General features: G+C 44.7%; 2 protein-coding genes, 1 long non-coding RNA gene and 1 pseudogene across 4 annotated transcripts; 3 read left to right on the top strand and 1 right to left on the bottom strand.

The window, feature by feature from the left end:
- The first annotated feature begins 39,854 nt into the window (after positions 1-39,854).
- On the top strand, positions 39,855-126,096 carry KIAA1549L (KIAA1549 like). Its single transcript, XM_090267268.1, has 17 exons — positions 39,855-39,984; positions 40,787-40,920; positions 46,967-47,129; positions 48,650-48,709; positions 54,134-54,285; positions 59,897-60,068; positions 67,796-67,959; positions 72,488-72,678; positions 78,916-79,040; positions 84,249-84,430; positions 88,598-88,815; positions 95,471-95,600; positions 109,924-110,274; positions 114,079-114,176; positions 116,322-116,470; positions 117,978-118,129; positions 119,745-126,096. Exons 1-17 carry the CDS (start codon positions 39,855-39,857, stop codon positions 120,024-120,026), a joined length of 2,853 nt encoding a protein of 950 aa, XP_090123394.1. The 3' UTR covers positions 120,027-126,096.
- Positions 104,980-105,315, top strand: LOC150017993 (bolA-like protein 3 pseudogene; annotated as a pseudogene).
- Positions 126,097-133,944: 7,848 nt separating the features above from the next.
- LOC150017991 (uncharacterized) lies at positions 133,945-135,691 on the top strand. The gene is made up of 3 exons (XR_016509187.1): positions 133,945-134,200; positions 134,467-134,538; positions 135,345-135,691. It is a non-coding gene; the product is annotated as an uncharacterized LOC150017991 (long non-coding RNA).
- Positions 135,692-136,383: 692 nt separating this feature from the next.
- Positions 136,384-141,036, bottom strand: CUNH11orf91 (chromosome unknown C11orf91 homolog). 2 transcript variants are annotated; one of them, XM_090267586.1, is made up of 2 exons: positions 139,819-140,340; positions 136,384-136,535 (listed from the first exon to the last, which is right to left on the bottom strand). In XM_090267586.1, the coding sequence occupies exons 1-2, from the start codon at positions 140,300-140,302 to the stop codon at positions 136,450-136,452; spliced, it is 570 nt and encodes a 189-aa protein (XP_090123712.1). In that variant the 5' UTR covers positions 140,303-140,340; the 3' UTR covers positions 136,384-136,449. The 2 variants fall into 2 exon arrangements, 1 of the variants encoding a protein (XP_090123712.1); XR_016509186.1 differs by lacking the exon at positions 139,819-140,340 and adding an exon at positions 140,666-141,036 and having other exon boundaries at positions 136,479-136,535.
- Positions 141,037-144,179: the final 3,143 nt, after the last annotated feature.

Below are 144,179 nucleotides of genomic sequence, written 5' to 3'. Positions count from 1 at the left end.
GTGTAAAAACAAATTAGTATTATATAGGGACCCTCCAGGGAGCTTTCCTACACCCTCTGTCTCCACCGCCACTGCACAAGGCCTACTCCAGGCTCACTCTGTGCTCCTTCATCTTTTCGGTCTTTTCCGTTAGTCAGAACCTGAAGGCTCCATTGAGAAAAGAATTTTCAGCAGTGCCTTGTGCCCTAATTGGAGCACAATGCGTGGTTTGACTCACTCATGAACCAGCTGGCTGGACCTTTTATACCTTCTTCATGTATCCCATTCCACAGGTCCCAATGGAAATGACTAGTGCATGTTTCATCATGTCTGCGATGGTTTAGACAGCTGAGGGCCAGCTTGGATAGCTCAACTGTGGCCCCATATGTGGGTTTCTCAGTTCTCTGCTACATGCTCTCTCCACATTGCTAGCATGGCTTCCACATAGCATGGAGGTCTCAGAGTAGTTGGACATCTTACATGGCAGCTGGCTTCCTCCCAGAGAGAAAACAGATGCTGCCGGGACTTTTAAAGTTTGGGCTCCATCACATTCTCTTAGTCAAAGCAATTATAAAGTCAACCCTGATTCAAGGGATGGGGAAAGAGACTCCACATCCTGATGGAGCATGTGCGTACAGGGAAGGGAGGGGTTGTTCGCAGCTGTCTTGAAGATAATCTGCCACAGTAAGAAAGTGCCTGTTCCCTTTCTGCAAAGGGGTGATGGGAGGGATAGACTCTTCACATATAGTGCACACCCTGCAAGACCACTGTTTGGAGCTCCTAAACATCTTCGTACATTAACCTGTGGGGTCTGATTCTTTGGCCTAACGACTCACACAGAATCCTTTGGGGAAATGTATGTGGCTGACTCAAGATGGTAGATCTTATAACTTAAATATGAACGCTTAGAGCCTTTTTGCTTTTTCCCCTGAACCACTGCATTGAACAATGAAAGGACAGACTCCCACTTGACAATATGTTGCGTAGAAAAGATTCTCCTCTCCTTTTTTTTCATGTTAGCCTTTTGGTTGTTTTCTCTATCCAGTCTATTTCATCAAGTAGGTTTCTGTACCGAAACTCAGAATAAATCCATATCATCTGAACTTTGGCTGCTTAAGAGAACTTCTCTTTTGATGAAGCTTGGAGAGCAGCTAATTCGCTGGGTGGCATATCTCACCATCCAGACTTGTATCCAAACTCTCATAGGCCTAAGTAATGAGGGATGCTTATAGTTTATTTATTTGGGTGTTCTGGGGAGAATGTAAGCTTTACTGAAGGTGGGGTCTGTATCTGTCTTAACCCTATGCTTTATTTAGCACAATGCCTGGCACATAATAAATGCTCAATGAATAACTGTTGATTGAATGAGTGAAGAGAATATTATGGGCAGGGGGCTTCCTGTTCCCTGAAACCAGAGCAGACACTTCCATCTCTCTATTTGGGTTTCATGCGGTTAGGTATTGGAACAAATTGGAGGACCTTAAAGTTACCTCACTTCCACTTCCTCTTGTTAGATCTAGCCCATAATTGCAGCAGATTGTAATCTTTTTGGATGCCACCAAAGCCATTGGCTACTCTCTTAAGCTTCATCAACACCATTCTTTTATAAATTTGCACTTATTAAGCACTTACTGCATGGCTGCTCTATGGAAGATATTGTAAGAAAGGGGGTGAGAAAGAAATGGAAAACATGGTTCTGGCCATTAGAGAAGTTCTTCAAGTTTTTTGATATATCTGAATCTTTTGGTTTGGATTTCAAGGCCCACTGACATTTGGCTCTTCCCCTCCCCCACTCAGATATTCATCCCCCTGCATCCCATCCCTTCATCTTCACAGGTTCAGGATAGTTCTTATCTTTGTGCTATGCTAACTCCTGCTTCCCATGCATCCTACAGATGCAGTTACTGATATTATCCTAATATTACCAGACGTCTTATAAAGAGGAGTTTTTTTTGGGGGGGGGGAGAATAATTGGGACAATATATAATAGCATAAACAATAAAAAAGAGGAGTTTTAGATCAGATTTTTAAGGCTGATAGAAGATACTATCTCCATTTTATAGATTAGAAAAGAGGCTTAGAGGGGTTAAGTAACTTTTCAAGGTGGATTCAGGATTTAAATTTAGAGCTTTCTGGTTCTATTGTTGATATGAGAATAAATAAAATAAAAAATATATAAAAATCTTTCAACACAGTGACAGACATATACATTCAAAACTTCAGTTTCCCTATAGAGAAGTCAATTTCATTCCCTATTAATAATGCAAACAAACAAAAAATGCATGAATTACCCTCCATTGAAACTCAGCATGGCTCATAGCAAAATAAAGGAATTTATATGGAGTGTTCCTTAACTTCGAACACCTGCAATCCTCACGTTCTGAACCACAAAACAGGGTGTTCTCAATGCCTCCAACCTGCATGTTGCTGTCCGTGGTGCTGACCCATCTCGGTCCAATCTCTCCCAGGAATTTTGCTCCAAATGTCAGAATAATGAGTGGTAACAAAGACAAGAGGGAGCAGGGACAAAAAGACAAAGGGGCAGAAGCTATTGGGAAGGTCTGTTTGCTTACAGAAATTTCCAGGGGGGAAAAAAAGAGAGACTTTTGCTTGTTATTCTTTTCAATTACAGACATCCTTTTTCATTCAAACTCAGGATTCAAATAGCTACAAATACATCTTCATTTTTTGCTTTATTCTTTTGATTTATTTATTGTTTTTATATTACAGTTGTCCCACTCCCCCCCCAATGCTCCCCCCTATCCCGCCCACCCCTTCTCCCTCAGCCAATCCCCACCCTACAAATATATTTTTAGATAATCCTTTCCTTTCCCAAGTCTTGCTACTGTGGCTACCAGAAAATCAGGATCAAACAGATTTGTACAACACTGTGTCTCTCACTTTGCACACTTGCTTTTCAGTCTCAGAAATTGAAATAATTTAGATAATGAAGGACAGCGGTAATTGCAGTTCATTTATTCTGGTAATGTTTACTGAATCTTCTATGTTCCAGGGCAGCTAGGCATGGAGTAGTGAACAAGAAGGATGGTATCACTGTTGTCATGGAGATAACATTTTTGTGGGAGCAGATTGAAGATAAATAAATAAAATTATTTCAGATACTAATAAACACTATGAAGAAAATAATCAGCAGTTTTCAAGACAGAAAGTTATCTTATTTGGGGGGATTCTATGTGTGTAAAATATAATATATTGATATAATTGATAGTACAACTACTAACATTTATCTACTGCTGTTTGCCAGGCACAATCTCAATATCTTAGCTATATTAATTCATTTAATAATTACAACTCAAGGTGGCTACAGTTATTATTCCTATTTTAAAGATGAGATAGCTGAGGTGCAGAAACGTTAAGTCCTTGCCCAAGGTCATGTGGTAAGTCAGTGGTGCAGCTGAGATTTGAGCCCATATAGCCTGGTTTCAGAGCCCACCCCAGAATCTGAGATACCCAGGAGCCAGCGGAGAGGGAAAGAGTAAGATGCTATGAGAAGAAAGGATGAGGGAAGCAACCTGCTCATGCACACAGGCAGAGGGGTGCAGACCCTTGAGTCAGGGGGGCGGGGGGCTTCCAGAGAAGTTCATGTAGAACTTTCATCTTGCTTTTTTAGAGCTTAACCTTCTGGTCTTCATGAATCAATCTTAATTTTTCCTCTTATTACCAGTGATCCTAATGCTGAGACCTGATTCCTAACGAGTTTTATCTGCCAGTTTCTGGAATAGAGCTATATCATATCATTCATGGGAAGACAGTTTTAATCAGGGATTTTTATACTATTACCTTTGGTCTCTGAAAGGAACTTCAGAGACAGGGAAAGAGATGGAATGTCCGCTTAGTTTATGGAAAGTTTTGCATTGAAAGCTTTCTTTTAAAAAATTGATTGCTTTTCAGAGAGAGTGAGAGAATTATATCTATCTATCTAGATATCATTCCACTTATTTATGCATTCATTGGTTCATTCTTGCATGTGCCCTGACCAGGGATTGAACCTACAACCTTAGCATATCAGGATGATGCCCTAACCAACTGAGTTACTTGGCAAGGGCCTACATTGAGAGCTTTTTTTAACACCTCTCCAGTTCATCTATTTTCCTTTGTGTGAAGGAGGAGACCTGGTAGTATCTAAACCTGAGTCTTTCTAATCTGGGAGAAGTGGTTCTACTTCTTCCCTTCCCTTTTACAAAGGAGTGTACCTCAAGATTCTTTTAAATAAGTGAGTGCCAATTTCTAAATTTTTCAATTACAGGTCACATTTAATATTATTTTATAATAGTTTCAGGTGTACAACATTAGACATTTCCATAATTTATGAAGTGATCCCTCTAGTAAGTCCAGAACCCACCTGACATCATACACAGTTATTTCAATATTACTGAATATATACTCTATGCTTACTTTACTTCCCTGTGACTATTTTGTAACTACCAATTTGTACTTCTTAATCCCTTTACCTTTACACCCAGCCCCCCAACCCCCTTCCCATCTGGCAACCATCAGTCTGTTTTCTGTACTTATGAGTCTGTTTCTGTTTTGCTTGTGTATTTATTTTGCTTTTTAGATTCCACAAATAAGTAATATTGTATTCTATTTGTCTTTCTTTTATCTGACTTATTTTATTGATAACCTACACCTTTAGTAATATCCCCGTTATATAAAGTGTGTTTGTAACTTTATTCCTGAGAGTTCCTTCATGGGAATTCATTTGTTAGCTACCAAAAAGTCACTTGACAGTTTCAAATATGACAGTGCTGAAACTGGTTGATTTTCAATCGTGCTTTCAGTGTTTATTCCAAGCTTTTCTCACCTCTCAATTCTGTGAACATAACCCTTCAATTATTTACTTGTTCTCACTGAGTCTTGGCTGGCTGTTCTAATATGCAGCAGGGACTGTCATCAGAGGACACCCACTTTTGTTATTCATTGCCAACAACACTCCCCAAAGTTCTGCCCTCAAAACTGCTTTAAAGGTTGTTAGTTTGAAACTTCCCTAACCATGTCAGTTTTCCCCTTTGATTTAAGAAGTTCTATGCTGTCTTCCATCTTCATCATTGCCATTATGTATTACCTACCTACTGTGGACACTTACACTTATTTCATTTAATTTTCATAAAAACCCATCCAATAGGAATCATGACAGAAGACTGAGTGAGGGTGCAATTTCTATTTATGTGGGTCCATTAGTTGGTTGTCAGGAGACTCTCCAGCGAACCCCTATTATGTGTGCTTTTAGCCAGTGAAGGTTGAGAGACTCTGCAGCTTTGAACTCTTTGTCTCTTATCTCTCCTTGCCACTCAGCTCAATATTCTGCTGCCAACACAACCTCTCTCTCCCATTCCCGTTACATAATACCCCGTGCTTGATTTACACTGGCTTCCAAATCAATTGTAAGGCTTTAGAAAATTGTAAATCCAGGCTACTTCTCACTCCCATTTCCCTCTGATTACCTTCTATTCCCACTGTTATCAAATTGAGATCTCACCTTTTATATCTGCTCATCTTCGTGTAATTTCAGGTCTGAGCAGAGCAATGGGGACAGTTTCTTTCACCATCTGTGCTCTCTAGGAGGTTAATGTACCAATATTTGTAACAATTAGTGAAAAGGAGTCTGCTCTTTGATCCTTTCCACCTGTAGATACCGTTCTGGGTTTGTTTGTTTTTGTGCCAAGATTTTTGGCATCTGGGGATATGATTTCAAGACTACAAAATATTTCAGCAGCGAAGTGAAAAGATTCAATATCCAATCTCCATAATAATGTTAGCTTATATTTATTGAGCACTTCTCATTTATTGAGCTAAGCACTATTCAGGGCAAATTATGTATGGCATGTGACATTTACCAACACAACAACCTGTGTGTTCTGTTATTATCTGCACTTCACAGATGAGGAAATTGAGGTAAAGAGAGTTAAGAAATTTACCCATGGCTATCAGCTTAAAAGTGGCAGTGTCAGGATTTGAACCCAGGCAGTCTGACTCTAGTAACAGTTTCCTGATTCTGCTCTCCTGCCCAGTGTGTTTTGCAAAGAACTCTGTATCTGAAGTTAGAAAATGGGGATGGGTCCCAGCCCTACCATTCATTAGTTGGCTGTTCACAGGGGAGGGGACACTTTGTTTTTCTGTTTGTAAAATGAGGACAAGCTGTGTTGGTGACATTTAATGAGTGTACTGCATGTAAAAGTGCTTTGTGAGCTATGAAGTAAAGACCAGATGCAGCAGCAGTATGAGTGTTGTCTCCCCTCGGTCTCCTTCAGGTGCAGCCTCAATTCATCCAGATTTGATTCAAAACACATGATGGGGCTACAAGGCGCTGGCAGTAAAAAATCATCTGATGTTTTGTTGAGCCTATGCGTTACTTCATCGCTATGTCTGCTACATTCAAGCTATGAAGACACCTAGATTTTGGCCCATTAGAGGAACATAAAATATTGGGAGGGCTTCTGCAATTAGACATCACTGGATATGGGAGTTCTACTTTCATAAATCTGCTGTGTCAAAGTCCAGCTTATTGCAGGGGCCCCGCCTCCCCCAACATCAGGGCCCTGGTGTAGAACAGATGGAGCCCGGAAGGTATGCTGCTTGGGAAAAGCCTTCCAAGGTGCTTGGTTTTCTGTGCCAGGCTCCTGAGCAGCTTGATTTCTAGGGAAGATACCTACTCGCTGGTATAACAGTACCATAAGGGAGAAACAACAAGGTATAGTGGAAAGAACACAAGGAGATCGAGTCATGTTGAATACCAGCTCCCTAAAATACCACCCAATTACCTGCAGCCAAGGCAGAGCTGATTTATTGCTTGCTTCAGTCCAGTGAGCACTGCCTTGATGGAATCTAGCGCCTCAGAGGGAGGAGAGTAAAGTCAGGATATTTATGAGGTTTTTAGGACGTCTTAATGAGGATTGAGATGTAATGGTTGAGATTAGGGGACACCACAAGTGGAGACTATCCAAGGGTCTTGGAGTGCCAATAGTCATTTGATGCTATACATTGAAAAATTGGGCGGTTTTAAGTAGTTTTTTTTTTGGGGGGGGGGAAGTCCCTGAAATGAATAATAGTTATTTGCTACTTTTATCTTCCTGGCTAAGAGTTTCCTGGAAGAGCAAAGTTGTGTTGGTGAAGATAGCAGAATAAAACCCTGTCAGTGACATCTGCTGAATTGTCACATTAATGTAGAAAGTGAGCTGTGTGGGTGTGACAGTGTTCTGTTCTCAGCCTGACCCCCTGGCAGTAACTTACCAACTGTGTGACCTAAGTCCTTACTTGCGAAATGGAACTAGTCACATCTACTTTCCAAGACATTTTTGTGGGTTGAATTATATGCTATGTATAACATGATACTAGTTCCAATTTTCCATCTGTTAGCACACATCAGGCCTCCTTACAAGCTAAATCTTATTGTATTGATTGATATAGGACTCTTTTAGGGTTCCGTTGCAGGTCATTGAATCTACTCTAGCTACTTCATGAACAAATGAGATCTATTGTGTGTTAGTACTAAGTTATCTTGCTGAAGCATTGGGAGGGCTATAGAATAGACTCTAGGCTGAACTTTCAGGCATAACTTCTAAAACCACCATGAAGAACTGAACCTCTGTACAATCATGAAGCTGCTTCACAGCTGAGGGTTGGAGAATTTCTCGCCAAAACTTAATGCACACACAAAACCCAGCTGTGCAGGAGCACGTGGGAAGTATAGTTTTGGGTTTTCCAACCCCTACATGCTAGAAAGAGGGTGGACCAGATATTGAGCAAAGCGGTTCACGTTAGCCACCACTGCAAGCTACTGCAGCCTGACTGTCGAGGTGTGGCCGCTTCCTGGGTGAGGAGCTCCAGGCACTGGCCTCTGCTCTTTCCCCATCCTTATCATTTCACCACCTATTGGACGCCTAACCTCCAATGGGAGCAGAGGCAAGGAGAGGGGGAGAAATAAATTACTCTACTTTGCTTCCTGCAGATACAAGAGGAAAGGTTGAAAATTAATCACGCCACATCCCACAACTACATGAAGAACAGACATCTATTATGCATGCAGACGTCTGTCACCACCAACTTGCAAATCCTTTTGAGATCTATTCTCTTAACAAGAAAGGGAACGAGTAGTGTTCAAAGAAAAGTGGGAGCCGGGGATTTTGCCTTAGTCCAGCCCATTTCCTTGCTACGTGTATTAGCTTGGTCAGGCTGCTATAACAAAATACCATAGATGGGGTGGTTTCAACAACAGAAATTAATTTTCTCACAGTGCTGGAGGCTGGACGTCCAAACTCAAGATGTTGGCGGGTTTTTCTGAGAGCTCTCTCTCTTTCTGAGTTGCAGATGGCAGTTTCTTGCTGTGTCCTCACATGACCTTTTCTCTATGTTTGCTCATTCCTGACTTGTCTCTCTTCTTACAGGAACACCAATTCTGTTGGATTAGGGCCCCACCTTTATAATCCTTTAGCTTTAATTATCTCTGTAAAGGCGCAATGTCCAAACACAGTCACATTGTTAGGGTGTCAATATATGAACTGGGGAAAGGGCACAATTAAGTCTATAACACTGTGATCTTGGACAAGTCATTTAACCTCTGGCTTTAGTTTCTTCATGAATAGAATGAGAGGATTGGGATGTATGGTTTCCTTTCAGCTCTTTGATTCTATTCTATCTTTGAGAGAGTTTAACTCTTAAATGACAATAAATGGGGGGGGGGGTAACTTGTTTTCTGAAGTGAGACCAGTGAATTAGGCCACCTTCTCTATGACCTTGATACCCCATGCAGATTCCCTACCCTCTCCATGTCCATTGCTCTTCTAGCATTTCCCATAATCACTGCATTGTATTTCAAATGATTTGTTGGCACCTCTGTCTTTCCTGCAGTCTTTACAGACAAAGACACTTTCTTTATCTTCTTAACTTTAGCTGTGTGATGTGCAAACAGAAAATACCAAAGCAACCTTCTAGGCCCCATGTTAGTTTCTGTTTGTGCATTTTATCTCCAGGGAGCCTTATACCTGTTCCCCCCTTAATCTCATTCCTCGCTTCCTTACCAAAAAAAGACCACTTACCTTATTTTCAGGGGTAATGGGACCACATCAGATAACATCCGTGATGTTCAATATGTACAAGGTCAAGCCAGCTCACACGTTATTACAAAGATGAACTATTGCCTTTGTTAAGCAGCAGAAAGCGGCCTCTCCAGAAGTGAAGGTTAATGTTCATTTTCACAGTGAAGAATGAAAAGGTCATAAGGAGTGATAAAATTTTCATAGTGTTTATTCTGCCTCCTCTTGCTTGGACTCTGCTCGGGATCCCAGCTATGTCAGGAGGCGTATGATTTAGAGCCTTAGCTGATCTACATAATCCATTAAAATGACACTTTTTAAACTGCAAAAGCTGTTCCACTGAAGCACACCCTGCTGCCCCTGGGATTTATAGCCAGGACATGGTGTGATTTGTGTTTGGAATGAATGTGGCCACCTCTGCCATCCTGGGCTGCTCTCGATCATGTCCCTCTGATCATCCTCACAAACTCTAGGCGAGTAGAAGTGACTCCCCCACTAGGAAGTTCTGTATTCTCTTCTCTTAGCACCCAGGGGGACTTGTTTCTCAGCTTTGGAAATTGCTGTGCTGGTACCAGGTTTATTCAGGGGGGGATTTTATACGAGCATCCAGTAAGAGTGGCTTTGAGGGAGGCTTCGCAAATTGACTGTTTATAGCAAATTGGTGATCACACTTGGGCCAAAAAACTGCAGAAGGAGCTTTGATTATTGTATGTCGTAGGGACTGGCTGGGATGGTACAGAGTAGTAGCTTCTTTTTAGAATCCCGGGGCTGTTTGTCTCTAAAGTAACCAGAGTTTAGGGACATTGGTATTGGACTCGGGCCTCTGATATGCTCACCAGAAAATGAGCTTCACGAACTGGGGCAGGCAGCTGGGAGAGCAAAGGTGTGGTGTTGCTGCAGAGGGTGCGGGCGTAGCTGGAGAGGCGGGGGGGTGGGGGGGTGGGAGCCGAGACACTTATGAAAATCACCTAAAGTGTGGGGTGTGAAGACCCGGAGCTCCTGGCAGGTTGGAAGCAGGATGGAACAAGTGCAAGGATTCCTGAATCGGCTGTCCTTCAGAGTCAACTGTGGCCCTTCTCCAAGTCTCATTCAGTCGGTGGGGTGGTTGTGAAGCTAGATGGGAAGCCGAGTTTGAGAACCACTGAGACAGGGACATAAACAGGAGGGAAGGTAAGCGGAGGCAGCGTGGCTCTGTGGAAAAAGCAGCATCTTAGGGGTCACTCAGTCCAAGTTCAAGTCTCACTTAGGGAAGTTACCACTGGAAACTCCTCATCCCTACCTTCTTCCCAAGTGTACCTTCCGAGGCCGCAGAAACTAGAAAGTTAGAAAATGCCTTTCCATGGCTCCAGTACAGGCAGGGTTCTGGATGCAAGCGGGAGTGAGCCAGTCAGAGGCACCTCCATGATCCTCAGAAGCAGAGGCCACATTTCTGCAGTTGCTGTTCCTCCAGACAAATGCAGGCATAGCTGTGCTGCCTTCTTTCCTGCCGTATCCCAATTCCTTGGTGACTTTGGACGTGTTCTTGGAAGCTCTGTCACGAGAGGCTATTTCTTTAGAACTCCCAAAGTAAGCCATTTATTATCCCTAGTAAACCCTCTCCCGCTTATACTGGTTTATCCTGTGCAGTGGAAGTCTGATACATGGGGATGGTAATATCTTACTCCAAGTGTTGTCGGGGGGATTAATGATATAACATGTAAAACACGTTAAGTAGCTGGCCCTCAGTACAATTAACTTCTTTTCACGAAGGGACAACATTTCAGCTGGAAGACATCAGAGCAGACTATTGCAGAATTTCCTGTTAATCAGAAAATCAGTCATGCAGTGTGACTGAACACCTGTGCATGCTTCCACCACAACATTGCAATTCATGGTTGCCCAGGTGAATCGAGCTCTCTGGTTATTTATGCCACCAAATGCAAAGCCTTGGCACCCAGGAAGGACAACTGTAAAATCTGAGTCCCAAACGCACGCTGGTGCTGGATTGTTCTGTAGAGTCCATGGGGGAAACTCCCTGCATAGACAGCGTATGTCAAGGCCATAGGTTCAGGGGTTGGATTGCGCTAGTTCAAATGCTTTGTTATCTTCTCTAGCTTAGATTAGTAATCTCAGCTCTCTGAGCTTTAGCTTTCCCTGCTGTAAAATGGGGATATTAAGAGTATCTTAGCATTCCTATGTGGATTGACTGAATGAATACATCTAAAAGGCTCAGCACAGCCTGGAACATTGTAGGTGTACAATAGATGTTAGCTATTATTAGGTTGAGAATGATCATTTACCTAGAGAAATTCTTCTAAGGCAGAAATTTTTCCTAGGTTTTTTTCATAAGCTGTAGGTATATGACTAAAATATTCTAATTTTAACATGATAGATGATCAGTTAAAATTCCAGTGGCTAGGTTGTTTAGTTGATTATATTATTGAGAGAAGTGCTCAATAAAAAATAATTAGATTTAGTTTTAAAAATAGACAAGATAACCAGTGTAGATACCCACACATCTTTCTCAGAGTGACATACAGATGGCTGTTTGACAATCTAATGGACATAGATAATATGGGCTTATTATTTTTTGTAAACACAATTAGACTTTTGAATTTGGCCAGCATTTAAGAAAATATTTCACTTTTGATGCTGCAATAGTGGTAACAATTAATTAATATAATAGCCATTTTTTCCAGATAATCTTGTTTACTTCTGTCTCATAACTATTCCAATGTTAGGAGATGCAAGGCAGGAGGTGGTCTGCTTCAAGAAGCCATCCAGTGACACAGGTGTTTTCCCTTGGTGCTTAGCCATGTCCTAAGATTTGTTCCTTGTGTGTACAGTACCAGCTGGCTTACCAGTTACATACCTTATGTTCTAACCCAAAAGGAGAGTGTAAGAGAGTGGAGGGACAGAATTTTCTTTATAACAAAGACATTACTTTTGTTCACATTCCATTGGTGAGATTTTGCATACCTGTCTGCAAAGGACAGCCAATTATTTTTAATGGTTACCACAAGCTAGGCACTATTCTAAACCCTTATGCTGCATTGTCTCCTTTAGTCCCTCTATCAGCTGTGTGAGGAGGGGGTTCACTGGTGAAAACACAGACACCAAGCAAGGTGAAGTGACTTGCCCAAGGTCACACAGTGAGGAAGTGCTCGGTTTTTCATCTGTGTCTGTCAGATTCCAAGGCTCTGTCCATACTGAGACAAGAGAGAAAATAAATCTAAGGGAAGATTGCCTAGGGTGTTTGTGTCACACATTGGCTGCCCCCCACCCACCCATACTCTTTTGATGTGGTACAGTTGACATCATGCACAAGGGACAGAGGGTTTCGGCAGGGCTCTCTCCCAGGTGCCCCCCACACAGCGGTTAGAAGTGTCAGCTGGGAAGCTTTCCTTTTGGTCTCTAGATTTATAATGAACTCTTGTCAAGAATCACCAAGAAAAAGCAAATGTCAGATATTATGAGGTATTTGCAACGGTATTGAACTATTCACAGGTAGACTATAAAAATGTGATAAAATGAAAATAAAACAAATATTTCCAACTTCACAGAAAATCTTCTGATAGAGAAGTGATATCCAACACTGGAGGGATAGGCATTTTTTCCTCACAGTGGTGGGGTGGTGGTGGTTTGCATCCGTATGTAAAGTTTGGGCAGTCAGCGTCTTTGGTTGCTCGTATTACTCACACTAGCTGGATCAGAGATGGGGGGTACATCAGGGAACCCCAGAAGGGTACAACTGGGCATAGTAAGAGAAGAACCATCAGCTCCAGGGCCAGCCATGTCTGTTTCTACTGTCTGTCTCTGCTTCTCTCTCCTTTCTTCCCCCCAAATTCTCTCATTTCTGCTTCTCTCTGGTGCTCTCCTTTATTTTTATCTGGAAACTTTATCAGAATTCATGGTACAAATAGCCAACCTGAAATGGTGGCACAGAGCCCAGGGGCAGCTCACCGAAGTGCTCCGGGGCCCAGCGATGCTCTGATTACGGGGAGGCCAAGAGTGATTGGCTTTACCCAGGGCAAGTGTTCACTTTTGGGACAGTCAGAATTGGGATTGCTAGCAAACCAACCTCATGTTTTCAGGGAGTTGGCGGCGGGGGGAGGGGAGGGTCATTTCTAGAGAAGGGACCATGTGATAGACAGATGCCCAAAAAGATGTCTTCTACATCTGGACAAAATGAATCCAACCTTCTACTGCTAAAAATGAAAAATCAAAACTGCTCCAATTGTTTAGTCCATATTATTTTATTTATGCCCCAGTCTGAAGTATTTGGACTGACAGGTGTCCAAGGAGGTAAATGACAAAGGAAGATGAAGCTACAGCTCTCTGCACCAGTTACAAGAGTACCTCCCTGAGGTTGAGTCACGTTGCAGTGTGAGCTACCCGCCTGCTCCTCACTGTTCCAAACATCTCTTTTGAAGTACCTACAGATTGACAGTGTGGAAAAGCATTGGAGGCTTATCTCTTTAAAGATTAATCATTAAACTAAAAGAAGAATAAACAGCAAAACTAGAGTGATATTTGCCCTGGCTGCATGGCTCACTTGGTTGGATCTTTGTCCCGTACACCAAATGATTACGGGTTTGATCCCTGGTTGGGGCACGTACAGGAGGCAACTGATCAATATTTCTCTCTCTCTCTCTCTGTCCAGTCAATAAATATATTTTTAAAATAAAAAATAATAGAATGGTATTTTATGCAAAAAATCACCAAAAATCTTGAAATAGTGAAAAGTTTAGTTTGGAGATTTGGTTTTCCCAGAATGTGTAATGGAAGCCGTGAACTGACAAATCCTTCACAAACCTTATGACCTACTGGTGTGCACTGACCAGGGCCGGCCCTGGGACAGCTCAACAGGGTTTTCCCTCAGCGTTCTCACTTTCTGTGCCACATGTGGAGGATTTCAGTGAAAATCCAACCCCTACGAAAGTGAATTGTCTTTTGGAAGAGTTGAGTTCTCCTGACTTTATAGCATTTCGCCTTCATGCAAGGAGACTTTAGAGTTGTCTTTCAACAGGCTTTGCCTAAGCACTTGCTGGTGCTTTATTTAATCACAGTTTTATGAGCTCTTCCTTCATATGCCACCAGCCAATTTTATAGCCCCAGAATCTTGATCAGACACGGATTCTGTTTCTGCAGTTGATTTTAAAGGCTTTACCATCTGGGATTTTTAGTAACTTGTGAATAGCAAATGGATGCCATGTTCTCAGGATTTTGCAGCCCAAACTCTAGGGTTGTTGTGCATGAAATTTGTGGTAATAAATTAATAACATAAACTTGTTTCACTTTTGTTTATGAAGCTAATCATCAAAATAGGTTTTTAGTAGCTGATATCTTGTTTAATTTGATTTATTGTCTAAATGCCTCAGTTGGTAGACAAAAGGCAGTACTGTGTTATTGCCAAGGTTACAGTATTAATTTGGATTTTCCAACAATATCTGACTTTTAATAAGATGCGGTTTCTCATCTCTGCCTCTCCCACAGCACACAGCAATGTTACTGTGTTCATAGATGATAACCAGCCAGGGCTCAATGGACCTAACCAGCGGTCGTATTTGCTTGCAAGGAGCAGAACCCACCCGAACTAGTTAAAGCAAAATGCTTATATTTTGGAAAGCATGCAAAGTACCTCACGAAGCCCAGTGCTTGGGGGCACAGTTGAGACCCCCCAAAATGTGGAGCAGGAGCAGCTAACCTCTCTGACTTTCCCTTCTCAAGGTCACATGGTCTCTTGCCTCTGCGGCTCCTTGTATCTGTTTCATTCTTCTCTCTCTTCAAATCAGCAGCCTCTGTTTGGGTGTGTATGTGTGCCGAACACAGCTTCCTGGTTTGTATCACATCCCTAGCCAAGCACCCAATATAGAATGCCAAGTGTCTCCAGGTCCCAGTTTCAAATTCCTGGGGAAAAGTTCAATTAGACCAGCTCAGTCCAGTTATCCATTCTGGGCGCAAGCACCTGGTCCACATCTACATGACCAGTGGTCTGCTCAGCTGAGGCTATGACAGCAGTCACTCAGGGATGGAGCTGGGAGGGCGTGTGTGTGTGTGTGTGTGTGTGTGTGTGTGTGTCTGCACATGCGTGCCTGTGTTTCAAGTGGGTTTTCTCCGAGGGGGGTGGTGAGGAGGAAATCGTCAGTGTCTTTGATTTCCCAGGTATGGAAAGAGCTTATCTGCGTACCAGCTGCAACCTGGAAATTACATCTGTTTGCTGGACCGACCCTGCTGATCTTTTCCTCTTTTCCGTTTGGTGCCTCAGTCCTGGTTTAACTTTCTCTCTTTGCTCGCCTCACTTCATTTTCTCTTCTTGGTCTCCCAGTTGATGCTTCAGAAAAGTAACAGGATTCATCTGGTTTTATCTTCTGAAAATGAATGGAGCGAGGCTAGATGCTGGAAGAAACTGCATGGATCCCCTTGTCCAGGATGCTAGATATCGGTCCACTCACACTTCCATTCTCCAGTACAGCCTCTATGGCAGACATGATTAATCGATGCCAGCATACGTACCTGCTGAGTTGGGACTGTGCTTGGAATCCTCACAGTAGTCCAGACAGCCCCTATCCATCAGTGGGAAGTGACCCACCCTTGAAATGTAACCAGTTAGCTATCTCTAAGCAAGAAATGGAGACCCAATTCCAGAGCTTCAGGACCAGACACAAGCATTTCTAAATGGGGATCCCCTAGCAGAGGAGCCTCCAGGACTACTGGACTCACTTTCCAGTTAAAAGAATTCAAGCTCTGCTCAGCCTGCTGCAAAGATGACCAGGGCCTCAGCTTTAGGAGGAGGAAGGCATCCTTCTTTCCCCCAATACAGGCCTCCAGGATTGCAGGTCCAGAGTGACAGAACAGAGGAGGATCCAGGAACACTCATCAGGTTCTGGAGCAAGACCAAGGCAGGAAGAAGCAGCCATTCCATGGAAACCCAAAAAGGGCTTTTTCATCTCTGTCCTGTGGGCGGCACTTTATTGCCTCATTGTTTGTTGCCAGACTCCACAGGGCCCCTGGAGCCACCGTGAGTGCCAAGAGGCAGATGCCCAATGCAGAGTCTGAATGAAAACAAAACATTGTCATGGCCGACATGCCCTCCTCCCTGCCATTACCACTACCTGCGCTGTCTGGGCAATCCCAGAACGGAAACCAAAACAGGGCAGGGAGATTAGCTCCAGAAGAACTTCTCCAAGTGGATTTATGTTCTGGTGTTCAGGAGACAAACCCGAAGTCAGGTTGGTGTGTGTAAAAGGGAGGGATGCTATAGATCTTGAACATGTGAGTCCAGCACCATAAGTGCTTTTTCTAGCTGCCAGCGTTGGAACGGGCAATCAAGTATAACTTTAAACTCTGCCTGTGAATGATTGATTTAAAGGTGAGGTCCATAAGCCATGGAATCTGTGTATGTGATTTTTCCTTGGAGCATTTAAAACAAAGAACCTGGCAGATAAAGGTACAATAGAAATTCTAAGCAAAGTCAGGAAGTTTCGCTCTTTCTACCATTCTAGCATTTTTTAATGTATGGACATGCATATCTCTGCCCAACATTTTTAATAGTTCTTTTAAGAAGAAATTATAACTTATCTCTGAACCTCTTGGTGGTCTTCCTTCATCTGTGTCTCCTCCCTTCCTTTCAGTTATATCTTTGAAAATAGCCTCTTAGATTTTTCAGCAGAATGCGACTTTCCATTAGTATAATAAAAATATATTTGAAAACTAAAAAAAAAAAGAAAGAAAGAAAGAAAAATTGAGGTCCAGATGTCTACCAACTTTTCTTCCTCCTACCTTTCTTAGTGGGATGGGATATGTCAAGTCATTCCGAATTCCCTGAAATCGTGAAGGAAATATAAATGCCCTCCTCCGCCCTTTTCTTCCTAGTTATTCATCCTTTCACAAAAACTCTTTTTACATCATGGCCTCCATCCAATGCAGCCCTTCATTTCTCCTGTGGCTGAAGAACTGACAGTTTTTTTCAGCAAAGATGTGAAATCAGTCACGTTTGTCTGATAGCCCCAGAATTAGACTGCCTCACTTTGCAACTGTGTGGTGGCAGGCAAGAGTGAGTTATTTTACTTCTTGAAAATATGTTTTCTTACAGTTATATTTGGACTGGAAAAAGATCCTTGGATCCTTAGCTCCAATTATATTCAATGTTCTAATTGCCATTACCCTCAAATATGATACTGAGTGAGGTCACACTGTCAGTTCACACTTCTCGTTTCTGTTTACAAAGGATACAGCTTGGGAACATCTGCTCTGCCTGTGGAGCATCATTTGTGCAGACGATGCACAGCTGTAATGGTTGGTGGCGGAATCGTTTCCTCGATGACGACACTAGGAAACATCTCTGCCTTTCTGCCTCTCCTGTGTGATGCTGTTTTTTAAAGTTGCCTTTTGGAGTGCACTTCCCCAGGAGAGATGGGTTCAAACTTCTAAGGCAGCATATTTCTATTATTTCTGCTGAAAGGCTGCTTCCTGGAATAGTTACTGACGGCAGCCTCCACGTGGCAGGGCCGCCTTATGTAACAGCTCTGTAGGTAGGGGAGCTGTAAGTCTAGAAAGAAATCAGAGGAATACAAATAGAAGGATGAAGGGAAACTTGCAAAGACCAGGCAGGGGATAAAACTCCTGTCTCTAATGCAGGGGAGCCCAGAACTGGCTTTCCAGTAATAAGAATCCCTGGTGTTGGTAGAGCATTGGCCATTCCATTTTATTCTTCCTTGGAAAAGGGCAGTGCTCTGGGCAAATGAGGAAAAGTAGGAGGGTACAGTTCATACAGACTGCTTTTGTTGTTGTTCTTTACTTCTGGGTTTAAAATACAATATTATAAATTAATAGAAGTGAGGACTTACATACTTCCATTTCTGGAGCTAGCTGTCTATTTGCAGGAAATGCAGAGGACAGGGGCACCTGTTGAACTTCAGCATGAGTATGGCCTGTCTGGTCCAGACAGTGGGAACGCCACAGGTTAAGAGGCCCAGGTTCTTTATCAGATGCCTTTTAAGGGAATGGAGGAGGGTATCTGGAGATGAAAGGAGACTTAAAAGACATAGAAAAAATTTTTTTGTTGGGCAAGAGTAATCTATGTCTAGGGTGATGAAACTTCTTAAAAACCCTTTCTTATTTTAAAGCATGGTGTAATGAATGGGCTCTTATAGATGACTTGATTTTACCCTCTCATGTTACTAAGGGGGTGGGAACCTGGGGCCCAGTCAGGCAGAGTGATTTGCTCCACATTTAAAAGGAAGCATGTGAGACAACCCTGATTGAAACCCAGATCCTCAGGTCCATGTGTGAGGTTTCTACTACTTTCCCAGAGTAGGATCTTTATCATACATCAATTTTATCTTTGAGGTCATTGACATAGGTGAAATCACAGGAGAGGCCACTCATATTGGAGACTACTCGGTGTTAATCTGTTCTGTTAATTGCTTTTCAGGCAGAATTGGCTCTGACTTTGTCCTATGTGTAGTAACTGTAAGCCCAGAAACTGTGACATCCTCTGATTTCTGGATTCGTAGAATAAAGTTATTCTTTTGCTTCCTACTTGATTTGATAATATAAAGTTCGTCCCATTGTTCAGCACTATTAAAATGTTCTAAAGTTGCAATTAAAGCTATAGAATAATCTTTACCTTTGTTATTAAATTTCATTATTTCCCAGTTATTCTCTGGCACTGATTAAAATCACTTATTTTCACGTGTGTAGCACTTTTTCCTGGGGCATTCACTCTTAAGTAGACTGGATGTTTTGAAAATGGGAGCTCTCTGAGGTAGGTTGGCATGAAAAATAATCAGTTAACATTTCAGAATTCTGAATAAAAATATGTATAGCACTACCATCAAGCAATTCAACCAATACAATCACTCTACTGAAACAGATTTAGGGTTCAATTATTCAACACTTCAATCCAGTTTGAGAGAAAAATAGATTTTAATGATGTCTCTATAATAAAAACATTGGTTTCTACATGTTGCTGTGTCATATGTGTGCCATTATTTTTATTTTTGAAAAGAGCCAGGATTTCAGGCTCAATTACAAGTAGTTCACAATCAAACCACAAGAAACACAGACTTTCTCTTGGTATTTGCAAGAAGGCAACAAAACATACCACTATTTTACTAGTAATGTCCCAACAATTATTCAGTGTGAAAATAGTAGTGTTAGCAATTCAAGGGAAAAGATAGAATTGTATGTTATTTATCTTGAGGATAATACTGTATGTTTTTAACTTCAAGCAGTTGAATAGTGATATTGGAGCAAGAGGTGTAGAAAATCACAAGCCAGATTAACTCTTGAGCTGAGAAGAGCTGCTCTTTCTTTAGGGGTCATCAGAGGAGGAGAGGGAATCTTCCGTCCCTTAAAAAGTCTTCACGTTTGCAACTTTCTCCTCAGTCATCCAGACTAGCCCCTCTCAACCCTTAGTGTCAGGATGCTCTGTGGAGGCTGCTGATCCCACGTTAGGCCCTGCTCCCATTTCCTCCCGCCTCCCCGACCCCGGTGGTAACAGGTGTAAAATGCCTTTGTCCTTGGTACTTACCTATGAAAGGAAACTGCAGGTCTCCTTCAAAAAAGATTTTCTACTTTCAGACTGTGAGAGCTCATGGACTAGAAAAATAAAGAATTTTGGAACTCCAGTTTGTGTGTGTTAATTTTTAATTTTATTAAGTAAGGGCATGAACAATCCATTATTTAGAAAATAATGGCAGTTTTGACACTAAAATCAGAGGATTGTCTTTTAGATTCAGAAAGGCAGTTGGTGGAAACACACACACATGCACGCACACACACAATTACAGTTCTTTTTCTTTGTCTTGGTTGGGTGAAAGCTTTGCCTTGGATTAGAGTTTGGAGGAGCATTTGGAAACCTTGTGCTAAGTGATTTGATTTTAAAAAGTGACATCTTTAAAAGGTGGACCTTTTTCAAGTTTCTCAAAGGAAGTTAAACACCTTGGGGAAGGGACCTCATCTTACATGCTGCTGTGTACTGAGGCAGGATGTAGTTGTGGTTAAGGACGTTCGGTTAAGAAATTAAGAGGCTTAACTGTTTTACATACGTATATACTCCTCTACCCAAAAGATTTATTATGAGGATTTAGTTCCTATGGTTATGTAGGCTGAGAAGTCCCATACTCTGCGGCTGGCAAGCTAGAGACCCAGGGAAGCCCTTGATGTAATTCTAGTCTGAATCCAAAGACCTGAGAACCAGGGGTGCCAATTCCAACCCCAAAGGCAGCAGGAGAAGGCCGATGCCCCAGCCCAAACAGGCAGGATGGGAACAAATCCTTCCATGCTCTGTTTTTTTGTTCTTTCTGGGCCTCCAGGATGATGACCACACACGTTGGGGAGGGCGGTCTACTGAATCCACCAATTCAAGTGCTCCTCTCTACTAGAAACACCCTCACAGACACTTTTAGAAATAACGTTTAATCTGGGCAACCCAGGGCCCAGTCACATTGACACGTAAAATTAACCATGGCATTGTAAGGATTAGATGTGTTCCTATTTGTAAACACTTACAAAAATGCTGACCTATAGGAAATAATTTAGTAAGTGCTAGTGCCTGACATATAGTAGGTGCTCAGCTGATATACTTGAATGAATGAAGAAAAGATAACTTTCTTGTCTGTGATAGGATGCTTTGACTACGGACTCTTGTCTTTGAAGTAGGTGGCAGTTAGGCAGATGCACATGGCATCTCCTTCCTGACTCCCACCAAATGGGTGCCTGTGTCCCAGGCTTCTCCTGGAGAAGAGTGGAATCTGTGTTGGCTAGGCCGCATGGGGACAGTGTCTGCATTCTGGCTCCCTCTTATGGGCACCCCGAGTTTTGGCCAGGCATCTTGAAACTGTTGCTAGTCACAGACTGGTCTGGAGAAGACTGGAAGGATAAAGAAAAATCCATTGCCAATACGAAAAATCATGTGTAATGGTTTGCTTATTACTAAGGAAGCACTGGGAGATAGAAATGGAACTTTTGTTGATGGAATAAATGGAAGCTTAATATATATAGGTCTTATTATTTTATAACAAATGTCTCCAGTTAGGGAGGAAAACAATCAAGTTATTGATATTCTCATTTTACCTAAATTAATTTAATGTCCAAGATGGCATTAGAGCCAAGCAATATAATAATGATGGTCTTTTACATTTACAGCCACATTTTACAGTTTTCCTAGTGTTCACCCCAGTGCTGTCTCAAGTGATGAACATTGATGCAAGAGTTCATGTATAAGTCTGGTAAAAATATACTGTGAAACAAGCAAACAGGAGCAGAATTTACCAACTCCAGATGACAAAGAACATGTTTTCTGATTCCATAATGGATTCAATCCCCCCATCAGTTCTTCTCTGGATTTCCTCTGTGTCTGAAATTGCCCAAGGGCAACGACTTTACCCACTGAAATGATCTTAAATTATATTTGCCTCAAGGTGTTCTTCCAAACAGTGCTTCCTTGGGATATTAACTGGTATCATGCAGAAAAGAAAAAGAAGAAAGAGTTCCACAGTAAACTAGTTTGGGGATTTTCTAGATTTAACAGAACTTTTCAGAGCCTTTAGTATTCTGTCTGCATGGTCAGTGGCCTGTAAGCGATTTCCTGAATGGTTTTGAGTTTAGAACTTTTTTCCATCAGATCATTGCATGGGACCAGTGTTTATTGGAACAGATGTCCTGACATGGTTGTCGTTGCTTATTCTCAGTTTTAGAGTATGTCACGTTGTCTGGACGCCCTTAATACAGGTTTATTTTTTTTCAATCTGACGAAATATCCCTATGGGATACAAACTGAATGGGAAAGTCTCTGCCTATCATGAGCATCACTGTAGATCATGCAGGGTTGGGGTTGCCAATGATAACCCTCAGGAAAACATCAAGAGTCCAGAGTTTGACCTGGATCATATTATTTGGTCCATAAATGCAGGTAATACTCTTACGCTCCCCTTTTGTGCGCAGGTATGTTTTGTGCATGTGTATGTATATGTGTTTGTGTTGACTGTCACAGACTTTATAAAATTTTTATTTTTTGATAGTTTATGCATTAAATAATTTATTATTACATATATATATATATACATAATTTTTATATAATTGCATAAATGTGATCCTGGAGTATACGTAGGCTTCTATTTTTTTTTTTATTGCAATCTTCTCACACACACACACCTATTTTTTTGTTTGGTTTCCCTGTATTCATTTACATATTTTGATCATTGTTTATGTGTTTAATATATCTTTATTAGGTTTTGATATTAAAGCATTTCCATATATTTCAAAGGCCTGAACTGATTTCATAACATTAGAATTATCTGTTTTTTAAAAGTTACAAATCAGCTGAATATAACTAGTCTGGTGCCTTTTTCAGTAGTGGCTCCATTTTCATATATTAATTTGTTTAGTTTTTTTTTGTTTCTGAATTAAATATCATAACTATTCTCATATACATATATATATATATTCTCATACATATATATGAAGCTCTTGTTCTGTCTCTGCTTTCTCCTCTCAGCATCTCAGCTTGAGTTGTTGTTAGATTTGTAAGGAATTTTAATGGGGAAATGTTCACTTTGCAGCTATGTTAAATAAGTCATCCCCAAAATTACACGCTTGCTTGTGGAACTAAGCAGACTTCAAGGAAGAAATCTAAAGCAGAAGCTCAGTGAGTCTTATTTGAGCTAAGAAGGCCAAGTGGATTACCCAGGTACATTGGAGAATTATGGTCGGAGAAAAGGGATTTATCGTAAGAAATGTAAACTTTTCCCACTATCACTTAGAAGTGATGCATTTAAACCTTTCAACATGGTGTGAAGCCTAGTAATATGCTGTCTTTTTGTCCAACTCTCTAAACCCGTTACTGCTTTTCTTTAGGTACAGACTTTCTTGTATCTCCAGTCTGTCTTGCCTAATGGACTTAAATGGCCTCGACTTCCCTCAGGGCCATTAGAATTAAATAGTGAAAATTAATATGAAACTTTAGAAAGGTTTTGCTAGTAAGGTTATCCTAATTATGAAGGTCAGTAATTGGTGGTTAATTGTGTTTTTGTTTTTGTTTTTTTATGGTTGCATTTATGCCGTCTTGTGAGGTGAAGGTTTTAAATTTACAAATGACCCCATCAGAAAGATCAGAAGGGAATAGGGGGAGGAGGGGAACCCCAACTTCCATTGATTTACTTCTCCTGGTGCAGATGATCTGCTATGTGTGTGGTGTCCTAGTTCATAAGAAGAGGCCTCTGTGTCTGTCCCATCTGCCGCATGTGATGACAAAATTGAAAGGAGATGAGGCCATTATGTATAATACTGAAAATTTATAAACAACCTGTCCCTTGACAGTGGGGCGATGTTTAAACAAATAAAAACACATACCACAACTTAGTGGGAATAATATGCAGCCTTATCCAATATGGAAATATGGGTTAATGGTAAAAGAGAAAAAGCAGGTGCAGAGTGGATATGCAGTGTGGCGAAAGGTGTGAAAAACAAGCAAACCAAAACTTTTCCGAGAAGGAAGCCCGGACATACAGGTCCCCACAGCATCAGTCCTGGTTTTCTCGATGTGGGGGGACTTGCATGTGGAGAGGGCTGAGGAAGGTGTGGGATTCGTTTTCTTTTCCTTCTACTTTTCCATCTTTTCTAAATTTTCTGTAATGATCACATAAACTGAGGTTTTAAGAAATGAACGTGAAATTTTATATAATGGGGGAAAGTCACCTTTATTTTTAAACCCGCTTCACAAAGGATTTGAAAGCAATGAACTTTTTGCAGAAAGAAAACAACTCTGAAAGAGCTTTGAAAGTGCAAATGCTTCTGTGGAAGCATTAAACAGAATCTCCTGCTTTGCTGGCATCACTCCAAGGAAGGGCAATTTGATTCTATTAACTGGTGCATTTTGTTTTAAAAAGACCCAAGAGAAACCATCTTAGGCAAGGGTGTCCCAGGTGCCAAACTTCAAAACTGCGGGGTGTGGGGTGAATGCTTAAGTGTAGCAATGGCGCTTCATCCATCTCTTCTGACCTTCTGGGAAGCGGAGCCTGGCAGGTCTGCGATTTAGAGCTGTGCTCAGTAATGTCTGCCCAAATGTCGCCAGAGCAGGACACAGCATCCCGCTCAGGGAAAAGAGGGAGCTCCTGCGGGGGTCCCTCCGGGAGGATGGAGCCACCCCAGAACTGGGGATGCAGGAAGACCCACTCCTTCCCATGTGGAGCAGAGATCCTTGGAGTTGAAGTCAAAACAGTTGAGACAGACTTGATTATAGGACAGCTCTCTGTGTGACCTTGGCCAAGTTACCGCTTGACTTCCCTGAGCCCTGGTTTCCTCACTGTAACACAGGGATAATTACCTTTCCTTTGCCTCAAGGTGGGATCAGGGTATGAAAATATTCTACAAACCGTATGGAGTTGTGACAATGCATGACCTGCAGGCATTTCTGAGTTCTGACGGGCATCCGGGTTCTCTGAGGGAACCCGTGAGTGCATCCATCCATACCCATCTTGGGCTGAACAAATAAGGACCACAGTAACAATACCAATACCAATACCAATAATAGGTAGCATTTTGGGGGCGCTAAACACTGTTCTAAGGACTTTACATCTATCACCTCTTTTTAATCCTTAAAAGAATTTCATGAGGTAAGGACTGTGATTGTCCCCATTTTACCAGTGAGGAAATGAGGCACAGAGAGGTTAAGTAACTTGTCCAAGGTCACACAGCCAGCAAATGGAGGAGTGGGATTTGATTCAAGGCCATCTGACTCTGGGGCCTGACAGAAAACTGCAGATATTTTTTTCTGGCATACAAGGAAGAGGGGTTGGGGACATTTATTAATGTTTATTTATTGGTTGCCTTAGTTTCCTACACCTAAGAACTATTGGTGATCAGGTTTGCTTTTCTTTAAGAGATGCAAATAGTAAAGCCTTCAGGTGGGCAATGAGTGGGACAGAGTGGATGGTCTCATGACCATGGTTGGAAACCTAAGCTGTCTTCTCCGCAGTATCCCCAGCAGTCAAAAGAACCACACTGAGTGGGAAAGGACGGTCATTGTTTGGGTCACAAGCGTAGTTTTGAGGAACACAGGAAGCAAATTGAGGCAGCATTGAGGAGCCCTTTGAACCTAAATGGAGAACACGCCTAAGTAGGAGACTCTGATGACTTTGGGAAAGGAGGGTCTCTGCTTGGGGTCTGGGATAAAAACAGCTGTGAACAGGGGGCTGACACAGCTCTAGGGCCTGCAGACAGAGGCTCAGAGGGGGAAGCAGCAGCAGGAGGAGCTTGGCGTCCCTGTGGGCTTCGGTGAGGTTCCAGTCTGTCTGTCACGCTGCAGGGGTAATTTGAGCACACACAGCAGCATCACAGCTCGGGTCTGTGTCTCCTGCAAGTACCGAGAGTGAGGAACTAGCAGGCTGAAGGGCCTTGGGAAGGCAGAGGCCTGGCCGGCCCATCCTTATGCGTCTTCGTGTTTACATGGGCGCTGAGGTCTGGGAGCCCCGGGAAGCAACTCTGACCATTGTGGACATTAGTCAGCGACAGACTATGCATCCAACCTGACCAAGCACCTTTTTTTAACTCTATGATTTACTGAGGTAATGAGCTGCTTCCTGACTCTTGGTTCAAGGCTAAGTTTAGCTTTCATGGGACTCTATGCAAACCTGGTAAGCAACAGGGCATTTGATACTTAACCTCTGTATGTGTATTATATGGCTTATTATTAAGTGTGATAGCCTTACAGGACTGACTTATCACTTTCCTGAAGCTCAGAAAAGCATGGTTTTATTGAAGCCTGGCTCAAATAAGCTGAGTTTAAGATCCGTGTGTCAGTTGTCTGTCAAGTAGGCTTTGTGTGACTCCCCATCCTTGTGTCCTTGGGAAGGGACGAAGGTCTTCAGCTTCCTTTCATTCATTTCCAACGTAAATCCATTTCTGCTCCCTATCTTTCTTCATCTAGCACCTCCATAGATATTTTGTCATTTAAGCGACTTCCCTTTAAAGTTCTCCAGATCACTAGCCCCTCTGTGGGAAACACTGTCTGTGTTAACAGAAGGTACTTGTTCAGTTGTCCCTGGAATGGGCGGTACTTGTCAATAATGTTCAGAAAGGGCAGCCAGCCCTTCATCTGCCTCTCTGGTGTGTGGGACTTACCTTTGCTTTCTGTGCCTTCTTTGAAGACAATTACCATATTTTCAGCAAAGAAGAATCCATATCATTCTGAGGAGAAGAAAGTTAGAAGGGGGCTTGGTGGGGGAGATTAGAGAATCAGTAAGCGTTCATTGAGAAAAACAAGAATTCGGGAATTTGACTGGAATGATGTGGCTTTTCCCCCCAAGCAACGGGATTTATCAGAAGAGGACAGCCTGTTTCGCAGCACCATTGCGGCGTGTCTGCTGCTCTTTGCGGCGCGTGGCTGTGTTTCCGCCCTTGCCAAGCCTTGTGCTCTCTTCAGGTAACTTTCTCCGTGTCTGGGTACTAGGTTAGAATTTTTATTCCACAGCTTGTTCTCTGTGACATTCCAATGAAACCTATTCACTTGGGGGTCTTTTTCAGTCTTGGTTGTAACTTTTCACCGTCCCTCATGCGACTGTTCAGTCACGATACCTCGAGCTCACCTCTTCCTTCTACGCCCCGCTTCACCACGTACCTGCCGCAGCTCCTTCCTGTGCACCTGCGTCTGTTTTCTGTTGCTGTATAACACATTACCGCCGACTCTGTGGCTTAAAACAACACAGGTCCAGAGGGTGGGCACAGCTTCCCTGGGTCTTCTGCACAAAGTCTCACAAGGCATCCATCATGGTGTCAACTGGGCTGTGCTGTCACCTGGAGGTGTGGCTGGGGAAGAGTCCATTTCCAAGTTCACTCAAGTTGTTGGCAGAATGTATTTCCTTGTGGCTGCCAGAGTGAAGGCTCTGGCTTCTTGCTGGCTTTCAGCTGGAGACCACCTTCTGCTCAGAGAGGCCGTTCGTAGTTCCCAGAGACTGCTGCAGTATCTAGAGGCCAGCAATTTTTTTTTTTTTTTTTTTTTTTGTCACATGGGCTTTCTCAGTATGGCCTCTTAATTCATCAGGCCATCAAGGAGAGTGAGTCTGCTAGCTTGCTAGAGTCTTCTTTAAGATAATGCAATCACAACGGTGACATGCCATCCCCTTTGCCTTATTCTGTTGGCTAGAAACAAGTCACAGGTTCTGCTCATTCTGTAGGAGGGGGTCACACAGAGGCATGACCACCAAGAGGTGGGGATCGTGGGGCTGCCGTAGAGTGAGTCCAACACACGATCAAGTCAAACTTCTACTTCACTGCCTTCCTTTGAGTGTTTTAAAGTTTCTGCAATTTTGTTATGCTCTCCTCCTCCTAACTTACTCTCCCCTTCTGAACAAATACCGTCTACCTCTATTTCCCCCTCAGAATGTCTTCCCTTCTCATCCCTTTAATAAATACAGATATATTTTGTTAGCTTAGTCATATTTCTAAAACCTCATGTATAAAACAGAAGTAATTTTTATTGAAATGAAAGTTCTTAACTGATTTTGCCTTCTGCATCCTTTTGAGGATCTAATGAAATCTATACAGACCCATGTCCCAGATGTGAGGGACACAGCCCAGTACTGTGTCAGGTATTACTGCTGTGTGACAAACCGCCCCTAGCTCAGGGTCGTAAAATGACAACCATCGTCTTATGCTCATGGTTTCAGGAATTCAGACTGAGCATAATGGGGTGGGCTTGTCTCTGCTCATGATGCCTCCAGGCTCAGTAGGGAAGACTCCAACAGCCAGGGTGATTCAAATGGTCGGGGGCTGGAATGATCTGGAGGTGTCTTCATTCACGTGTGTGTGCCTGGGCTGGGATGACTGGGACGCTTGGCTCAGTGGGGACTGTTGACTGGAGGACATACATATGGCCTGTCCATGTGGCTTGGACTGCTCACCGAATGGTGGCTGGATTCCAGAAGGGAGGACAGGGGAGCATATGGAGAGCAAGCGTTCCAAGAGACCAAGCGACAGCTGCTGGGCCTTTGCTGATGGTAGCCTCACGAGTCACATGCCATGTGACTTCTGCCATGCCCTTAATTGGCTGAACAGTCTCCAGCTCACCCAGATTCAAGGGGAAGGGACACAGACCCCACCTCTTAATGGGAGGCATGTAAGGGGATTTGCAGCTATTAAAAAACAAAGCTATCACATATATGAACACAGACATATTTAAAGGACTGCATTATCCCGAACTCTGAGATTTGAAAGGGGCCATAAAGGATTATCTATTTCGGTCTCCCACCCATGGCTCAACTCCTGTGTACAACTCTCCTGGTATCACATGGCTGGACCACTGCAGGCGTTTCCTTACTGGTTTCCTGTCATCCACTCTTGCCGCTTTCCAGTCTGTTCTTCACTCCATCGCCAGAATGATTGCTCTAAAACACAAATTTGCTCTTGTACATCACCCACCGTCAACTCCGTCCCCCATGTCTTCAAACTAAAACCTATGACTCTGCAGTGGTTAGGCCATCACCACACCTACCTCATGCCATGCTTATGAATGTTCTCCCTGATCTAGCTAGGGTCACCTTCTTTCAGTTCCCTGCACTATTTATGCTTCTTCCTGCCGCAGGGCCTTTGCATGTGTGTGTCCCGTTACATGGGATGTTTTTCCTACCTCCTTTGCTTGGTTAACTTCTACTTATTCTTTGGATTTCTGCCTGATAGTTCCTCCGTGATGTACTCTCTGACCTCCTTGATCCGGTCACACCCTCCTATTGCATCTTCTTGACGTCAGAGTATCTTTCAGCTGTAACACTGATCACTTTTTACACTTGTGAGAATTCTTAAGTCCACATTGCCCATAGACTGAGTTCCATGTGGCCTAAGAATCTGTTATTTCTTTGCTAGCCTACATTCCAATTCTAGTTCTTGATGAGCTTCAGTTAACTCTGCCTATAGGCAACAGAAGCTATTTTTAAAGGGAAGCACCTATTCAGTTGCTGTCTAGGTAATATTTGGACAAAGGGCAAGGCTTTATATCTTTTGACAATAATTTCAGCCAGTTGATAAGTCTTTGAAGTGAATTCCTTTGAAATTCTTCATATCAATTATTCTCAAATTTGGTGTCATTTGCTAATTCAGTGAGCATGCTTTCCTCCCTCCTTTATGTGTAGACAGAACAAGGCAAGCCTGCATGAAAAGAATGAAGCCGAGTCTTTCTCGGAGATAAGCAACATGAATAGGAAGGATCGGGGGATGAAAGCAGTATCCGCCTTCCATGTAAAATTGCAAAACTGAGGTTTTAATAGCTATAAAAGTGCCAAACTTCCATATAAAACGGACTGCATGTGGTAACATAGAAACACAGTTTTTATCGCAAAGAAAGGCAGTTCCCAAGGAGCACAGCTGTTTTAATGAAACGCTGGGTTAGACTTTGGTGTCCGGTAGCCGTATATGCCTCTCCCCGCTTATTTCTGTGTAAGGGGATTTGGGATAACAGGGGCCCAAGGGAGCATTGGACCCTGCAGGTAAGGGCTTTAGTGTCTCCTAACCTTGTGATTATGAGACCAAGAGCTGAGAGGGGCTTTGAGGGCCACTTGTCCAGGGCAAGGGGCTAGTTCTTGGCTACAGACCTTATAGACCAAAAGAACAAGTCCAGTGACTTGCTTTTAAATTAGTATTGGTTTACATCCCTCTGTGTTCTAAAAATGACTGAAGGCCAGTTTCTTGGGTATCTGTAAATCCCAAGAATGGGAGATTTTTAAAAAACCAAAAGAAACAAAAACTCAGAAAGGAAATTTCTTGTGATAACTAATTCCAAGTCTTAAAAAAGGAAAACAATATTTCAGAAAACCGTCACTGTTTAGCTTTTGCGACTGCAGAGTGCATTGCATATTTTAAACACTCAAGTATTTTAAGATTTCATGTTTAGTTTGATTGTTGTTGTTGTTGGCAGAAGACAGTAGGGGTGGAGCGGAGAGCAGGCCCTGGTGCGAGAGAAGCAGCGGAAACAGAAAACAGTGCCCTTGGAGTGAGGGAACTTTGCATCTGAACCTGCTCCTGTCCCTCATCAGTTATGTGGCTTCTGGCAAATGGTGTCCCCATTCTGGGCCACAGTGTCCTCTTCTGTTAAATTAAAAAAAAAAAAAAAAAAAAAAAAGAAAGAAAAACAGAGCTTAGAACCTGTAATGACAGCTCATTATGTACTGCCTTTTTTTGGCATTTGGTTAGTGCTTTTCTGTTTGAAGAGCCCCTCCTTCCACCTCCCGGATATCATTTGCTCCTCACACCAGTCTAGCAGGGCAGTTAACATGCTTCTTGCCCCCACTTCACACAGCAGTGACCCAGAGAGGCAGCTCTGGGTGGCCGCCGGGTGGTCGGGTGGCCGGGTGGCCGGGTGGCAGGGTGGTCGGGTGGCCGGGTGGCCGGAGGGGATGTGCGCACCCAGATTTTCTGGCTTCAGTGCTTGGCTTGTTCGTTTGTTCCTATCAGGCAATTCTCAAGTTTTTAGCTATGAACATACAAAGCTCTAGACATACCTTTTCTTTCTTTTCCATGTTTAATTGAAAATATTATTTAATAGCACTTAGCCACCTCTGGGGTCATCAACACCACAGAACCATGGAAAAAGGGTCAGAGGAGCATCATGGAGAATGTTGTTTCTCTTCCCCAGTGTGACATTTTCCACTTTCTGATCAGTTATTTCCTTGCCTCCTTTCTCATGGAGGCCCCCGTTCTGTGACATGTGTCCCTGCTTCTCTGCCTCCCTTCCTCCAGGCCCACACACGGGTGCTGATAGTGCCTGTAGGGACAGAAGGATTTATGAGCGGTGTCTCTGGTCCTAGGTTGGATATGAACAGTTTTTCTTTCGGAAATAGCCTCACCTGAAACAAATCCCAGTGCTTCTTGACATGGTGTGAATAATAGCATCAGGAGTCCTTTCAAATCCAACAAGACAGATGTCTCCCTGCTGCCACCTTCCCAGACGTAGGCAACCTCAGTTATTCCGCTTGAGATGCTTTAGGGCCCTACAAAGAGATCTGTGTTTGCATACACAGTCCTTTCGTTTCGCAGTTTGGGTTTCTGCACGAGGTGTATTTTGGCATCATTGACCAGAGCAGGGCGCCCCCTTCGTCTTTGACTTTGTAGAGTGTGCATTTCACAGTTCAACTCTTCTAGGTGGTATGGAAAAAGGACTTCAGATACACAAGTATGTGCCACACCTTTGCTTCAACGTCACTTCACAGAGACGAGTCGTCACCAATCCTGTGCTGTACATCAGCTGCAGCATTTGCATATTTCTAATTACTTAACTTGTTGTTGTTTGAGTCGGTTTAATGCGTCTTCTGTGACAGGGTGCAAGAGGTCTGAGCACTCCCTGTCTTGCCCACCCCTTCTCGCCAGGACCTACCCCTGCAGGCACCGAATGACCGTCTGATGTCTGACTGCTTGATGTTTTGTTTCGTTTCGCAGGAACAGACAATCTACAGATAACGGTCACCCCAAACCCGGAGTCATTTCCTCCCGAGAAGTGGTTACCGATTTCACCAACATGGCCTTTCTCAGAAGCCCAGTCTTCCTCGGCAGTGGACAGAATCAAGAATGTGCTGGGACCGTCCCCTGACAACACCAGCGCGCTGCAGTTCACTCGAACACCTGCTCCCAAGACACACCGCAGAGCTAGGGCTCACGGGGACTTCTCTTCTGCCCCTTTCCAAGGAAGCGGCTCTAGTGCCTCCTTCGAGCCTTACAAGGATTCCACTGAGTCGCTGGTCCAACCGAGACCTCAAGGGGGGAAAGAAACAGCCAGCGTGTCAGGTTTGCCTCACACTAGCATGCTCCCCGCATTGTCCGCTGTCCCATCAGGGACGTCCTTGAGGCCTGTCGTCCCATCTCAGCTAGTCTGGGTAGGGACTCCTTCCATCTCCAAACAACATTCTCTGAGGTCAGACATCCTTCCACTGCTCCCTCCATCTCCATCCTCATCATTGGCTCCTGACTCACCTCATTCCATCACCTTTCCTAAGCCAACCGAGGGACCCACCAAAGTGCCTTTATTCCCCCAAACAGCTCCAACTGACTCCTCTTCAAGTCAGGGTGTAGCTAATCCCCTCAACCCATTTGCTGAGGAAATGAACCACACTCCATCCAAAAACGCCCAGGATTTAATAGGCATCCCTCGTGTAGGTTTTTCTGGATCTTCAACAAAGCAGTATTCAGAACTGTCCCCCACGGAGGGTTCTCACTCATCAGGCTCCCCCACAGCAGAGTTTTTAAGCTCCAGGGCAGGAGCGGCCCATCTGTCTCCCCCTCCCCTAACACCTGGAAGTCTTCAGCTGCCAGGTGGAACTCCCTCATGGTCAAGCCTTGCATCCACCCAGCCAGCCGAAGCTGAGGTGGACAGAAGAGTGCACAATGGGGTGTCTTTGCCGGCTGTGAAGAATGCCGCGACAGCAGCGACCCGTGAGGCTGTGCCTTCACTTTTCCAGACTGCTGAGTCAGTGGCGGTGGAAATGACCATCAAGAAGCTAGCCCCTGCCACTGCAAAGGACTCTGCTAACCCACTGCATTTGTCAGCAGCTCCAGAGAATTCCGAAGGGCCCTCCCTTTCAGCAGAACACACATCCTTCTCTTTGGTGCCCTCTCTGCCTCCCAGTACAGCTGGCCAAGGACAAGCCAACCTTTCTGGGGGGGTCCCTGCATCACCATCGAGGGGCGCAGCGGCAGGCATTCCCTCCACACCTACGTTCCTGCAGCCAGCACAGAATCACACTTTTCCATCCCTCGAGCCCCAAATGCGAACTCCTTGGGACGCGGGCAATAGTGGACCGCCTCCTACTGCAGCTACAGACGTCCTCCTCTCAAGCAAATTACCTGATCTCCTTGCCACCACTTGGACATTTCCCCTGCAGAAGGAGAATAGCATGACAGCTGTTTTAAAGCAAAACGGAAAGGCAGATTTGACAGTTGCTCTCCAGACCCTTCCAAGTAGAGAGATTCGGAGTCTTCACACTGTAAATGGATTCAGCTCTGATTTTAGCACTGATCGTACTTCACCCACTGTCATTACAACACCAGGAACAAACCTCCCTTCAGAATTACCTCCACGTTCCCTCCCCTCCGTCCAAGCCGCCCAGACTGTTTCCTCATCTCCCAGCTCTGCCAACAGCAATCCAGAGACTCACGCAGCTGCGATGGACCGTTCTGAGTTGCCAGTTTCAACTTCCAAACAGGTGACAGCATTTCCCTCCACCACGGAGGTCTCTGATGTCTCCACAATGGGAAATGTAAAAAAGCCAGCAGTCACAGATGTTTTCTGGAGTTCTCTTTCAGCAGAAACTGGATCCCTTTCCACGGAACCAACGATATCTGGCTTGCAGCAGCAAACAAATTATGATATCAATGGGCACACAATTAACTCCACAAGTTGGAAAACTCATTCAGCTTCCTCTACTGCTCCCGGTGACTTAGCTTCAGATGTTCGGACAATACAATCTCAGGATTTCAAAGGCACTGTGGGGCATTTAGCAACTGCAGAAGGCTTTAGTATTCAGGATCCAATCCTGAACACAAGCACCAACCAGCCTGTTCAACAGTCAGATGTTACCGTGGTTGAAAACCATACGGAAGTCTTGTCCATAAGTAGTAACAACCACTCTAGCGTCTTCCAAGCAGCTAAAGTTGAAGATTCCCCATCCACAAGTCTACCTGTCAAGTCTCATCCCCATCTGCAGTTGCCTGCCCATCCAACAGGTTCTCTTTTGCTAGCCTCTCCAAGTCTGCCTTCCACAGCTAGTTTGCGGGAAATATTTTCAGATGGAACGGATACAAGTTTCCAGATTTCCAGCAGCATCTATCCATCTCCTGTGATAAATGCTTCCACAACATTTCAGAGTATCCTGAGATATCACTCTACTGCTGAATCTCCTCTGTCAACCCATGGCTTATTCAGGACCCCATCCAAAGTGCTTCTGCCTTCTCAGCACCCCAAGAAATGGACAGGTGCAGCCACTGATGCAGGTAGTTTGTTTCTTGGTACCCAGAAAACAGGTATGACTGCTTCTGTGGCCAAAGCATCTTCAAGACCAACACAGATACCCAGCTTTGCTCAGGAGCAGACACACCTTGTCTCACTGAAAATGAATTAGCAGCCCCAAATAGTCATGTCCTTGATCCTCTGCTGACTTGATTTTTTTAAAAGTATTCACAGTTTAAGTGTCCTTATTACCAACCATAGCTTTGTGATAGTAACTGTCATCTTCATTATGGTTCATTGACTTAATGAGCCTGAGCTGCTTTGCCTGAATTTCCGAGCACAGAGACTTTTCACCACAGCAAACCCATAAGTTATGTCCACTCATCACCATGAGTGACGTGTGCACTCTGGGCCAATGACAGACTTTGCTTTCTCTCTCTTTACAGTGGACTCTGCAGCGTCGTCCAAGGCAGAACCCACCGCAGCAGCAGCTTCCACACTGTTTCTGAGGAAATCAAGTCCCCCGGCTCTGTCTGCAGCCCTGCTTGCTAAGGGCACTGGCAGCAGCCCTTCGGCCGGGGCTTCAGGATTAGTCAAGAGCAGTCTGACCACTGCTCTGGCTAAAAATGTCACAAACAACACGGCATCTGGCCCAAAGGCGACACCAGGGGCCGTCCATCCAGCCTTCTCATTCACGCCAACCTACATGTTTGCAAGATCCGCACACACCATGAACACTCATACAGCCACGCAAGGGAACCCGGGCATCGCCTCTGGCCCATTGTCCACAACACACCTCCCCAGGAAACCACAAGCCATGCACACGAACTTCCCGAACCCCACCAACCCAGACCTGCCCAGGGCGTCCACCACACGCTCACTGACAATCACGGCAGCCTTGACGTCCATTACCGCACCGGTTAGGGCGACCCGGCTGCCGCCTCTGCTGGCAGAAAACCCAAATGCTGCTCTTCCCGCTGTGTCGACAGCTACGGTTACAACTGGCAAAGTAACGCCCAACCTGGAGTGTCAGATGTCCAGTAAACTCTTGGTAAAGATAGGTAAGATGCCTCTACCTTGATTTTACTTGAAAGCAGCAAGCACGTGATAGCTTCAGAGGGGCAACCGAACTGCTAAGATTTCTTTGAGATCAGTGGTTCTCAACCAGGGGTAGTTTTGCTTCCCGGCCCCCAGGGGACATTTGGCCACATCTGGAGATGTTTTGGGGTCTGTACAACTTGAAGGGTGGGGACGGTGCTGCTGGCATCTAGCAAGATAGAGGTTAGGGTGCTGCTAAGCATCCTGCATTATGCGGGACTGTTGACAACAAAGAGTAGCCCAGCCCAAAATGTCAGTAGCGCCAGGGTTGAGAACCCTTGATCTACATCAAGTGACAGAGGAGAGGACAAGCATTATGTGATACGATTCTAGTCGTGGGATCACTTCTGATATTAGGGGTCCCTCGGAAACCAGGTAAGTCAGGGGGTTGAGAAAGCAAATGTGCGCCAGGTTTTGCCTGTAGAGCGAATCAGTGTTGCTTCCCGTGAATGAATGATGCATTAGTAAAATATACAATCTTGGGAAGTACTACAGAATACAGAAAACCTTTTTGTCATGTATGTCCTCAATCAGCAGATACGGAAAGTACAGCTACAGTACACTATGTGGGCACCCAGGATTTCTTTTGATGTTGAAAAGTAGACCTGGACAATGTCGGGGGATGGGTGCTATCTCTTCAGCCCCCACCTCCCAGTTGCAGCCAGCAGACCGAGAAGGCACAGGGTGCTTTTAATAGCATGGTAGTGTTTGCTATAAAAACTGGTAGCCACGGTATTTGGAAGCACACGCCAATGTTGAATGCTCACATCCCGCCTTCCTCTTCGCCCCAAAAGAATTTAATGAAATTATCTCTGAAGACATATCTGATTCTAAAATGGGAAACTGTGCAGCTAGGCAAAGCAGAGAGTACAGTATCTCTCTCTGTATCTTAAGAAATCATCCCATCTGGTTTTCCGCTCTCCCTTCCCCTTGCCCTCCAGACCTATGCCTCTCCCTCTGAGTGGCAACCTCCGCCCCTAGATGCAGCAGTCTGGGACATTCTCCCCTCTCATCTTCACCGACTTCCTGTCACCCCAGCCACCCCCAGCTAATCACAAGTTGCTTTTAGTTCTACCTCCAGAACACCCCTTCTTTCCACCACCACTGCCACTTCCCTCGTTCACATCGTCACGGTCGCTCACCTCAATTTCTGCAACAACAGCCAAGTTTATCTCTCCACGTTCAGACTCCCCACCCTACAACACACATGTGCGCACACACACAGCCTCTTCTCCTGTCTGCAGTTAAAGGAACCTTCTAAAATGCATGCCTTGTTTAAAACCCCTCATTTCTCATTACCCTCAGGGCCAAGCATAAACCCAGAGTGAAACAGTTCACTCTTCTCCCCAGCGCCTTTGCCCCTGGTCTTGCTTCTGCTGGGAGTGGGTGGGGACAGTTCCTCCCCTGCTTGGCCCCAGCTCACTCTCCTTATCCTTCAGGACTCAGCAGAAGCTTCAGTTCCTCCAGGAAACCTCCCATGATCCCCATACCCCTGCCCAGGTCACAGCTGGGTGCTCCTCCGAGGGCCTCCAGCAGCATCCTAGGCTTCCCTGCAAAGAGCACCTGTCACATTCAGTAGCAAATTCTTGTTTTCACCCTGGTCTCCTTCTCTGTCTGTCACACTTGCAGGGTGGGGATTGCCTTCTTGATTCAGGGTCGTTTTTAGGCTGTAGCACCTAGCTCAGGGCTGCACCTAAGTCGGCTCTTGGGGATGCCGTTGGGGGAATTAACTTGCATGCAGAGCCATCAGGGACAGGTGCTGCCAAGCCCCACCTTTCTAAGTCAGAGGCAGCTTTGGTCAGAAATGAAGTGCCACCAGCCTGATGGCTAGGGCCTTCTTTCCTTGGGACTCAAGCGGGACCAACAGAGCTCCTACCCCAGCACCGCCCCTCCCCCACCCCATTGGCCCTGCACGCAACTGGCTTCACTCAGAACTTGTGAGAGGTGGTGTCTGGGGAGGAGAGGGGGCCTCTTCTACTAGGACGTCTGCTGCCTTACCCTGACGACCGCACTTGGGGTTTGTCCCGCAGTTCTCTTCCTGACACAAAGGAGGGTGCAGATCGGCGAAACCTTGAAGCTCAATGTCGCCAAAGGGCTCACGCAGGCACTGCGGAAGGCTTTCCACCAGAACGACGTCTCGGCTCACGTAAGCGCATTGCTTTTCTAGTCGGACTAAACTGTCTCCATCTTCCTCTTGGGCCCAGAGTGCGTTCAGGGTGTTTTCCTGCTCCCTGGGTACCGTAACTCGGCTGGCCAGCAGTAACAGCTTTTTTCAGTTTGGTCAATAGTTCATGCGTGGTGGTCGGAGAAAAATTTTGAGATGGAAAATTGAGGCTAACTGCCTTATGTCCAGATTTTTTTTTTTTAAGCCTTAATATACTGTTTTAAATGGACTATTATCCCATTATTTGGGGGAAAGTAAAATCGTTAGTGTAATTCCCTGAAAACCATCCATTGCTTCTTCCTTTGTCTTCCTCACCATTGTAAATAGTTAACGATTTATTTCTGGACATTTAAAAATTACCCATGACTTGTAAATGGAGTGCAACTTTGCTCAAATTGCCAGCAGCAGATGGGGAAGCGAACACTTTTTTCCTCCACTTTAATGCCAAGTACTATTTAACAACTACTAGCTGATTCAGAAGGCATATCCCAGTAATGGAAGCCTGGCTTTACACGCTTTTGGCTTGAGTCCAGGTTTTAAAGCACTGAATGCGATTGGCAGTCGATGGGCATTCTTTGCACCTCTGGCCTTTGCTGCTTCGTTCCACAGCTGCGTTCAGCTGGGTGGTCCCCACCCCCCTGCCACCCCGCAACACACACACCAAGGATTAGGAATAAGGTTTGGTACATAATTTGTTGGTTATCGTCAATCTCATTTATATAATTCTAAAAAAGAGAGAGAGAAAGAAAGAAATGCATTCTATGTGAGGCATTTGTGGTTTCTGCACCGGAAACTTTATTTGAAACTGAAAAATGTGAATGTTTCCATTGGTTGCCAGATACAGGTTTTACTAAACTTCTCTTATTTGCAAACGACCTTCACAATTTTTGCCTTTTCTGCATGTCATCACAGACCACTGTGCCAATGAGTATGTATTAGTGTTTTTGTTCTGTTTTTAAATTTTTTCCATTACCATTTAACCCCCTTACACCGCCACCCCAGCAATGACCACACGGTTGTCCATGTCCACGAGTTCTTTTTCCTTTTTGCTCGATCCCCCCACCCCTTAACCCCTCATTTAGTTTTTATTTTTTTATTAGCTCATTTTTAAAAACTCAGTTACATTTCTTTTGAAAAGATGTTTGATATTACCACCATAAATGGAAATCAGGATCATTTGCCACAAAGAAAATGTAATCATCAAAACGAGAATAATGGAAACAGGTTGTTAAATTGAAGCTAGACAGTGTTGGCAAAAATACAATTTGTTAGGCTTGGAGAAGTATTGAAAATCAATAATCCCCAAGCAGAAACTTGGTCCTCAAGGTCATTAGAAGGACTGGAAAAGGCGTCACTTGCCCTCTGGTGTTACTCAGTGCTGTGTCCGGGCTCCATCTGGAAGTATCTCTTTCCACCGAAAGCCACCTTTTAAAAATTTTTTATTTTTCAGTGACAGTTTACATTCAATGTTATTTTGTATTTGTTTCAGGTATACAGCACACTGGTTAGACAGTCAGACACCTTACAAAGGGATCCCCTCAATATTTCAAGTACCTGCGTGGCATAGTTATTACATACCTGTTACAATATTATTGACTGTATTTCCTGTGCCGTACTTTGCATCCCCATGACTGTTGTGTAATTAGCAATTTGTACTTCTCAATCCCTTCAACCCTTTCACCCAGCCCCCCACCCCCTCCTCTCTGCCGACCATGAGTCACCTAAGCCATCCTGAACAGCACCTTTGGAAACAAAGTGTGAAGCAACCAAAGGCACACCCAGCCTGTTGCAAAATCACTTGTCTTGACTTCTTTGGCAAATACACACAACACTGCTAGTGGAGATGCAAGAATAAGGGGGGACAGTGGGTGTTACAAGCACCCCGACCTGTTAACAGAAAAGACTAAGAAAGCAAAAACAAGTGAGAATAAAAGCCAAAGCCTCAAAGTCTTCCATTTGGGTCAAAAGAGCTCAGATCACCAGTGTCCCCTAGGACTCAGCGGTAAGAGAACTTCTCCATGGCCCACCCTTGCCTCTGTCTTGAACCAACTTACAAGTCAAGAATGGAGTTAGGTCTGAACAATTCTTCTCTCACTTTCTAGACAGAGGAATTCACCTCAGAAACTATTGGAACTCTGTCCTGAAGGTACCCCCACTTAACCTCTCATTTCTGCCTTTTAATTTTTAAATGATGAGAAATACAACAAAGCTGGGTTTTTTTGTTTGTTTGTTTTTATTTTTGTTTTTAGCATTCCATTCCCAGGAAATCTCTTTTGCCTGCTGTCTCCTGTCTACCATCTTGGGACATAATTGGTGCTTACAGGATTATACTGAGGCACTTAAGAAATCAAAAAAACAGATTTAATTCTATTAGCATGTAGGTTCAATATAAATTATATTTTGTTGTATTCTGATATTTTGAGACTTGCCAATCTACATCTGCTTTATAGCATTGTTAGAATATTTGTTGAATGAGAACATCCTATACCCCAGCCGTGCTAAATAACTTGAAGTACTATAGAAACCAATACTGAGTTCTGGGCGTCCATTTGTTTTGTAGGTGGACATTCTGGAACATTCTCATAATGTCACAGTTGGTTATTACGCTACCAAAGGGAGGCTGGTGTACTTGCCGTCTGTAGTGATCGAAATGCTGGGTGTTTACGGGGTCAGCAATGTCACTGCAGATCTGAAGCAGCATACCCCAAACCTGCAGTCGGTGGCAGTCCTCGCCTCCCCTTGGGATCCCCAGCCTGCAGGCTACTTCCAGCTGAAAACAGGCAAGTAACTCAGAAGGAAGGGATTCCTATCCATTCTGGGACTGGGGACAGTACCAAGAAGAAGCCTGTTTAAAGACTCCATTGCTAACTGCTCTGTCATCTGTGTCCCTTCCCCAAAGGGCCCTGCTAAACCAATGTCCACACGTCCTGCACTTCAGCCTACATTGTTCATAGTTTAGTTGGAAATATTTCTTCATAGCAGCCTTTCTTCCTAATGTATACAATTAGTATTTACATGCACCAAGTACTATATATTATTGTTTTTTTCTGTATGATGGATACTGATAAGAGTTGAGTATCTATAAAATCTATACTTTGGAGCAACACGTTCCATCTACTACTGAGTTAGAATCATTGAGCTTAGGCCTTGGACTCTTTCTTTCAAGCTTGCAAACCCCAAGCATGGAGAAATCATTGAAATTGAAATATTGATCAACCTAGTAATGCAAGTCTGTTGATTATTCCCGCCTCCCCCCCCCCCCCCCCCCCCAAGAATCAGAAGGCATGCTCTCTCTTTGGGTTGTTTTTTAGCAGTCTTGGAACAGATATCTACATATTCCAAGCAAGTGAAATCACAAAATCCTTTGCACTGGAGGGAATCACAGGTCCAATCATACTTTTAATTCTTCTAGCTTATAAATCATTTTTAAGAGCCACTTCCAAAACTACAGCCAAACCTTGTCACCCTTTACTTACCTAATTGCTCTGATGTATAAATTGTGGTTTTGTATTATGACTGCTGTTAAATCCAAGGCACAAAGACACAGTGTTGGTGAGTGCTGGTTTATTACTCTCGTTCCAGTGCTTCAGTTTGTGAGCCAGTCCGACAACATCCAGTCCTGCAAGTTTGCTCAGACGATGGAACAGAGGCTACAGAAGGCCTTCCAGGATGCCGAGAAGAAGGTTCTGAATACCAAAAGCAACCTGACCATTCAGGTAAGGAGGAAGGCACTTGAGCTGTGTAGTTGACAGAGGCCAGTCATTATACAGATGTTGGAAAGAGGTGACTTGGTTGCCCATTTCAAAGCTGCCTGGGGTCAATGTTCCTTTGTACTTTGAATGTGTGATGTAGGCAGGAGACGGTGCCACTTTGGGGCCACTGAGTCGAGTCAGTCCCAGTGCTGGTGAGGATGTCTGGGGTGTGGATGCTATGTCGCTGTCTACCTGCTATGGTTTGGGATTTTATGTTTATTTTCCCATGTGAAGGTTCCTCAGGCCTTTCCAATAAAGTTTTTATTTTTTTTAATTGTACTAGAATATACTACATAAGACATGTCAAATGTCTCCTATAAAATGAATTCTTTCTAAATAGCTAACTCATTAAGATTTGCTTATTCTGTGATATTCACTGAGTTATTTTCCAAATATCTACATGAGCAGTCTCTTACTTTACACACACACTCTGTGTAATTAGGGCTTCCTATGTGCCAGGACTATGTTAAGTGTTTAATGAATGTTTTGCTACATAATACCTAAGACATTCCTTCTGAGGTGCTATTATCATCGTTTCACAGAACAGGGAACTGAGAGAGGGGTGAGAAACTTCCAGAAGGGTACACGGTTGGTAAAAAATAGAACAAAGACTTGAGCCAAAGCCCACTCTTATCCACCATACCACGCTAGCATCCATGCAATGTGGAAATGGAATCCTTGGTGAAATTTATAGCAAATGCATGAGTTATTTCCCAGGAAAATCCCACTCCTGGTGTTCTATATATACTTCAATTTCCTGGATTTACAGTAAGCGTGCCATCAAAAGCCTTTCTCCGACCCTTTTTTTTTTTTTTTTTTGCAATTGTATAGATATCATCCTACTAAATACAGATGCATCTTCTTTTTTTCTCCTTTATTTTATTGTTATTGTTTTTCTATTACAGTTGGCCCATTTTTCCCCCATTGCTCTCCCCTACCCTGCCCCCCCCTCCCACAGTCAATCCCCACCCTGTTATCCATGTCCATGGGTCATTTATACTAGTTCCTTGATAGACCTTATCCCTTCTTTCCACCTTTTCCCCCTCTGTTTTTGCTGAGCTAAAAACCTTTGCAATGAAACCCAGTGGTTTTGAAACTGACATTTAGCATAGGTGAATTATTAGCAACGCCACTATGATGTAGAAAGCATACGATTTAATTTGAATGAGAAACATTCCTTTTCTAGATTCACCCAGACTGGAAGTTTCTCATTATGATTTGGTTCATATTAGACTAAAGTCTGAAAACATTTCAGAGCCTTAAAATTTATGTAAGCAGTGTGACTCAGCTCTTTTGTGGGAGATCTTTTTTTCTGATTGGATTTGGACTCTCACAGGTACTCAAGTCTGGTTACAGCTAGAATATACTCTGATTTTATTCAGAACACACTCTGCTTGTATTCTGGAAGCACAGACTTAACAGAACACTGGCTATTCATCAGGCACTGAGAGGGACACCAAGGTGAAAAGCGGTCCTTGGCCTTAGCAAGTAAGAGACCTTCCTTGGGAAAGACTACAACAGACAATTTGAAAATTGTATCTAAATAGATTTTAGATACTCTAGAATATATCAACAGCTCTTGAAATGAATGGATAATTGGGTGAATTATTTTATTAACCCCGTTTCTCTTTTTGCCTTGGCGAACAGGAAGCCCAGAGACAAAGTTGTTGCCTTGGTTTAGTAACCGCTAAGCCCCTCTATCATCATGCATAGACAGCTGTATGAGAGCCTTTCCCCCGGGGCTGCCTTTAATGTGTTTTTCCAGGATCTGGTTTTGTAATTATAACTTTCCATTTTATTGTATTAAATATAATTTTTGGAGTACCTTGGATTCTCTGTGGAATAAGACTCCATCAATATTTAATTAATTTTTTTAGAGAATCATTGAAAAGGGAACTTATAATTATTGTTTTACTTGTATAGCATTGATACTAAAGGCTAGATTACAGTAGACTCAATTAGGACTTTTTGGTGCAAACGACAGTATGCAAGTTCACAGACTGAAGCAGAAAGAAGAAGTGATTGGTTCACGTAACTGGAAGGTTCAAAGTTTATTTACTTCAGGCACAATTGGATCCAGGTGCTCACATGATTGTTTCATGCGGTTCTCTTTTCATTTCTTGGTTTGCCTTGCCCGGGGCTGCCATCATCCTCAGGCCCTGCGGGGTGGCCCCTGGCACCTCCAGGTTTGCCTCATTCTTATTGCTCACAGTCTGTGGAACCAAAGTGCCTTTTTGTGTCATTCCAGTAAAAATCCTAGTATTAGCTGTCATTGGACCCCTTCGGATCCTGTGCCTGTTTCTGGACCAGTAACTGACCAAGGAGATGAAATGTCCTGGTCAACTAGGTCTGGCTCAGATGCCCACTCCAGGAACTTGGATGGGGCAGCACCACCCAAAGCACATGAGCTGATAGGGGAAAAGAGGGGTTTCCCCAAGAAAAATTGTGATGCTGTCATAGAAGGGATAACAGCTTTCCATTTGGTCAGTCTCATGGGTCAGTCTCATGAATTGCAGCATGAGTGAGTGGGAAGTAAGAGATTCAGTCAGGAGCCACAGGAGTTTAAGAATGAAGACGTGGTGGGGGGCATAGCATGACTTTCAGGGAACAGCGATACAATCTTGGTCTCAGGCCTGTTGACCTCTTATTTATGAAGCTCGTGTTAAGAAACCATAAACAATGGTCCCACTTTTCTTAGCTATAAAAATATTAAAGGAGACACACATAAATGGAAAAAACATTCTGCGCTCATGAATTGAAAGATTTAGTATTGTTAAGATGTCAATACTACTAAGAACAATCTAGATTCAGTGCAATCCCCATCAAAATCCCAGTGACTATTTTTGTGGAAATACTAAAACTCATATTGAATTTCAAGGGACCCTGAATGGCCAAAACAATCTTAAAAACTTGAGGTCTCACACTTTCACTTTCTGATTTCAAAACTTACTGCAAAGCTATGATAAGACAGTGTGGTATAAAATAGAGAGTTCAAAAATAAACCCTTGCATATATGGTCAGATGATCTTTGATAAGGGTGCTAAGACCATTGGAGAAAGGACAGTCTTTTCAACCAATGGTACTGAGAAAATTGGACATCCAATAGGAAAAGAATGAAGTTGGACCCTTACCTAACACCATATATACAAGTTAACTCAAAATGGGTCAAAGAGCTAAATGTAAGTTTTAAACTATTAATATCAGAAGAAAATAGAAAAAAGCTTCATGATATTGGATTTGGCAATGATTTGTTAGATATGACACCAGAAACACAGGCAACAACAACAAAAAAATAGATACATTAGACTTTGTCAAAATTAAAAACTTTTGCAGACCAAAAGACACGATCAAAAGGCAACCTGCAGAATGGCAGAAAATATTTGCAAATCATATATTACCTAATGGGGGTTAATATCTAGACTACATAAAGAACTCCTACAACTCACCAACAAAAATCAAGCAACCCAGTTAAGAAATGGGCAAAAGATTTGATTAGACATTTCTCTAAAGAAGATATACAGATGACCAATAAGCACATGAAAAGATGCTCCATATGACTAATCATTAGGGAAATGCAAATCGACACCACTTCACATCTATTAGGAAGCTATTATTTAAAAATGGAATATAGCATGTTGGTAAGGATGTGGAAAAATCGGAACCCTTATGCACACTGTTGATGAGCATGTCAAATGGCAGTCCTCAAAAAATTAAACATAGAATTACCATAGGATCCAGCAATTCTATTTACAGGTATATAATCAATAGAACTGAAGCAGGGACTTGAATAGATATTTGTACACCCATGTTCATAGCAACATCATTCACAACAGCCAGACCAGTGTAAGCAACCCTAGAGTCTGTGCACAGATGAATGGATAAATAAGTGTGGTGTACAGACACAATGAAATGCTCTTCATCCTAAAAAGAAGGAGCTTAATTCTGACACATGCTACAGCATGGATGAACCTTGAGGACATTATGCTAAGTCATGTAAGCCAGTCACAAACGGACAAGTAGTGTATGATTCCACTTATAAAAGGCATTTAGTTTCATCGAATTAATGGAGACAGAAAGTAGAATGGTGGTTACTAGCGGCTGGGGAGAGGAAGAAACAGGAAGCTGTTTAGTGGGTACAGAGTTTCATTTTGGGGTAATGAAAATGTTCTGGGGCTGGATAGTGGTGATGGTTGCACAATAGCGTGACTGTACTTTACGCCACTGAATTGTACACTTAAAATGGGAAAATTTATGTACTGTATCACAATAAAAATGTATGAAACTGGTATAATGTTATATGTCAGTTATACTTCAATAAAAATATTCTTAGCTTTAAAAACTATTATAAAAAGAACCTGGTCAAATGTCATGTGCAGGTTCTTTGGGACCAGTGAAATTTAGTTTTGTTGAAAAGCAGAAAATAGAATGTTCACCACAGAGAAAAAGGATGGAGAGAAAGGCTGCAATGTTATTTTAGTTATTACTTTTATAGGTGACGGTACAGTGAGGTCCTTTGACTTCCTCAGAAAGAAGTGCCTTTCTTCTTGGTAACTTGAGAAAGAGGTATGAATACCTGTGGCTAAACCACATTCCAAAAATACTTGCAGAGAGGAGCATAAGTGTATGTCATTAATCATGGGACTGTATTATATATACTCTGTATATATAATTTAAAAGGAACTTTCACTCATGGGGAAAAGTGGGGAATTACACCAGGAAGCTATTCTTGACAGTCTTCCTCAAAGTAAGGTTTGAAAGGAAAGTTGTGGCCATGTTTATGTCTGAGCACACAAAGGTCTAGGAAAGATGGAGACCAGTCAGCTCCTGTTGGGAAGAGAGGACACACTCAAATGAAGGTATTTTAAGGAAAGTCCAATAAAAGGGACCTTTTGCAGAAGACTGAGCAGGTACTAGGGAAACCACAGGGACAGTGCAGTACCCAAAACTGGAACAGTTGGGGCTGAGGGGCGAGGGGAGGGAACACTTACAGAAAGCCAGAGGCCATGGCTGCCCAGCAGGAGCTTTGGCCCCACAGGAAGGGAGTCCCCAACACCAATCCTCTGACTTCTCTCTTCCTCTCTCCACATCCTCCTCATCTCCCTTTAGCCGAAGCCAGAGGGCAGAGGCGCCCACCTAGGTGGTCCACAGGGTCTGCCTCTGGGGGTGCAGAGCAGGACAAGAGGGGGTGGCAAGTGGATCTGGAGGAGGGAGGAGCAAAGATGGTCTCACCAAGTGGAATGATTTCCTGCTGCATCTGTTTTCCACATCTCATCTGCGGGGTATTTTTGTCCGCACATTGACCCAGAAAACCTCCTTTTCCAGTAATTGGAAAACTGACTTAGACAAAATGCGAGAAGAAAACCACACCATCTGATATTCATATTTGCATGTTCTATATTGCACAGGAAATATAATCACTCTCTAAAGAAGCTATTTTATGTTTCTGAATTTCTTTGTAATGAGGTTCAGTCACTCTGTTACTGGGTGGGTGGACATTCCCTGTCCTTTCAACTTGAAAGTTCCCCAAAAGTTGGACTCAGGCTTTCTCTGTGAGCACTTGGGCGGCTCCTTAAATTTGACATTCCTGTGCTCTACTTTGCATTGGCAGAACCATAAAAGTCACCTGAGACCATTTAGCCCCGGAAAAGATGCACACTGTCCGGGTTTGAATCCCGGCCCTGTCACTATTTAGCTGGGTGACCTTAAGCAAGCCCCCTGGTGATTCTGGGCCTCAGTTTCCTCCTCTGTAAAAGGGAGTCATAATTAGACACCCCTCCTAGGGTTGTGGGGAGGATTAAATGAGATAACGTGACTTTAGCACAATGCCTGGCACTTAGCGAGCAATCAGCGAGTGACGACTGTTGTTCTTGTCTCTTCCTCGCTCTTTCCCCACCTCCCTTTCATTTCTGCCCTCAACTTCTGCTTAAACTTCTTCTCCCACGACCTCCACAAAACAGACCCTCACCTTATTTGGCATGTCTCCCTCCCCTTTCCTCCTGTGTCCATTCAGATTGTGAGCACGTCCAACGCCTCCCAGACGGTCACGCTGGTGTACGTGGTGGGCAATCGGAGCTCTTTCCTCAACGGCACCGTGGCCAGCAGCCTCCTCCGCCAGCTCTCAGCTGAGCTGGTGGGGTTCTACCTCACCTACCCGCCGCTCACCATTGCCGAACGTGAGTATGTCCCCGTCTTACTGGGACTCGGCCATGTTCCCTGGGGCCTTTCTCCATCTTGCAAACATCCGCTGTGTCGGGCTGCATACTCACCCTTTTGTCATAAAACAGCAACTGGAGTAAGTGATACATGGGATTGAATTGATGACAAGATTATGGCAAATTGTAAAAAAAGCACCTGCTGGGTGCCTTTACTCTTCCATAGCTCTTATCTCATTTAATCCTTACAGCCACCCTGTGAGGCAGATGCAAATTAGCACCATTTTGCAGATGAGAAAACTGCAGTTTGTTAAGTTTAATAGAACATCCACGCTCACACAGCCAGTGAGACCTGGAATCTGGGGTTTGAACCCAAGCAGTCTGCCTCTGAGCATATAATCCTGCCTGGCGGGGCATCTGTCCTCAGGGCAACAGGGGTTGCTGTGGTACCCCCACTTCTGGGGCCTGCACCCCTTGTCCTGTCTGTATGTATCAATGCAGCTCATTGGCAATCAGCCTCGTGACTTCACTTGATGAAGTCCCTGAAGCCTTGTGGCCTTGTCTTCCTCTAATGCTTCAGTTACATAATCCTCATTACTACGCAGTAGGCACAGGCTTCGAAGGTGATGCAGCCTGCACTTTGTCCCCAAACACTTACTTGGTAGCCAAAGGAAGGAAGGATTTATGCTCTTAAATGTAATTGTTGGTACATTTCTCAAGGTCACTGGGAAAGTTCTTTTTTTTAATACATAATAGCAAAATTCTTCCTATTTCCTTCTCTGGTTGCTTTTCTGATGTTGTAAGTAAAGGCAATGATGTACGTGGATGGACTTCAGCACAGGGTAGCCATTCAGAATTTTTTGAATGTTTGTTTAATAGCAAGCTTTTGCGAATTTCCACGTAGTAAGGAAAGATAACTGGATTTTATGGAGAAGATTATGTCATAAAGAAGGCTTCATGACATGTGGCAGCATGTGAAGAATTTATTTTCTCAGATCTGGATATTTTGATAACAGCAACTAAGATTTATTGAGCACTTACTGAGTGCCAGGCACTGTACTAAGCCCTTTACAAGCATTAAGAAGTCTCGTGGTCACTACACCTGTAAAAAAATGTTAGTTACAAGCATTTTGCTGCTAAACTTAGTCCTTGACATTGGAAAAATCCATTCAAGAGATAACCAATCATTCCTAAAAATGGTAGGGATGGTTGGATATTTTTAAAGAGAAAGCTACAGTTCAGACAGGTTCTAGCTATGGATCTTAATAACGAAGATGTTCTACATAAGAAAGTTTTGATGGAAAACTGAAGGAGCAGAAATCCACAAACTTTAGAAAACTTCATCTGAAAGTGAGCACTTCACTGAGTATTTTAGCTTTCTGAACAGCAAGGTGGTTTTGGCCTGGAGGTCATAGGGTTCCTGAAAATGATAAAGCAGGATCCAGCTCCTTCATATTTTGTCAACCTATGTCTATTTCTTTTAACAATCTTTACCTGTAAAACTCATAAAAGTAATTTGGTGTGTTTCTTATTTGTTTTAGCGCTGGAATATCCCAACCTTGACATATCAGAGACAACCAGAGACTATTGGGTAATTACAGGTAACCTCTTATTTTATTTCCCTTTTTCACTCTATCAGATTTGTTTGTTTTTTCTTTAAACTGCATGTCAAAAGAGAAAAAAAACCTAAAAAATTAAAGCTGCATGGTACTCAGTGATAGGATTGGCGTCCCTTCTTTGGTCTTGTCCTAAAAGTCAAGGAGTTACTTTCCCAGGACCAGGAGTGGGTGGAGGAAGCAGAAACAAGAAAAAAGCATCACACTGAAGACGAGTATTAGATAACCAATTCAAAATAACAAGCTGAAAGCCCCACCTAGTAGCATCCTCTTTGCAGATAGTGGACCGATCAGAAGGTACAGCGTTTACCTGTAGCTCTCCAGGGTGTGTCCATGAGGATGGTGGTCTGTGTGAAGATGTAGGGCCTTTCTGCACTGCCCTACAAAATGCCAGTGAAAGTCAGAGGAATGCCAGGCATGCACTTTCCTCTCTCCCCTGGCACGAGGCCCACACCCACACTGATCTTGGTGGAGCCCAGGCGTGTCCTGACAGTGGGGGCGGATAGAAGTAGAAGGGTGTTTTGGTGGCATTTTCTTTTTTTTTTCTTTGACATTTCCCAGCTGAGCTTTATGAAACAGCAAAATAATTCTTGTTTTTCAAAAGCCAGACAGTAGCTCTGAAAATTAGAGAAGCAAGGATTGGAAGCAAAGAGAGAAGGCAGGTGTCCATCGGAGGAAGAGTGGCCAGGCCAGCCATAAAAGAAGGGCACAGGAGAAGGAGGGTATTAGTCAGCCAGGGCTGCCTTAGAAAGTACCACAGACTGGGGTGGGGGTGGCGGCCCCACCAATTCTGGAGGCTGGAAGTCCAATATCAAGGTATCAGCGGAACTGGTTTTTCTGAGGCTTCTCTCCTTGACTTACACATGGCCGTTTTTCCTCTGCATCTTCACATGGCTTTCTGCCTGTGTGTATGTCCTAACTTCCTCTTCTTACAAGGACACCAGTCATACTGGATTAGAGTCCACTTGTATCATCTCATTTTACCTCAGTTATCTCTTTAAAGGCCCTCTCTCCAAATACAGTCCCATTCTGAGAGACTGGGTGTTAGGACTTCAACATCTGAATTTTGGGAGGACACTGTTTGGCCCGTAACAAGGAGGGAGGAAGATCCTGCAAATCATGGAGGATGTGCCTGGGCAAGGAGACGCTCCTAAAGCCATCTTCAGTCTTGGCCGGGTAGCTCAGTTGGTTAGAGCATCATCCCAATACACCAAGGTTGTGGGTTTGATCCCTAGTCAGGGCACATACAACAAGCAACCAACAAATGGTATAAATTAAGTGGAACAACAAATCAATTAATCTCTCTCTCTCTCTCTCTCTCTCTCTCTCTCTCTCTCTCTCTCTCTCTCTCTCTCACTTTCTCTCTCTCTCTCCCCCTTCCTCAATTAAAAAAATAAAAACTTTCCTCTTCCCTCTCCACCTCCTCCCTCACTTGCTGTCCCAAGCAAGGTGGGTTACTGCCTAAACGCTGACAAAGGAGCACACAATCCTGCTTGATGAGGCTGCTCAAGGCCTCTCCTAAATTGCAGAAAATTGTTTTTCTTTCTCCCCTGCAGAGCCATGGATATGCAGAGGGTTTTTTTTTGTTTGTTTTTTTTACCTGCTAAGAAGACAAACTAAAGAAATGTCTTTAAATAGAGGGGGGGGGAAAAACCCAACTCACCAGAGTTTATGCCAAGAGAGACAATGCTAAACCAGCAACATGTTTTTGAAGCCAGTAGGTTATGTAATATTTACGAAATCATTTTTTCCCCACCAGGAATGCTGCTTTTTAGTTTGCAGGGGGTCCCCCCCCCTCCTATTAACATTAATGGTAACACATCCACTCTTAAACACGGGATGTCCTAGACAACCTCCTGTTTCAGTTTGTCCTCACGCACCTGTGTCGTGCCCTGTCTCTACCATAGTGACATAACCTTAATAAAAAACCCCACATGGGGTCTTGTTTTCAGGATTCTCCTGGGACTTAACACCCTGTCCCCTCACCTATGTAACCTCATTTGCTATTGCTGTCCTGGCCATTGGTGAGCAGAAGGAACAGTGGCCTCTGTCACTGCGTTTGGGGCTAGTTGGGTCAGATGGTACTTGGAGGGACCAGAACCAGCCTCAGGATGGCCCTCCTTCCTTTCCTTTCGCTGATGACCACTTTCTAACCCCATGGGCAGCCACCACCAACCTGTTAGCGTTAGTTACAGAAGGGGTAGGGACTGGGAACTGAGAGAAGAAGTTTGCTTTGTTCATCCTCTTCACACCCACAGCCCCTTGAATAACCAGCCACTCCGCTTTTCTCTCCCCAGCATTCATTGCGGCCACCCTATCTACTGGCCATTGCTAACTTGGAGGAGCTTCCCTTTGTTTAGTTTGTATTATAATACCCTGACGTGCTTTCACCTGTATGCCCACTGAACTTATATTAAATATGTTTTTGCACATTATATACTTCTCCCCTCCCTGGGTGTGGGTCCCTCTTTGGTGGGAAGTCATTGGCTGGGGTGATTCCTGCAGTTCATCTTTATAGAGAACCCAGGGGCTACCCTGCTATCCAGGGGTCTTGTCGTCAGGCAGGAGAGAGATGGACAGACTTAATATTGCCACCTGACAGAGGTGAGAGCCCAGCTCAGATTTGCAATCTGTCTTTATTTCACCCACCAGAGTAAAAGTATTTCAGACCCAGCAATCCCAAGATTTCTTCTGGTCTCAGGTCTGCTACACAGGACCCAAGTGTGTCCTTGAGCCAGTCACTCAGACCCTGTGGGTGTCATGCCCTCACCCTTAGAATCAGGAGAAGAGATAAGCTGAATGTTCAGGTTCTTTGGGCTGTAAATGTGTGGGATTCAACCACAAACAAAACAGTTTAGATTGAATACAGGAAGCTGAACCAGGCCTGGTCATTGGAACTTGATGGCCCAGTGCACTTGTAAATAAAGAATGAAGAAGAGACCGGTGATGTAACAGTCATCAAATGTTCTGGACGAGGCTCCTTTGAACACAGCTGGAGACTTGCTCGCCTCCTCTAAGCTGAGTCAGTGACGCTAAGGGTGGGCAGCCAGGGTCCAAGCTCCCCTATTGCTCCTGTGCCTCTGTGGGAGTTGTGGGTGCATACCCCTCTCTACCCACTCCCGGGCTGGTGAAGAGGGCCAGGGGCCAGAGGCCTGACACATTTCTTAGGAGGAAGACGAGGAGCTACAACGCTGGAACTCAGTTCTATGTTATGTTATTTCTTCCCCTGACAAGGACGTGTTCAGCAAAGAAGGGGCACACTTCAACAGTGACAAAGCTACCACTTTTGGGCACCCTCTCAAGTGCCTGAGAACACTGTGGAAGCATTTTTTTATTTTTTTAAATAAAGTACCTGTCCTTCACAGCAACACAATCAAGAGTAAAATATAATCCCCCTGTTTTCAGATATGGAAACAGGGCCCAGTGGAACTAAGCGTCTTGCCCAAGAACACTCAGTAAAAGGGGGAATCAGGACTCAAACCCAGGTCCCTGGCTCCCACCACCAGCTCTTCCCCTCCTAAGGACGCGTTCCCTTTGACAATAGGGCAGTGAGGCCTGTGGGCACTGTCCATCTGCTGACTCCACGGACCTCTGCAGGAGGTTCCCACAGCCTCCTACACTCTCCTGGAGGTTTGTTTGTTTGTTTGGGTTTGTTCTCAATTTTGAAAATTGTAGCAAAATACACATAACATGAAATTTACCATTTTAACCATTTTTAAGTGTACAATTCAGTGGATTTAAATACATTCACACTGTTGTACCGCTCTCACTGCTGCTATCTACTTCCAGAACTTTTTCATCACCTGGGGGCTTTGACTGTCTCTTGCTTTGATGTCTTCCCTTGAGCCATCACTGGGATTCCCATAAAGTAATTAATCCATGGTGATGCCTTTGATGTCCTGTGTCCCCTCCCTTACTCTGTCCATTGGTCAGGAGAGGCCAGCTTAGAAGTAATCCTTCAGCAGTTGATTGCGTAATTTTACTAGCAGGGCATCTCTGGATTATCAAGAACATGGGCTCCCCTATCTGGAGCCAGGAGGTAGGTTGTATCAGGGGGGATTCCGAGGGGCCTCAGTGGGACCTGCCACAATAGGAACAGCGCAGTAGTGTTTTATCTTTGTTGGCGGAAATTCTGCTGACAGCTGAGCTGGGAGTTCCTCATAAGGGCCCTGGAAAGAGAGTTGCTTTATATACTCCATGGGGATTATTTGGCATTTATCACCTCAAAGAAGTAATTTCTGAGGCTCAGCTGTGGGTTTTACTTCTCTCTTGATCAGTATAAACATCATTCTCTGTATCTCGTGGTCGTCAGTTGCTTGTTCTCGTACCTGAGAATGTGATCATGACAATGACATGTTCTTTACACCCAAGCTATTTCCATGTCCCGGTAGATGGGAGGAGGTATTATTGGTCCTTAGCTGGATGGTGGTAGAACAGACTGTTAAATGAAAACTCTTGTATTACATTCCCAGCCCATGTAAGTTTTGGTTTCTCTAAGATGAGAATTCTTGTTAGCATTTTTAATTTCAGGGATGGCTGTGTTCGAAGGCCATGTTTGTCTGTTTGGGAGGAAGTGTGCTTCCCAAGGGACTTGGAGGAAGGACGGGATTGGGGCAGGGGGGTTGAGAGCAAAAGGAGAGAGGATTTGGTCCTAAGCTCCTTCATACGGCTTGTCTCAGTTCAACCATAGCTCTCAGTAGGAGTGTGTTTGCTGTAATGGGGACTTACTCGCTTTTTACAGAGAGGGACTCAGACTCAGAGAGGGCCAGTGCTTTGCGGAAAGTTTCACAACCGGCAAGAGCTCCCTCTTTCTACGGTGCTGTCCTGCTCTCAAATGGGAGAGTTCCCGAGGGGCCCTGTGCAGCTTTGGGATGGCTCTCACAGGGCCACCGAGGAGGGAGAGATGAGGACATTGAACAGGGTGGTTTGCCAAGGTGTAAGGGCCCGAATTGCAGGATGGAGCTTAGATTCCACAGCAAAGCTGTTGAGAAGGAAAAAGCAAATAAGGGTAGCCCTGAGTCAGAGCTTCTGAGTGGGAATCAGCAAAAATCCAATTAGCCACAGCTGTATGCAGGCTGTACTCCCACATGGACTCTAACAACAAGTATAGTAAGAATTGGACTTAATACAGCAGCTCATGGAGGAGGGAGCCCAGGCTTTGGGTTTGAAGCCACACTTCTCTGGTTACTGACTGTGACCTGGACAAGTGCCTTAACTTTTCCAACATCTTTAACACGTGACAGTGATTCCTAAGTCCTGGGGCTGTTGTGAGAGGGTAAAGTGAGGGGAGGCTGGCCAGGCCCTTGCATGAGGCGGGGCCCGTGGCTGAGCTGGGATGGTGGTGGTGGAGGTTCTGAGCCTGCAGGGAGTCTGTCCTCTGAGCAGCCCCTCTGCTTCCTGCCTCCGCAGTGCTGCAGGGCGTGGACAATTCGCTGGTGGGTCTGCACAACCAGAGCTTCGCCCGGGTCATGGAGCAGCGCCTGGCCCAGCTGTTCATGATGTCCCAGCAGCAAGGCCGGCGGTTTAAACGGGCTACCACCCTGGGAAGCTACACCGTGCAGGTGGGTGTGCGTGAAGCCACGGAGTCCTCTGATAACTGGGGAGGAATGTGCTGCCTGAGACTAAATAATCGTGCTGGGTGCAGAGCGGCGGCTACGCTGCAGACTGACCAAGCCATTTAATCAGCGCGGCTCTGACGGCTCAGGGCTGGGGGTCATAACATCAAATTCATGAAGGAGGGGGAGAGTTACGCCCCTGACAGTCGCATGGCCAGATTATACGGAAAGGAGGTCTCGGAACAAATTCTGCACACATGCAGATATTTAGTAAAAAAAAAAAAAAAGAGTTATAAGTAAGCAAGCACAGGCTCCTTACCAACCCGTTCCGTGGGCTGGATGAAATCCCCGCTCTCGGTGCTTCCAGGCCTCTTACCCCCAAGGCTGTGAGCGACGGGTGTACCAACCAGTCTTCCAGGCGCAGGATTCTGTCATCCTTATTTAGTCAGTTTGGACAAAAAGAGCCTCTCAAGTTCATGCGCCAACAGCTACCTCTGAATGTTCATGGAAGGATTGCTCTCGGGATGCCAGAACCCACTTTGCCCACACCACGGCACTGGAATTGCCTGGAAGTTAACTGGTGGGGGGGGGGGGCGTTTATAAACACCCCAGCTCCCTTCTCTTAGCGAGGAGAATTCTGAAACGTATGCTTTAGATCACTTGCCGACCTCTTCCACAGAATTAAGCTTTATCCACTGTGGTAACTGGCTTAATAACACACTCCGCACCCCTGTACCACCTACTCACCTCCCTGTTAGCTCCTTGCGTCTCCCAAATAAACTGGAAGCACTCAATTCTTCTGCATCTGCTCCTAGGGAACCTAAAGAAAAAACAGTAGCTATTGCCAAGGTAAGGGCTGGGAGCCTCTAGATGCTCTATCTAGTTCAAGCAGGAGTGGGACTGTCTCTAGCATACTCCAGCCAATCCACATATCTTGAGTAGCCCTGATTTCACCAAGAGAACCCATTTCTAACGCCTGATATGCTAATTAACAACGCTGTTGAGCAAGATGACTCTCAGCGAAGGGCACTCCTGGTAGCTGTCCCAGAGTGGGTGTCCTCATTGGAGGCTAGCCCACGGCCACTGGGGTGTGAACTTCTGATTGGTAATTCATCACTTCATGAGTGTAACTTAACCCAAACACACCCGCATAAGATCACACTATCTAAGAGGAAGCATTTTAAAGGAAATTACAGGCATCACCACAACCTGTCTGCAAGCAACTCATGTCCCCAGGCAGTCTTATAAGTACAAGCAGCCCATCCTCTGAAACACTTTCCTGCCTGAGTCAGCATCATGCCCCTGGGGGAACATTCACAGCCAATAATGTTGGTCCCTCCTAATTGCCTGTTGCTTTGGTTCTGAACATCTTTGTGGCCTGTGACAGCCTCCCTTTACCTCAGGACGGTTAGTTCCCTTACCCTCTAGGGGTTCCAGTGGAGCCCTATAATTCACACTTCTCCAAACAATAGGTTCTGGGGAAAAAGGACATTAGTTAGTGTGCCAGGTTGAGTTCCCTTCTGGGGGTTCCCAGGGAGCCCTAATTCACACTTCTCCAAACAACAGAAAGGATGCCCCTCAGAGGACAGTGAAATGGGATTTGCCTCTGCTGAAGGGGAAGGCAGATTATTCACTAATAACACCTACAATCCTGGTGTTAACAGTAAAGCTAAAAATCTAACAACATTTTTTGTGCTGTAAAGGGCCCAGTGAGAGGTTCTTCTCTCTTTCCTTCTGAGTACCAATGTGCTTGGCCTCAGTCGTTGCCAGGAATATCTGAGTGAAGCAAGGAGGGATTTACTTTTGCAAATCCCTGATTTACAGAGGCTGCTCATCGCCTTGTAACATTACCCTCGGAGAAATCTTGGGAAGAAGGCTTTGCTAATAAATTGAAATTGTGTGAAATTATTAGATATTTGAAAGCTCATTCACCTTCTACCTGGTTGTACTAACACTCTCTCGACTTCTCCCATGAGGGACAGGAATATTATGCCCAAGTTTCCCAAGTAAAATTCAACCCACATAATTCACATCATCTTTCTACACAGAAGCCTTTCTTTTGGGATCTGATCCTTTGAAAAGATGAGCCACTTTTGTGAATATGGAGATTTAGAGGTCTAGAATTTAAAGATATTTCTCCAGTAGATATATTTGAGAAAGAAAGTCCAAAGAAGAAATATATATGACCAATAAACATTTTTTAATGTTTAACTCCATTTGTCATCAAAGTAATGTGAGTTTTAACTACCATGAGATTCCATTTTCACCTGTGAAAGATTAGTGAAATGATACTACCCAGTGTTGATGAGGACACAGGGAAATGGGAACTTTCAAACAGTAACCGGGTATGACCTTTCTGGATGGTATGTGAGCAGTTTAGACAAGAACCTTTTAGATGGTTACTAACTTACTCCTAGATAGTCATTTTGAAGAAACAGAAGTAAACGCAAGGATAAAAGGGCGAGAGCAGTGTCTCAGTGTCCAGAAAATGGTCCTGTAAGGTGCCCTGAGGCTGAGAGGCTCTCTGGCCAGGTCCATTTGGGTAAGGCTGCATCCTTTGGCCCTGCTGGATGATTCCCAGGGCATATTGGCAAACTAAAGACTCTAAAAAGACCTGTAGTAAAGAAATCTCCTTTCAACATATTATATGGATTCTAAATTTAAATGCCAATAAGACCCTTATTTTTAGTAATATTTACATTTCTCCAACATTTTATTGTGAACATTTTCAAACTCACAGAAATGTTGAAAAAATGATATGGTAAACACCCATATATTCACCATCTAGTTTCTACAGTCACCCCTGGCTGGTTTGGCTCAGTGGATTGAGCGTCAGCCTGCGAGCTAAGTGTCGCTGGTTCGATCTTCCAGTCAGGGCACATCAGAGAAGGAAAACTCTGACTCCAAAAAACCTCCGCTGCCTTGCGGCATACCTCTTCAGGGGAAAGGCTAAGGGAGTAAACCCCGACAGAAAATCCGGAGCCGGAGTCCCTAAGGTGGTTTGACGTTGTAGTCAACACCGGCAACTCCTGCGGCGCACCTGAAGCCAAGCTGTATTGACTCCGTCTTTCCCTTGGATCCTTCAGCTGCGAAGAGAGGGGGGGGTCTGCTGCGTGGGCAACAGCAGACCCTCCATATCACCCTGCCCAGGCTCTGTAGCTTCAGCTTCACTGGAGAAGACACTCCAGCGTCATCGCAAGATGTCGATTCAACACGCGAGGAGACAGATACCGTGTCCCTCCCAAGTCGAACTGCACAGCCATTCTCGGCGGTGCAGAGAGGCGCTTAAGAAGCTACACCATCGTCTCTTGAGACGGACGGCTGCCGACAAGTTTCTACAGTTCACAGTGTCCCTACTGTGTTACTGCTTTATATTTGATAACATATATCATTTCCACAGCATAGATCAATTTGGACTGTTCTAGAATTTTATATAAATGGAATCCTACAGTATGTTCTCTTTTGTATAAAGCTTTTTTGACTCAGTGTAGTGTTTTTGACATTCATCTATGCTATTGTATTACTGGGCAGTTTATTTTTTATTGCTGAATAATGTTCTCTTTCATGAACATACTACAGTTTACTCATTCTTCTGTTAGTGGATACCTAGGCTTTCCCCAGTTTTTAGTTGTTATGCACAAAGCTGCTATGAACATTGATCTACAAGTCTTCCAATGGCCATGTGCTTCCATTTCTCTCAGGCCTATAGGAGTTGAATTGCTGGTCCACAGGGATGGTGTATGTTCATTCTGTAAGAAACTGCCAGATCCTTTTCCAAAGTGTACCGTTCTACATCCCCACCAGCCTGATGGAGTTCCAGTTACTCTACATTCTCACCAACACTTGGTCTTGTCAGCGCTTCTTATTTTAGCCACTCTGGTTGGGGAGAGTGGTGTCTTGCAGCTTAAATTAGAATTTCTCTATTGAACACTTTTTATATGCTCATTGGTTATTTAGATATCTTCCTTTGTGAATTGTCTGGTCAGATTTTTTTAAAACCATTTTTATTGGATTGTAGTAATATCTATTTTTAGTTGTTATATATAGCATATATACCAAGAGGTATAAAAATCTGTAGCTTAAAGGCCACTAATAAAAAGAACCCACAACCCAAAGGGTAAGAACATTATTTTCACTTAACCTCAGGAGCTTTTTATGTTTCTTCTTTTATTATACATACTTCCTTTCATTCTATTAGAGTTTAGTGTGCTTCTGAATTTTGTATTAAATCATACATGTATTATCTGTATATATTTTACCATCCATGTGTGTGTGTCCCTAAATAGTATGCTATTTGGTTTTGCCTGATTTTGAATGTTAAATCCTGTGATTTTTTTTCCTCCCTCAATGTCAGGCTTTCATACTCAGATAGCCAGAGTTCATTTATACTCTGTAATATTTCATTGTGTAACTATACAATAACTCATGTATGCATTCTACTGTTAGTGACGTTTGAATTTTCAGGGTTTTTTTCTTTTTATTTTCTCTCTCTCTCTCTCTCTCTTTTGCTATTAACAATGCTGCTATGAACATTTTTGTAATATCTTTAAATATCCTATGAAACTCATAATCCATAATATACAGTTTAGAAAAACATTATGTTTAGCAATTGTTAATTATAATAGTGAAAAGTATATAACAGCCTGAATGTTCAAAAAATGAAGGGTTAATATATGAGGCATGCATACAGTAGAACATTATGTAGGTATTATAATTTATGTTTTATGTGTCTATAATGATTTCCAATCATCAGTTACAATACTAAAAAATGAGTAACAATTTAAGTGTTTAACAATAAAGGATTGGCTAAATAAGTTTATGAGGTGTGAGTTAGAATGTAGGAATTAACATTTATGCTTTTATTGTATTGAAGGTCATTTCAGGATACAAGTAAAAACAGCAATATGTTATACTATATGCAGAGTGTTGTAAATAATTTGGTAAAAGAATAAAAAAATGGTTTGTGTGGGAAAAAACCACAAGAATAGAAGCAAATACTCCAAAATGGTAATAGTCATTAGCTTGTGGTAGAGGGATTACAGATTGTTTTTATTTTTTTCATTTGATGCTTTTTGGTGTTTTCAAATTTTCTCCAGTGAATATGTATGATATGTAGCATGAGAAAAGGCAACAAAGGTAATTTTAGAAAGAGAACTTTGAATATTCAGGTACTATTTTTATCAGACATCTTTTGAATTGCAGACATGTAAGTTCATTTTTTTTTCCCTCTCTGGCAACTGCATGAGTTTGAAATTAGAAATCTTGTTTGAGAATAACCTAACATGCCCTGAATTAATGTGGAGGCCTATTTTCAAATGAGGCCAGAGTTCTCTGGAGGCTGGAAGGCATCACCATTTCAGTGTTTTCTTCTCCAGTCTCAAACTGTGCTTTCCAGATGTTCATATTTTCTGCTCCCTGTCTCCCCCTCCAGCGATAGCAGGGCTTCTTGTGGTTTGGGTGATAGGGAGGTACATTAAGGTTGATGTCTTAAATGTATGCTGTGGATCCACTTGGCCACGGAAGGCTTCAGCTGTCAGGAGAGAGCCTGCTGATTGCTCAAGCGATTGCAGGGTCTGTGCAAGATGCCCTACAAACATGGCCTCTTTTTTTCTGAAAGATGGTAAAGATGCAGCGGGTGCCTGGACCCAAAGACCCAGCGGAGCTGACTTACTACACCCTGTACAACGGGAAGCCTTTGCTGGGGACTGCAGCTGCCAAGATCCTGAGCACCATTGACTCCCAAAGGATGGCCTTGACCTTGCATCACGTTGTCCTTCTGCAAGCTGACCGTAAGGGGATAGTCTTTCCATTCATTATTTTTAATGCCACTAAATGTTTCCTGCAAATCAAAGTGATTCCCTAAGCTCCTGTTAATGGACCCAGAACTAAACATATTTCTGTACTAGAAGGTTTTTAAATCAATCAGCTGTGTTTGAAGCAATAGGTTTGGGGTAAGGGATAGGTTTGGAGTATGAGAGAGACAGTAATGATGTTGCTGTGCCCAAATCCTGCCCACTGTTCTCCTCAGTTGAGCCTAGTGAATAGCTAGAAACGTCACCATAGCTGAGATCATATTTGCTGTCTGGGGAATTAAAGATGATTTGATTCCATCAGCATATATAGAGTCCTACATGAACTGCTTTGGTGCTGGAAGACATACAGAAGTGGGCAAGACCTGGTCCCTGCCTTTAAGGAGCAGAGAGGGAGTTAATGCGAACACAGAGGAGAGGACTGCAGGGAAGTGCTACAAGGAGGTAGTGTGATGCAGGGCTTGGCAGAGGGTGGGTTTGCGCTGAAGGGGCGTCTGGAAAGAGTGAACAGAGAAAGGATTTTAAAAATCATAGCTGCCTCTGAATACCCTCGCCCTTAGCAGCTGCTATGCTCATTGCTTTATGTGGATGTTCTTACTTTTTCTGCTTATTGGGGCAACTTTATTCAGCTGCAAATTACAGATGAGGAAACCAAGTCTCCGAAAAGTTAACCAACTTGGTCAGTATCATAGAACTAGTACCTAGATTGCCAAGATATGAATCTGGATCTGACTGCAAATGTGTGTTCTTAACCGTATTACATACTAAGATTTCAGCAGAGGGAGAGGAAGGGTGGATATTCCCGGAAGGGGGAGAAGTATGAAGAAAAGAATAGGCGCGAAGAGTACCAGGTGTGCTTGAAAAACAAGGAGTTCAAATTGCCTGGAGTGCAGAAACAGGAGGAGCTGATGGGATTAGAGAGATGTATTGCTTGAGAGAGGCAGGCCGTGGTTGGCAGGGGGTGACTGTACATAACACGACTCATTTGCTGGAGATTTGCCGGCTCACTGTCTCTTCTACATCGCTTCTCCTGTTCCAGTCCATCCTCTACTTTGACCTGCCATTCTGTGGCCTCCTCACTTCTACCTGAGGCCTGGTGGTGCTTGGGAAGGTGCAGAAAAGTGAGAGCTGGCTTTCTTTGGAGCAAGAGGTGAACGGAGTATCAGGGGAAGTGGTTGAGGCTAAGGGGAGTTTGCTGGTGATGGTTGAAGGGGAACAGTGGAAAGTTTGAGAGCACAGGTAGGAGAGAGATCATGTCAGATCAGAAGATGCATGGAGTCTTCTAGACATGAGAGTCCAGGGTTCATCCAGGGGATTACCCAGAGGCTTGACTATGACTCAGAGAGCCAGGATGCAGACCTGTTCTGCCTGACTCCAAAGCTGCCACCCCTCAGCCTTAATTTTTTGCCTCCTCCAAATCCACGTGGTCCTCTCAGTTCCCTTCTGTAATAACTTGCAGATGTCTCCCCTGTTCTCCGTTTCATCGTTATGTCTTCTTGGACTTTGCAGGCACTTTCCTAATAACAGCCTCAGTCACTTTGCCATTAATGTACTGTCTGTACTATAACTAGAGTCATTATATACACTTTGAAAAACATACAGATTCCGATCTCACAGCTACACAGCACTGTTCACCCCTCACGTTTCACATTCCTCTGAAGTCTTCCTCAACCCCCAAAACAGAGCCCCCCATCCTTTCTTAGTTCTAGGGCCCTCCATTGCCCTTATCACATTGAGCATATGACTGACCTTTGAACTCTTTCAAAGCAGGTCCCACCTCTCATTTGTCTTTGAATATCCAGCCCCAACTGCTGTCTGGCTCTGTTCTTGTGAAGGCAAACCCCTGACCTTTGCTAAGTGCCTCCACCAGGCCCTGAGGGAGGCGCACGGTTGGGAGTCACCGAAGCAGAGCAGTTGGGAGCAGAGCCTTTGCGATAGGACAGGCCTGGATTCATGCCCCTGCTCTTCCACGTTGCAGCGGTGGAGCTGAGACAGATGAATGACCCTCTCTCGCCTTCATTTTCCTCGTCTGTAACGTGGTAATATTTTAAAAAACAAACCTAATTGAGCTCCTTGGAGGACTAAATGAGATAATTATTGTACGTACAGGGCTTAGTACAATCCTGGGGCTCCTATTAAGTACGTAGTAAGAGGTAGCTGAATGTCTCATTTACCTGTAAGGTAGAAGGACTAAAGGGGAGAGGGAACGAAGAAGGAAAGGTGATCTGAAGGTTAAGAACCCATGCAATTCACAGGATAGGGTGCTATTAATGAAAATAGAAAGGGGATTGGAGAGAAGAAGCATTTTTAGAAGGGAGAAGTAATTTATTCCATCTGGGCTTTGTTGAGCTTAATGTGATGAGATATTAAGGGGTGCTATTTACATATTGAGGGGACACTGATGAAATACTGAGGTGGTACTGATAAAATATTGAGGGGGTGCCAATGGGGTATTGAGGACCGGGGTTAAGAACGTTGTTGGAATTCAAGCTTGAATCTCAGGGGAGAGGTTAAAGTTAACACTATAGATTTTCAGAATGTTGTAGATACAGGTTAGAGTTAAAATCCTGGAGGAAATTCTGGGGAGACAGTATAGCTGGAGGACAGACCCTGGGAAATGCCTTCCTGCCCAGGATCGGATGAGGAGGAAACTGAGTTCAATGAAGAGGAGAAGGAACAGAGATGTTGTAAATCCAATCTTATCCTCGTAGTTTGGAAATCCACCTACAATGTGAATCCGAGGCCAGCACAGGGAATGGAGTCGCACTGTTGAGTGAGCACCTTGTTTCTCTGAATGGGTGGTGTTAACATTCTGTGTGTTCCAGTGTCTTCTAAAGCGTTGGTCTGGGGCCAGCGCACGATGCCCTGATGGCAGGGCCCTACCATGGAGTGTGCAATGCCACTTGACCCTCGTCACCTCTAGGTGATGAGGAGCAGTGAGTTCTAAAGAGGCAGCTGCATCTCCTGTGAAGGTTTTCATCTGCTCCTTTTGCAGGCTCTGCTACTAGCTGATGTAGTAGAAAAAAAAATCCTCCCTGCGCAGAACCAGACCAGAGCAGGAACTGGTTTACCTTACATGGCCACCAGACGTATATCTCAAAAATACCATCTACAGAAAGCAATAGACTGACCCTTTGGTGAAGGGAATGTGTGTGCATTCATTTCTTCAACAAATACTCCTGGAGCACCTGTTAGGTGCCTGGAACTGTTCTAGGAGCTGGAGATACAGCAGTGAATGAAACAGACAAGACCACCCTCATGGAGCTTACATTCCGAGTGGGCAGATCAGATAAAATAAACAATATGTTCAATGCTAATATGTGCCTTGGAGAAAAATTAAGCAGGGAAAGGCTAGCAGATGTCGAGGAGATGATGGTTGTGATTTTAAGTTGTTGGCGGGGGGGGGGGGGGGGCGGTTAAGAAGAAGGTCACTGGGGTAGTAGCTTTTGAGTAACCACCTGAGGCTATCTGGGGACAAGGTTCCAGGCAGAGGGGGAGGGTTCGAGAGCAGCGAGGAGGTCACTTATGGTAGCAGCAATGAGGTCTGAGGGTCAGGTGAGGGGTCACAAGCACCCTGAGCACGATGACAGCCGTGGATGCTGTGGGCACGAGAGCAGCGTGCTCCGGGCACCGCCAGCTGCTGGGCCCCCTGCCCCATCCACTCACACCTGTCACAAGCTCTAATGTTTTGACAGCCACAAAAAATGAGCCGGAAACATTTTTAAATGGATTTCTCTCCTTTCAACATTTGTTCCGTGTGAGAGTAATTTACTTTTAGTTTAGGTGATGTGGGTCCTTTGACTTCATTCTTTCTGACAAGTATTTGTATGTGTGTGCGTGTGCATGTGCATGTGCATGCACACATGTGTGCACACAGTACGTTTCCACTCATATGTGCTAACTCAGAGCTGTATTTCAGAGAAATGATTTCTCATAAAAGCACCTACCCTCCCTGGGGCTCTGTTTGCTCACTGCACAATGGGGACAAGAATAGCACCCAGGCAAAGGTCCTGTCACAGTGCTCAGCGCACAGTAGACACCCAGAACATGTTGTCTCCTTTTTCTGTCCTTCCTCTACTGAAATTCTTGCAAATTAAATAAACATTTGTTTCCTTTCACCTCTATACATTGTAGTTTTAGAGCATTATGCCAATGAATATATTGTGTTTGAATGACTTCAGTTGGCCTAACTTTACTGTCTATTTGACTGTTAAATGAATTTATTAATGTACATAAAACAAATCTATTCTCTCCTCATTTAAATAGAGGTGAAAGGATTTTATAGACCGCACCAGGAAGGAACATATCCACCAAAACAATAAAGCTGAGTAAAAGCTGGACCCGTTAATATTTCATTCTCGCTAATGAAAATAATAGATATATATTCAGGGTATCATGTTCTAATATACTATACATTTTTCTTTATCAGGATAGAAGAGCATAGCCAAGAAGAGGCATATTCGTATTTTTCACAGCAGGTCTGAGCTTTAGAAAATATTGAAGGCATAAAAATCACATATAAATACTAAATTACTAAAAGCAGTAGCAATTAAATGTTTAATGTCAATAGAAGCACGCTATCTAATGAGCTGTTTTCAGGAGTTAATAATGTGATTAATCACCAATTGACAAAAACTGGGGTAAAGATGTTCTTTGGACTAAGAGCACTCCAGACCTAAGCGCTGCCTGATGGGAGTCAGATCTTGGCTAATGAGGAACCAATTGAAGTCCGGGGTATGTTTGAAGTCAGAGAGACAGATGGGCTGGCTCCCCAGGCAAGTCCTCACCATGTGGCACTTACCTGTGGGGTCTTTGTATTCCAGAGGCTGGTCCTCAGCTTTGCCAGTCTAATAGACCACAGAGTTCAGCAGGATCAGGAGGACCAACTCATGCTAACCAGACCTACCAAGATACTGATATATAAACCAGGTTGGCAGTACCAAGGAGATGGTACTTCTCCTTTTAACTGCCCATTAGTCTATCCTGTATGAAAATCTGTATGGGAAGCCAAATTGTAACAGGGGGAATGGTAGTTCATTTATATACTCATTCAGCTTTTAATTGAACACCTGCTGTGTGCAAGGCCCTATTCTAGGCCCTGCAGATACAGCAGTAAGCAAGAGACAAACGTTTCCTGCCCTCTTAGAGTGTATATTCAAATACAGGGGTCAGGGGTGACAGATGACATATGAATCATGTCAGGAGTGATATGTGCCTTAGTGCTTTGTCACTCTGCGCGTGGCCTGGATGCCTGCGGGCACCGCCTAGAAGCTCGTTTAGAAGGCAGAATCTCAGGCCCCACCCCAGCCCACACAAATCAGAACCCAGGGGACTGATGTGCACATCGGAGTCTCAGGAGCAGCGCTTCAGAGAAAAAGTGAGTAGGATGAGGCGGACGGAGAGTGCCCAGGCAGCGGTCGTTATTCATGTAGGGCACAGGGAAGGCCTCACAGAGAGGGCAGCACCTGTTCAGAGCCCCGAAGAGAAGGGGCAACACTGATGACAGAGTTCTTGGCCTGAGAAACTGAGCTGGGGAGCCATGTGGAAACCCAGGTGAAGAATGTTCTAGGTGGAGGAATCATCCAGGGCAAAAACCCTGAGACCAGAGCAAGCCCAGCACACCTGAGGAACAGTAGGAGGCCAGAGCGAGCTAAGGGAGGAGCACTGGGCCATAATGCCAGACAGGGGTGGTTGGAGGGGCAAATCACTTAGGGTCCTCATAGAAATTCTGGGGATGCTCTGGCTCTTACTCTGAGTGGGTGGGAACCTCTAGAGGGTTTTGGGTAGAAGAGTGTTGTGATCTGAGTTTTTTAAGTATCACTCCGGCCGCTATGTTACAAGTAAACCACAGGGAACAAAGTGCAAGGTAGGAGGCTACTGAGTACTTCAGGGGAGAGAGGTTGGTAGTTCGAGCCACAGTGAAAGCAGCAACGATGGAAAGACGTGAACAGGTCCTGGATCTACGCCAAAGGTGAAGATGACAGCGTTTGTTGCTGAATCGGACGTTGGGTGAGCCTAAAAGAGAAGGCTCAGCACTGGTGACAAAGTTATTGGCCTGAGAAGCTGGAAGGGAGCAGCTGCCATTTATTAGAATGGAGAATATCACAGGAAGAACAGGTTTTGGAGGGGGGGGAGGGGCGCGTATTTAGAGTGGGTTCCGGACATGTTAAATTGAGATATCTCTTAAATATCTAATTGGTGAGTTGAGGTGGCTGTTGGATGTCGAATCTAGAGTTCAGGGTAGAGGTTGGAGATACACAATGGGCATCACCGGAACACATGGTATTGAAAGCCACGAGTCTATGAGATCATCTAGGGAGTGGAAGAGAAGAGAACTTGGGTGGAACTAATGGACAATATCACCAAACCAAGACAGCCAGTTGCAGCAATCTTGTCCACCAGGACAGACCTGCCATCTGTCCAGATTATCCATGTTTGCCAGTCAAGGCACATTCCCCTGGCGTGGACAAGTCCTTGACTGGCCTTTGGTTCTCTTTCCCTAGATGTTTTTTTTGCAAACTGCACTTCCTTTCATTAATGCCTTTCTGCAGACCATTGCTTTGGTTGCTATTTTCTTTATTCTGGTCCTTTTGATTGAATGGAAGTGTTTTCTGAGCTTCCCCACCAGTGATCATAGGGGACTCCCACCCATCTCATGTCAGGGGCTTTTTTCTTTTTCTTACATCTTTCTAACCAAACATACTAAAAAGTTGAAAGAATTATATGGTGAACATCCATGTCCCCATCACCTAGATTCCACCGTGAGCATTTTACTATATTTTTATTATCACGTATCTGTTCATTTATATATCCCTCCATTCATCTATTCATCCCTCCTTTTTTTAAAAATGCATTTCAAGGTTGTAAACACCTGTAGATTTCAACCCTGAACACCTCGGCATGCATATCCTTGCCTCAAGTTCAATATTTGCTTATGATGTTTTTAGGTAAAATTTACATACAGTGAAATGCACAGATCTTACATATCTCATTTGATGAGTTTTGACCAATGTATACACCTGTGTAATGCCAGCCCCTATCATGATATAGAGCATGACCATCCCCCTGTCGCTCTTTGCAGATTAATTCCAGCCTCACCTACTGTTCTAATAGCACATTCTCCCTACTGACATCGGCTTCAGCTCCCTTTTCTTTACTCTGGCTCTGAAAACAGCCTGATCCTTTTGATTAGATGGAGGCATTTCCAAGCTTCCCCAGCCAGCCTTTTGGGGAGGTGGGAAGGCGGTCTCCACTGGCTACATTTTAATCATTGCTCACTCAGAGGGTGACTTCACAGGATATAGAGTCATCTCTCTGTGGCCTTTGCCTCCTGGTGTGCACCACTCTAGTCCTCAGATTTCTTCTCTCTTCTCTTTTGACTCATGAACATCACCAGTGAGGAAAGCTGATATGTATCCACCTTCCGCCTCCTCTCAGTGACAGCGAAGCCTAGCTTTTTACTGAGCACCTACCAAAGCACCACCTGGGTCCTGCCTCACTGCTGCCTCACAAAGCGATAGCCCGTTGTACAGATGAGAAAACTGAGACTCCAAGACCTTGAGTTACTTGCCCAGTGCAAGAGCCTTTCTGATCCCAGACCCTCTTAACCATCTCACGACTTGGGACTGGGGGGGTATTTATCTCTGGTGGCCTTTCCCCTTCCCAGTACTCCTTGTCATGTGCTTCCCGCTGGCTCTTTCCCACAGCCGTGGTGAAGAACCCACCCAACAACCTGTGGATCATCGCTGCGGTGCTGGCGCCCATCGCTGTGGTCACGGTCATCATCATCATCATCACGGCCGTGCTCTGCCGGAAGAACAAGAACGACTTCAAGCCAGACACCGTGATGAACCTGCCTCAGAGAGCAAAGGTACGCACGCAGTGGAAGCAGGAGAGGAGCGGGAGCCCCGGCCTGCAGGGGGCTCTGCCTGCCTTTTCTCTCTTGGCTTCGGAGACATTGCAAATACCTTCAGAAACATCCTAACTCGCCCTCATTTTCTTGAAGAAGACCCTTTATTCATTCATGTATGTGTTTGAATGCTTAAAAAATTATAGTAAAATATACATAATGAAGTTTATCATGTTAACCGTTTTTAAATGTACAATTCAGCATTGATAAGTATAGTCACTTTGTTGTACATGCTTTATTTTTATAATCAGGACGTGATGGCTATGCTTATCTCATGCTCACTCTTTGCCATAAATGCTTCTAAGCGCTTTACATATAGCACCCCAGTCCTCGCAGAAACCCTTTGAGAAAGGGCCCTCGTTCTACAGAGGAGAACACTGAGCACAGAAAACTGGATAGACCTACAAGGGGCCTTAATCTAACCTGACACTTCTGTTTACTAAGCAGTGACTCCTTCAAGATCGCACAGTTAATAAGTAGCAGAACTGATAGCAGAATTAGGTCTCTTGGCTCATAACACAGGGCTCTTTGGGCACCTTAGATTGTCAGAATTTTCTTTCTTGCATTGGCAGGAGTGGCTTATTCTCAAAGACTGGCATGATGGGCAAGCTGCAGAGCCCTGGCCAGTCAGCTGTCACACTCCGGTGGCTCCAGTGAAGCCTAGCCAGGAGCCCCATCCACTCTCACAGCCTCCACTGGTCTGCCCCGGCCACCTCTGGTGACTGGGAGGGGAGCGGACTGAGAAAATTCCAAAGCTCATTTTCCAGTCACATACCACTCTCTATGATATTCCATAAATAAAATATAATAACCTGTAATACCTGGTGTTTAAATAATGTCTTACAATTTGCTGGACCCTTCTAGATTATAGCCAAGGAAGGTTTTATTATTTTATTGCTAAGAAACTCAAAGGAAAGAGAGACTGTGGGACTTGTCCAAAATCATATAACTCAGCAGAGGGGTGACTCAGAGGGGTCTGAGTCTTCGGGCTCTTTCTGCTTCCTACACCTCTCTGAACCCTGAGCTTTGGCAGGTAGAACCCTTTTCCAGCTCCAAACCTCTGAGCTTTGTCCATCTGTACAGGAATGGACCAGTGAATGGAATTTCATGTCCACTAGGAGGCATGTCATGGAGATTATTCTTGCTGGGAGTCGTGCATGCCTCATTCTTTCTGGGTGATCACCCCTCGCTGCAGCAAAAGAAATCAAATGAATTTTACTGTTTACTAAATCAATTCACCTGTTGAGAAGCTACAGCCTGATTAGACACTGTCTACTGAAGAGCCAAACCTCAAAGAATGTTGTTCCTTTTCTGTTGACACAAAGCCACCTGCTTCTCAGACGCATCGCAATTTTGGTAATTACGCAAGCAGTGAAACATGAAACTGTTCCAAGTGGGAGTGTTTCATTTCCATCTGAGCTTACTTACAACCTGAGCCTTTCAGACATAGCAGTAATCACCAGAATCTAATTGCAGCCCAGTCTAGGAATGCAAAACATGCCATATTGAGGTCGTAAATGCCATCTTTGTGTTAGGGAGTAAGCCAGAATTTTATTAATTTGCCAAAATGAGTTGGCCAGCACTTGATTTCAGCATACTTTCTGGCTTGAAAGCTATCTGAAGCTGGAACAGATTAATGTCTGTGGGTTCTCATAGCCCTTTTTTATGGTCCTACCCGGTATGTTGTGCTTCGAGAGATAGCTGGCTGATGTTGAAAATCAAGCAACGTTATGTTGCACAAGATGATTGAATTCACTTCTGTGTGGTGATGCTGGTTATTTTCTCCCTCAGTGAGGCTGGCTATGCACTGTGATTGCCAAAGCCCTTTTATCACAAGAAACCAGCAGGGTGGAACTTTTTCTTACTGCATCCTGCCGTTGTGGCCCAGTGAGACTGCAGTGTTTGCAAGAGGAGAGCCGCCTGCATTACTTCTCACGACCTGTGTGTGTGAGCAGAATTCACTGAATGCCAAGGGACAAGGTGGAATGAAAAAGTTAGCCTTTGCCGCCAATGCATAGGCCAGGAGAACGGTCTCCTGGTCTCCTGGGACATTACTGCGTCTTTAGAATGCAGACTGCAGTACTGAATACAGGCAGAGATTCTTTTTTCTGCTTACCCATCATCAACCCAGTCCCCTGAAGTATCCAGCAGAGAACTTCAGTCCCATGTGAAGGGTGAGGAGCCAAAAGCAGAGAGAGAGTTAGGGGCAGGGAAGGAGGGCCAGAACCAGCTTGTCCTCCTCACTAGGTTCTTGAGAAGTCTTAGCTACCCTTGGAGACTGCCAGTCCCTCACTGACATGCCAGGAGACTCAGCACAGAATCAAGGCCAAGTACAGTAGGAGATGCCCAACCAAGACAGCAGGCAGCAGAAGGAAAGGAGAGGCTGTGGGAAGAATCATCAATAGAAGTTAGATATTCCTGCTCTGGCTCCATAAGTCAGCTGTATGAGCCTGGGAAGTTGCCTCACCTCTCTGAACCTTAGTTTCTTCATCTTTAAAATGAAGACTCATAATAATACCTACCTCCTTGAATGGGAGTGAGGATAAAATGACAAGTTTATGTAATGTGTTTGGTACTGTACCAGTAATATCAAGTGAAGCTGCACCTGTGAGGTCCTTGAGCATAGGGGACCAGTTATTAGTCATCTTTGTATCTCCAGTAGCAAGCACAGTCCCTGGCACAAGCCACTGCTCAATAACTATAGTTGGAACAAAATCAAACAGGATAATGGGGAGCTTTGGGTGTGGCGGCAAAGGGTTCAACAGGAGATGAGGCTGGGCTCAGCCAGAATGTGAAGGGTCTGAATGCCTTGCCATAGGGATTAGGAGCCATAAGTCATTTTTAATGACCTGATATGATTTAAGGGAAATATTGGATGGCCAAAAAGTTCATTTGGTTTTTTTTCCTGTACAATAGCCATAGCAGTACTTAGTTGTCTTTGACTTCATTCAAAACAATTTTGTTAGATTGTATTGTGACAGCTGTTATATCAGTGTGTATTTTTAAAAAAAATCAGAATTGGTGAATTTTTGTGTAGCCATTTTAATATTGACTATGAAAGAAAATAAGCAAAATTTTCTGCATAGTGTGCTTTATTATTTCAAGAAAGGTAAAAATTCAACTGAAATGCAAAAAAAAAAAAAAAAAAAAAAAAAAAAAAAAGATTTCTGCAGGATTTTACCAGTTGGGCCATAGCCCTAGACCAATCTAGCTGGAGCCTTCCTGTTATATATATTTCTCAACTAAATTAGCTGCTGAAGGAAGAGCTTGTGATCATGTTGAGTTCTGTTAGAACCCAAATGGTGGAGGTTGGTTTCATCCCACATTTTCTTGAAGAGAATCACTGATGTCCATTTTACCTGGACTAAGATTTAGTAGCAAGGCAAACAATATTGACTAAAACCAATTGAACTCTTACTATGTGCTGGGCAGTTAGCTAAAGGCTGAATTTGAATTTGCTTATTTAATCTACACAGCATCCCTTCAAGGGTGGTGAACTATCACTCTTGAATCCATACACATTTTATCCTGTTTACACTATTATGATACCCATTTTACCAATGAGGAAACTGGTGTACAGGGAATGTCAATAACTAATCCAAGGTCACCCAGCTAATAAGTGGCGGAGCCAGGGTTTGAACCCAGGCAGTCTGTTTCCGGAGCTGTCACTACTAAACACCCCATGGTCCTGCCTCAAATCTGTATTGTGCTGCTTTGGGGTGTAAAGCAGAATAGAGACACCCCCAGGAATTGTTTAAACATGCCTCTTGGTTTTTTATTGCTACACTAATAGATGTCTGTTGGGTTTTGCTCACAGCTGCCCTGTTCACTTGGGATTTCAGACATTGTGCAGTAAAAGCCTTGCTAATTTTCCAGTAATGAATTATAGGAGAGCCAACTTGCTTAAGGGAGAGGCCGGGATTAAATAGTGATCCCATACATTCCGTGTGGTGGCGTGTTTCTTTCCCTCTGTTTTCAGACTGTGATTCCCTTTTAATACTCAGGGTGGTAGAGGTGAAGCCGATAGGATTACTTTCGATTCTCAGATGAGAAAATTGAGGTTCTGTGCTCAAGTGACTTGGCAAAGTCACACACCTGTTAGCACAGGAGCTAAGGGATGACAGAACATTGCTAGGCAGGAGAGAATACAGGATCTGTGTCACATACCAATGAAGAGTTCCTAATGAGCCATATGCGACGTCTAAAGTCCCTGAACGAAGTTTATTCTCACATACATTTTTTGCATCAGGTTTTCACTATTCCTTTTTCTGAGTAAGTCTTATCTATAGAGCTTCTGAAGCTAAATGGAATTAACACAGAATCTGATTTGGCAGAGACAGATTATGATGGAGATGGGAAAACTCCGATTTATCAGAAAGCTAAGCATGGTGTCCCGACACACGCACCTTCCCACCTGTCTTCTCTTAAAGCCGTTGTTAGAGTCGTACTTTGCCAGAAATACGACTGCAAATCTGTTTCCTCTTTGCAGCCTGTGCAAGGCTTTGATTATGCCAAACAGCACCTGGGCCAGCAAGGAGCAGATGAGGAGGCCATTCCTGTGACCCAGGAGACGGTGGTCCTCCCACTTCCTGTTAGAGATGCTCCTGCCTCGCAGGAAAGGGACGTCGCCCAGGACGGAAGCACCATCAAAACAGCCAAGTCCACCGAAACCAGAAAGAGGTAGGCACGGGGCCCACTTCTGCCTCTCCATGTCAGCAAAAGAAATAATGGATGGTGAGAGGGGCCAGAGCCCACAAGTTAATCCCACTGTTCTCTTTAAGAATTTCCCCTTCATGCTCATTTTGAATATTTGAAAAGGAGACCAAAGGAGATGAGGAGAATCACAGTACCTGCTTCTCACAAGCCGCCCTTTGTAAGGTTTTACATTGCAGATCAACCATAGCAGCGGAGATTTGGCTCTTACATTCATTTAATGCATTTGGCACTGATGCCACACTTACATATTTTAACTTATCTTAAAAGCAGTTCTTTTGATTTAGCATATTTTATCTGGCACTTTCTCAATGGTTTATGATATTAGTTTAAAACCATTTATTGAATTTTTACTATGAACACAGTACACTGACATGCATCGGGAGGACTGCAAAAGGGTTTCAGGTTGATTCCTGACTGCAAGGATCTCATGCTGGAGAGAAAGAGAGATAAACAGCTGGAATACCAAGCATGACGTGCAGGTGCCCACAGTGGAGTCTGAACCAAGTGCTGTGGGAAAGACAGGCAAAAGAACTTCACCCTGGTGGTGGAGGGCGTTGTGGAGGAGGCTGTGTTTTAGCTGGGCTTTGAAGGGTGAACAGGGTGTCTGTAGGTGGGAAGAGATAAAGGCATCCAGTCTGAAAAATCCAGGAGATAAAAGAGACAGCCACATTCACTTAGTGGTGAGGTCCTTGGAGTTTAGAGTTCATAGGGGCTGCAATGTAGTGATGGGTAAAACTAGGAGATAGATTAAAATTGTACAGAGTTTTAACTTCCAGACTAAGGAGTTTGACCTTTAGGCTCTGGCCAGTGAGAAGCCACCAAAAGTTCTTCAGGAAGGCAGTAATGGCCAGCCTATACTTTAGAAAGATGACTCACGTGGCAATGTGGGAGACAGATGGGAGAGGTTGGGCTAGAGGCCAGGGGACTCATTATAGGGACTTTGCAGTGGCCTCATAAAGAGGTAAGGACCCCTGTGGCAAGCCCTCTTGGCCAGCTAAACTGACTCCCCTTGCCAGACCCCTTCTCCTTGCCTTGAGACCACAATGGCTAGAAAAGCTACATCCCTCCAGCCTCCTTCCCTTCATCTCACAGATATTTATCGATTGCTGTTTATCAGGCACTGGGGATACTGCAGTGACCAAGACAAACTTCCTGCTCTCATGGGGCTTACAGTCTGGTAGGGATAGATAGACAATAAACAAACAGAGAAATAGATGCATAGTAGGTTGAGTGGTGAGGAGTATGAAGAAGAACACTGAAGGGGATGGAGAGATGGAGAGGGGAAGGTGATGCTATTTTAGCAGGAAGTCAAGGGAGGCCTCTCTGATAGAGTGATGTTCGAAATGATATGTAATTCTTGAGGCTATCTAGAGGAAGTGTTCTAAGCAAATAGGACAGCATATGCAAGTGCCAGAGGTGGGAACTTCTTGACTTGCAGAAAGAACAGCAGGAAGGCCAAAGAGACTGATGTGAACCTCAGAGGAAGTGGTAGCAGATGAGTCAGAGAAGCTGTCTGAAGTTTGATCCTGCCAGGCCTCATAGACCAAAGTCAGGACTCGGGATTTTGTTGAGCGGGGCTTTAGGAAGAACAATGACATAATATGTCTTGCTGTCCTGAAGGCTCACTCTGGCTGCTGTGTTGAAAATAGACTATAGAGAAGAGTTTGTAGGGGACGATTGAGAGTTTAGATGTACAGTTTGAGGTGCCCATTGGGCATGCACATGGAGATGTTGAGAACTCACTGAAATTCATGAGCCTAGAGTTCAGAGGAGAGATCCAGGGTAGAAATATAAATGTAGCCGTGGTCAGTGCTTAGGGATGTAAAGCCAAGAGACTGGATGGGATCACCTACCAAAGTGTAGATAGAGAGGAGATCTAAGAACTGACCCCTGGGGCAATGATGACAGGCCCAGGTGATGAAAAAGAATCAACAAAGGAAACCGAAGAGTGTCAGGAAGAAAGGCAAGAGAACAAAGCAAGAGTGGAATCCAAGAAACCAAGAGAATGGAGTAGTTTAAGGAGAAAGGGAAGATTGTCTGTATCAAATACTAGAGTTTTTGTACTGGAGTCAAGAGCAGGCTATGTGTGTTTTTTCCAGGAGTCCTTGGTACCTCAGAAAGAGGCACAGAGAAACAGATTGAATTTCAGAGGGTTGTGCTGGAAAGAAGGTTAAGGGCATGTGGATCAGTTACCTATTGCTCCGTAACAAACCACTCCAAAGCTTAGCATCTTAACACAACAACCGTTTATTTAGCTCATGATTTTTCATGGGACAGAAGCTTAGGCTGAGCTCAGTTGGCTAGTGGTTCTACTCTGAGGAAGGCTTGGCTGAACTCAGCTGGGGTTGCCACTGCATCTGTAGTCAGGAGATCATCAGGTGGGCTGCCTTGTCTGGGGTGGCACATGGTCTCTCATCCTCCAGCAGACTAGCCCTGGCTTTCTCACAAGGTGGTTACCGGATTCCAAGGACATCAAGAAAAGCCCCAAAGGACCAGCACTTCTCAAGTCTCTGCTCTTGCATATTTGCTACTGTCCTATTGGCCAGAGCAAGACACATGGTCAAGTCCAGAGTCAATGTAGGAGGGGACTGCTTAAAGCTTGGTTACAGGGAGGTGTGGACAAATTGGGACCATTGCTGCAACAAGGGTGATCCTAAGCAGGGCAGAATCCAAACATACAGGGAAACGTACATGTAGTCTTGCAATAGATGATTTATCTGAGTTGACTGGCAAATAGTATTACCTACAATAATTATTTCATTATGACTTTTACCAGATACAATAAAAGCATATTAACAACTTACTTATCACCTGTTCAGAGGACAATAGAAAAGAATAAATAGATTTACTAAAAATATTGGTACTGCCAGGAATACTAGTAATGCTCTTCCACCGATTCTAATTGAATGGTTTAAGTTGTATAAGGGTTTTGTTTAAAAAATTTTATTTTAGACCAAGCATTTCTTTTTTTATTTTAAGAGTTTATTTCAAGCATTTCTTCTTGAATTAGCAAGACGTCTACTCTTACTAACAAAGTTTAATTACCTCCAGATTTTTATTAATAAATATTAGTTTATGAAACAAACACAAATAAAGAAAACAATGTCTGCACTGCTGAGTGACTTCTAAATTTGCTCCATGATTTTACCATAAAGATCTGATTTTACTAAGGTCTGGCTCTATCATTGCCAAAGGAGAAATTTCACCTCTGTTCAAGTGCAGCTGACCACAGGAGTATGATCAGTTGGGAAAATTTTAAGATGCCAAACCTGCTCTGGCTTGTGTGGCTCAGTGGATTGAGTGCCAGCCTGTGAACCAAAAGGTTGCCAGTTTAATTCCCAGTCAGGGCACAGGCCTGGGTTGAAGGCCAGGTCCCCAGTTCTGGGCATGTGAGAGGCAACCAATTTCTGTACCCCTCCCACATCGATGTTTCCCTTCCTCTTGTTCTCCTTCCCTTCCTCGCTCTCTCGAGATAAATAAATAAAATTCTAAAATAAAAATAAGATGCCAAACCTGAGAGCAAACCCCTCATGCAGCCACGTTTCTGACTTCCCCATATATCCACACATCAGCATCCCCCTTCCTATGAGGTCAGGACTACATGACCTCTCAGAATGGGCCTGTTAGATGATCCAAAATGTTTTGCAAGTGCAAAATAGGGGAAACCAGTGATTTGGTAGTCAATAAGATATCTCAATATTCAAAAATTGTTTTAAAATGAAGGAAAATGAGCGTTCAGCCACTTGCAGACCACCGGACAGATACCGCGCGTCCTTTTCCTTATGCAGGCTCTGATGCTGCTGCTTTGTTGTCCAGGATAGGGATTAAGGGGCAAGTGTGGAGAGCCATTCACAATGGTTACCCCAATGCAGTGATTGGCCATAACTATTCAGCAGTCGATTAACCCTCACCGCGGGATTGTTCCTCCAGTGTTTATGTGTACCCGCATCCTCCAAATGGAGACTATTGAGTTCAATATCCCAAAACTGCATCCTCACAGGTGACATTTTCTTGCTTTCAAAAACATTTTTGTTACTGTTATGTAAGTAGACACACGTACACATGTAAATCTCTCTCTCTGTTTTGACCCGAAATTTTGAGTCGCTGGCTCCATATAAACCTGTCTATAAGCTCATGCAAAGAGTTAAGCAGAGTAGGCTTTTTTCTCTCCAAAAATCTGCTCACTCTCACCTTTCCTTGAAGTGAGAGAAATAGCCGGAAAATTGTTTCAGGATCAAATGAGGGAAAGGGTATACTAATGCTGCAAAAACCATTAAGTAATCTGTGAATGTAAAATAGATTACAAGGATCCTGCCTTTCCCTTCCCTTTCCTTCCCTTTCCTTGAGCCCTCACCAAAAGCCTCTTCGTCCCAGTAAAGCCAACTGGGAGAGTATGTGCCATTAACTATGAGCTTCTGAGAAAAGTCAAAGGACATGTGTCCTCTCTGTGTATGTATATTTGTACACCCAGTATTCTGCAATCAGAGAGCTGATAAAATAAATAAAATACATTCCATAAGTTAATACCTTATCCATATTTTCTCAAACTATATTCTTTATGCTAGTAGTTTTATAGGAGATTAAGAGGTTTCTATGGTGAAAAATATCTATAGTGAAATAAATTAGGATATGCTGAATTAAACCAAACCAGATGAGTCTCTTTAGGACAAGATCAGTCTGAGCCTTTGATATGCTAATTGGGCATTAGGAATATCCAAAGAAGGAATATAGCAAACAATACTTCCCTAACTTATACTTGTCTGTGGAACTTTGGTAAGGAACATCTCACTTGGCCCCAGTATTCGCTCTTGGCAGACTCTGCCTTATCCCGTGGCTGTAAGCGGGCGCTTCCATTGTTCATGATTTTTAGGGTGCTAAAGTGCATGAAAGTGTATAGAACTGAGAATTCTAAATTTCCGGAGGATAACAAGGAAGAAGGAAGAGGAGCATCCCCTAGGTCAGGTGCTGCATTTCATTCCAGTAAATTTCTATTATAAGGGCTAATGCCATCAGGTTCAGAATCTGGACAATTGACAATAGAGGAACAAAGGTCTTGATGAGATCTCTGGATATCTGCCCCTTAATTGTCTCCCACAGAGGGGAAGGCAGTTGGTCTTTACCCTCAGCCCACCTACAGGCTGGCATGATCTCAGGCCCAAAGGGACATGGACTCAGCAGGGGCTCTCAAGAGCCCATTTTCCCCCCAGGTTCCAGAAGGCCAGAGTCCAGCCCCTGAGGGAAGGTGAGAAGACCCTGTGGCTTACCCTGTCTGAAGGCCCACCTCAGCTGGGGCATTGTAAGAGGGACCATAAAGGGAAGGTGATCTGGCATGTAGGGAAAGCCCCTACCTGCAGGGGGAGCTCTGGCTTCCAGGGTTGATATGCCAACTCCCAACTCTGCCCTGGACAGAATTCTTCACCTTCTTGAACTTCACATTTCTCACTAGCTCAACAAGGATGGCAATCACCAAATCCATGAATTATCATAATGATTCATTAACAATTTGAAAAGCATTTAGCATTGTCCTTGGCCCATAGTTCTGTAGGTGCTCCTGATGCGGAGCTCTTGGAGGACATGGGTGGTGTCTTAGTATCTCTCTACCTGTAGAATGCCCAGTATGGAGATGGTGTACATAAATTATTTCCTGAGTGAATGAATAGCTCACATTGGTAGTTTCAAGTGAAACTAGTTAGTAGTTAGCAGAGTTAAGACTGTGGGGGGGGGGGGGAGGAGATAGGAGCTGGGTAGAGAGAGAGAGAGAACTTAATGGTGGAGTGACTGCATCTTTAGTAGTCAAGGTACATTCTGCAGAGAGTAGCCTAAAAGAACCATGATTCATACTTGTCCCTAAAGATGCCATGTGAATCCAGCACTTGGCAATGCTCTCCAAAGTGCTGTGTTTGAGTAAGAAGGTATGCTCAAAATGCTATCACCACCGTTTCCATAGTCACGGGGCATTAATGAGGGCTGCACTCACCGAAGTTCTCTGCAGAGCCGAGCACCCGGACAGTGCACTTCAGAACAGCTAGCTGCTTAACCCATGCCGTAGTATGTTTGTTTTATTCCTGAATCATTTCTTCTTTGTGGAGAAAACTGGAATGAAAGGCTATAGACATAAACTGTGCAAATAAAATAACCTTGAGAGGAGGCTGCTCTAGTCGGAACTCACCATCTCCCTGTTGCTATGGTTACCTTCAGCAGATCGCCCAGTGAGAATGGCTCTATCATCAGCAACGAATCAGGGAAGCCCAGCTCGGGGAGGCACTCGCCCCAGAACGTAATGGCACAGCAGAGAGTGACAAAGGAGGAGGCACGGAAGAGGAATGGTGAGAAGCCCTCCCCGCCAAGCACCACGCGAGCCCGTCCCACACACCTGTGCATACAGGCCTGCACACACTCACACACACCAGTGTGCTTTCATGCTCAGTTCTTCTTTCTGTTGTGTTCTACAAAGGGCAGGAGTCAGCTTCCTACCTACCTGTGAGGTGTCGCCCTTACCCTCTTCTCTGAATTGTTCTGCACACTGATCTCATGGAATTGTGCAGGGCCTTTAAAAACTCTGTGCAGGAAGAACTGATGTTTGCTTAGAGATTTTTCTAATGCTGGGGTGAATCAACATTTCTAACACCAGGCCCTCTAGGGTAGCAAGTCTCTGAAACGCTGCTTGTCTTGGAGATTTCCCTCATTGTCTTGCCATGACTCCCCTGATACATTTCAGAGGTTCATTCTAGGCCAGTGAGTCCAGATATTGCAAATCCACCTCTCCTGAGAAAAACAGCACATTAATAAATCTGTCATCATAAACATGAGCTTATGCTGTTGCCTTTATTCTCCAGGGAAACTTAACTGTTGTGTTTCTCAAACAGATCTTTCTCCTTCTAAAGGTTTGGTGTTAAGGTCTGTTGATAGCTCTCAAGCTACCTGACTGTGCTGTGGCACCATCTGTGGCTCACACCTGTTGCACACCTGGGCAGCCTTCCTGTCCTCCCAGTCCCACCTGTGTTCCGATCGTCCTGTCCACTCAGGCCTTCATGAAACCTACACTTGTCCTTTTCTGTCAAAGGGCTTCACTTTGTCATAATGCTAGGTTAGAGTTCACCAGGAAAAAGCAGTAATGTATTTTATTGGAGTGGAAGATGAACAAGGAAGGAAGGAAGGAAAGAAAGAGGGAGGGATGGAAGCAGCGAGGGAGGGAGGAAATAACACCGAGTGGAATTGTGGGGGGAAAAAAAAGCCATCCTATTGTATGACCATGGCCTCTGAGAATAGACTGTTATCTTGGTATGGAATGTTCAGAGACTGTTGTTTTATGTCTCAGTATCCATTTTAGCAATTAGAGTTACTAAGGTTAATTAACAAATGTTAATTACCAGGCTGTTATTCTGAAACTGTTCTTGTTTCCCTCAAGTTTTGTTGCATTTGTAGCTTCTGATTTTCCACTTTTGTGAAAATACGAACTTTAAAAGGGAAAAATCACTATCCCACTAGCAGCGTGGCTGGGATGGGTCCTTGTAGCTCAGTGGCTTCATTAGTTACTGTAGCTGCAAGGCTAGTTTAGAATCTGTTCCGGGATGTTTAAATAGTAAGTGGGGAAGATAGATGCGAGAGCTAGGATTTTGAAAGCAACAGAATTTGGAAAAATTTCAACCAAAGAATTCAACATTTGAATTAAAACCAGTGTCACCTTGGAAAAAGTGTTTCCCAGGAAAAGTTAAAAGTGAGTTCCAGATGAGAACGTAATGTATGTATTAAATCTTCAGGCATTTAAGAGCAAAAACTTCCATAAACCCTTCAGTGTGTACCTTCCTTTAATTCACTAAGAGATTTCATTGCCAAGGCTCAGAAGCTAATCAGACCCTGCCTCCCAATGGTCAGTGGGCGCATGGGCCCAAAGGAGGACTCAGAGAGTTGAGAGAATAGATTCCTACTTCCTCAGCAGGGGCCCTTCAGAGTGTGTCAGAGATAGTATCTCAAAACCACAGTTTCAGTTTTAATTCTTCCTTTGCCTTCCCAATGAGGTGAAGACTTGCTTACTATCTGATGAACAACACCAGAGGACAGTGACGCCAGTTATCTGTGTTGTCTCTGAGCATTGATGGAAATTCCAGAAAGAGCATGCTTCATTAAAGAGCATTTTTTGCCTCCCATGGGAGGGTTCTCCCCACCCATGACAACTTAAACATGAAGAACCAGAATCTCCCTTCCTAGCCTGATTTGCAGAAGTTCAAACTAATGATGGGGACTAGATCTAGGGTGTTGACATTCACTGTGATGATGGAGATGGTATCTAGGACACTTCACAGTTTAACTGTGGCCCTTTTGTTCAGCATTCTCTCGTGCTTTTTCTTTAGGGACTAAGTATGTATTAAATATTCCCATGAACTTGCTGTACGCACACAACATTTTAGTATTTATATTCAATGTGGATGGAACTGGAGAATATTATGCTAAATAAAATAAGCCAGGTGGTGAAAGACAAATACCATATGATCTCATCTATAAGAGGAACCTAATGAACAAAACAAATGAGCAAAATAGAACCAGAGGCATGGAAACAAGGGACAGACTGACAGTGACCAGAGGGGAGGAGAGAGGGGGTTAAGGGGGGAAAGAAGGAGAAGGGTCTAGTCCGGGAACACATATAAATGACCCATGGACATGGACGACAGGGTGATGATTGACTTTGGGAGCAGGGGAGTGGGTGGGGCAGGGGAGAGCAACAGGAAAAAGTGGGACAACAGTAAAAGAACAACAATGAAAAAAGGCAAAAAAAAAAAAATTTAATGTAATGTCTTTTAATGTATTTTTCCATATAGTCTTTGGGTGGAGGGGAAGGTAACTCATTCTTTTTCTCTTAAACCTAGAGGAATTATTGTACAAGTCTGAATATGATTATATTGAGAGTAAGAATGAAAGAGAACTGTAGTTTGTACAGTTTCCAGGGTGTTATTTTCTGTCTCCTTACCCTGTCCTGGGGGAGGGGAGTGAGGATGTCACAACCCAGAAGCAATAAAAATGTTAAGTACCATCCCTTTACCATCTGAAGGGTTTAGTGATAGCATGTTTCTACATGTTTACCTGTTCTGCAGATACCAATATCTCCTTCCCAAGTCAGGAAATTTTAGTTATTTCTTTGTTCATCATTTATTCAGCAAATCTTTATTGAAAGCCAACTAACTACCTGTGAGGCATTATTAAAGGCAATAGGCATTGCCTTTAAAATGATGGGCAAGAATGGAGCTTGTATTCTAGTAACAGGGGTAGGGTAGGCTAAAGCAGCACACAGATCAATAGTACCAAATGCTATGAAGAAAGTATAACAGGGTGATGAGGCAAGCTATTTTAGATTGGTGGATAAGGAATGTCTTTTTCAAGCTGCAACTTGAAAAATACAAGGAACTAGGCATGTAAAGATCTGGGGAAAGGGCTTTCTGAGCAGAGGGAATAGCTAATGCAAAATCCCAGAGGTGGGAACAAGCCTGATGTGTTCAAGAAGGCTGTTGTAGCTGGAGCAGAGTGGATAAAGGAGAGAGGGAGCACATGAGCTCAGCAAGGTGACCAGGACCAGATCGTACAGAGCCTTGGTGGCTGCACTAAAGGCTCTGAGTCTTATTCTGAGAGACATGAAGCCATCAGAGGGTGCGGATCAAAGGAGTACTGTGAGCTGGTTGCCTTTTGAAGAGAGAATCCATTCTGGCTGCTGGTGGAGTGCATATTTTAGGGGGAGAAGCACAAGAATGGAAGCTTGGAGGAGGGGGGTTGTTTAGGAGGTGTATTAGTTACCTGTTGCTGCGTAACAAATTATCCCAACACCTAGCGACCAAAACGGCAATCTATATTTATTATGTCGCACAATGTCTGTGGGTCAGGAATCCAGGAGTAGCTTAGCTGGGTGGTTTTGGGTCAGAATTTCATGAGGCCACAGTCTGGGCTGTAGTTATCTAAAGGCTTGGCTGGGCCTGTGGAACCCACTTCCCAGGTCACTCATTCTTAGCTGTTGGCAGGAGTCTCAGTTTCTTGCCACATGGACCTCTCCATAGGGCTGCTTGAGTGTCTTCATAACATGGCAGCTGGCTTTTCGCAGAGTAAGTGGTCCGAGAGAGAGCAAGGTGGGAGCCACAATGTTTTCTAATAACCTAGCCATGGAAGTAACACACTGTCATTTCTGCAATGTCCTTTTGGTCAGTCCAGTTTATTGTGTCTGTGACTCTCAGGAGGTAAGAATTACCGGGCGCCATCCTGGAGGCTGTGTTCCTCAGGTGGTTTTCATTGCAGGTGTCCAGGTGGGAGATAATGGTGCCCAGCAAAACCCTACTCTGAAAACATATATGCATCTGATAACATGTCTGAATAGTGATTGTCCTCTGTCAGTGCTGCTATTTGCAAATAAGCCCACAGAACCAAAAAATACTCCAATTATAGCCACTGTTAGACCCTGAGGTGTTTTAGCCACATTGTGAAATGCCAATTTACTTGGCTTAATTTGACACATTTTCTGTGATTATGGAAATGACAGAATGACACAAACTATGTGTTTCTCAATAATTTAAATAACATTCCAATCTCTTGAGCAGACAGAAGGAAAGATAAATATACTTCTATTACATTCATATTTTAACGACACCTATTTTGCTCCTAAATTGCCTACTGGTTTATGAACAGGCTTAATTTATCTCTTGCCAAGCCATGCTCAATAAACTGTCATTCTTGTAGTTACTTAACAGGAATATGCTTTAAGAACAACTAAATCAGCAAGGTACTACTGGCCTTGGAATTTCTTCTGTCAACTTAGTTCTGGGAGCTCAAGGCAGGCTGGTGTCTTTCAGCAACCACAGTAGAATTATCTGTCAAAGGCGAGAATTAATTCAAAAGAGCGTAGGTGAAAATTGCTTTATTTAATTAGGGGAGTTGTCTGTAGCTTTAAATTAGTTTCTCTGGTGGTTATTTCTTAGTTTTCTTTTGTTTTAGACAAATGAACGAAATTAAAACCCAAATCACTGAGAAGCAGCCTTTAGACAGAAAAAAGATAAAGTGTCAGCTGTAATTACTATGGCTGGTTGACTTGGGAAAACTTGTCACCTTAACATCATGCAAAAATGGGTAGCTTTGGTGGCAGAGGCTAAACTGAATGCCGTTATTCTGTTGATTGTCATATTTTAAGAGGTGTTCCAGTTTTGACCAAATCACATTTTTTCCATCTCTGACTCAAATGTGGAGGAAAAAAAAATTCCTTAAAAAAAAAAAAAAAAAAAAAACATTTGCCACAATTTTGAAAGAACAGTTTTACCATTTAATTTCAAACCTTTAAAGTTTTTTCCTACCCATTGATGATGCAGTGGAGGTCTGAATAGTGTAGATCTTAAACTTAAAAGAAATACACGAGCAGCAGTGAGCCCTTGGCATAAAACCAGACACTGTTGTTTCTGAGGTCATTTTGAGTAATGTCCTTAGACTGTGAGCGTTACACATAAATTCCCCCATGATCATGCAGCTCCCCTACGACCATAAAACCGATGTGTTTATTTGTGTTTTAGTGCCAGCCAGTGATGAAGAAGAGGAAGGAGCCATTCTTTTTGACAGCTCTGGCAAGGCGGCTGCCGATCCTTTTGACACGTCTTCTGGATCTGTGCAGCTCATTGCAATAAAACCCACGGCCCTCCCTGTGGTGCACCCCGCCTCGGACCGGAGCCAGGAGGCAGCAGTGCTTAATGGTGAGGTGAGCACCTGAGGGCCCAGAGCGGGAGAGCCAGGGCAGCCAGGGGCACCACCTGGTTATATGGGGCTCCATCGGTCATTTATACCTCTGCATGCACAGGCCTCAGCGGAACGATCAGGACACAGGTCACCCAAAATGAGTTCGTGGAGTGGTTTTTAAACCATTTTTTTGCCTTCATTAGAAAGCCCAGGGGGGGCTTTTTAAAAACTGTAGTTGCGAAGAGAAACATCAGAAATTCTTCCCCATCCCTTATACACATACAGTCTTCTACCTGTCTTGGTAGCATTGCTAAACCATTCATTCTGGAAGGTCATTGTAATGGGGATGCGAGGGGCTTAAAGTGAGTGGGAACTGGAGAAGATATTATCACTTGAACAGGGATGTGGCCCACTATATAGGCTTTGAAATGATGTTTACTCCTTTGAGCAAGCTTCAAACAACCCTTTGCCTGCTTTTGGAAGGGTATCTACGGGTATCATGCGGAAATCAATTTTCCTAAGAGTCTGAAAAAAAAAATAAATAAAATGTGGAGAATAATGATTTCACAAAGAAAAACAGATGAATAGAACCCTGGCTGCTGTAGCTCAGTGGATTGAGCGTCAGCCTGTGAGCCAAGTGTCACTGGTTCAATTCCCAGTCAGGGCACATGGCTAGGTTGCACGTCAGGTCCCCAGTTGGGGGCACAAGTGAGAGGCAACCACACAGTGATGTTTCTCTCCCTCTCTTTCTCCTTTCCCCTCCCTCTAAAAATAAACAAACAAACAAACAAACAAACAAACAAATAAATAAATAAATAATTTTTTTAAAAAAACAGATGGATACATGGATGGATAATGGATGGGTGGGTGGGTGGATAGATAGATAGGCAGAGGCAGTTTAAGGGAGAGCAAGAGAACAAGTCAGATATAAGTATCTGCCATTTCTCCATCTTCTGCAGCAGAATGGTCAGTAGACTAAGGATGTTTATGAACCTTTAAGAACATGCATATGAAACCTGCACGTGGACATTTACATCACACATGTGCACACATAAACATACTTACTCAAGTAAACTGAAGCCAGAGGAGCCAAGTGGCCTGCTCAAAGTCACACTGCAGGTCATCGTGACATCCATGATGTTCAGGTCCCCTGGCTTCCTGTCCAGTGCTTCTTCCCTCTCTTTGACTTACTGTGACCCATCAATGAAAAACAACATTGTACTTAGAAGAGTTGGGACTCACAAGCCATGCTACAAGCATTGGAACCTTAGCCCTTCTCCTTACTATCTGTGTGAGCTTAGGCAGGTTAGTTCATTTCTCTGTGCCTCAGTATTTCCATCTGTAAACTGGGGCTGCTGCAAGGATCACGACACTTGTAATAGTGCAAAACACTTATAATAGTGCCTAGCATTCAACAGACACATCCTCCTCCTCCTCCTCCTCCTCCTCCTCCTACTCCTCATCATCAATTAGCCAATGAGCAAGGATTCATCAATCATGTATTTTATGCCCCTTTAGGCTTTATAACTTGGGAACCTACATGTTTTCTCCAAGCCAGTCATACCCACTGAATCTTTCCTTAAACAGAGTTCTGTCACCAGACATAAAAGCCCAGTGATTAGTCTCTGAGACTGTGACTAATGCTCTGGTAACTGCTCTTGATTAGGACCTTCTGCCCAATTATGAACCCAGGTAATGGCCACCATGCCTGGATCTTTTCATCCCAGCTTAGTGGTATGAACGTCACAGGGACAGATTCCAAATCTCAACTAAATCCTGTCAAGCCCATCACCCTGTCACAGAAGGAGATGAGATGAGCATTTTCCCTGTCCAGACATGGCTCCCTGTTACATTTCGGTAGTTAAAGGAATGGACCTTACTGGCACTGCAATTGGAAAAGAGTCCTAAACTGTACTCTGTAATGTGCTGCCGTGTGGATTTTAGGGCAAATTGTCCTATAACTTTCTTTTTTCTTCTCTTCTGGGTGCCTTGTCTAAGTAAAGAAAGCACAGCTCCAAAGCCATAAATGTTTTTATTTTTATGCCTTACAGGATATTCTTGTAAAGATTATTTTAAAGGAAGCATAATATAGAAATTTCAGAAAATAGGAGAGAAAAATCACTGTAATTTCACTACCCTAACATAACCTCTGTTGTCATTATTGCACCTTCTCGTCAGGCTTTTGATCAAACTCACGTATATTTTAGAATCTCATCGGATCATAACAGCTTTCTATCTTGTACATAAAGCATTTGCTGTGTTGCTGTTCTCTTGTTGATCATCTCTGTTAATGACTCAGCTGAGAATGTACGCCATCAATTTGAAAACTCATCTGTTATTGTTCAAACTTTCCAGGTATTTTTTGGTTTTGGTTTGGTTATTATAAATAGCACTTCAATGAATAATTTCATGCATGACTTTTAAAAACTTTATTTTGAAATAATTTTAGACTTACAAAAGAGTTTTAGTAATAGTACAGAGTTCCTATACACTCTTTACCTAGCTACCCTAATGTTAACATCTTACAGAGCCATAGGATAATTATCAAGCCCAGGAAATTAACATTGGTACAATCCTATTGACCAGCCTACAAACCTCATCTGAGTCTCACTGGTTTTCCCACCAATGGCTTTTTCCCGTTTTGGGATCCAGTCAGGGATCCCACGTGGCATTTAATTATCTCCTTAGTCTCTTTAGTCTCCTCCAGTCTGTAATAGTTCCTCAGTCACTCTTTGTGATCATTCTTGTGTTTCATGACCATTACTCTTCTGAAGAGTCCTGGCAAGTTATCAAGTAGAACGTCTCTCGATTTGGGCTTGTCTGATATTTTCTTATGATTTCATTGAGGTTTTGCATTTTTTGGCATAACCACAGGAGTGATATGCCCTTTTGTGGGCATCATATCAGGAAGTTTCTGATACTGGTATGTCTGAATACTGGTGATGTTAACTTTCATCTCTGGCTTTGAACCTCTCTCCTGGAATGCTGCTTTAGTTGAGGTAGGTTCAAGTGATGGGATTCCCAGCTCAGAGGATGTTACATGAACTTCCTCTCTTTACTGGTTTTCACAGTGGCAAGCAGAATGAAGCAACAATGAACAATTGTGACATTCTGCCAGCCTAAAAATATCGTTAGGGCCCAGAATGGGGAGAGCTTTGCAAAAGTTAGATATAAATATATCCTCCAGTTATTGTTTCTTTAAATGTTGTAAAACTAAAATATCTAAGAGAGTAAACCATGGTCTTCATACTGTGTAGGTTGATACATATCTTCTCACTGGGTATATTTTCCTTTTATGAATTACAGGTAATTCTTTTAAACATTATTTTAAAGAAAACATTGTAACAACGCTATACATGGTTATATTAATATAGTCAGTCAAGTGTGATTACAAATGGCACTAATGGTTCCACATATCATCCAGTAAGTGTCAGGCAGATTTCACCATTCAGTTCCTTTCAGGGGTGTAACATACCCACCATTTGTAATTTATTATCGTAGTCATCTGCTTGTATCTTTAACAGGTCAGAAGGTATGTTGGCCATGTGCCTTTCTAGAAGACCAGACTGGCTCTGCCCTTCAGAGCAGGAACTGGTTGGCATTAGTGGCCACACAAGGCTTCAACATTCCCTATCTCTTGAGGGAAAATACAGATTGACAAAAATAAGCTCTTGATAGAGTGGAGAGACCTTGGGAACAGGATGTCTGCTCCCCCTTCCTACCCTGTTCATCTCAGGAACTGTCTTATCCAGCTAGGCACCAACTAAAGGGCCAAGGGAGACCATTGGGTTCCTCAGGGCTGAAGCTAGATTCGGGACTCTAAGAGCTAGCCGGGCTGCTGAGTCAGAGGCTCTCTTATAGGGGGACCAAAAGGTTTAGGCAGGATTAAGGCCCACACCACAAAGCTGAAAGTGTGGACTCAGGCCTAGGTCTGAACAGATGCGGGGAGGTTAGAGAGAAGGAGGCCTTGAAGAAGGTCTCAGATGACTTGGTGACTGCCGGATTCCACTTTTATGGGCCACTGTTGTGGGCTGGTCTCGGAATGGGTCCTACTTGGATCTGGTGTGCTCAAAGGCCCAGACATGAAGCCTAGGGTAACTTTTTCTGGAGTGTTGACCCTCTAGGGGAAGCCTCCCACCTGTCAGCTGTGCAGGGTCCAGTGTGGACCTGAGACTGTCTCTCTCCCCAGGTGAACAAAGCCTTGAAGCAGAAGTCAGACATCGAGCACTATCGGAACAAGCTGCGCCTCAAAGCAAAGAGGAAGGGGTATTATGACTTTCCTGCAGTGGAGACAAACAAGGCTCAGACGGAAAGAAAAAAGATGTATGAGAAAGCCCAGAAGGAAATCGAGCACGTGCTGGATCCAGACCCGGAACTGTGTGGCCCATTCGCCGAGTCTAAAAACAGGTGCGGTCTGTGAGGGAATTCTCTGAAGGGCGCTCTGCCACTGGCGGGATGAGGGTAGAAGGCGCTGTGGGCAATACAGTCCTGGTCCCTTTAGCTGTTCCCTTAGAACTGTCATCTATGAAGGCTGCTGAGCTGGACCATGCTGTTCTGTGCGAGCATGTGCTCCACAATGAGTATGGAAGAGAATAAAATTGAAGCCATTAAAAAACATACTTGGACGAACAACCATAATTATCCCTTAGCTTAATGATATTTACCAACTGTGGCTGTTTCAGAGCTGGATGAAGATATAATTATCACCCACCTGGTTATGCAACTTCCAGATCAAGGGGCATGGCATTTTTCAATTATTTTAGTGGCTCTTGAATAAGAAAAGCAAATTTCATGCCTTGCCTTTTCATTCAGCTTCAGTACATACTCACTACATAACTACTCAGAGCTCCATTCTGGGTTCATCTCTTTAATCATAGATTTGTATTTGACATTTATTGTCACCTACTACATATTAGCCACCATGTAAGATGCTGAATACTGTCATGGTCATGTTGCTTTTCCTCATTCATTTATTCACTCATTCATTCAACTTATTCAACATTTTATAGCAGACAAGACAGCTCAATTGCTGCTCTTATGGACTTTAAGGTCTGAATTGGAAGAGAAAGATAACCACCTCCAAAGTTTATTACTCACAAGTGTGATGGGTGTTTGAAATGTAACAGTCTGTAAGTGGGACCTGACCTCCCGAGGGAAGGTTAGGCCTAGTGGTTTGATTTAACATCCTTCCAGGCTTTGTCGCCAGCCAGGCAGAGAATGACGTCACCTACTGGGTAAAGGAATGGAGGTCTTAGCAAAGCTATGCATACCCATCTTTCTTCTTTTCCTCCCCACCCTGAAGCACTTCTTCAGAAGCAGTTTCATGATTTGAGACCATCTCTTTTAAATACATTTTCTCCTTGGTGACAGCTCCTTGGCTTATAGCATGCCAATGCTCTGACTGACCCCATAGCCTTGGCAGACACACTCTCCACAGACTGGGTGGGACAGGACAGCCCCCTGCCAGAGTGGGCATTTATTAAAAGCAAAAATGACCATGTGGCAGGTTTGGATGGAAGCCACAAAATCAAGCTGGGAGGTGGGGCTAAATGTTATGAATGGAATTGACATCGTTTATTTTTAACAAGGAAACGAGAGATTTCTAAACCCATGCTTCATTTCCCGCGCTTTTAATTAGGCTATTGATGTCAGATCACACTGTGACAGGGATCACAATGCATGTGTCACTGTATTGATAACTGTAGAAAAATGAGAAGAAAAGATGGATTTTATGGGGAGGCCGGGGACTTCTTTAGCTTTTACTCTGCACTTTGAGACTTTTTACTTAGGCAGTCTTTTATAGACTTGGGTGGGAAGTTGCTTTTTCTGTGTTTCCTGCTGATACTCAGAAAATGAATCAAAGATCATGTGCAAATAAGAGGAACTTAGCCTGGAAGGTATTTGAGAAATAAATAAAAATTTCAGTTGAGGCTTTATAATTTTTTTAAATTTTCAATTATGATTGACATTCAGTATTATTTTAATTTCAGGTGCACAGCACAGTGTTTACATATTTATTTATATAACTCCCAATAAGTTGAGTACCCACCTAGGACCACACATAGTTATTACAACATTATTGGCTATATTGCCTATGCTGTACTTTATGCCCCATGACTATTTAGTAACTACCTATTTATACTTCTTAATCCCCTCATCTTTTCCACCCAGTCCTCCAACCCCCACCCCTCTGGCAACCATCAGTCTGTTCTCTGCATCTATGAGTCTGTTTCTGTTTTACCTGTTTGTTTATTTTGTTTTTTAGATTCTACACATAAATGAAATCATACGATAATTTTCTTTCTTTGTCTAACTTATTTTGATTAGCATAATACCCTCTAGGTTTTTCCATGCTATTGCAAATTGTAAGATTTTGTTCTTTTTATGACTAAGTAATATTCCATCATATACATGTACCACATCTTCTTCATCCATTTATCTGCTGATTAGAGCACTTAATCCATTCATATTTCATTCTTGATACATAGGTACTTACTGCCATTTTATTACTTGTTTCTGATGATTTTTGTAGATCTCTGTTCCTGTCTTATTCTCTTGCTCTCTTATATGGCGGTGGCTTTCTGTAGTGTCATGTTTGGATTTCAGTCCACTTGAGGCTTTGTATAAAGAGAATGAACAAAACTTTTTTTCCCATAGAGATGCATCTCCACTGCTGAGCGCAGGTGCAGGCCAGACTCTTAAGGCCCTTTTCATGGCTTGCTGATCTGTGACTGTGTAGTGGATTCCCAGGAAGTGTCTGTTGAAGAAATGATTTCATGACTCCAAAGCACCAAAAAATAATGTTAAAATCTTTTTGAGTACAAATCAGGTGAGGTGAGAGTAGGGATAGAGATGAAATTAGCCAGATATGGGGCGGGGAGGGAAGGCTTAGCAGAGAAAAAGGGAACGACAGAGACTCAACAGGCTCTGAGGTGTTATTCTCGGCACATTCTGCAGTTAACTCCAGAGGCTGCTTACTGTGTGTTGTCTGTTGCCAAAGGTTAGAGTCATCTGTTAATTGCTATCTGCAGTTCAGCTCTGCAGAACTTCTGCTCCCACCTAGCCACTGTGAAGCACGGGTGAGGGAGTTGTTCTCTAGTCCGGAGGCAACATCAGTAACTAGAATTTCACCCTGAGACCTAAATAAATCAAATAAAAGACAAAGTTTAAATTCCAAAGGTTGACTCATCTTGAAATCTTTTAAAAGAGGTTTCACAGGTTTTTCTTTCCAATCAGAACAATGCCCCATTTTTATGTTATGAACTCTTATCCAGAGACACAAAGTATATAATAAAACTGAGGCAGACGCTATCAGAGGCCACCCCCACCCCCCATGACTCCCCTCGGCTCCCACTGTGCCCATACAGTCTCCATACATCCTCCTTCCTGCCAGCATCTATGACTCTGACTTGAGGGCTTTTTTTGGCAGCCCCAGCCAGAAGTGTCAGGTAGTTCCTGTGCCCTGGGGCAGCCTCCGTCAATGACACGTGGGACAGGAGAACTCTGAGGTATAAGCTACACTATTGTAATAACCACGTTTCCCAACTTCTGTATCAAATGATTTGACATCTAGGGCCTTGCTGACCCCTGGAGAAAATGCCCTTCCCAGGGCTGTCTAGCCAATTCTTGGAGAAGTAAGGGGCTCACCTGCAAGTACACCTTTCTTTATATATATATATATATATATATATATATATATATATATATATATATATATATATTTTCATTGTTTTGTTGTTCCATTACAATTGTCACAATTTTCCCCCCATTGCTCTCCCCTACCCCGCCCCCGACTCCCACAGTCAACCCCCACCCTGTTTCACATGCAAACAAAAAAACCAGAGCCCAACCGTCCCCTTTACACAGCGCTGTCCCACTCTGGCCCCCATCTGCCTGCCCTGACCACCCCAGCCAGGTACCAGACAACTGGAGCAGTCCCTACATCCCCGAGTCTGCCAGAATCATTCCAACGATCCAATCCCAAGCCGGCGTATCCTGCCTTGTCTGTTCCTTCCCACAAAACCACAATAAAGGCTCTTGCCCACGTTTCCCCTCGCTCTCTCCACCCTGTGACAGATGCTCTGACAGGGGCTTCCGCTGTGGCCCTCCATGGCGGGGCATGCCCCTTCTTCTTGGAATCTTTTCCATGGCAGTCACCTCCTTAGCTATTGGTCTTGCTAGGCCTGAATAACACAAAACATACTTTAAAACAGCTTTCTCCCACACTTCCCCAGTGAGTTTGAGGCCCAGTTGCCCAAAACTCTAATCTGCTCTATATCAAACCCTTTATTGGCCTCCTTCCTTTCCCCTCTCATGTTCCCACTTCCCAACTTGTGCTTCCTGAAACCCTCTCCCAGATAAATCACTCGTACTTAAATCGTTACAAAGCCTGCTTCCCGGAGAACCCAGACTAAGGCAATAACTCATACGGACAGAGTTGTTCCGGGGGAAACGGGGCCTCCTCCACCCCCGTCTCAGGCGGAGGACTAGATGGCTGGAGTCCATCTTTGTGGCACCCTGGGGTTCCATAGAACACAGTTTGGGAACTACTTTCTTAAACTATAGTGGGATTTAAAAGCCCCTAAAAATCCAAATAAAATTTATCATTATTGACTCAGCAATATTTTCAGAGGTAAAAAAAAAAAAAAAAAAACAACTTACGTGTCAAGTTTGCAGGTTTCTAAATGTATTAACTTTTAAAGAATATAGCAAAAAAGGCCAAAAAGAAATTAATACACCTCATGGAACTCTATTTGATTAAAATAAGTAATTTCGTCACCTGGGAGCCTGATCGTTTCTAAGTAGTTTCTTGCACACCACGCACACACTGACGGTCTGGTCAATTGAGAACCATGCTAAACAGCAGCCTTTAGGCCGTGTATCATAATGGAACATTGTCTTTCACGGGAAAGGAGACTGAAGCACACTGTCCAGCGTCTAATCTCTCACCCATGTTCATGGTTCTTGAAAGGGCATACAGAGTCTCATTATCGTATTTCTAATACTTCCAAAATAACCTACTTAAATGTCAATTACTAATCCTAGTATTTTTCTCCCCTACTACCCTTATTAGTAAATCTTTTCTAAATGGGCTAATTGGCAATCTCCGGACAGCTGTGAAATCTGCTTTTTCAGAGGGGAAAAAAAAAATAAAGGTTTGTAATTAGGTCAAGGATGAGAATTCTTTGGGGTCTCTCTGAAAGTGTGAATCACTCAGAGCAGATTCTGTTTTACAAAGTTGTGCTCTGTTCCTAAAGGAAGCCTCTAATTGTGGATAACTATAGGGCACAGTTTATTATTGTCAGGCTTAAGCTCTTCTGTTAGTCAGGATTCTTTTGGTTGCAAATGAGGGAATTTATATTGAACATAATTGAAAGGTCAAGGCTTCAGGTGTGCCTAGATCCACAGGATTATCCAACATCTCCCATATTTATCTTGCTCTCTCTTCATTCACTCTTTGCTGGCTCCTTTTCAGGCGGGCTCTGACCTCATTGTGACAAACTGGCTGCCAGAACCTCTAGGCTTAGATCCTGTCTTCTTCGAAACCTCAATGCCAAGAGAATGCCTCTTTCCCCGTTGCTCTAACAAAAGCCCTGGGACTCGGTCTCACTGGACCTACTCATGGGCCCACCCTCTGACCAGTCAGTGTGGCCATGGGGATACGGTGCTGTGATTGTGCAGCCTGAGTCACATGCCAGCCCCTGGAGGAAGGGAATGCCACAGAGAACATCAAATGGGTACTAGGCAAGCAGAGAACACAGGAGCTCTCCAAATAGGTGTAAGCTCCTCATGATGAGGGGGCGGGTCTCTTAATGCCTGTTTTATTCCCTAGGCTAATTGCAAGGGTAGTATTTTTGCATTGGGAGTTCTAATGTCTATTCCAGACTAATCGGGTGTCGGTGCCATGCTGTGACTAACTGGGTGCGTGATCATGAAAAGGCACGTATACCTGCCAGGTTTCTGGTTTCCTACATAGCCACTGGGAATAAATAATGCAGCCTTTCATCTTCAGCCCATGAAGGATAGAATCTTAGAACTGAGACATGGGATGTTCTCTCAAGATAGATGCTTTGAAATGCAAGTTATTTACAGAGGAAACTCATTGTTGGGTAAGAAGGAAGTCGGTGATTTTATCCCATCTTTGTCATTCTGCAGGATCGGTATTATTTTGTATTGGTTTCATGTATACAGCATCATGGTTAGACAATCATATACTGTACAAAGTGATCCATCCCCTTGATATTTCCAGTATCCAACAGGCACCACACATAGTTATTCCAACATTATCAACTATATTCCCTGTGCTGAACTTTACACCCACACATATGTTTTTTAACTGCCAGTCTGTACTTCTCATCTCCTTGTTTTCCTTCGTAGCACTTATCACTCTGAAATGATCGTGCGGATTATCTGTTTCTCTCATTAGAATGTAAGCTCTCCTTGCAGACTGTGGATCTTCACCATCTTCCACAGTGACTGGAACGTAGTAGGCACTCAGTGCATATTGGATGGATGGATGGACCAATGGACAGACAAGCCCCAAATTGCCTCTCAGTTTATGGTTCCTGAGCCCAGAAGGGAAACCATGGTGGTGAAGGTAGAAAAGAAAATCTATCAGCCTGGCAGTATTAAGCATCCCTTTAGCCTCATGGAACCCTGCCTGCGGAATCAGAAAAATTAAAAGGAGCAGGGGGCTGCTGAGTCAACAGTCCACAAAAGCAAGTTTGTTCTTCCAGTGTTAGCTGCTTTAAAGGGTCAAGGGAAAGCCCCTGGCCTTGCCTTCAGTGGGATTTTAAGTGAGGTTTGCAGTGTTGCAATTGATTGTAGTTACCATATGAAAGAGCATTTACAATAGAGCCAAATGGTTATAGCATCTCTGAAAAACATCTTTATTCTACTATTTCTATGGCCCCTGGTGGCTGGGGAACAAATACCATCGGTTCTGAGATTTGTGAGACAAAGCCAACCAAACCCTTCACTGGTTGCCTGTATTTTGGATCAGTGGAGAATTCCATCTGTCAGGGCATTTGCTGCATCATAACAGTTGTTGAATTTTCTACAGGCAACAGACGAAGAACTCTGTCTACCGAAGCCGGCAGTCTCTGAATAGCCCAAGTCCAGGGGAGACCGAGATGGATCTTCTAGTGACTCGGGAGCGACCCCGGCGTGGAATTCGTAACAGTGGATATGATGTAAGTCTCTGATGGGCCAAGGTAAATACAAGCTTTTCTTTCCTGAAAGCATAAAGGATAGAGCATCCATATGTTTCAGTTTAGTATATATGCATATTTGTGGAATTCAAAAATGCAGTGAAATATTTTCTATTTCATTATTTCTTATTACCTATTTTTCAAAGTAAGACTACTTGGAATTGCCAGAGTAACAAATTATTGCTAAAAAGATCTCTCGATTTCTAAATTCGGTCATTTATGAATTGTGCCTTACTGACCTTAAACTCAACAGTGGTTCTAAATGTCCTTAATTTTCTTTCCTCTGTTCTTAGCTATTTAGTATGAATCATGACCTTGGGTTAGAATTCATTTGAATACAGGCTTCTTTTAATTCATAGCAGTGTTGAGAAGTCCGATTTGTTTCTGATTTCTTAGCTCCTCCATATGCCATGGAAACAATGAGTTGTCAACAGAGCAATTTGGTGGTTTCATATGATGAAGCACATGCTATGTGCAGTGGTATCTCCAAACTGCAAAAATCCTGCTAACCCATCACACTTCCCCAGATGATGGGTTACAGTTGGTGCCTCCTCTCAAACTGTGTACATCCTGTCCCGTCACGCATCCATGCATGAATTGCTCTCACGTGAACCATATACCCCGCTGAGATACTCAATAAGCTTCACCCTGCCCCACAATTTCATATGGTCTTGAATATACTCTTAGGTCTTATGAAAAGTGTTTCTTCCCCATTCTCCTAAAATGTTTCTCTCATTAAAAATAAACATTTTCTGTAACAAGAGCTATGATTCAAATATGTCTGGATAAAGTGTTGTTACAGTTTGTGAGGTTGTAATTTAAAAATGACACTTGATTTCTTAAATATGCCATGCTAAGTTAAAGGCAAGAAGATTGTTTCCTCCTCAGGATTGGTCATTGTTTTCTTAAAATGGATTTTTTTAATGGTTTAATTAAAAACAGAGAAATTCTACCTAATTTAAATTTCTAATGACCTTCCTTACATTTAAACTTGATGTTTGTGTTGGTGGTAATATTCTTATCTTTTTTTTCCTTTATAATATAAGACAGTTTGATAGTTCAGTTTTATAAAATTCTAGATGCTTTAGGCAAAGCATATTTTTTCTCCAGGTTAAATTATTCGATGTTAACTTTTATCCTCATAAAAGTGTTTCTTATACCAAACTCAGTCATTAGTTTAATAATCAGCCTGTGGTTAAATATTGGGCATTTGACTTTTCCAATTAATCTCTTCCTACCAACAATAAATATTCTTCCTGGATGCTTATAGTTTGGGGAGCTTTTTATTCTGCTAAGGCATATCTGAGGTATGCCAGGATTTTTCAGTTATCCAAGATTAGTATTTATAGGTTTATTGTGAAATTCTAGGCACAGAAATTTTTACTATTTGAAAAAATAGGCCAAAGGATTACCCTATTAGTCTTGAAAAGAGAACATTGCAGATTTTTTTAAAAGATTTTATTTATTTATTTTTAGAGAGAGAGGAAGGGATTGAGAAAGAGAGGGAGAGGAACATCAATGTGTGGTTGCCTCTCGCTCCCCCAGCTGGGGACCTGGCCTGCAACCCAGCCATGTGTCCTGACTGGGAATCGAACCTGGACCTTTTGGTTTGCAGGCTGGCACTCAATCCACTGAACCATACCAGCCAGGATGTAGATCTTTTTTAACCACTATGCCATGAGTTAGAGTACTCATTTAATATTTTTGGAATGTCGTGTTAGTAAATTACCTGAAAGGAGAGAGATAATTTTTAAAAGGAGGATGCTCACCCCTCACAAACATGTATAAATATTCCAATCACAGGTTACTTTAGGGAGGCAGTAACGGACTTTTTTTTAATATGCATTTCTTTGAGGCGTGCATGTGATCTCAGAAACATAAGCAAATATATTTCCTTAAGAGAAAATGATCAGCTAGGGAACAATTTTAAGAATTTAGACTGTTGACTATCAGAAGGAAATTGCTTTCTGTATCTCCTCCTGTGTTTTTTATTTTAATCGTTTGAAAAGTAGCTGTCATTTCCTGACTGCACCCTGTAGACCAGGCCCTATGCTAGTCTTTCCATGTGTATCGTCTAATTGAATTTGCAAAGCCACTGGTCAGCTAGGTGCTCTCATTATGCTCATTGTCCAGGTGGTAAAACCAAGGCACAGATCAGTTACATAATTTGTCTGCCCACCTCCATTTTCTGAGCTCTTGATTTTCCAAAAGTGCCATGGTGCTCCTGGCAAAGAATCCGTTAGCCCAGCAGTGAACAGGTCATTCAGTTGGAAACATGTCAATCTTCCTACTGGGTCTGGGGATCTTGAAGCCAAGCCAAAATTTCCAGTCATTTCTGCCAGATCAGGGAACACCAGGGGGACCTGCTCCTTGACACGGTAGAAACAAAAGGACTGGGATTTAATTGTGAATTTTGCAAAGTTGACTACTTTAGAGTCCCAGCAGAAAAGGCCTGCATGTAAAAATAAACCAATAAATAAATAAATGTGCAAACAAACATGCTGCACAGGCAAATCTTAGCCCCCGGACTGAGGGCGTCGTCCAACTGGATCGTTCCAAAATTTGTCCATAGATCAGGAGGTGGGAGGGCAGAAGAGAGCCTCTTAGCTCCAAGGCTGTGGGGACTCAGTGTGCTTTGTAAGAATTCTCAGCCCCTTAATCATCCTAACAGCTAAGGCAGTAGTGGCTCATGGTGGCCCGGTTGGGTAGTTTTCTAGGAGGAGGTACCCCCTTTTTTAGAAGTATGCGTGATTTTAGAAAGATGTATAAAGCTGATCACCCCTAACAGGCTAGACCATATCATGAAACTAACTTGGGCATTGAAATTAATTCCTCCCAGTGCATTAAGCGGGTAGAAGAGATCATGTCAACCTAATATTTAAAAGCAAAAATATCTCTACTTCAAAGTATTTTTAAATGCTGTTTTCCAAATGAAAGTCATAGAAAATAATGAAGCAGCGAAGAAAAGAAAATGACCTAAATGTGAATTCTCAGGTAGAATAAAAATTCAAGTAATACTTCCCTATATCATCCAAATTGATAACCTCCATATGTGGATGACGAATCAGCCTTTGCTTCCAAAGGGCAAGTGATAATCGGATCATTCCCCAGAAATAAAAATGCATCTCCTCAACCTTGATTTGTGCTTGGAGTTTAATCACCTATGACAGGAATGGGGTCAGCTCTGTGCCTCGGCTGTGAAGGAGACTCTGAAATGACTGCCTGAGTTATAACTTAGAAAATGAATGCTGACCTCTCAGAAGGAGAGACCTTTGCAAGCTACCGCCCTTTGGTTTCTCTCCAGCACCCTATCCAAGGTGCACACCCTGGAGGTACACAGAGAGCATCCGTGGCAGGATGGCAGGCTCAGACCCTAAGTGATGGGCAGTGGTTGAGAATGTTAAGAAGGATGATCGGTCCATCATTGCAGCTCAGAGGTGAGATCGAAGGCTCTGCTGTAGCAACTACAGCCAGAAGTTCTCATTCCAGGGGTGCTCTGCGGGAAAATGTTTTGAAATGTTAGTAAACACCAGTTGATTTTACAACTGGAGAGTATATGGAATCTACAAAAAAAGGAAGTACTAGAGGAGGCAAGGTTCAGCTGCAGAAAACAGAAAAGATGAAGCCGTTTCAACAGACAAGAATGACTGTGAGGAATTAGGTGCTGCCCAAGTCTTTGGAAGGCTAGAGGCATGTTCCTGAAAGACGGAACAAACCGCAGGGCTGGCCCTGAGGCGGGCTGCTGCCTCTGGCTCCAGCAGGGAGGTGGGGAGCGGCTGCCCTGGATCCAATGAGGAGCGGAAAGATGGACCTGCCTCCTGTCCTCTGTCCAGACTGCACTCTAGTGCATCCAGGTAACAGAAGCTAATGTTCCAGCCACAGCCACTGCCTCCTGGAGGGCCTGAGGTGTGTGGAGCTAACCGGTCAGCCTGAGCACTACGGGAGCCCATGCTGCAAAGAGCCTCCCAAATGCCGGTCCACTGTCCCCGCCACGGGTACCAGGTGAAAGGGAGATGAGGGAATTAATTACCAGGCAGAGCAATATGGAGAAGGAGTTGGGGGGATTTGTGGAGGAAGCAGAGGGGAAGATGGAAGCGTCACCCAGAGCTCAGTCCCCAGCGACCTGCTGAAGGCCTGGGTGCGTTGTGTTGTATGTAATGGGGTGTTGATCTTGCTGGCCTCTCCCCGCTGACAAAGCAGCCAGTTCCCCTTTGTTCCAGGTGAGCAGTGGTTACTGGAAGGAGGCCAAAGGATCAGAACAGTTCTTTTGATGTGTTCCATTTGCAGGAGAATGAAATATGATCTGGAAAGCCCCTGACTGTCTGCAATAGCTTATAGCAAGTCTGGGGCCTTCTAGATAAGTGTGTAAATCCTATTATCAAAGGGTGTCTCTCCTCCCCACCCACTCCCACCCCTCCCTCAGCATGAGAGTCTGGGACCAGGGCAAAGCTCAGGAATGTCCTGGCACTGCATGGTGTTCCCAGTTAAAGGTACAGTCACCTTTTCGTTTCATCAGGAAGCACATGGTTGGATTTGGGGATTTCGTCCTTCACCTCGACCTGCCTGTTGCCCTCTGAACTAGGTGCTCTTGTGTTGGCCCCACCCCCAACAAAGACAAAGGAAAAAAGTAATTTAAATATTACAAAAAATTAGCTTTTGCACATATTCTGTTCATGTTGTATATTACAGATTATATATTTCTTTTTACGTAGTTTTCTATAAGGTTGTGTACAACAGCCACATCTGTTGTACTATGTGGCCAGTTTAAGGGATTTTCAAAGTCACCCCCTTAGCGTGGCACCTAGAACTGTGTTACATGTGTCTCCCATCTCAGTCTTTAATTTCTTTATCCTACATCTGCCAGCTAATTTAAGCTATTAATAACCCTGGCTTGATCTGTTATCTCAAGTTAATTTACAGCGCATTGTATTTTAACAGGGGCTTTTATCCAAAGGAAATATACGATCATCTGAAATCAGGGTCCCTCGCTGGGCCTGAGGCAAAGAGGTAGAGGTGTTTGGTGGTGAAGGGGGCCTTGGGGTCTAGTGCAGGTCTCACGAGCTGGTAGCTGCCCAGAAAGATACTTGTTAGCCCCCCAAAAGTGGAGGCCCCTTGGCAAGTGGGGCAGAGGGAAGATTCTTGTTGGCAGGTTCGGGAGGGAACAGGCCAGGTTTCAGGATAACCTAGTGGCCTCACAGGAGGGCAGTTTCCCTACCCCCCACACAGGAGAAAAACAACCTCCCTCCTGTTGTGAGCACACACATGCCATCTGCCCACTCGTTCTCTCTGATTGTCTCAGATCTGGAAGCTGCCTGCACCTGCTTTTGGTACCCGCCTACCCTCCTGCTTCTCCTGGACTCTGAGACCTTAGAGCCGCTTGACCTGGGTAGTCGCTTATTTATTGCATGTCAGGGTCCCCAGCATGCTCTTGGTATGAACACCTGTAGCGGAAGGGAGGGAAGCAGGATTGAGCAGAGTGCAAAGCCGGGCTGTGGCACAGATACTATAAGGTCTCAGTTGATCCCATGCGGAGCTCTGGAGCTCCCACGGCCCTGCAGAGTTGTCCTGAGTAACAGGCGCAATTCCCAACTGCTAGCTGAGGGCCGGCAGGTGGCAGTGTGCCCAGCAGCTGGGAGAACACGTTCTACAGTCCTGAGCAACACAGCACAGTGTCCTCTCTACACTAGTCCCTCGCAGCCCTGGTTCTCCTTGGTCCACATGTGGCCTCCACACCCCTGCAGGAGCCAGGGGCCAGCAGGCAAATGAGAACACCCCTTGGGAATTGCTGTCCCTTCCATTTCCTCCAGCGAACATTTATTGAGTGCAATGGAATCATTGCATCATATCTGCATTGAATATAAGAAAATTCAACATAGGCCCTAAAAGACAAAGGAAAAAAGTAATTTAAATATTACAAAAAATTAACTTTTGTGCATATTCTGTTCATATATACAACCTTATAGAGAAATACACAAAAAGAAATATATAATCTGTAATGTACAGTGTCGGCCATGTATGTTGTACTATGTGGCCGATTTAAGGGATTTTCAAAGTTTTACTACCCTGGCATTAGCATCGAAGCCCCATGTGCACTACCTGTGGGAGGCTCGGAGGAGAAGAGAAAGACGGATTAACTCGAGTGCTTGCCCAAGGTGCTTTTACGGACAGGCAGGAAGAGACACACAGTGTGCTGTGGCAAATGCCTTGGATGGGAGCAGGGACTCCTCCTGCAAGTTTAAACCTGTCTGTCCCACAGCCTCTGCCGGGCCCAGTCCCCATTACGCACCTGCTGAAGCCACCAAGGAACTGCCAGAGGAATTCCAAGCCACACACACTCATTTCCTATCCTTCGGTAGCTCCCCACAGCTCTGGGGAATAGACTCACACTCCAGGCTTCTGGCTCAGGCTCATCTGCTCTGGCTGACCCGGGCAAGCCCTTCGAGCTGAAGCCTGTGACTCCTTTAGCCACCCTGTGGCGCCCGCCCTACATGCCCTTCCCAGATGTGCCATGTGTTTTCCCATGTCTGTGTGTGTGCCTTTGCACGTGCTCATCCCTGCTCAGAGCATTCCTTCCAACCTGCTTCAGGCAGGATAAGGTTTCTCAACTTTAGCACCATGGACATTTGGGGCTGGACAATTCTGTGTACAGAGGGCTGTCCTGTGCACTGTGGGATGCTTAGCTCTATCCCTGGCCTTTACCCACAAGATGTCAGCAGCACCTCCCCATTGTGACAACCAAAAATGTGTTCAGATGTTGCCGAATGTTCCCCGAGGCAAATCCACTCCCAGTTGAGAGCCACCTGTCCAGGCATTGCTTTCAGAACTCAGTCTGAACATCACCTCCCCCAGGGATCTTCTCCTCAACCCCATATCTCTCTGCATCTGACTTAGATGCCTGTCCTTCGCATGCGGCAGCACCTGGGACTCACCCCAATCAAAGCGCCTACTCCCTGTCCTCCGTCTGTAGGTTCACGTGTATCGTGTCCCCCATTTGACTCCTCAAGGACAGGAATCCTGTTTTATTCATCCTGGAAACCTCAGCACTCGGAATAGGAAGTGGCGGGCAGGAGACGCAGCATCCCTATTTGTTGAGCAAATGAACAAACAAGTGTGTCAGCCAGAAGAGGTGACTCCTGAGCTGAGACCTGAAAATATGGGGCAGATTTATATCTCTGAACCACATCAACATTTGATTTGACCAGCTTATGGAGAGTATAGACAAATGGGGCTTACTGTTCAAAGTTCAATCTATGTGGTGGCTATCAGGTAGGAGGCTGTGGCTAAAATAACAGAAAACCCACCTGACTCAACCTGTCTTAAGTCACTAAGGGGAATGGATCATGTACCGTAAGTCCAGGAACAGTTCAGCTGGGCCTCCAGTTTACCTCTCTGCCTCCTGCAGCGCTGTCCTCCTTCAGGTGTTGGCTTTAGTTGCAGGTTGCTTCTCTCTGATAGGAAGCAGGTGCACAGCCTCGGGCCTCACTTCTACTTACTGCTTTGGCCAGCGCAAGAAGAGAATTTCTTTTTTCCCAAACATGAGACAAGGTTTATGGGTTTTACTCTAACTGAGCCACTGTAGATGTCAGTCATTATAGTGACTGGGGGGTGAGGGGTAGAGGGCGGGAGCGGGGTGATAGGGGGAGAAGGGGGCTTACACTGATGATTTAACCCAATAGGATCTCCCCAGTGGAGCTGGGGAAGCCTTAGCCCCACAGACCCCCAGGCCCCTTTGCTGAGAGACGCAAGGAAAATAGTGGCTGACTGCTGAGGCATCACAGTACCCACCGCTTGAAGAACACTGGTGGTTGGACTTTTTAAGGAGCCAAACCGGCATAAAGCTCCCTGACAGGCCTCCCTCCATTTCGGCCTCTCATCTTGGGCTGGTCCTCCTTAAAGAGAAGGATCAGTGCAGTGATGAGCCGATGAGCACTGTTCCCGTGGGTGTGGGCGTGGAAGTCCTGGCTACAGTTAGAGACTGTTTTGGAGACAGATAGAGTGACAAACAGGGATTTTGTAAGTCTGTCTGCGTTTTTCAAAAGGTGAAAGGAGAAAGAAACAGGTGTGAGTTGGCGGTGGGTAGAGGCTGTTCTGTTATGAAATAGCGTGGACTCTGAAGATTGAGCCTTTGTCTCCTGCTGCCTGCGGTGCCACTCAGCTAAGATGAGAAAAAGCAGGTGATGACTCACCTCAAAAACAAAGGGCAAAATAGCTTCCCATGAGAGAAAGCCCTTCTTTTGTGTTTACTTTCAGGTTAATTCCTTTTTAAGAGGCAATTTCAATTAATTGGTTGTGGTTCATATATTATTCTCAGTGTTCATAAGAACGGTCACACTCACAGGCCCTAGAGCTGGGCTGTGTTCAAATTCCAGCTCAGCTATTGAATACTTACAGCAGGGTGAACTTGGGCCACTACCTCACCCCTCTGTGCTTTACGTTCCCCTTCTGTGAAATGGGGGTGCAGATGGTTCCCACCTATGGGGTTGTTGTGAGAATCAAATGAGCTAGTGCAGGCGGAGCACACAGCTGTGACATCAGCTGTCACAACTACGGCTAACCGATTCCACAGGGGAGAGAAGGATACACTTTTTCTGCTTCTTTTCCATTCGAACACTTCAGACATCTCAGGATTGTTGTGGATTTTGTCACACACCAGAGGAAGGATTATATTTTTCGAATGGTGCTGATCTCCAGCATGATAGGACTAGAGAAGGGCTCTGTAGAGGGAGCCCAAGACCTTCTCCCCGTTGCCGCGACACAGGCCAGACTTCCAAAGGTGACTGCTAAGGTGACACAGGGTAGCCAGTGGTGGCCTCGGGTAAATGCAGTGTTGTGACTTGCTCAGTAATTGAGTTTCCACTGTTCTGTGGAGGGCAGCAGGTTAACAGGGAGAAAGACAAGAGATTGCAGCCCTGGCTGGTGTGTCTCAGTGGATTGAGTGCCGGCCTGTGAACCAAAGGGTTGCTGGTTTGATTCCCAGTCAGGGCACAGGCCTGGGTTGCAGGCCAGGTCCTCAGGTGGAGACACGTGAGAAGCAACCACACATGGATGTTTCTCTCCCTCTCTTTCTCCCTCCCTTTCCCTCTCTCTAAAAATAAATAAATAAAATCTTTTAAAAAAATAAATAAATAAGAGGCTGGAACCTGACACTACAGGATTCTTCAATCCTTATCAAACCCTTGGGAGTGGTGAGTCAGGCTGAGACTTATCCATTTGCTGAGGACATTGAAGCACCTTCTCTTATCCTTGACTGACCCTCCCCATAATCTCAGTGTCATATGGGTCCCTCTTTGGAAGATTTAAAAAATGCCACTGTGGGGCTTTTGTCCCCAGTGACCTTGGCCCCAGGTCGCATTGGCCAGGCATGGCAGCGTGGAGCCCGGCCGTGGCAGCCAGCGCCTCTGCTCCATCAGATCTGCAGGCATTTCCTCCTCTGCTGTGCCCAGCGGCTGTGTGCCCATTAGACTGAGGAGGAGTGGAGAGAACCCCTGATTCCCAAAGAAAACATTCCTGAGCTACGGCTATCAAAGTCCCTGACATTTCAGGAGGCCGTGGGGCAAAGCATGAAATCCAAATCGAGTCAGAAGAATTTAAAGGGAAGAGGGCTGTCTGGCTGCACCACATGGTAAGTCAGGCACTAAAAGAAGAAATCAAAGAAATGCATAGATTGCAGATATTTACCGCTGTCCCCAAACACTGACCATGCTCCAGCTGTATAGATGCTGCTGCCTAAAAACCTGGATGAACTTGACCATTCTTTCCCAAGTGTTCGCCAACAAATTTATCTATTTTGTTTATAGACATTTCCATATTGTAATTATAGAAGAATATGTTACCTATTTAGATGTTAAAGGCAACAGACAACTGAAAAATATGCCACTCTGCTTAGAAATTTATGAGAGGCCCTATAATGTCATTTCTACTCACCTAAAATATGAAAACAGCATGCTTATAGCTCTGAAGTGGTTGTGGGTCATCTGTTGGAAAGCAATCAGAGTGAAATTAGAACATTTGCCGAGAGCTTTATTTAAATTCCATCTGCACACCTGTTGCAGAAGAAGAGTCATCACATTGTTATTCTGAGCCCCCACCCCCATCCCCACCCCATCTGAGGGGCAGTTTCCCTTTATTGTCAGAGAAGCTTTTGAGATGCAGGCCCAGGAGGAAGCTGCCGGCTGTCCCAGTGCCCATGAAGGCCCTCTCCCCACAGAGGACTTGAAAGCCCCAAGGTCTGGTTTCCAGGGGAAGCTTTGCAAATCCATCTGTGTTTCCTCAAAAACAGGCAGCACTTGCAATGAGGCTGTTAAACAGCCATCGGAGGTGTTAAACAGAGAGAGGCAGCCCTGTTTGATGTTGCCCAAAGGACTTGATTTGGTGGAGAAAAAAATGGACATGGAGCCAAAGCAACTCATCATGGACAAATGGCCCAGGAATCTGTCTTGCTGAACGCCCTCCTTGGTCTTTGCTGTGAAGTGGCGGAATTTGTTCAGAATCCATTCTCCTGCCTGGATAAAACAGTAATTGGCACTGAGCTGAAAGTCACTTCCTTGAGGCAAATTTTGGAGAGAGAGCCTTCAACCTCTTGGGTTCAAGAAATGCAGTGCCTGGGTGAGGCAAAGTGATATCACACACACTTGTGTGTCCTGGAAAGTAGGGCCTTGTAAGACAGTCTATCCGCTTTGGGACTCGTCGCTCAAGGAATTCTAGAATACATGGCTTCAAGAGTCCTTCATTCCTCCTCTTCAACTCCATTTTAAATAAGGCTGTTTCATTCATTTTAGACACACGAAAATATCTTTTACCGTTGAAGGCTTTTGAGCAGAAATTCTCCAGGCTCTTTTTAAGACTAGTTGCCGTTCATTCATTCCACAAGTATTTATTAAAGTCCTACTATTTGCCATTCTGAGATGCAGCAGGAAACATGACAACGTCCCTGCCTTCCTGGGATTTAAGTTCCAGTAAGGGGCCAGACAATAAACACGTGGGACATAGCTGTACCTGCAACGTCAGAATGCTGTGGAGGAGCATAAAGCAAGGCAAGGCGATGAAGAATAATAGGAGGTGCTCTTTATAGGTCAACCAGTGTAGGGCTCTCTGGAAAAGTGACTTCTGAACAGAGACCCCTGGGTGAAGGGCATTCCTGGCAGAAGGAACAGCATGTGGAAGGGCCCAGAGGAAGACCTATGCTTGGGGAGCTCAGAGAACATCAAAGATACCCATAACAAGATGCCTGTTCTCAATAAAGCATCTCAACTTTGACTCCTTCCTCTACTTCATGCCTGTACCTCATCTATCAAATCCCATCAGCACACTTCCAAAATCTCTCGTGACCTCATCCACATCGTCTCTGTCTGTGCCCCCCCTAACCAAACCCCTGGCATCTCTTCTTGCCTGGATTACTGTAAGAGTCTTCCATAGACTTCCCATAAATTTCAATCACATATCTTAAAATTCTTCAGGAGCTTTTCATTGCCCTTTGAGAACAGTCTAACCTTCTGACCATGGCCTTCAAGATCTGGCCCTCACCTGCCTCTCCTGACCCATCTCCTGACAAGCAGGGCTTCAGCCAAACGATCGGCGTAGTAGGCAGCTCGGGCTGCCGTAACAGAGTAGTCCAGACCCGATGTCTGAAAACCACTGAAACTTGTTTTCTCACAGTTCTGGAGGCTGGAAGTCTGAAATCGAGGTGTTAGCAAGCATGGTTCCTCCTGAGGGCCACGAGGGAAGGACCTGTTGCAGGCCTCTCTCCTGGGCCTAAGGATGCAGCAAGGGACGGGAGCCAGGAGAGCCAGGCTCTCCCTTGCCACCTCTGGGTGACTTTAGCCAAGTCACCTAACTACTCAGGCCTCAATCTCCTCATCTGTAAAGTGGGTTTGAATTAAATTATCTCCTGAAGCCTCTTCAGGCTCTGAAATTCAGTTCAGGATGTTCTGTGCATTGTGAAGAAAATGTTTTTCAGAAGCTGCATTCACTGCCCTAGAAGGTATCACCAGGCCTTCAGGAAGCACATTTCCCTCAAGAACCCCAATGCAAAAATACCCCAGTGCATCCCCCAATCCAGGGTTTGCAGGCATGCCCCCAGACATGCAATGTCCTTGAGTTCTTGTTTATTATCATAAAGGTAATTTTGCATTCTACTCCATAATCTATCCTTCCTAGTGTTAACATAAAAATAGTATTCTGGATAGTACTGTAGATATTTGTTGATAAATCTAGACTTGAAGGTTGACAGAGAACCTTTGTAACCAAGCCCTAACCCTGGGTGATAACAGGAAATGTCTACTTTTTGGTGCTTTCTGTATTTCTGATGCCTTCTTTTGTGAGCATATATTAAGTTAACACTAAAGAAAAGTAAACTTCTAAAATATGTGAAATAACAAAATTCTGACCCTCCATGTATAGATTTTAAGGAGGGAAGGGCTTTCCTTTATGAATGTGAACTCAGATGACATTTCCTTCTTGTGCCCAATCTTATGTATTAGAGTGCTTTCTACACAGTCATTCCACGAGAAATGTGCACAGTTGATTGAATAAACGTAATAATAGTGATGGTTATGATGTTGACCAGCAGCTACATGTTTTTACCATGTGCTACTGTCCTAAAATCTTTACATGTATCATCTTATTTAATCCTTATCACACCCTTGGAGACTGATCTTATTATTATCCTCACAGACAGGGAAACCGAAACATGGAAATGTTAAGAGCCTCCTGATTGGAACATCTTTTACCTTCTCGGTACAGCTTTTAGGTCAGGCGGTTGCACAGCCGCAGCGTGGCTGCATCACACCAGCAGTCCCTTTTATCTGACTTTTGCCCTGAGGCGTCTCTGCTGCCTGTCTGGCACCTACACAGATCTCAGAGTGCAGGGACAGTCTGGGGCAACCCTTGACTGATGGGGGATCAGGGTCAGGGGATAAAACTGTTAATGCTCCCCACCCATGAGTCCTTTGGTAGCCATCTAGATTATATCAGACCAGTTGTTAGAGAGAGAGAGAGAGAGACCACAGTCATGTAAGTTTTATTACAGTATTCTGTTATAATTGTTCTATTTTATTACTAGTTACTATTGTTAATTTATTACTGTGCCTAATTTATAAATTAAACATTATCATGTATGTATATATAAGAAAAAACAGTATATACAGGGGTAGGAGAGAGTAGGTTTATAGTTGTTCATATAAAAAATAATACAATAATTGATAAATAATAATATAAGAATAAACGCTGTGTTTTTCATACTCACAACTGTAAACCTACTTCTTTTGCCCCACCCTGTATGGAGTTTCATACTGTCTGTGGTTTCAGGAATCCTCTGGGGTCTTGGGGTGTATCCCCTGTGGATAAGGGGGGATGCCTGTGCTTAAGTAATGAATGGAGAATAGAGTGGCAAACTGATCACTGCCAGTTTATCCTCGCGGAACTCTCAAATGCTTTTAGCTGACAATGGTAGCCACAGGCACATTTGAACTGGTCATGGATTAACTACTCTTCCATGGCCTCACCATTAGGTAATCACAAAAGCCAGTCTCAGCCCAAAGTCCGCCACATGTGAAGGCTTTAAATAAACATTCATTAGCAGGCAAGCCTAGGACAGTCCATGCAGCTTGCTCTGGAAGCTGATGAAGTCCTAGCTCTCTGCCCACTTAGACACCGCAGCTACTCCCGAAATGAAAGGTTCACTGGAGGAAGGTGAGAGAACATTCTAGATAGTGGGTCTCAAGCTTCCGTCAGGCATCAGAATCTCCAGGTGGGTTTGTTAAGGCACAGATTTGTGCCCTGCCCCCAGAGCTTCTGATTCAGTGTGCATCATACCTGTAGATCAGTGATCCAGAGGCAGGTTTTTTTATTCTTTCCAAAATTGGCATCCGGCAACCAGCGATTTACTCACCAATGACTGGACCCAGGACCATTTAGAGATAGTCTAGAATCTAGAGTGCCAGCCTTTGGAGTATAGATGGCAGAACGCTCTAGAGTCTTTTGTCTAAAAGGCAGAAAAACAGAGAATGTCTCTAAAAGCTTTTAGAGAAGACCATTAATGTCATCAATGAACTTAGCAAAGCCGGTGGCATTGCTCGAGCTCTGGATAACTGAAGTGCACGGGGGTAGCTGGAGTGTGGCTTTACTGATCCGGTGATAGCTGACCAGCCCATCGTGTGAATTCCTGGGTAGGACACCTAGGGTATAACTTACATTAGCGCATGTGCCTAATATCACCTGTCCAAGCTGAACCTGTTAGAGTACATTACAGGCAGCATTAATGGAAAGGGACGTTAACTAAGCAATGGGCTTTTGTTTGATCCCACAGACTGAACCTGAAATCATAGAGGAAACCAACATTGACAGGGTTAATGAGCCCCGGGGCTACGCCAGGTCCAGGCAGGTGAAAGGCCACTCTGAGACCTCCACGCTGAGCTCCCAGCCCTCCATCGACGAGGTCAGGCAGCAGATGCACATGCTGCTGGAGGAGGCCTTCAGCCTGGCGTCCGCGGGCCACGCAGGCCAAAGCCGGCACCAGGAGGCCTACGGCTCAACACAGCACCTGCCCTACTCTGAGGTGGTGACCAGCGCTCCGGGGACCATGACGCGGCCCAGGGCGGGGGTGCAGTGGGTGCCCACCTACCGCCCAGAAATGTACCAGTACAGTCTGCCCCGGCCGGTAAGTCAGACATCCTGTCTGCCTGCTATCATCAGGTCAGTCCTGCCCAGGGTCTCCAAACAGGGGTCTCGGAGAAGGGACTTTAGTGATAAGTCACCCTGGGATTTGGAGACGGAACTTTGCTGGGCTCTCATCCTATCCTCTACCCATGATCCAAGCCTTAGCCTTTTAACCCTACAAGCACAGGCACACAGGAAGCCCTTATGTAATACGTACATTTCAGGATGAATTTCCTTTCCTATTATTCCTCCTGTGAAGGGCTGACCTCATTCTTCATGCACTGGTGGTTTCCTACATTTCCAAGTGTGAGGACCCATTTTAAATGTCCAAATGCATAGCAGAGCTGGTGGTTCTGAGCAGGCGCTTTGGGGGTGGGTGGCTTGACTTTGAGTCGCAGCTCCACCGTTCACTGGCTCTGTCACTTAGGGGCGTGACCTAAATTCTCTACAGAGGAAATCAACAAATAAAAATAACCTACTTTCTAGGATTATTGTAAAGATTAAACAAGCTGCTATATGTGAGGTGCTAGAAGAATGCCAGGCACACAGTAAATGCTATAGAAGTATCAGTCACGATTATTTCATTTAGTGGCAACCGCGTGCACTTCAGTATTGAGAAAGCACCCAATGACAAAGAACTTCCATGAGTTAAGCAACAATTTTAATTAGTTTGCATTTTGTTCATTATCATAGCATCTACACATCTTTTTTAAAAGACAGACTTAGCTTTATAAGCCATAGACAATGCTTTGTATGTGTATAGATTCCACCCTTGTAAATACTCATTAATAGAGTTTTATAAATTGTCATTGTGATAAGCAGTCACATAATAAGCTAACATCTATTGAGTGTTTCACTGTTGCTAAGTACCGATCTAGGTGTCATATATATGTTAACTGATTTATTTAGTTCTTACTACAAGCCTCTGACACAGGTACTAGTTTTATCCCTATTTTACAGATGAGGAAGCTGAGGGTTATACAGCTTATTCAAGTCACACAGCCAGAGAGGGGCAGAGCTGGGGCCCCAGGCCAAGCAGCCTTGGGCCCGAGCCTATATTCTTAACCAGCATGCTTTTCTACCTTGTGCTGTATTCCATTGTGACCCATCTTATTTGGGACACCTGTGTGACTGTGGAGCCTGTGATAACATCAAATCACCTTACACCTGCCTAGAGTCCGCACTAGGCTGACACTTAATAAATTGCTGTTATGTTGTGTAACTACATAGTCTGCATACTATTGCGAAGTTCCTCATTGTTCTCCTTTGCTCCAGTTCCCCCTCCTCACGCCCAGATCACTGATATATCTTTCGCTGACACTGCTCCTAATGCCCTCTGTCTGTCTCTCTCTCTCTCTCTCTCTCTCTCTCTCTCTGTCATGCCCTCTCTTAGAATGTCATCCTCTAGCCTAATCTTTTCATGTTGATTAAGCTTTAGCAGGTGAGACGGAAGTTGATTTGAAACTGAACCTCTAGGGTAAGGGTGGCGGTGCTTGGGTGGGTCATCATCACTGCAGGGACTTGAACACAGGTCAGCAAGTACAGTTTCTGTTTTGTCCATTTACTCCAGAGTGATCAGCTCCTGGGACTCTGATTCATGCTGCTTAAGCCCAGAGCAACTGCTTTATTATTGAGAATACTGACTCGCAAACCTCCAATGAGAATCCAGACGACCAGCTGGGCCAGAATGCTTGTTTGCTAGTCAACAGGGTCTTTCATTAAGTAAAAGCCAATTTGGAGGAAGTAAGATATTATCAGTAGAACTGGTGGGCCATGAAGTCAAGTTTCTCAGTCTGCAATATGCAAATCCAGAGTACAGTCAATAAAAGAAATGGGATGAACACGGGACATCTTGTTTGCATCCCATTTTCTGGGATATGGCTAGAAAAATGCAAAATTATTAATATAATTCTGAAGCTAAAACAGAAGGTTTAGGGCAATACCCAGATCTCAGGAATACTCCTTTGCCTCTGCTGTCAGGAAACTTGGCTGGATATCTTCAAGAAGCACTGCCTTCCCAAAGAGCATCAGCATCTGGGGCCATCACTGGCCGCGATGCTCGCAGCAGCCTGGAGTCCAAATTCTTTTTTCAGAAAGTTAAAAAAATTGTCACTGAACCTTACAAATCTGTCACTTTAATATACAGTCATGTTACAGTTTTCTACTAATTTCCCATTAAATTAGTATCCACTTTAATGGGAGAAGGGATTTTTCTCATTGAGATTTTAAAAAACACTCTAATTTTATCACATACACGGGCAAAAGTAACTTTACAGTTGTGAGTAAATGAAACAGTTTATTCTTGTGTTATTATTTACTAATTATCATATCGCTTTTTTCAAACAAACAACTGTTAACCACCAATTGTGAGAGGCCAGAAGAGAGAAGAGGGACTATAAACCCCTTTCTTTGTTTTGGGAAAGACATGTCCTTGATTTGTTGATAATAATGAAATGCAAAGCTGGAAGGACATCCAGGGCAATGATTTTCAAATTCTTGGCAAAACCTGAGGGTTCAGGGTGTCATGGTGCAGGTAAGTGAAGGGCCAAATTCACCAGAGCACTCCTGCCCCCAACATATACACTTCAGCAAACTAAAATAAAATCATGAGCTGAAACCAGAGGTGGAAATAGTGAGTAGCAAGCAAATGTGAAAGGTGGAATGGAGTCCTTGAAATTTCCCTTACATCTTGCAAATCCCACTGTGCTTAAAAGGTATGTTTTATTTAGTGGGTTGGCCCTTATAACTATGTAGTCTGCCATATGCCAAAGGGAAAAGACTCATTCAGTTTAAAGAATCCTATTTATGGATTCCCTCTACTGCTGCTTTTTGTTCTGATGCCTTCGGTTTCAGTCTTGTCATCTTGTTCCCCAAGAGAGCTGGCAGCCCATGATACCTAAAGAAAAGGATGAATGAGAAGGACAAGTAAGCTTTGTCTTCCCAGAGAGCACTTCTAGGTTTTCTCTTGCTAAGAAGGCTGTGGCCTGGCTCTCTGATCCTGCTTGTCACTGGCCATTGTCCTCCTATCCCCTCAAGTGTTGATTACAAATCTTCACTTTTGTGACAGTTCCAATCCTTTATCTTTGAATAGTGCTTTATAGAGTGCAAAATACTTACACATACACTGACTTGCCTGATCTTGGCAGTACCCCTCTGAGTAAGGCATCTTTGCTCCATTTCAGAAGAGGACACTGAGGCCCAGAGAGGTCACCTGCCTTGCTTAGGGACATAAAGTCTACTCATCAGCAAACCAGACCTGTCACCCATACCTCTTGATTCCAAACCCACTGATTTCATCCCATTAAAACTTATTTCTATGAGTACACAGGTGAGAAAGTCAAACACAATCAGTGGTTCATTCATTCATTCATTCATTCATCTAATATTTATTGATCATCTTTGATACACCAGACATTTTTCCAGGTTCAAGGATATAATTGGCAACAAAGTCCCTGCCCTCATTACAGTCTAGGTGGTAGCAGCTAATAAATAAACAAGCAACATTGAAAGCACATCAGGGAGAAGGAGCAGCATGTACAAAAACCCAGGTGGGAAAGAACTCGGCATATTCAAATGCCAAGAACACCTTGGCAAAGGACAGTTGAAGGGCTCCATGACTACGGTGGCCTGAGCAAAGGGGAGAGTGGTAGGAGCTGAGATAGAAGGGGCTGGGGAACACATTAAGGAAGATCTAGGGGGAAACTTTGGGGAAAGAAGGAAAGCCTGCCCCTGGAAATTTGCTTCCCTTTTAAATAAGAACTTGGGTTTTAACAGATCTCCCTCTATTTGCTTGTCTCTTTCATAGGCCTACAGGTTTTCCCAGCTTCCTGAAATGGTCATGGGCTCTCCCCCTCCACCTGTACCTCCCCGGACAGGCCCCGTGGCTGTTGCATCTCTCAGGCGGTAACACATTCCTGTCTTTGCTTTGTTTAGAATATTTGGGAAGGATTTGGTCCTCTGTAGCCAGACCTGACAGACTTCATGCCATGCCCCATTCCGGGTGCATCACCTGCACAGACAACCATGTGCCCAGGGCACCTCAAGTACCATGAAGGAAGTGGGGGCCCATAGAGGGCTAATGGGCTCTTTGTCATTGTAAATAGAAAGTCCTGGAGAACCCACAGTGGAAGAAACCCAGCATCAACCGTCCCATACACAGAAAGCCCCACCTTGATCTTGAACATCTAAAAATTCTTCCAGCTTGGGCCACCACAATGGCTGCCTCAAGTCTGGGCACCTCCTGTCATGTGTGCACATGCAGTGTGTGTCAGCACCCACCCCAACTTGTGACTTGCCAAAGGGAGAGACTGAATGCACGTGAACTCAGATATGCTCACTGTGAAGCATGTGCCCAGCATTCTCCTTGCTCTGTAATACAAACAGCACATGGTTTTAATAAAGATAGACAAGAGACATAAAGGCCAAGAGCACCAGGAGAGGCTGAGATAGTCATCTTGTGCGGCCCGGGGCGGGGGGTGGGGGGGGACATCTGGTCCCAGGAGTGCGTACAGGCCACCGCCCTTGCCTTTCTACCCTAGCCTCCCCCCAACACACTAGTCACGCCCTCTCCGTGAACCACAGGTTTGCATTTTGCGAAAACAGTGAAGAGACATGACTTTGCCGCAGAAACAACCCGCCCTCATTTGCAGCGGTTTGGAATGCCCAGCTGTGTGTAGACTCCACCCCTGGGCCCCAGCCGAGCTCAGAGCGGGGCAAGAAGCAGCAGACCAGGGTTCCATCTAACGTGCCAGGAACCTGCTGTCTAACTCCAGGCTAAGTTGCTTCAACTGTCTGGTCCCTTGTTCCTTATTTGTAAAATGAGGGCAATAGCCTAAATGATCTCAGAGGCTCTGGAATTCCTCAAAGGGGACTGAGTGTATGGTGCAGAGCCCAGGAATTTTCCTGGGAAGGGTTTTCTGAGGAGTAGCAGATGCTGGGAATAGTATGAGGGGAGCCAGGGCTGTGGGAGTGAGCGGGCCAGAGAAGGAGGGAGGGATTGAGAAAGAAAGGGTGACCCACCCCACACTGCTCAGCCTCCGGTGTGCACCTGGTACAGTTAAGTCATCACAGCCACTGTGTTTAACCCTCCCTGGGGAATAGTACAGGGCTTCTTAGTTACTCCTGAGGCCTCTGGCTGGGAGGAGCTTCACACCTACTATTAATACCAATCACTAATCTCCCCCCATGCCCTTCTGCAGTGCCTGCGGGCCTTGCCAAATACCAGGAGGGCACTGCTCTCTCTACAAACCCAGAGGTTAACACCTCTGCTTAGAGGTGGTCCCGTGGGCCGGCAGCCTGCCCCCTGCGGTGGCTGCCTTTGCCTCCCTGCCATTTTAATTTTAAGGCGGCCTGGAGCCTCTCGGTGAAAGGGAAGACCGAGTCTGCAGCTAACGCACCCTTTACAATAGTGGGAGAGGCGGCGCTCAGCCCAGGCTACCGTTCTTCCGTGGCTCTCTGAGCACTAAGTGGAAACACGGTGTGTTAAATGGGCCAGATTCTCTGCGTGCCTGTGACAAAAAAAAAAGTGTTCTCATTCATAACGCCCAGGAAACGCTAAAGTGCTACGGCTCCCGCGCCTGGAGCTTCCCAGAATCTTGGACTCCTTGCTTCCTGCCAGGGAGTAGTGATCGCCCCCAGGTCCCTTCGGAGTCACCTGTCCTGGTGTCTGGAGGGGGAAGCCTCCGCCCCCTCCAGACGGAGCCTTCTCATTGGCTGCCGATGACATCATCGCCTCCCAGGTCGACCTTCCCCAGCTAATACCCAGCGCTAATTGCTTGGCTTAATTTTCTGTGTAAATTAAGTATTATACTCCCCAAAGGCACAAAAGCCACACTCAGGGGGCCACTGACCTTGAATATCTAAAAATGTCTCCCATCTCTGGCCACCTTGGTGGTGGTTACCTGTCTGGGCGTGTTGGCCCCCTTTGTTATTTGCGGGCAAACCAAGGGCGGGAGACCCCACCCTCATGGGACTGGGAAGCTGCTGCTGCTCCCCACGGTGACAGCCCAGCCCGGGGAAGCGGCTAACGTAGCCCCTCTGCCCGCCCAGGTCCACCTCAGACGTCGGCAGCAAGACCAGGATGGCTGATTCCTCCGGGCCCGAACCGGCCCAGCTACACGACAGCCCCTCCTTCGCGCACGTGTCCAGAGGCCCCGTGTCCGTGGCGCAGCTGGATCAGTCGGCTTTAAATTACTCAGGTGGGCAAGCGGGGAAAAGGCCCGGCCCCAACTGCACCCCCGTGAATCCGCACTCCTTCCTGCCGCCCTCAAGACTCCAAGAGACTGTATTTCTGGAGAGCTCCTGCTTCTTAAAAAGATATGAAATCTGATAAAATATTAAGATGTGTTACAGTCAGGGTATATGTTAATATTTTCCCAGATTTTAGAATTTTTAAAATTATATATTTTTTTAAATTTTATTTTTATTGTTTTTCTATTACAGTTGTCCCACTTTTCCCCCCATTGCTCCCCCCCAGCCCACCCCTTCTCCCACAGTCTAAAATTATTATATTATATATTATTTTTTTAAAGCTTTATAACTACAACCATCCACCCCTATGTCCTTCCCCTTCTCCCTAGAGGTAATCACAGGCCATAAGCCTTGTGTGTTAACCTTTTGCTACATCCGTATGTATATAGTGCAGGATCTATCAGTGATCCTCAACCTGTCACCTCTGGCACACAAACTAATTACCAAAATTCTACGGCACACCAAAAAATATATTCTTTGCTGATCTGACCCCAAAAAAGGTATAATTTTGATTTATTTACACTGGATGGCTATTGTTGTGTTGGCTGTGGTCATATATATATATATATATATTTTTTTTTTTTTTTTTTGACAATCTGAGGGAAAAGGGGTCAGTGCCCCTGACTAAATAGTCAGGTATTGCATGTTTTAAAAATTCTTGTGGCACATCTGTTGAAAATCACTGGTATATATTAATGCTTTATGTATTTTACATCTACATAAGTGGTATCAAGCTATACATTTCCTTTTGTACTTTGTTTTCTTGACTCAACAATGTTTTTAAGATTTCTCCTGGTTGTTGGATACATATAGGTCTAGTACATTCATTTAAACTGCCATGTGGTATTCTATTATATAATTATTTTTACAATATTCCACAGTTTGTCCTTTCCCCTAGTGAGGGACATACTGATTGTTTCCAATTTTTTATTATTACAAAGAATGCTGAAGTGAACATGGAGGTCTGTACATGCCCTGACTGGTTTGTTAGTTTAGTCAAAGCCTACCTTTTAAGTTAAAACTGCAAGCACCAGATGGAAATGGCGCCAGTGAAATCCATTCCTTTTGGTTCCTTTTATTGGCTCTTTAAAAATACTTATTCTCCCTGGGCTGGTGGGGGGCGGGGTTGGACACCTAGATACTGAGGTATCCTTTCCTCGGGTCAGCAGGTCTGAACTGTCGGGATGGAGATGGGGGACTTGTTGAGAGCTCAGTGAGGGGAGCTCAGCGGTCATTTTTCTAAAAGGACAGGGCTGAGTCACAGCAGTTCATGCCTTTCGTACTGACTGGGCAGCTGAACAAATCTGGGGCTACAAGTGGATGTCTGCTGCCTCCCCATTACCAACTCCCCCAATGCCTGAGTCCCCCCTGCTTCCCAGCTTCCCCAGCTTGTGCAGATGCCAGCCAAGTGGGTGGGGTATACCTAACCTCCCCAATCCATCTCCTCCATGTCAGGTAATACGGTGCCAGCAGTGTTCGCCATCCCAGCTGCCAACAGACCGGGCTTCACTGGCTACTTCATCCCAACACCTCCCTCGTCCTACAGGAACCAGGCCTGGATGTCCTATGCGGGAGAGAACGAGCTCCCAAGCCAGTGGGCCGACTCGGTGAGACCCTTGCACAACACACCTGAAGGAGAAAAGGGACGAGAGGTTGAGACTGAGCATTTTGTTACCTCAGCCCCACTTCCACCCAGCAGATAGCTAAAGTCAGCCATTTGAAAGGAGGCTGTGGTGAACAGGTTGTTGTTACTTGACAGAGGACCTGGAGACCTGCGAGGTTCTATCTCTTCCTCACAGGGCAACTGTAATCAATAAATTTTCATAGTAACTACCATTTGGGGGATAGTTTCTTTGTTCTAGACGCCATGTTAGATATTTTATTTATATGATCTTATTTAATCTTCACAACCGTCTTATCATGTAGGTATTATTATTCCCATGATGTGTCCCATTTTGCTGATAAGGAAACAAAGGCCTAATCTAAAGCCACACAGCTTTTGTAAGGGGCTAAGGTCAAAATTCAAACCTGCATCTGTCTGGCTGCAATGCCTTTTTAATTGTTCCTTTTAGTTTTAAAGTTCTGTAAAAATTTTTAGATGAAGTACCAGAAAATGATGTATTAGAAACTCAAGACTAAATTACTTTGCATGTACCTCCTGAGCCTTTCTGCCTGACTTTCAGCCAAAGACTGATTGTCATCATCCCCTGGTTTCTCCCGTCGTTAAACTAGGAGTATGAGGCGCAGTGGACCTGGCCCAGCCCGGACTAAGGAGGGGAGCAGCCAGATAAATCTGGATACCAAACCTTGCCTCTGAGTCCCCTGTCAAGGCCTGCTAAGTGAAAACAAACAAAAACAAACAAACAGAACAAAACCAAAAACAAGAAAAACCCGTGAACAAAAATAGCACAACTTGATGGTCCCTAGAACGGGTCGCCCCAATCCCTGTGTGAGATCATCCAATATGGTAAGAAAGGCAGGCTGTCTCTCCAGACCGAACCTGAGGGAGGCCCCCAGTACTGTATGCCATTTTAGGGTTGGGTCTCAGCATTTGAAATCCTTTTTAGATTCAGGGAAAATGTTGAACCCCAGGGCCTGCATCCTCCTCCTCTCTGCCTAAACTCCTGGGGTCCATATTTCCACCCCTACAAGTTCAGCTCAACCTCGGTGTTGGTGTCTATTCTTACTGTAGTGATGTCCCATCTAAATGACATCATCATATATTTTCCTGATGATCAAAGCTTACCCCTTTAATTTCTAAAATATTTTAAAATACATGCCATCTTTAAAAGAGGAACATAATTTAATTTGTCTTTAGAAACTGTCTCAGCATCATTATTATGCTTCACTATGCTAAAAGGTCATTTGTGAGATGGTCTCTGATGGTTTGCAGGATTATTGCCACCATCAGATGTCCCTTAAGTACTGTAATTTTTGAATTACAGCACTTCCGTTCATGGATTCTGCTTATATTGAAAAAGGTAGCCAGGTAGATTCAGATCTGGGCTCATGGATGTTCCCACCAGCATATCCAGTGAGTTCAAGTTACCTATTTCCTAACCAGCCTGATTCCAGGCTTTGTGTCTGTACAATGGTACGTGGACTGTTTTCTTCTGAATCTCTTGTCCTCACTGTCCTCCTGCTCCCAGTATCAGGTGAAGCCTATGACTGAGTCCCTTCCTAATCCCAGGCCTGTCTCTTCTCTCCCATTGTTCTCTGCAGGTCCCCCTCCCAGGGTACATCGAGGCTTACCCCCGGTCACGTTATCAGCAGAACTCTCCCTCCAGGCTCCCTCGCCAGTACAGCCAGCCGGCTGGCATGCACCCCAGCTTGGAACAGGCTCCTGCGCCCTCCACAGCAGCCTCCCAGCAGAGCCTGGCAGACAACGACCCGCCCGACACACCCCTGACAAACATCTCCACAGCAGCCCTCGTGAAGGCCATCCGGGAAGAGGTCGCCAAGCTGGCTAAGAAACAGACTGACATGTTTGAGTTTCAGGTCTAACGCCTTAGCCCCGTGGTACCTCCAGACTCTGAGGAAACAGTCTTTGGGTTTCTCAAGCCTCATGTGTTGGGACTTGAGGCATAGACAACGGGTGAGTCTCATCCTTAGTTTCTGAAAAGGTGAACAATGGGGCTTCTTGGAAACAGAAAAAAACTCTTGAACGACTGGATTCTCAGCTTATTCACCTGACTATATGTCAAGAAGTCCCTGCTTGGGACCGTATGCTTGATATTCTGTTATATCAAATGTGTGAACTGTGGGTATATTTCCCTGTGGAGCCTTAGTCACGGGAGATACTAGCTGATCTACAGATTCTTGTCCAATGCCATATTTCAATAAATCACCAGGAGGTGGAGGACGTAGCTCTGTCTTTGGTGACTCCTGCATGTTAACTCTGTTTCTGTATTAAAGGCAATGCGGGCGTGTGATTAAGCACCAGACTGTACTCTCTCTCATTCAGCCATGACTGTAATCTTTAAAATCACCTCCAGTCTGTAGGAGAGGCACGGACTCCAGCCAAGAAACTTGAGTCCTTTTCTTTTTAAAGATTCACATTCAAAGTCAGATGCTTCTGATGAAAGTCAGTGCTGTCAATGACGGTACCTATAAATAGTCCTAATCCCCCCCCGCTCCCCCCCTTCCCTTCCATTAATTAAACAAAGGCCAAGAAAGAGAGAAGATGAGCGGGAACAGTTGATTTGTGTTGACAGGTTTTTGAAAAGGGGATTGTTATACTGGAACTGAGCACCCTGCAAGTTGGGACGGAACTGAAAGAAGCGGTGCTAAGAGCGTTTAGGATCCTATAAAGGATAAACAGTTGTTGGTGGAGCTTTCTCTTTGCCCTGCAATGGAGGTGGCCTGAGAAGGAAGTCTCTCTCTTTTTTGGGATATCAGATACATTGACTTTTATGAGAAAACCTCTGTGTCTTCAACAATGAAGTCCAGCCTGGGCTGCCAAGCGAGACAAAGGAACTAGTAATGGATGCCTGCTAGACGCAGGACCAGTGGGTCCACAGTCTCCCCAGCCTGCGGCCTCTGTTTATAGAAGCTTCTGAATGTAGAAAATCTGTTGAATTACATTTAAATGTAAATACCATTTTAAAAGTGTATGGGGTTAGCCAGTCCCCTCCCTCTCCGACCCCTGTTTGTCAATGGACACCAGAGGACACTTGCTGAAATGGCAGGGCTGCTGACCTTGTGAGGGTGGCGTTGCAAATCACACCTCCCCCAGCCCCGCCATGGCGAGGAGACTCCAGAGCGCTGGGTGGACAAGGTCTCCCAGCCCCGAGGCACCTGCCACAGGTGTGTGTCAGCACAAAGCAGAACACTGCTGACTTCAGGTGACCTTGGGGAGAAAACACTGGTCCCCTCACCAACTGTGGGAGCCATGCACGACGTTGAGGGCTCACTTGGTGTCTGTTGGAGGCCAAGGTCCTGCTCTGCCTTCACCCAAGATCATTCTCGCTTCAGCTGTATCCATTCCCTGAGCCCATCTTTCCATTCTCATGAGTTTCTTTGGTCTTTACTGAGCGAAGTTGGAAGTTTAAAAGTTGCGAGGAAAGTAGGAGTGGAACTGATAAGAATGGGAGATTCGAAGTCAAAGCACAGACTTTTCAAAGAAGCTGTTTTTATTTCCCAATGGCAAATTACTCTTTCTGGGATGTTCCAGAGATGATGTATCATGGAATCCCCAAACAGATCTCTTCTTTGGATGATATTAGGTAGTGTCTTTTGGTATGCTGATTGATCTTTCATAGTGTTGGTTTTTTGTTACTTAAAAAAAAAATCAGCTATAAATAAAATGTATTTTTGTAATTTCCATGTGTATATATGGGATATTTCTACCAATGGCCAGTTGTTGTAATCCAAAACCTAAATCAGCTTGCAAAACACTGTGGACAGTGCAAGATTTTATCAATAGATTAACACAATGCCTAAGTCTATTCAAATTGGTATTCAATGCACTTGAACGAACAAAGAGCCAAAGAAACTCAGCCTTTTCATGCAAATGGTATGAGTCTGATAAAGTCAGTTACATTGTCCCGCCTTATCAATAATATTGATATTTCATCAGCGCAATGACATCAACCTAGTACTTTGTCTACTTGGTAAATGCCTGGAAATATTGTATGTGAAAATGAAGTTTTAAGACCTTAGTGTAATTAAAATATATGCACATGTTTCCAAGACAGTGTCTGAGCTTTGGATGTGCCAGTGACTTACGGAGAGTGAGCCAACGGCCCCAGCTTGCTAAGACGATGGAGAAACAGACCAGAACCCCACGAAATATTGAGTTGGTCAACTGTGACAACTAGAAATATAGCATGCTTATTCAAACACTCCCCCAACCTAGACACCACTGGCTTAAGGAAGTATATGGGAGGAAAACCTTAAATTCATGATGTCAGTCTGTTCCTGTTTTCCCACTAATGGGGAGACAGATGCCATTTTTTGATATTCTGTGACCAAGATGTGGTCCCTTCTCTGAAGAGTCTCCTGACCTTATGGAGGTGACAGATACCTGGACAGCTGGCTCAGAGAAAAGGCAAATGGTCAAAAGTGGCTCGTGGAAGTTAAAATAGAGTTCCATGAGAATCCAGAGGCTTTGTGTTCCTCATAACCCTCCAGACAGTCGAAGAAGCCACAAGGACCTCGATGACCTTGGAGAAGGAAGCCAACGTCCCGAGAAGGGGAGGGCCCTGGCCCAGGGATTCCAGCCCAAGCCTGCTGGTTCATGATCCAACTTGCTTTCCATGTCACCATGCTCCCTGCTTGTCTATGGTTTTTGAACTAGGCTAGGAAGTTTCAGAAGCAGACAAGGGTCATAGGAGACATTCCCTACAGTCTTACAAGGAGAAAAGATGATAGCATAGGTAAAGAACTCCACATAAAGTGTACAGAGGACAATGCATTTGTGGTGTAATAAACATTTTCGGAACTGTTGTAGTTTTGATGTGCGTTTTCTGCATTCTGAAAGAAATGCATTTTGGCCTTTCTAGAGAGTGCCCTCGAGGAAATGGTGTTCTTAACTGCTGTTCAAGCTAGGAGAACACTCCTGTCTTAATGCCATGGATCCAAACAGGAAGACAGGGGGCCATGGCAGCTTGTTATTGTGAGGTAGCAGATTCCATGCCCTGTGTTGGGGAGGCAATCTGGCATGCAGGAGAAAGTCTATTATGTGCCCTGGTACCTTTGACCTGAGATGGCAGTGTTACCTGTGGAGCAGGAAGTTGCCTCTTTCATCCTGTGCTTTGGACTGAATGTTTGTCCCCCACCCCACCAATTTATATGCTGAAATCCTAACCCCCAGTGTGATGGTATTAGGATGCAGAGTCTTGGGAGGTCCTCAGGTCATGAAGGTGGAGCCCACCTGAATGGGATTAGTGTCCTTATAAAAGGGATGCCCCCAGAGAGCTTTCTTGCCCTCTTCTAGAAATAAATTTCTGTGGTGTATAAGCCACCCAGGCTATGGCAGCCTGAGTGGGCTATGATCGTGTGGATTATGTAAAAATCAAGTCTCTGGACCCAGGAGAAGTTATATGGTGCATTTGTTCATTTAAGAATTCAGCAGGAGGACACGTAATTTCTGAGCAGTCTTGATGGGAGAATGGATAGGAAATGGTTAGATTTTGATTAAAAATATAAACTTCTGAGAGAAAATACAGATGGAGGAAGAGAGGAATTTATATACCTGACTGAAGAAATGCTCTAACAGGCAGAAATTAGGGACATGGATCAAAAGATTTAAATGTTGCTTACAGGTAAATAAGCTGCTTTTCCCCCCTACATAATGCACAGACAGGTGCTCAATGTTTAATAAATAAAATGACAGATATTATCTTAAAAGTTTGAGAACAGAATTTAAATTTAATCCATTCCTTCTGCCACACACCAGAAAATAGTTTGGACTTTCCTTACAAGATATAGCCAAACACTCTTAGGGAAAGACAGTAATTTAGCTTGGAGCAGTGACCAACCAGGATGCAAGTATCAGAGATTGAATTCTGCCTCTGAGTCAGTCTTCCAGGTATTGTTGTCAAGGAACTTTGCAAGAACTAGAAACTCATTCACACTTGCTAATTCACACTTTGAGGGGCTGACCAAAGGCACAGGGCTATTTCATAGAAATAAAACACACACCCCATGTGGGAAAGGGATAGAGACAGCATCTTCTCTTTTGCTGCCAATGTTCTCTCCATATGGGCTTTCATCTCTTTTTCTCTCTCTGCTCAGTTCTCTTGCTTCCCTTGGCCGGCTAGCTTTCTGTTTTCTCATTGGTAGGTGCACAGCTGAAAATCCATCCTCGGATTCACTCCACACACTCTTTCCTCTTTAGTAGCCATCCCTTCCTGACTACCATCTCTGTACCCCTAGGGCAAATTCTTGAGAGCCTCATTGATCCAGTTCATCTGCCTATGGATCAGGCACCCTTGGGTCAGGTGTCTATCCAATCAGCTATAACCAAGGCCCTTGGACCAGCCCTCTCAATGAGGGCTTTTGTTGGGGGCTAGTACCCAGACGAGGGAGCATAAACGGAGAGGACCTTCTAAAGGAACTTGCTATAGACTGGAATTGACCAGTACTCCTAGGATGCCAGCCAGCAGGTGAGCAGTCCCGACAGGTACTGCTGCAGTGGGAGAAGGCATCCTTGACTTGTGCATCGGTGAAGAATGCATGAGCTTGAAATCTTGGTGGACTGGCCAGACCTGCCCTAAGCACTTCCCACCCACCACCAGTGCTATTGATACTGCTGCTGGGTCTAAAGTGATTTCTGACCAAGGCCCAGTCAGCAAGGTCTTGCTCAGCAGACAATAAATACTTGTAAATTGAAATGCATGATCTCAGCTCAGGTGCTATTAATGTGGCTCAGGGCCACACACTTGCATGGATGAGAAAACCCATGAGCCTCTCAACGGAGTCTTTTGAAACAAATTTGGTTTCAAGAGAAATTGATATTCTCATGGCTCTGCCCTTCCAAATATAATAAGTTAGTGTTCCCTAGAATTGAAAGGTCTCTTGATATCTTAAGCTGAACTGTTACAGAATCCTAGCCTGTGCTTAGTGCTAATATGTAGGGTGTTTCTGGAAAAGAATATTTATGAAATAGAATGAATAGTGCCAGAAACAAGTTCTTTTAGAGGATATTAAGTTGCTTTGATTATGCAGGTCTCAAGAATAGAGAAATTTGGAAAGTGGCAGAATTTGTTTCCATACGTCAAACCCACACTTCAGTGAAAGCCATTATATAATGAAATCTAGAAATCGATTATTTTTATTCTCTGGCTTTGACCAGACTTTTGTAAACTGTGGAAGCAGGCCATCAATGTATTTTACAAAAATGAACCATGGCCTTGCCTAGTTTTCTCCCATGTAAACCTGATGTCTAAACTCACCCTCAACCCACACACAACGTGAGAGCAGGTTTGTAGCAAACAGTCAGAGAATATCATTGGTCTGGAAATGTTGAAGAAGGCATAATAAAAGGTCAAGGCCTTGGTAATGCACTGTAAACCAGTCTCTGATTCCTTATCTGTGAAATGGGTGTAACATCAGCACTTCCTACCTCCAGTGGTGTTTGTAAGAAGCGTGTGGCATAATGTATGTAAAATGCTTTGAAAAGTGTATTCTTACTAAAGTATTAGCTTCATAATTCAGTTTTATCAAGCAAAATATGTTAGCTCCTTCCAGCCACTGAACTAATTTGTCACATGTTCTATAAATTTTTTAAATTTTATATTCTATTTAAAAAGAAAAGATGTCCCTAAGTTTGGAAGTGCCCACAAAAGCCAGCCTCCCCTGGAGCTGTATTTTGTTGTCGTCTGTGATATGAAGGATATGTAAGTACTTGTACGTGGACTTCTGGGTGGGACACCCAGACTGGCGATTCCTTATCAACCACGTGAGACACGTAGGGCAAAGACGAGTACTGAACAGGAGCTTTGACTGTGGCTGTTGTCATTAAAGGCTTTGGTTTCTAATTAACTTTGTATGTCCTTGGCCTCTGCCGGGAACAGAGTGTTCTTATATTGTCAGAATTTTTTATTGTAAAATAAAATAGCAAAGGCTTTCATACCCCCAAACCTGCCTGCTTCTCATTCTGCCTCTGCCAGATGGTGAGATGGAATTCCCTTCACAGCCCCACTGCACAGCAGGGCCTGCTGCGGGTTGGTAAAGACCACTTGCAGGCTTGGCAGACCCCGTGTGGTCTCCAAAGCCATCCCGGCCTGGGGCTTGAGCCAGTAGGCCAAAAAAAGGTTACTCCTGGCCATCCACAGGTCCCAGAGAAGCAGCCTATTCATGACTGTATTCTCGGGGCAGAAAAAGCTGATGTCTGCTCGCGTGCCTTTCTCCGGGCATAAAGAAGTCCCATCCAGGTTAGTGGCTCCCGAGGAATCCAGGGATGACATGGTATGGGACACAAATTCCCAAGACCAGCTCCCTCTCCCACCCTGTGCTGCTCCCAGCAGCCATGATGCCTGCCTTTGTGTTCAGCTCTATGCAGGGACCATATGTGTGCTCAGTCTCTGGCCTAAGATGAGTGGACAGGAGAGACATCCAACCCAAGAGCTACACACATTCATAGATTAACCAGCCACAAAAAAAAAAATGTGCTTCAGCCACCCGGCTTCTTTTGGTGGGAAATGCAAAGAAATAGAGTCTCTTAGGAGCAGATGTTGAAATTGAATGGTCAGGGCTCCAAGAGGTCATGAAGGGCCATAGCCAAAGCAAAGGCCTAAGAAAGCAGAACATTGAGTGAGACGTTGCTTGGAGGCCAAGGAGATTTCAAGTCCAGGAAAGAGGACTTGTCTCCTATGACAAAAATAGGCAGACAAAAACCAGCTCGGTGTTTCTCAGGCGGCCCTGGGCCCTGATGGAGAGCCACACCCTGGGGTTTTGTGGCTCCATGGACACTTGGGCAGCAATGCAGTGTTGTTTCCCACCAGAGCTTAATCTGCAGACGCGCTCTGCAGGCACTTACGGCGGCGGTGCTTGGAGACTGAAGGAGCAATTTTGTACTTCCCTGTAAAGAGGGCTCACATGGGCACAGAAACTCCCCCAAGAGCCACTGTCTCACTGCGCTGATGAGGAATAAACTTGGAGGCTCCACAACATGCTTTTGTGGGACTCCCCATGGGGTAGAGATCATTGCAGAGAAGAGGGCCAGGAGGGGTTCCCTGCTCCTCCATTTTCTTTTCCTTTCCTCCTGGACCATGGCCGTTCTTATTTTTCAGGACACATGAAATGATCTAGTGAGAGGAAATGGTGGTACCTACTTCAGTCCCAGGAATGGCAGGCAGACACAGACCCAGGGAGCTGGAAGAGACACCTGGCTGACCCAGCCTCTCCTTGCTGGGTCCCCATCAGAAATAGGAGAGCTGATTATTCCAAAGGATGATCTCTGGATTCTCTGAGTAAATGTCCTGCATCCAGCTCATGAGCTCTGCTGCTACTGGAAGTCAGAAAGAACATGCCTAGGAAGGAATGTGGACCCCAGTAGTGCAAACATTAGTGAGGGTGATGTTGGTGGTCCATTACCTGTAGACAGTGCACAGGTGGTTAGTGGGAAACATAAGAGCATTGAGTCTCTCCATGACCTCTTGGAGGCACAGTTATGACCTGGTTTGCAGTTGTGCACTATAGCTTCACAACGTTTCAGTGTTTGCATGTGGAGAGACCCACATTTAGGGAGAAACCATCTGACTCCCTGGACCTGAAATAAGGTTTTGTTAGCCTGACAGTTTCACCATTAACCTCTCCTCCAAGCCAAAGAGCTCTGGCAAACGCTTGAACGTAAAAGCACTCCTTGTTACCTGGTCTCTGAAATGGGCTCATAGGAGCTGCTCTGGACTCCAGTGGGCCTTCACTGAACATACAAAGGAGCTTGCTTTTGCCCCTGGTGCCCACTCCATCACCCACTCCAGGTGGCCGAGGCCTTTAGGACACCCAAGGGTCTGTGAAAGCCACACCCCATCAGGACATATCTGCAGAGACGCCAACAGAGCCTAACAAAAAGTCAGGCTGCTACCCAGATGTCTTCCCTATAGCACATTTGGAAACAGTTGGGTTAGGGACCTAGGGCCAATCAATAAGCCCGATGTTGGACTGGGTTTCTCATGCTTCATCCTGTTCTGCTAGAATTCCTCATGGCAAAGCACGAAGCTGTTTGCACGGCCCTGCAGAAGTCCATTTTCCAGGTCACATTCCGGCAGCATCAACGGAAAGGGCCTGAGTAGCCTTAAGACTGAAAACAAAGGGCTGCGAAATAGCCCAAGTTGCTGTGTGTATTAATATTCAGGTGCTTTGGGAACTAAAAGTTTGCCTTTTCTAAAAACTTAAGTTTTGTATCTAAAACTGGTCAGTCCCAAACAAGCGTCTGTCCCCCAGGGGCCCACTCTTTAGAATGGTTCAGGTGAAAGAGAACCAAAGGCCAAGACCAGAATCCAGATGCCAGGACTGAGACACGAGGCCTTGGGAAGGGCAGCAGGGCTGACTTCCTGCCAGGGCACATCCATCTGGGTGTGGTTTTATCCTGCTGGTCATTAATCTTTTATTTTACTGACACTGTACAGGAAGCACTGATAGAATCTTCCACATAGCCATCCATTCAGTTCTTCATGGGCCAGGCAAACGTTTCCTGAGGACCTACTGTGCACCCGACAGACAGTGTGCTGGATGATGAGGAGTCAATGGGGAGCAAGTACCTGCCCCTCACAGAGCTCACAGTCAAGGATGATCGCTCCTTGAGAAACAAAGTCTGACATAGGAAGGATTCACAATTCATTCAGTGCTTTTGCTACCTCTCATGAGCCAGCCAAATAAAAACTGAAGTCCCTTTCCTTTTGGAAACATTTAGGTTTAGAAAAAGACTCTGCAGTTGTATCTTCTGACTAAGCTATACAGCTTTCCTTCCCAATGATCTTTATCCAATTGATAAGGTACCCACAATAGCCCCACAGGGATAGAGAACAAATTGCCGACTGCCAAGAATCAACACACGTGACAAACCTAAGCTTCAGAGCTGCCCCCACCAAATGAAATCAGGAGCCCAAACTGTAAGAAGAGGAAGAACCACTGTGGGAATTATATATATATATATATATTATGCAATCCAAATGAGAGTTTTAGGAACCATATACTTTGTGAATGAAACCACAGTATACTCGACACTCCCATTTTGCGTTATTTCAATCAAGTCCCATTCAGAAGGCCCTGGATGATTAATGAATGGGTTTTGGTTTTTATTCAGCCTCTGAAATATAGTGCTCTATGGAGCAAGTTGGAAAAGGTGAACCAGGTAGGGCTGTACAGAGACACCATTTCTCTGCTGCATTACTCTGTTTAGCTTAAGTGAAATTGTGGTTGTTTTTCCTTGACAAATTTGCATATGATATAAAGCACCTTGTCTTACTGGTAATTTACCTCCCAAAGTATTAGTGATATCTGTGACCACATTTTGTCTTTTTTCTCTGTAGAAAAATAACACAAGAGAGAGGAATAACTAGGAATACACTATAAATAATACTGTGGACTGAACTGTGTCTCCCCATCCTCACCCTCAAATTCATAACGTCGAAGTCTTAATCCCCGGCGTGTTGGGATTTGGGGTGATTAGGTTTAGATGAGGTCACAAGGGCAGGAGCCCTGGTGATGGGATTAATGTCCTTGTAAGAGGAAGAAAAACCAGGGATCTGACTCTGCTGTGTGAGGACACAGCAAGAAGGTAGCCATCTACACACCAGGAAAAGCTCGAGCTGGGAACTGAACTGGCCAGAGCCTTGACCTTGGACTTCCCAGCCTCCAGAACTGTGAGAAATAAAAGTCTGTTGTTGAAGCCACCCAGTCTGTGGCATTTTGTTATAGCAGCCTGAGCACGTTAATACAGATAATATATTAGTGAGTTCACTCCAGCTTATTTTATTCATGTAAACTGGACTTTTCACCTTTAAACTGGTTCTGAAAAGAGATTTTCCCTGTGCAAGGAGACTGTGGCTCTCCAAGGGCAACCACCTGCAGCCTCTGGGAAAGGCTGGCTGCACCTGTCTTATCTTTGCAATCACCGCCTTTAATGGCCACAGGGTCTCCTCCCCCCAAAAGGTTTCCACATGTGATTTTCTTCTAGATAATAATGAGCAAGCTGATAAATGTCAGCCCTGAATGTGAGAGGACTTGAAAGGGGTGAGGGGGCTGTTTTTATCCCACTTCTAAGTCCATGCTGCCATCTGGTGGATCCCACCTGAGAGACACAGGAAGATTTTGTGTTAAAGACCAGAAACCTTGATGCAAATTTCCCCAGCAAACCCTAAAAAGCAAAATGACGGTGCCCTGTGTCAGGTCGTGAGCTGAGCAGTTGACACACATTATCTCAGGTCATTCCCAACTACCCAGGCAGGAGGAGCTATCATGCACGTTTCCAGATGAGTTAAGAGACTCAGAGGAGTTTAGAACGATGGGATAAATAAGTGAATGAACAAAGGAGTAGATGAATGCAGGCTTAATTCACGTGCAATGTTTTTAGTTATAAGATGTTTATGCTGCATTCAGATAAATTCTGAGATGAAATTAATAATCCTGAGTGAGTTTGTGAATGGACATGAAACAAGCCAGTAAGCCAGGACAAGTGGAACAGGGAAACTGAGGCAGGCAGCTGAACAAATTGCCGAGCAATTTACAGCTGGACACAAAAGGTCACCCCCACTAGAGATAACATCTAGGCCACAGGTGTATTTCAGCTCCAGGCCCAGAAAAGCAGCAAAACCGGGTGGGTGACCCAGTACCAGCTGCAATGACTAATGACGCCCTGCCCTGAAGGATCGCAGCTAGATAACTGATGAATATTCTGCTGAAACCTCCCTGAGAACTCCCCTAAAATTCCCACCTACAACAGAGAGATAAAAGTCTGAGTTGTTCCCTTCCCCTCTTCGTCCCCCTTTTCTTCCCCCCTCTTCTTCCCCCACTGGCATACATCTAAGGGTCCACATGAGACTTGCAATGAGGGAAGCTATGGGAGGTGGCAGCTGATCCCAGGCTAATCCCCTGAACGGGTCCCCAAGGCCCCCTTTTCTCTGACTTCCCAGTGAGCTAAGGCAGCCCAGCCCAGGCTCTCCTGTTGCTTCCTCTATGCTAAGCCTTTCCTTATTTCACTGTCCCCAGCTTTAACAAATGTATCCTCACAGTCACCTGGACTCGTGATGTGAAATCTTTCCTACATGAAGTCAAGACCCACACACTACTGGCTGGCCCTTGGCAGACCTAATCAGGGCCAGGCCCCAGTCTGGTAACAGACAGATGGGATAACTAATCCTTTTTCCTCCTTCCAGAAGAATCATGTTGAATCACCTGCTGATTAAAAGACCTTTCCTGCTCTGCCTCTCCTCTCCCCCAACTTCTAACCTAGCTAGTGAGTCACTTCATTGTTTGTTTAGGAACTGGAACTAAGAGTTTTTTGTAGACAACTCACGTGGCTCCTGTGAGTCAGTAGCTAAGTTATGAGGACGCTGACTGAACACAGCAGGGGAAGGCAGCAGGTGCACCAGGTGAATTGAGAGGCAGGAGAGCAGCTGCCTGGGTTCCTGGTGGCTTCCAAACCCTGGTGCCAATAGGCATGAAGCCCTTGAAGGGACATATGTCTTTGTCTGTAGTGGCTCCAAGTGCTGCTGGTGGGGCGACAATCATAGGACCCTGGCCACCCATCCCCAACAGGGACAGACATGGACATGTAGCCTAGATGAGCCAGTCACATGTCTTGTCCAAGGAATGCTGGCTGGAGCTCAGCACATCCGTCCTTTCCTTCTAAAGGCCCGGAGGACTCCATCTTTGTTTCTCTTGCGTTAAGTTCTATTGCTTATAGACCAAGAACCTGCTGCTGGCCACTCCTGTTACTTGAGTAAGCTAGTTTAAGTGGCCTTCCTTTTCCTCTCAGCCCCAAAAGCCCCTGGAGTAGTGACTTCCCAGCTGTAGGTCACTGATGCATTTTCTGGATTTCTCTCTGGTCACTTTCCCTCCATCACTGCACCAGCACCTTCTTGGATGCACTGATTTTCTGGCAAGGACAGGGCAAAAGAACTGGGTTATGACTAAAGCCCCCTCTTTGGGGTACCACCCCCACAGAGGTTGAGCCCTTGGCCTTGTCTGTCTGATGGGGCCCACACGGTGCTGCCTGGGAGGAGTGTGATCATCGGCTCTCTCTAAGAAAGGCAAACTGCCTCCTCATGGGGCTCACCCCCTTATCACCTTCGTGCAGCTGAGCTCTGGACTTTGCAAAGTCAAGGCCTCTCCTTGCAGCTCATATCCTGTCGTCCTCACCCCTCCGCGCACCAGCAGTGCAGCGGTGAGGGTATGTCCCAAACACACTGGAAAATAATGCCGATGACTCCCCACTGGGACGCGTTTCACGTCACTTGTCGTCCTCCACCCAACCATCCTGGGAGCGCAGTCAGTGTCTCAGAGAGGTCAGGTAACTTTCCCCCAGTCACAGATCTGGTTGGTTACATAACCAAGATGCTGTTGAAAGAAAGAGGGCAGCATTCCATGAGGTGCCAATGTGGTGTGTGCCTCCAGGGAGACAGGAAGCCTTGAAGCTTCTTTTTTTGTTTGTTTTTTAAAGATTTTATTTATTTATTTTTAGAGAGAGGGGAAGGGAGGGAGAAAGGGAGAGAAACATCAATGTGCTGTTGCCTCTCACACACGAACTGGGGACCTGGCCCACAATCCAGGCATGTGCCCTGACAGGGAATCAAACCGGCAACCCTTTGGTTCTCAGGCTGGCGCTCAATGCACTGAGCCACACCTGCCAGGGCAAAGCTTCTTTTCAGAGAAACCAGACCCCTGCTGGCTGGCACTGGATCCTGTGAGACTACTTGGATAAGGAAGTTGGAGGTTTTCCTGTCACATTTGAAATTCATATTTCTCTAATGAAAGGGGCATGATATAAAGAGCTGGTTATAGGCTCTATCAGGCCACTGCAGAGGAGGGACATCAGTCTTCCGCCTACAGGCTGTTACCTCTGCCCCGCTAAGTGAAAGCTGCTAATCTGATTGATCAGGGTCCAGGACATTCCTGGGGCCCTGCTTCCGCAGGGGGCAGACTTACGCCACCTTTAAAGTCAACACACATGTGCTTCCTGAGAGCCTGTTACAAGGTGAAGCTGCCTTCCTGAGCAGACCCGACCAGGTTCTTCTACCTCCTCTTTCCTGCTTGTAACTGAGTGGGCAAATCAAGCCAGAGGAAGCCGGGTGCTTCATTAATAGCTTCAGCTCAATCTGGAAAGCTCCAAAGCAGCTTCCCCCTCAGCTCAGTTATTCATGAAATACTTTTGTTTCAGTTTTATCTGGAGGTTTACTAGTAAATGTTTAATAACCAACTCTTTGGCTGGGGAGGGAGGGGTAGGAACAACTCTGTACATTTGCCAATTTCCAGGATGTGAACACTGCCATTGGGCCAATTTCTAGTTACTAATTTTATGAGCATGGTGGGGGGTGGCGTGGAGGCTACTGGGACTCTGGGGAGGAAATGAGAAACAGTCCCCCACCAGGTATCTCTGCCTCCACCTGCTCTCCAGCACTGGGTTTTCCCCATGCCCAATTTATTCTCATTAAGAGTCTCCAACTGCCCTCACTGGGCTTGCCAGCCTTAAGTTTTCTGGGAGAACAAGAATGCTTCTCTAATGACAACTACCCTGGGGCAACAGGAGGGGAGAGAGAGCCTGGAATCCCTGCCCAAAGCACTAGGACTCCTGCGGGTAGGGGTTGCGAACTCTGGGGGACCATCCAGCCTTTGTTTCATTTGGCCTGTGTTGTGTTTGGAAACACGTGAATTCACTGCTAAGATTTAGAAAGCAGAAGCTTCCACCCGACACTGTGCCCAAACTCCTGGCTGGGCAAGAAGCAGCTGCAGCTGGCTATCAGCTGCGCCCAGAGTCAGGTATGTGCTCTGCAGCTTGTGGATCTTCACCTGGCTCCGAGCTGTGTCAGAGCGGGCCATGCCACCCCCTCCCCCACCAAACACCTCTGTGCTTAGCTTCAAGGACACCTGACCCACTGGCCACTCCTTCTCATTCTTCTTTGGAAGAAGCCCAGACTCCACAGATTCTTTGGCTGCGATCTACAGTTGCTGCTGGCATAGTGACGGCACAAGGGTGTCTAGAGGCCAACTTCAAATGTTATACTGGATTGACGGTTTGTTTAATAAAATACTTTTCCCTTTATTTGTGTGCTTGTGTTGCTGAGATCTCACTCCGGCTCCTCCTCACCATAGAGGCAGCACGTGGCAAGTAGGGGCGGGGCTGGTGTCGCCCCCGGTGCCCCCACAGACACCTTTCACTAGCAAGGGGGAAAGGGCAGGTGCGGCCCCACCGTAGCTCCTCGCTTAGCCGGTTTATTAATTACTACAGTCTCCTAACTGCGTTCCCTGCTTCCTTCCTTCGTCTGTTCTCATCCTACAGCACAAGTCAGATCCTGTCACTCACTGGCTGAAAATCCTCTAACCACACCCCATCTGCCTTGGAGTCCTTACTGTAAGTACGGAGTCGCTCAGAAGACCATTAAGACGCAGCGAGCTTGAGAATGAATAGAGGGTTTATTGGGACAATCAGCAAGAGGGGAGAGCAGCAAGCGGGGAGACCTGACACGGGTGGTCAGGACTCTGGGCTTTTACAGGAGAGGGGGATTGCTCTTATAGGGAGAGAGAAAAAGGGGTTTTGCAGCCTTTTTGCCATCTGACAGCTGCGGGTGGGGCAAGCTGATCAACACAGGACATGGTTTCGGTCTGAGACATCCTGTCATCTCGCAGGCAATTGCAGGCAGGGGGAGGGGTCTCACAGGCAGCTGCAGGCATGGGGAGCGGAGTGGAGGATGGCACGGTATGGGGTTTGGAGCTGTGACTTACCGTGACTGTGAAGTCCCACATGAATGGGCCTTCCCTGCAGGCAACCCTGCCACTCTTCTCTCACTCCTGCTCCTGCCATCAGGGCTTCTTGCAGACCCTCAGATAGCCCAGGATGTTCCCACTTCAGCCTTTGCACTGGTCCTTCTGCCTGGAGCATTCCCAGCATGCCACACAGCTATGACCATCAACCATCTTCAAATCTTGTTGAAATATTACCTCTCCAGGAAACTGTATTTGAAATTCCACCCTGCTTTCCTCTGACCCTCTTGACTCTCCTTACCCTGCTCTCTTTTTTCCCCCCTTATTATAACAGTGATTGAAAAAAAACCATAATATGCTAATTAAGTAGTAATTATAGAATAACTTGTACTAACAGACTCACAGAAAAATCATGTTCTAAAAGCTTCCTTATGAGTAATTTGTAGATATCATCAGTTGCAGTTCCTGCCTGGCCAACGAATGACCCTGACTACAAGAACTGGACAAACGCCAATTCCTGTCAGAACCAGCAAAAAGGCTACCTGCACATCCTGCTCCTGAACGTCAGCAGTAAAACTGGAGGTAAGGCGATGGAGCTACATGATGGCACGTGCAGGAGACAGCAGTGAGACCACCAGAGAGCAGGGCTGAGAAACTGTCCATCGCCAGAATTTCCTTAGCAGCCCCCTTCCCACAGTTCCCCTGTATAACCTAGCCAGGGTGCCTGAGAGGCTAAGATGGTTTGGAAGGCATGAGCCTGCCATCTTCTCAGGTGGTCGCCTCCTGAATAAACCCCTTTCCTTCTCAACCAGTAACTGCCTCACGAGTTTGGCTTTCGTGGCAGCAGGCAGTGGACCTGCAGGTCATTTTCCCAGTTTCATTATCGTCTATGATACCATATTATCATGAATAATATCTGTGTCTCCCCCATCCCCAATCGCAAGAGCCCAGGAGGGTGCCTGGCACAGAATAAGCTCTAAATAACTACTTCTCGAATATATTAATTTCTAGGAAGGGCTGTGGTTTTGATCAGATTATCAAAGAGTTTTGTGGTCCAAAAAAAAAAAAAAAAAACCCCACTAAAAAACAAAACACTTTCAAGGACTAACGTGGTGGGAAAACAAAGAAGCCCACTATTCCTGTCCTTTAAGAGTCTTTCTGAGCAGGGACACAGCCACAGAACCAAATATATATTGCCCTTGGTTTTCCCCAGTTCCCTCCTGGCTTGGCAGTGTTGGGAGTCCCCGCCCCTGGTCTTGGGGAACCCCTGAATGCTGGCAGGGCAGCAGCTTCCAGACTTCACAAGAGAGACCCCTGCCCTCCCCCAGCAGCAGCACAGAGAGGAGACAGACTATGAGGTTTACCACATAAGTGGGTACTGTATGTGGAGAACATGCTGGGAGCAACAAGAACAGCAGTATATACAGAACAGAAAATAATGATTTTTTTAAGTATATTTTATTGACTAAAATAATGATTTTTGAAATGACAACAAACAGGACACATTATCTAAGCACTAACACCTAAGGAAGTGGCTACCCAGGCTCTGGAGGGCAGCTCCTCAGGAGAGAGAGGCTGACTTCTTTCCAGGTGGCCTGGTCTTCAGTCCTTGTAACTTCTCGTCCTTCAGCGCCTTCAAGAACTTATCTGCAGGCGAGCAAAACAGACTTAGCTGACGTAGAGATAAGGCTTTTTCCAACACTGCTGAAGCACTTGTGTGCTCCCTACATGAGCCCCAAACCCATTATGATCCAAGATGGGTGGAGGGGAAAATCCCTAAGAGCCAAAACATGCATACGTGGAGAGAGAATATGTAGGTGAGAAATTCAGGGGTTAGAAAAGTCCAAGTTTTCTAGGAATTGTTTTCTTCCCATAGCTATGGGGAAGGGGGGGCATTACAAGGTGTCTAATGAATTAGAGACCCACAGCCACACAGTTCTAAACATTTAAGTTATTTCATAACCCCCTTCCCAGTGTGGCGGTGGTGGTGGTGGGGCAGTGTTACCTGTTTTATACAACAATGAGGATGGTCTATTTTTATTTTTATTTTTAAGTATATTTTATTGATTATGTTGTTACAGTAGTTCCAATTTTTTTTCCCCTTTGCTCCCCTCTGCCCAGTAGTCCCCTTTGCTCCAGCAATCCCACCCCGCCTTAGTTCATGTCCATGGGTCATGCATATAAGCTCTTTGGCTTCACCTTTTCCTATATTATTCTCAACTTCCCTCTATTTTGTACCAACCGATTATGCTTCTTAATCTCTGAACCATTTCCCCATTTCTTCCCCTCCCCCCTCCAAGCTAATAACCCTCCAAATGATCCCATTACCTATGATTCTGTTCCTATTCTGGTTTGCTTGGTTGGATTTTTTTTTTTTTTTTTAGATTCAGTTGTTGATAGTTGTCAGTTTGTGAGCTGTGGGTTTTAGTGTTCATAGTTTTGATCTTCTTTTTCTTAAGTAAGTCCTTTGACATTTTATATAATAATGGCTTCGTGTTGATGAACTCTTTTAGCTTTACCTTGTCTGGGAAGCACTTCATCTGCCCTTCTGTTTTAAACGATAGCTTTGCTGGATAGAGTAACCTTGGTTGTAGGTTGCTTTTCATCTCTTTGGGTACTTCTTGCCAGCCCCTTCTTGCCTGCAAAGTTTCTTTTGAGAAATCAGCTGAGAGTCTTATAGGCACCCCTTTGTAGGTAACTCTCTGCTTTTCTCTTGCTGTTTTTAAGATTCTCTCTTAATCTTGAACTTTTGGCATTTTAATTATGATGTGTCTTGGTGTGGTCCTTTTTGGGTCTAGCTTGTTTGGGACTCTCTGTGCTTCCTGGACTTGTATGTCTATTTCCTTCACCAAATTTGGGGAGATTTTCTTCATTATTTTTTCACATAAGTTTTCAATTTCTTGCTCTTCCTCTTCTCCTTCTGGCACCCCTTTGGTTTGGATGTTGGCATGTTTAACGTTGTCCCAGAGGTTCCTAAGCCTCTCCTATTTTTTTAAATTATTGTTTCCTCATTCTGTACTGGTTGACTGTTTTTCTCTTCCTTATGTTCTAAATCATTGATTTGAACTCCGGTTTCCTTCCCTTCACCATTGGTTTTGTGTGGCTTTTCCTTCATTTCACTTAACATAGCCTTCACTTCTTTCCTTATGTGTCTGCCATACTCAAGCACATCTATCAAGCCTGTGAGCATCTTTATCACCAGTGTTTGGAATTCTGCATCTGTTAGGTTGGTTATGTTCTCGTCTGTGAGGTTGGCTATCTCCTCATCACTTAGTTCTCCCACTGGAATCTTGATCCATTCCCTCTTTTGGGCCATGCTTTTCTGTCTCCTCATCTTGACAGGCTCCTGTGTTTGCTTGCCTCTGTGTCTTAGGTAGAGCTGTCGCTCCTGTTACGTTGTAAGGGGTGGAGCCTTAGGGATTCGTCAGTACATGGCGACCTGTTTCACCACATTGTGGCGCTGTATGTGGGGGAGGGGTCTGAGAGGGAACAATGCCACTTGCCCAGCACTCACCCCTTTTCCGGGCACTCCTCCCACTTCTGTATGGGACTGGCATCTCTCTAGCTGTTGCCCTGGCTGTCGTTCCCAGAGTGGGTGGGTCTGTGGATGTTCTAGGACCATGGGGGCCCTTTAAACAAGCGGACTCTGCTGAGAGACCAGCAGTTTCTGCCTCCACCCCACCCTCTACTGGTTGCACAGTCAGAAGCAATGAGGCTTGATTTCCCCGGTGCTGGGACCATGGGCTGCAAGGTCTGGTGAGGAGCTGGGAATGCTCCCAGGTGTCCCTCCTGACTTTTTAAAACATGTGACTGCGCTTTCTGTTGGCCTGCCGCTGCCACTGCTGCTGCCACCACCACCACACCATGTCCTCTCCGCTCCAGCTCTGCCTCTCCTACCTGTCTGGATGAGTATTTCTTCTTTATATCTTTGGTTGCTGGACTTCCATGCTGTTTGATTTTCTGGAACTTCTGGTTGTTCCTAGTTTTGAGGTAGTTGTATTCCTTCTTAGTTGTGGAGGTAGACGCGGCGTGTCTGTTATGGCTCCATCTTGGCCTGAAGTCTGAGGATGATCTTTCTAGAACCATCTGCCCTCCTCCAGTGGTCAAGTGCTAGTCTTAGTCAGAATGGGTGATGGGAAAAAGTCTGCAGAACAGCCTATGGCTACTGAATATTCTACAATGCAATAGGTCTTCTGGGAGGAGAATTGAATTTCATAATTTTACTCTCCAACAGGAAGGCCTCAGTCAACTTGCATGCTAAAGGAATCCCACCCACATCAGCACACCTTGTCTGCCCTGGTTAAATAAGATCCCTAAGGCTTCAATCCTAAAATCAGACGGCGGAGTCTGGGGCCCTGGTGAGAGGGCTACAAGGGTAGGGGTTATGGGGTCACAGGGAAGCGTCCAACATTGAGAAGTGTAGGGTCCCAAAGCCCCTCAGTGAATGTCCATGGACCTCCTGAGTCTTGCACAATTCCCACCTACCCCTTACGGACACCCCAACTGACCTTCACCTAGTTCCCCTACCTCCCATAGAGGACTCTGGTTTAAGATCAACACTAAATCTCATGTCTCTAGAGAGAGGGGCCGTCTGTGGTGGGTGGAGCTCCAGAGGTGGTACTATTACCATGTAGGAGTTTTAAAGTTCAGGCTGGGAGTTCTGGTGAGGGAGTTCCAGGTTTGGGGGCTCAGAGTCCAGATTACGGAAAAGGTTTAGAACGGAGAGTGAGACAAAAGGAAAGAAGTCAGTTGAAATCCAGGATGGGGGAGTTAGCGTTCTAGGAGATCAACCTGGGATTTGGGACTCCTGGGTGCCGGAGTCTGAGCCGGAGGCCACATCGCAGGGAAAGGGGTGGGATGGGGCGTGGAGCCATGGAAGGAGCCAAGGCAGGCTAAGGGTGGGTTCAGGTTCCCCGGGGAGGTCACGCACAGCGCTGGGAGTCGAAGCCGTCCCCGTCCCCGGTGATGGTGAGCAGCTCCAGCTCCTTAATCCGGATCTCCAGCTCGCACAGCTCCTCGGGGTGGGAGGCAGAGGCGAGCTGGGAGGTCGTGGGGCCAGGGGCCAGGGGCGAGGCAGCCACCTCGGGCCCCGGAGCCGGAGAGTAGAAGAACCGCAGCGGCTCATAGGGGATGGAGGCCAGGCCAGAGGGCCAGGGCGGGGGACAGGGGCGCTCGCTGGGGGGACCCAGGCCGGGCGGTGGCGGCAGGGGCATTGGGCCCGAGGACGCCTGGGGCAGGGACCGGCCCCCCACTGCCCCGCCTGCCTTCAGCGGCACAAAGAGCTTCTTCCAGATGTTGAAGTCGCTGAGGGGGGACGAGGAGATGCCGCGGTCGTAGAGGGACGGAAAGTAGAGGGGCGGGGCTGGCCGCTGGCTCATCGTGGGGCTGTGACGGCCGCGTCGCCCCTTCGGCATCTTTTGAATGGGAGGCTGCGTGAGAGGAACCCCGCGCCAGGGCACTCGTGGTTGCCTCGAGTAGCGGGGGTTCTGGATTCCACAGACCACGCCCCTTTTGCCTTAGCCTCGCCCCAGCAGGTGGGGTTCTAATGTCCAGCCGGCTGCGCCCCAGAATGTGGCTCCGCCCATTGACGGCAGGCCGCGCCCCTGGAGTGAGTAACAAGAGTGGGGTTTCCTCTTCGCCTGGCGAACTTCTCGCCTCCTGGGTCATGGCAGCCCCACCCCTCCAGCCTCCGGCTGGGTTAGACCCCTCAGCTCCTCCACCGCCCCTAAATTCCAAGAGCCTCGCTCCCGAGCTGTCACAGCTTATTATGGACTCACCCAAAAGCACCAAGCAGGTTGCTGGCCAAAACTGCAAGACAAAAACTTTCTTCAGTCTTCCTCTCCTTTTATAGGGAGAAAAAAATTTTCCCTAAGACCCCGTCCCCTGCCGCAGGCGCCTTCTCCTACCACCTCTCGATACAAAGAAGTTCGGGGAAATGAGTGCTGACTTTTCATCTTCCACAACTGGGAGGCAAACAAAGAGGGTTGATTGAGAATGGCTGTTAGAGCCAACCCATGTTTCTGCCGAACTTCCGTGTTAAGGGAGATTCTGGAAAAAGGCAGTAACCTAATCACCAAAAGGAAATCTTGCTGAACCTACCCCAAATAGCCCATACCCTTTTTTGGAAAATATCTGACATACTTTCCAAGGAACATGCGAAGTTCCTTTACATGAGCAGCCAGTATTAGTCAGTCTGGGGGCGAGGGAAATTTCCTTTGAAAGCCTCCGCCTAATGATCCATCATTGCTGTGAATGAACAAAGATGAGTGGAAACCAGATTAGACTGTCGCCAGTCAAGATCTGAGTCAATCCACTAGCAAATGCTGCGTATGTGTGTGTGTGCGCGCGCGCGCGCAGCAGTAAAGGAAGTCTGATGTCCAAGCTGGATATCTTTGAGCAGGTTGTTTGACTTCCAAGTCAAAGTTCTGTAAAACAGAAACAAGAGAACCTGCCTGCCTCATACAGTTGTTTGTGATGACCAGACAGAAGACACAATAGTGTGTGTGAAGCACTTGTAAACTTAGAAACTGTCCAAATGTAAGGGGCACCTATCCTCACAGAGCATCTTGTCTGACACTGAGAAGCTTTTTCTTCCCATATTGAGCTGGATCCACCCCAAGTATCCTATAATGCTATAATGCTGAGCATATAATAGGACTCAATAAATATTTGGGAAATTAAAAAATATTATTGATTTGAGAGAGTAGGTGGGGAGAGGGAGGGAGAGAGAAAGAGATTGATTTGTTGTTCCACTTGCGTTTGTTGGTTGATTCTTATCTGCCCTGGCCTGGGACTGAACAAACAACCTTGGCATATCAGGACAATGATCTAAGGCACTAAGCAACTGGCCAGGGCCTATTTGGGAACTTTTAAAAACAAGGTATGGGTTTTTGGAACTGAAAGGGATCAGAATATACCACCCCAAAATATGCCCATTTGGCATAAATAGTATTTTAAGTTGAAGGCAACTGCTAAACAGAAGACTTAGGAGGAACTCTCTGTCCTCTCCCTTTCTGCCTAAAAGCAGGGCATAAATTTCCCTTTGTAAAGTTACCATCCATCCCAGGAAGAAGAGTTGACTCATCACTGGACTGACTTGAGTCTATATAACAAACTTTACTGAACAACACTTATCTTCCATAAATTTCCCCCATATGTTTTCATTCCCACAATTCCTTAGAAGTCCAAACCCCTTTTCCTTTGTCTTGTCACTCATCCCCAATTTATTACCCTTTGCTAAAATGGTTCATAAGCCCTGACTGGTGTGGCATGGTTGGGTGCCTCATCCCACAAAACTACATTGGTTTGGTCCCTGTTTGATCCCTGGTGCAGGAGAGGTAACCGATAGATGTTTCTCTCCCTCTCTTTCTTCCTTCCTTTCCTTCTCTCTAAAAATAAATTAAAATTATAATAATAACAACAACAATAATAAATGATTTATAAAAATGGTTTATAAGCTCTCAAGCATAACCACTTCTTTGGATTTTTACTTTTTTATGAGTGCCCCCCTCCCCTGCATGCATAATAAATCTTATCACCTGTTAATCTGTCTTTTGTCAGTCCAATTCAAATGACCTGTTACTCTCTCTTTGCCAGCTATTGAAAGAGAGTAGAGGAAAACTTTTATTCCCCCTACAAAATCATAGTGGTGGTAAGAGCCAGGGTTTGGGACTCATACCTGAGATCACGCCCTGGGTCCACTATGCTCTTGGTTGTGTGGGTGAACATTTTTGCATCTCAGCTTTTCATCTCTATAACGGGAACAGTAATGAATTGTGAAGATTAAATGAGGTAATCTAAGTACCTAGCCATGGTAAATGCTCAGTAAATTTTAGCTCTTGTTATTATATATATTGAAGGTTCTTAGAAGGGAAAGGAATTTTTAATTGTTTTTTATATGATGCAATATAATCACCTGTTTTTACTTGTATATATTGTTGAACAAACTCAAAAAGAGTCTGGAGCAGTGGTTCTCAACCTTCCTAATGCTGCGACCCTTTAATACAGTTCTTCATGTTGTGGTGACCCCCAACCTTTTATTTTCGTTGCTACTTCATAACTGTAATTTTGCTACTGTTATGAATCGTAATGTAAATATCTGATATGCAGGATGTATTTTCATTGTTACAAATTGAACATAACTAAAGCATAGTGATTAATCACAAAAACAATATGTAATTATATATGTGTTTTCCGATGGTCTTAGGCAACCCCTGTGAAAGGGTCATTCGACCCCCAAAGGGGTTTGTGACCCACAGGTTGAGAACCTCTAGTCTGGAGGCTTTGACTAGAAATAAATGATACAGATTTTTTTCAAAAGTATTAGGGTTTGCAAACTGGAAACACAACTAGACACTATCCACAGTGCTCCGAAGAAGGAAAAAAAGAGTTAGTAGTTCTTACAGTAAACAGTACATTCTTGAGAAGAGTCAGTCCTGCCATTTTTAGCCTCTAGATTGGTCCAAGATAGTCGTCGTCGTCGGCAGCCGTCCGTCTCGAGAGACGATGGTGTAGCTTCTTAAGAGTCTATCTGCACCGCCAAGAATGGCTGTGCAGTCCGACTCGGGAGTGACACGGTATCTGTCTCCTCCCGTGTTGAATTGACATCTTGCGATGACGCTGGAGTGTCCTCTCCAGTGAAGCTGAAGCTACAGAGCCTGGGCAGGGTGATATGGAGGGTCTGCTGTTGCCCATGCAGCAGACCCCCCCTCTCTTCGCAGCTGAAGGGCCCAAGGGAAAGACGGAGTCAATACAGCTTGGCTTCAGGTACGCCGCAGGAGTTGCCAGTGTTGACTACAACGTCAAACCGCCTTAGGGACTCCGGCTCCGGATTTTCTGTCGGGGTTTACTCCCTTAGCCTTTCCCCAGAAGAGGTATGCCGCAAGGCAGCGGAGGTTTTTTGGAGTCAGAGTTTTCCTTCTCTGGGTCCAAGATAGTAATCCTCTAGATAACCGGTGGTCTGGATAATGGGTGTCAGGCTGTCTAGATACATGAATTTTCTTTTTTAGTCCTTCAGGGAGGAAGAGAGCTAATCAGGGAGTTTTCTGGGTGTTTGATGTATATCAAACTTACACAGGACTGGAAAGTATGAAAATTTAAGTTTCCAGGCTAGTTAAAACAAGAACAGAATTCTTTCCTCTTACCTCAACCTACTTGATTTTAATCATTTGGCAGCTTGGCCACAGACACTCCATTTTATTTCTTCACTCTATTCTTCAATATTCATTCAAAGAGAAAAGCTTATAGATGTTTTTCTGTTAACTGCAAGATAATCTAAGCATAACAATCACA

Source organism: Furipterus horrens, unplaced genomic scaffold (genome assembly GCF_987537825.1).
Source record: "Furipterus horrens unplaced genomic scaffold, mFurHor1.1.pri manual_scaffold_2, whole genome shotgun sequence".
In the NCBI taxonomy this organism is placed as follows: domain Eukaryota; kingdom Metazoa; phylum Chordata; class Mammalia; order Chiroptera; family Furipteridae; genus Furipterus; species Furipterus horrens.
This window is presented reverse-complemented; position numbering and strand designations above follow the sequence as displayed.

Excerpts from the sequence above, each read along its gene's own strand:
- CUNH11orf91 (XM_090267586.1), bottom strand. The coding sequence starts at position 140,302 with ATGCCGAAGGGGCGACGCGGCCGTCACAGCCCCACGATGAGCCAGCGG. Across the intron at positions 136,536-139,818 it reads CGGCTTCGACTCCCAGCGCT|ATAAGTTCTTGAAGGCGCTG; the intron begins GTGCGTGACCTC and ends GCTCGCCTGCAG.
- KIAA1549L (XM_090267268.1), top strand. The coding sequence starts at position 39,855 with ATGCTGGGTGTTTACGGGGTCAGCAATGTCACTGCAGATCTGAAGCAG. Across the intron at positions 67,960-72,487 it reads ACCTGCCTCAGAGAGCAAAG|CCTGTGCAAGGCTTTGATTA; the intron begins GTACGCACGCAG and ends TCCTCTTTGCAG. Across the intron at positions 118,130-119,744 it reads CAAGCCAGTGGGCCGACTCG|GTCCCCCTCCCAGGGTACAT; the intron begins GTGAGACCCTTG and ends TGTTCTCTGCAG.